The sequence below is a fragment of the Saccostrea echinata genome, unplaced genomic scaffold, assembly GCF_033153115.1.
Source record: "Saccostrea echinata isolate AGI-Se365-2 ecotype Australia unplaced genomic scaffold, CSIRO_AGI_Sech_v1 ptg000054l, whole genome shotgun sequence".
Taxonomy (NCBI): Eukaryota; Metazoa; Mollusca; class Bivalvia; order Ostreida; family Ostreidae; genus Saccostrea; species Saccostrea echinata.
Genome location: NW_026889803.1, coordinates 12,243,810 through 12,370,806, shown reverse-complemented (window position 1 = coordinate 12,370,806; position 126,997 = coordinate 12,243,810). Strand labels below are relative to the sequence as shown.

Sequence of the window (126,997 nt, the reverse complement as noted above, 5' to 3'; positions counted from 1 at the left end):
TTTCACACTTTCAAACAAAGCAAACAGATGATAATACACATTCCAATAATTTCTAATAATGCAGAATTCTTTAGACATAAAAAGTTTATTTTTCTACTATTGTGCAGGCTATCCGCATGGTCATAGGAACCGGGGGGGGGGGGGGGGGGGTTGCCCGGACCCTATATTTTTGCCGATATATAGAATACTCTATAAAACATAGCTATTATATGCTTGTGCCTTCTCAATAATGTCTGATGACGTTTTTTTTTTTTTTTTTGCTTGACAAGGATACTTGGGTAGCTCCCCCCTTAACTGAAAATGTTTGGTTGTGTCCCACACCCCCTCCCATCTGAAAATGCTTCCTACGAGCCTTATCAGTGAGAACATCACAACAAACTCACATTTATTAATACTTGTACTGAAATGAATGATGTTTCATGATTGCTGGCTATATGAATAAGGCCCAAATAATATCTGTGTTTCATTAGTTGTATGTCAAACTAAATTTTATGAACAACTAAGTACTAATGGCTTGATATCTACAGAAAAAGTATCATTTGATTTTAAATTATAAAGTCAAATCTATACATTGTTTCTTCATTATTTACCCCTGTCTTACATTTTGGTATTAAATTAATTAAGTATTAAAAGTAATAAATAAATTACCTATTCCCAAGACCCCCCCCCCCCCCTCAGTTTTTCCTTTCTTCAGTCTTTTGCAAAAGTGTATTCTGTTTGCGATATTTCTTATTTTCTTGTGGTTTGAATTTTGATGATAGATCCTGTGGTTTGAATTAAATTGTATTGGAATTTTTTTTTTTGTTTTTGCATTTTTAATTAACAATTTACCATCAATATATATCAATATATCTCTTTGTTTTTAAATATATCCTTTCGAAATTTCACCAGTTATATTAAAACTTGTTTTAAAGTGCTGTAAAATTAGGAAACTTACTAAGCCTTCAACATTTTTATTTGAGTAAGTCAAGATTAGGTAAGCCTTACTCAGTTTTATAGCGTGCAACAGAACTACGTCTCAAGTAAACCCCGACTCAGCTAGGGTTTAAACCCGGCTTACGTGATCCAAGGATCAGCAGCTGAGCTGTACTTATCTGAGCCATAGGTACGCAACCTGCCATAAGTGTGGTAACTTTCAATCTCAATATTCCAAATTATAACCCTCAGACTTCTTAAAGTTTTTTTGACAATTAATAAAACCTGGATCCATATTCTAGAGATATCAATGATCTTAAATCACTTATCTTTGAATGGATATCATAATATTTTCAAGAATTATAATTATTCATTACATACTTCTACTTTTCTGTATTAAATTACTGTATGTACAATGTTCTTTTTGAATTTCGCATATGCAGCTATTCAAAGTTCACAATCAATTTTATAAGTTTAAAATACTTGAAATGCCAGCAGCTTAAATGCTGTCTGAGTGCATTATATGTATTGGATGCACTGATACAGTATACTGTTTAATTCATGACTTGATTTTATCAACTAAAACACATGGAAGAAAGCTTAAATTACTTTAAACTATTTCTTAAAGATAATGTTATCTGAAAGCAAAAGACAGAAAAATGGGTGACACTCCAAAACTGGGAATATATTACACACACCTCTTTGTTCTAAACTGCAACATGCAAAATATCCTCTGTCAGGTATAAAATGGAATTTTTACTACATATCATATGTAAATAATTCAGTGTTTCTTTACATGTGGAATCTGTATCAGGGGTGTGCAATTAAAAAAATCAAGTACTAGCCCACGGGCTAGTGGCAGCAATAAAGTTACTAGCCCCAAGTAAAAAGTTACTAGCCCAAATGTAGGTGGGAAAAGTAACAACTACGAAAACTGAATAAATAATTGTTGAATAAGTCAGGGGTTTAAGGTAATTCTTTTTAAAATTAAAGTTTTATTCTCACTAGTAAAATTGAATCATGTATAAATAAATAATTATGGTAGAAAATAAAGATGAATTTAAATAAATTATTTTTTTTTTTCCTTTTCTCTGTGCATATTGCACTAGCTCATTTAAAACGAAGTGAAATCTTTTTTTTTATCTAAAATTATTAAATACACTGGAAATATATTTTATGTACACGTAATTCACATAATACTTATCTTTCAGTTGATTGAGTGATCGTAAATAATAGATATCTGCCTTTATTTATCATAAACACATGAATGGAGGGAATTCGGATTAGGAAAAAAACGATCGTTTTTGGAAGTAAATAAGTCAGGAAGTGCTGCAAAATGGATAAGATTATGGAGATTTACGAACAATAGGAGCATTCTGCCTGGAAAATTTTCATTGTTTGGGAATTTAATAGCAAAAAATAAGTGAAAATACCGGTAGTGATTTTCATTTATAACATTGGTATTTTTAATTTTTACTAGCCCAAGGGGCTACCTGCATGCAGAGAACAACTAGCCCGACCCCAAAAAATGGTAGCCCCGGGCGTCGGGCGATGCTAATTGCACACCCCTGTGTATAAAAAATATTTCCTTCTTTTTTTTAAACAATATATCTTATCTTTTTCTAAAAAAAAAAAAAAAAATTAAATCTGGTATGTTACAAACATTTTCAGAATTTTATTCTAAAATATGCACAGCTGAATAATGAAAGACACCATGAATAAAAGGAAAGCTTTGAAACTAGCTGCTGCTATTCACATTTCCTAAATTCTTTATTAGTCCCCTACCAGTGAAACCAGAGGGGACTATAGGTTTCCTCCTCCTCCGTCTGTCTGTCTGTCCCACTTGGGGTTTCTGCACTTTTTTTTCTAATCACTTGTAGTTACTGGGCTGATTTTTGATATGTGAGTGTTCCTTGATGAGTTACAGAATATTAGTTTGCGTTTCAATGATTTTTGACAAAATTATAACCTTTTTAATTTTTATGGGAACCACATTACACTTGTTAGCTAGTAGGAGACATATATTACTCTCAGAATACAGGTGCGGGCAAAGTCATTCTTTATTTGCTACAGTATTATATACTTTAAATAACTCTGTGAATTCTAGGGGGTCAAGACCCCCACCCCCGACCCCCATCTGCAAATGGAATGCTTTTTAAAAGTAAGAATACAATTCTATTATTGAATTTAAATTCAAAAGATGGAAGAAATGGGGAAAAGGGTCTGGTAATACAGCACTTTAATGTTAATTTTTCTTTGTCTAGACTTATATGTTGATTCATCAGATAAAAGATTGCTGAAATCTTTATTTTTTAACTGTTCAGTGTTGTAATGTAAATAAAATATGTACAGGTATTCTTGGCAACTAAAACACCATCTGATATAAAGCAGCTGTTGTAGCCTAATTGGTAATGTTTATTCTTTTATCATTTTTGTAGCATTTGGCAACAGCTGAAGTGCATGCTTCAGAGTGCTCGATATATTGGCAGGTAATACTACAAATGTAAACAGTTCAACAAAGTTAAAACACTTCCTGCCATGTAGCATTCTTACTCGAGTTACACAGTCTTGAGGGATGAAAGTTTTACCCTAAAGATCAATGTGGACAGAGTTTGGTATAGAGTCTACCAAATGACAGAAAGAATAATCTTTTAATTCTTCAGCCACTTGACCTCTATGGACCTGTGACATAATTATACCCTCTGTACAATATTATAGAGGATGTATCTTCTTTTTCAAAAATTGACACACCCCTTCCCCGTCAACAATCTATATTTCAATAGCAAGCATAATTTTCAAAGATAGGACTCAAAATGAGGAATTTAATTTTATACATTATGCATATTTGTCTTATGATTACCAGTAGAAAAAATAAACTGGAAATTAAATCTCTTTGTACATGTACAATTGTATGTACATGTATAAATGTAAATCAAGATAACCAGTAATTTTCAAAAATATCACTGTCAGTTTCAGTTGACATGTGGGAGGGAATTGTTATGACAGTGAAGTTTTTTGCTTTGATCTGCGTTTATACTATTGCATTATGAATTTTTCAGAAGAGAAAAACCTTAAATGAATACAAATACACAAAAGGATTAGAGAGTCCTAAAGCTCAAATCAATATAATTTCCGGAATTCCAATCATTCCTTCAAGGAATTTGACCTGGTATTTTGTGTGGCATCACAAAATGAATTTGAAAAGGTTTTGTAATTTTGTCTGTCTCCTGTAGTGGTAAGACAGCTTAAAACCATGACATGGCATTACATAAAAAAAAGCACCTGCTTTGTTGTTTAATGGGCAAATCTAACACATCCGTGTGAAAACAGATACATTAAACACAGGACATTGCCAGAGAAACAAGAAACTTTCCCGATCACTCCTTCCTTGGGCATGTTACTCGAATATTCGTGTTTTCCTCTCGGACAAAGCATTTCTCACATTCCTTTTTTTTTGTCATTGGCCACAACATGTCTCTGGATGTTTTTGAATAACATGTTGCAAATGAATAAGACTTTTATATGGCATCAAAAGAAGTCTCTTGACAAAATGAACATATTTTTTTCTTCTTTAATTTACTTGTGTACTTTTAAATAGCATTAAACTGCAATAACATGTTGATTTAACCTTACATTGATAGTTTGTATTACAATGCAGTTTAAAGACTCCTCCAAATGCTATGGAGTTCTTAAAAGTCAATAAAAAGGCCACACAAATAAACCCACAAAAACCACCCATGTCTTTTGAGATATTTCCTTTTCTTGCTCCACTGGTTTTTATTTTCTCTTGATACATTGTTACATATTATTGATATATTTATTTTTATAGCACTTCCATATTTCAACTAATTTATCGACCTACTCAAAAATTCAGTTCTTACACAGAATTTATGACTCTTTAACAAGCCATTAAAAGTAGAATAAATAAATATTGGGTAAGTCACTATGAGGTATGCTAAAATTGCATCAATCATAAAAAATATGACATATTTTGACAAAAATCTCCTCTAAATTATGATGTATGTATACAGGTCAGTGTAGGATCATAATAAAAAGTTTGACTCATACTCTTACAAGCACACAAAGATGTTTAATGTACATGTACATAAAAAGGGAAATAACTCTATCTACATGTACAATTTTTTTTGGTTATAACCATTTCATAAATGTATTAAAATTTTACCAAGACTCTTTTTTCATTATTAAAATAGTAAATGAAAGATTCTAACAAGGCTTTAGTATACTAGATTCACAGTAAACATGATATTACATTGAGTAATGTGCAACCCATTTATTTAAGTTTACTGACCCTCTGATATGAGTGATAACTTTCACCGGGACAAATGACTATTACATGTATGTATATTCCTTTATATTTACATTTCCAATGTCTTTGTCCGAGATAAAATTACAAATTGTAAAAATACTTTATTTCTACATAAATCTACTGGTTCATCGATAGGCGCGGTTAAAAAAAAATCACGTGCAGGGCGGGACAAATAGAGACAGAAGCGGGGCTATTAGCACGGGAATTTGCAGAATCAGGAGCATGTAAATATAAGGAATAACTGTCAGATTTTTTGGATTCATGACGATGATCAATCGATTGGCTTGCATGATAATTTTATGCATAAACGCCTTCGGCGTTTATGCAAATTATCACGCAAGCCACTCGATTGATCACATCATGAATCCAAAAAATAAGACAGTTATTCCTTAAATAAAATTGCCAAAAGGTGTTTTCTGTCAATTTCTGCCCTGCAAGGTATGTTGAAATTGTGTTTATATAAATTATAAATAAAATTTCTTTTAATTCAATAGAATTCATCTGAGAGATGATGCACCTTAAATATTATCATTGACCTTAATATGAACTCGATAAGGTTATGAAATCATACTGATATCTTGATCACCATATCTCTGATGATCAGAACATTATGATTAATTTTAGATGACTAAAATTAATGTGTGAAACATTATGTAAGATGTATAGTTAATACTGTATGTATATGGTAAATACAATACATAATAAATTATATGGATTTACAACACTTTAATACCATTCAATGTTTTAGTAAATCCTTACAGGAATCAAAGTATTTAGAAATATTGTTCAAGAAAAGGTCAGTTAATTTTTCATCCATCAAAACATTATAAAACTTTCGATTGTGTGAAATTGTGGCCCCAAAATGTAAATAAAAAAAAATCTCCAATTAAGTGTATTTTACACATGAATACACTGTATGTGTACTTAAAAAATGGGCTTCATTAATTTTAGCGGCTTTGGCGCGGACAACAATGCGCTAATTCATGAATACCGTTAAAAAATCATTTATGAATACAAAATATGACGTGGACATGTGTAGCACTAATTCATGATTACGCCAACCACTCAATACCCGGTGATTGCGCTAAATTTTGAATACGTCAATTTTGATGTACACGTACAATATAATACATTATATGTGCACGTACAATATAATACATTATAGCCAAAATATCAAACTACATGAGACTTGATAATTTTGCAGAAAAATATATGCATGGATTATTTCCGACTCGATAATTTATTAAATAATTTATGTTCGTTGTACTAGCTAGTTCACTAATTCTTCCCAATTGTGAATTTGGTAACTTCATGATAAAATTTTTTTACAAAGGGTAGAACATTATAAGTTGCAGCACTGGGTTTGTTAAATTATTATACATGTACCTATACCATTATTAATAACTGCATGGGTGAGCAAACTCGGTTCCAAGAAAAAACATGAGGGTAAATATATCTGAGTGAACACATTCCTGGGTGAACAGACCCCGATTCTCCCAGATCATCAGTTTATCACATGTGTATGTTACAGATAATGTCACTCTGCATTGACCGAGATCACTAATAATCGTGGTATGTAAAAATTAGTCATTAGTCTAGACTTTCATCATTCATAAGCTTGCATGGGGATGACACATACACAAAGTCACAAACTAATATGCACAGGTCCCTGGTGTTATGCTGTACATTGCATTCTTCCTTATGTCTCAAATTAGAAAACAAGAGGCCCATGGGCCACATCGCTCACCTGAGCACATTGGCTAGGCAAAAGCACAAATCAGTTCAGTATTGAAAAGATTATGGGGGGGGGGGGGGGGGCTTGAATTTTAAACTACCTGATGATGCTTCCATGTCAATATAACAAATGGCTTTGTTGTACTTGAGAAGATTTTTAAACTAGAAATATGTCCATAGGACATGAATGCCCCGCCGAGGGTATATTAGTAATGCAACATTTTAACACAAATTGAGAAAAGTGAGGTCAAGGTCAAAGGAAAGGTCTAGGTGAAAAAATATTGATGCAGTTGAATAGCTTACATCAGTATGTATCAGCATATGAAGTTTGACACTAATTTAAGAAAAGTGAGGTCAAGGTCAAAGGAAAGGTCAAGGTCAAAAAATGTTGATGCAGTTGAAAAGGTTACATCAGTATGTATTAGCATATGAAGTTTGATAAAAATATTGTGAATGGTTTCTTTAAAACTGAGCTAAACACTAATTTAAGAAAAGTGAGGTCAAGGTCAAAAGAAAGGTCAAGGTCAAAAAATATTGATGCAGTTGAATAGTTCTCATCAGTATGTATCAGCATATGAAGTTTGACACTGATTTAAGAAAAGTGAGGTCAAGGTCAAAGGAAAGGTCAAGGTCAAAAAATGTTGATGCAGTTGAATAGCTCTCATCAGTATGTATCAGCATATGAAGTTTGATAACACTATCTTGAATGGTATCTTTAAAACTGAGCTAAAACTTATTTCAGAAAAGTGAGGTCAAGGTCAAAGGAAAGGTCAAGGTCAAAAATATTGATGCAGTTGAATAGCTCTCATCATTATGTATCAGCATATGAAGTTTGTTAAAAATATCTTGAATGCTTTCATTAAAACTGAGCTAAACACTAATTTAAGAAAAGTGAGGTCAAGGTCAAAAGAAAGGTCAAGGTCAAAAAACGTTGATGCAGTTGAATAGCTTACATCAGTATGTATCAACAAATGAAGTTTGATTACATTATCTTGAATGGTATCTTTAAAACTGAGCTAAACACTAATTTAAGAAAAGTGAGGTCAAGGTCAAAAGAAAGGTCAAGGTCAAAAAATGTTGATGCAGTTGAATAGCTTACATCAGTATGCATCAACATATGAAGTTTGATTACACTACCTTGAATGGTATCTTTAAAACTGAGCTAAACACTAATTTAAGAAAAGTGAGGTCAAGGTCAAAGGAAAGGTCAAGGTCAAAAAATGTTGATGCAGTTGCATAGCTCTCATCAATATCTATCAGCATATGAAGTTTGATAAAAATATCTTGAATGGTATCTTTGAAACTGAGCTTTGAACAGAGCTAAACGCAAAGTGTGACGGAAGGACAGACGGAAGGACAGACGGAAGGACGGAAGGACGGAAGGACAGAAGGACGGAAGGACGGAAGACGGACATGACAAACACTATATGCCCCGGCCATATTCATGGCGGGGCATAAAAATTTCCCATATATTCTTTTGTAAAAATTTGATCCCCCATTGTGGCTTCTCCCTATCTAAGGGGTCACCATTTGAACAAACTTGAATCTACACTCCCTGAGGATGCTTCCATATCAATATGACTAAACATAGCTTTTCTGTTCTTGAGAAGAAATATTTTTTCTATATGTTCTTATGTAAAACTTTTAATCCCCCACTGTGGCCCCACCCTACCCCCTAGGGGTTATCATTTGAACAAAATTGAATTTACACTATCTGAGGATGCTTCCATATCTAAACATGATTTTCAGTTCTTGAGAAGAAGATATTTTCCTATATGCTCCCAAGTAAAATTTTCGATCCCCCAAATTTGTGGCCCCACCCTATCCCGGGGGTCATCATTTGAACAATCATGAATTTACACTACCAAATGATGCTTCCATATCAAAATGACTAATCATGGCTATGCAGTTCTTCAGAAGAAGATATTTTCCTATATATTTCTATTTAAAACTTTGATCCTCCATTGTGGCCCTGCCCTACCCCCAGGGGTCATGATTTGAACAAACTTGAATCTACACTACCTGAGGATGCTTCCATATAAATATGACTCATCATGGCTTTGCTGTTCTTGAGAAGAAGATTTTTAAAGGTTTTTCTATTTATTTCTATGTAAAATTTTGATCCTCCATTGTGGCCCCGCCCTACCCCCAGGGGTCATGATTTGAACAAACTTGAATCTACACTATCTGAGGATGCTTCCATATAAATATGACTCATCAAGGCTTTGCTGTTCTTGAGAAGAAGATTTTTAAAGATTTTTCCTATATATTTCTATGTAATACTTTGATCCTCCATTGTGGCCCCGCCCTACCCCCAGAAGTCATGATTATAACAAATTTAATCTACACTACCCGATGATGCTTCCATATAAATATGACTCATCATGGCTTTGCTGTTCTTGAGAAGAAGATTTTTAAAGGCTTTTCCTTTATATTTCTATGTAAAACTTTGATCCTCCATTGTGGCCCCGCTCTACCCCCAGGGTTCATGATTTGAACAAACTTGAATCTACACTATCTGAGGATGCTTCCATATAAATATGACTCATCATGGCTTTGCTGTTCTTGAGAAGAAGATTTTTAAAGGTTTTTCCTATATATTCTTATGTAAAACTTTGATCCTCCATTGTGGCCCCGCCCTACCCCCAGGGGTCATGATTTGAACAAACTTGAATCTACACTATCTGAGGATGCTTCCATATAAATATGACTCATCATGGCTTTGCTGTTCTTGAGAAGAAGATTTTTAAAGGTTTTTCCTATATATTCTTATGTAAAACTTTGATCCTCCATTGTGGCCCAGCCCTACCCCCAGGGGTCATGATTTGAACAAATTTGAATCTACACTACCTGAGGATGTTTCCATACAAATATGACTCATAATGGCTTTTCTGTTCTTGAGAAGAAGATTTTTAAAGGTTTTTCCTATGTATTTATATGTAAAACCTTGATCCTCCATTCTGGCCCCGCCCCACCCCCAGGGGTCAAGATTTGAACAAACTTGAATCTACACTACCTGAGGATGCTTCCACATGAGTTTCATCGTTCCTGGCCCTGTGGTTCTTGAGAAGAAGATTTTTAAAAGATGTTATTAATTTTTCACTTATTCTTTATTATCTCCCCTTGAAAGAGGGCCTGGCCCTTCATTTGAACAAATTTGAATTCCCTTCATCCAAGGATGCTTTGTGGCAAGTTTGGTTGAAATTGGCCCAGTGGTTCTGGAGAAGAAGTCAAAAATGTGAAAAGTTTACAGACGGACAGACAGACGGACAGATGGACTACAGACAAAATGTGATCAAAAAAGCTCACTTGAGCTTTTAGCTCAGTGAGCTAAAAATATGGCCATTGTATGAAAAAAAATACAGCTATTTATTTTTAGTAAAAGAAATACCTTGCTCAACCAAATCCAATCCAAAAAAGGGGAATTTTGTAATACAGTATCGACAAGAGGCCCATGGGCCAAAACGCTCACCTGCTGTTCTTCGTCAGCAGATTTCTTCTCCTATATTTCTCCTATATATTTATATATAAAGCTTTGATCGCCTGTTCTAGGCATACCCTACCCCAACGTGCCATGTTTTGAATGAAATTGAATATAAACCTTCTGAGGATGCTTCTATCTTCATATAACTAATCATGATTTTGCTGTTCTTTAAAACAGAATTTTAAATATGTCTAACACCCTACCCTTGGGGGGGGGGGGGGGGGGGGCTGGGTCATGATTTGAACAAACTTGATTGTACACTACCTGAGGATGCTTCCATATCAATATGACTGATCATAGCTTTGTCGTTCTTGAGAATGAAGAAGATTTTTAAAGATATTTCCTGTATGTGTTCTTTTGTAAAACTTTGATCCCCCATTATGGCCCCACCCTACTACTGGAGGATGCCTTGAACAAGCTTGAATCTACAATATTTGGGGATGATTCCATATCAATATGACTAATTGTGGCTTTGTTGTTCTTGAGAAGAAGATTTTTAAAGAAATTTCCTATATATTCCTATGTAAAAATTTGATCCCCCATTGTAGCCCCCATCCTACCCCCGGGGGTAATGATTTGAACAACTTGAAGCTACACTACTTGAAGATGATTCCATATCATTATGACTAATTGTGGCTTTTTTGTTCTTGAGAAGAAGATTTTTAAAGATTTTCCCTACATATTCCTATGTAAAACTTTGATCCCCCATTGTGGCCCCGCCCTACCCCCGGGGGTCATGATTTGAACAAACTTGAATCTACACTATGTAATGAAGGTTTCACATAAGTATAAACTTTTCTGGCTCAATAATTCTTGAGAAGAAGATTTTTAAAAGATGACACCAAATTTTCACCAATTCTTAATTATCTCCCCTTGGAAGAGGGCGTGGCCCTTCATTTGAACAAACTTGAACCCCCTTCACCCAAGGATGCTTTGTGGCAAGTTTGGTTGAAATTGGCCCAGTGGTTCTGGAGAAGATGTCGAAAATGTGAAAAGTTTACAGACGGACGGACAGACGGACAGACAGCTAGACAGACGGATTACAGACAAAATGTGATCAGAAAAGCTCACTTGAGCTTTCAGCTCAGGTGAGCTAATTTTATATATATATATATATATATATATATATATATATATATATATATATATATATATATATATATGAAAAATATTCAAACATATAAAAACACAGAGAACGAGTAAAATATCAGCGCTTTCATTTCTTCTTCATGATGTTTTGCAATATACTCATGGTAACGTTTATTGTGACGTCATAATAACATATTTACATTTCACACGTATTTTGCTTATAAAGTGTAAGGAAAGCTATACTGGTACATGTACACATTTTTTAAAAGATGGCACTGTAGCTCTTTGTCGTCCATGCGTATTTTTTTCCAGATCTGACAGTCAGAGCTACAGATCTGCAACTTAACTCTCTTTTACAAGATATCCCCATGAAAAAGTAATGATCCTCTTTTGTGGCCCAATTAACCTACCCCAGTTGGGGAGAGAATGGGGGAGCGGAGGGTGTGTGAACAAACTGGAATATAATTACATGTATATACACTTTGTCAGGAAGCTAAGTTCAATTATTAATTTAATTTAATCTTTTCTAGTCCAGTGATTCTTGAGAAGATCAAGATTTTTAAACGTCGATCTTTACATGACCCCACACTTTTTTGTCTTTCTTTATTATTTCCCCTTCAATTATCTCCTCTTTGAAAGGAGGCCATGGCCTTTTACTAAAACTAGAATTCCTCTTACATAAGGTCATTAATTAAGGACCCTCTATACACCAGTGTGAAATGTTTTTTGGACATTGAGAAAATTATATTGAATAAAGGTGTAAATAATGAGGTTATCTATCTAATTTTAAATATACGATACGTGGCACTTACCCCCAGGAAAAATGTTCAGAGACGACAAAGTATCAATGAACAGAAATCATTATTGTTTACTTTCGTGGAGAAAATACTTGCAAATAAAGTGTTCAGTTAATTTATCTTGGCCTTTTTAAAATGTTAAGGATTACAAATTGAGTAATATACTGTAAATTTCAATTTATTGGAATTGAGATCTAAGGGCAGATCACTCTAACTGTAGAAAAATACAATAGAATCAGAACTCTTTAGTGTGCAGTGTAGAGAGGTTCTTAAGGATTCATGGTGACAATTTTATATTTGAAAAAAAGAGAATAATAAGGATAAGACGGACGACAGATGATGAAAAACATACGGTTCTGTCCTGGTGAGCTAAAAACACTTATAGGTTCCTGCAGGCAATAAACCAGCATGCTTCAAATTCAGTCGGATTCATCTGATCTATATATTTTCTCCAAGAGCTGGCTGCTTCATGATGCATATCGATATATATCTGTTCCTGCCTGCAACACCTTTCATCTGTACTTTCACTTTATGAGGACAGTAGATTAAAAATTGTTCTACCCTTGTACATTTCAACACGTTGAAATACCCGCCTAAGAATCTTGGCGCATCCGAGGGTAGTGGAATCAGCCGAGGTGTTCCGAATGTCCACTGACCATGCTTACAGCTATATTTAGCAAGGATCACATGATCACAACAAAGTCCCGGTGTAATATACAGGATGTGCAGATAATTTACATGCCTGTATTTTTAGTTTAAAATAAAACACAAAGATGTCTAGAGAGGAATTGATGTGGGACCACACAGGTGAGGATTTGGACGACCCCCTGATCGGTAGCTATGAGGATGAGGAAGCAGCATCTAGATCATACAGGTACATGTACGTCATAAGAGTATTGAATTTAAAGGGTTTTTTTGCAGCTGTTACACATGCTTCTTCTTCTGTTATGTTAGAGTGATCAGACTGTGTTACATAGATCTGGTTGCTTTCTAATTTTTTTTTGATTTTATAAATTCCAAGTGTGATCAGCAAGGCAATGCTACAGTCTATTCTCTTTAGAGAAGTGGACAGGCTTTCGCCTACCTGTCCACTTCTCTAAAGAGAATAATGCTACACTATTACACAAATTATCAATAATGTTGTGATAAATTGATATATACATGTATAGTTAGACTAAAATGTTTAAACCAATTATAATTTACACAGTATATCTATGACTTGATCCACAGATAATATTACTCCCCTTTAATGGAGGTTCATGACAATTTGTAAACTAAATTTCAAATGAGATCTCATATCTTGTAAAATTTTTGTACACTTAAAAATTTAAAGTTTGAAATATTTTATGCAGAGCAGGAAAGACTCTCCAGTTGTCACAATATGAAGCCCTGAAACTGGCCAATCAACTGGAGGAGACGAGTGCCTTACTGAGGACTTACGTAGGAGACCTGGAATTAAATAATACGCAGGTTTAATAAGGGTCCTTGATATTAGCCTCAAACCGTGATACCCCAGATATTGAAATAAACAAGCATTGTATAAACTGATGTGTAATGAGATTGAATTCAAGATAACCAGAATATTTGTTTAAACTATCTGAGTTATGTCAGATCTTATGGTCAAGATTTACACAACATACACAATTATACATATCCATGACTAAATTTATTAGTATCATTATGTATATATTATTAAACAGTGTTTTTATTAAATTATAAAAATAATGAAATATTAAATGGAGTCATTTTATTATATTATTTTAATGTAAACAAGCCCAATTTTTGACTGTGCTCCATTCTGCAATGTGTATATATCTGAGTGCACTGTGAATATGTCTATAGATAGTTTTCAGTAGGCCCAAATTAGCAAGAGTTATCTCCCGTTGGCCGCCATATTGGAGGTCAACATGCTCATATTCCTTCATTATTCAACCAACTTTAACTTTTTATACTGGCCATTGTGAGGTAGAAAGCATTGCTTTTCTGAAAAATATACATTTGTTAAAGCCTCCTTTATTTCATAATTTTTATTCTATAAAGACTTTTCCCCAAATATTTCTGCTACACCCTCTTAGATTTGGTATAGACAAGAGGAAAAATTACCAAGTTGACCACCAAGGTGGCGGCCAAGTGAAATAACTCGTAGAGAAAATACTTCATATGAAAACTATCTATTCAATTATGAATGCCATCTTCACAAGCATAGGGTTTTTGGTCTGCTCTGCTGACCCCAGAAGATAACTGAATTGCAAGAGGCCCAGAAACAATGTAAAATTAGTTGCCATACTTGTATCCAGAGCCATATTAACAACATTTTTCAAAGTGGGGGAGGGGAGCAACCTCCCAAAAAAATTTTGAAAAAAAAATCCCCAAACTTGAAAATCTTATTTTGTGTGTTGGGGGTGGAGGGTGGGGTGTTTGACCTCTTTCTCTAACTTTTCAGTACTTTTTTTTCAAATACTGGAATTTGCCAGTGTTCAACCTTTCAGCAACCAAAAAAAAGGGGGGGGGGGGACAACAACATCTAAATGAACATTTACAAATTAAATCTACACCAAATGACTATTCTCAGAAAAAGTGTGGTGGGGACGGTCCCATCCCCCACACACTAAGGGTCTGCGTATATCAACAGCAGACAAGTAGGATTAGTAATTTCAGTTTGCAGAAGGGGCGGGGGTCATCAGACATTATTGTATAGGGGACACAACAGTAGATCACCTCTGTTTTCTATAGTATAAAGTCTCTTGGCAAAATTCCTATGGACCTGATCAAATTTTACATGTATCAGTTTGCACAAGTTAATTTTAAAATATAGATTTTGCAATTTCCCTGCAGAAAATTATTTGATTTTCTACTGACTTTACAGAATGAAACTACAACAGCAGAGAGTCCCCAGTCAGGATTTTTATTCTCCCTCAAAAGAAAATGTGAAAACATTTTGGAGAAAGTAACAGCTAGTATTAAAGTCATCATTTTTACATTAGCCCTTCAGGTAATTAGTTTTTTAGTGTTCATGTTCCTAGTGTCTAAAATATAATTGACAAACCAACCAATTTTTTATTCACTAGTTATAAATTACCATTTCTTAGAACAACTTTATTTGAAAGTATGGTGAGATTTTCAGATACAACAACAAAATCAGCAGTTTGAATTTTTGGTACGTGTTGACATGCTTCATGTTTCACTGAAGTAGTGATGTAAACAGTATATTTTGCATTCAAGCAAGAGTTGGCAAACTAAACGTTAGGTTAACTTCACTGAATGATTTGCTACTTTTTTTAAAAAAAGGGGGGGGGGTCTTCTTTTTGTTCCAATTTTCAAAATATCCAAACTAACAGTGAAATTGTTCTAAACTTTTTTCTACTGAACAATTAAGGTAAAAAGAATAGAGCTACATTGTATAATGTGAGATACATGTATTTGTATTACAGGGGATAAATCTGATCATACAAACACTGATTGATATATGGCCACAGAAAGATGACTACACAGAGCTTGTTGTGGTAGGTTAAAAAAGGAAAACAAATCAATTATTATATCTTAACAATATACCATTGATTTTTATAGTTCTAAAGTGATAGTCAGGTTTAATCTAACATTATGCATATCTTTTATCAAAGACATAAAGATCTTTGAACCTATTCTTTGCAAAGAAGAAAGATTTAGTAACAATTGCTTCATTGTATGAGATGGATGTCACTTTCTTTCTGTATAGTGTATAATACATGCCTTATTTATCATGAAGTTAAATCAGACTACTTAATTGTCATATTTGGATACAATAGCTTTTAGTTTTACTGATATGTATATATGTACATGTGGCTGTATATGTATACATGTATGTGTAACTTAATTGATTCTTGACTTGGAACAAAATTCAATTTTTATTAAATCAATTTAAAAGTACAATGTCTGCAAGAACTTATACAAATACTTGAATTTATACATACTATATACAGTAGTAGCATCTATGTATAGTATTAGTCAAGTTTTGTTTTTGCCATTTTCAAGAAAAAGCAAGGTAGTAAAATTAAACTTATTAAGTTTATCAAGTAAAAAGTATAATCAATATTTCAATAAAGGGCCATAAAATTTTGAATTAAACAAAAAAATCGCAAGAAAAACTAGAAAAATATCTCTGATCAAAATTATAAAGTTAGTAGTAATGCAGTAGTAATCTTTGTTGGTCTTTATCGTGAAAATAGTACTGCTATAACATAAATGTTTGATATACCTTTAAGGAGGGATTCTTGTCTGATTTCTGACTAGATGAAATATTCTAAGTATATTTGCTTATATGTTTTATATATTTAGATGTAAGAGATTTAAAAGATCATATTTTTCTTTCCTCATCACAATTGTACAACTTTAAATAGAAATGGTAAACTGAGTTTGAAATCTAGCAGGGACTATATTTTTGGTGGAATGGCGGCGTATGAAAATATCTTCTTTTCTGCCTCTCAAAATAATTATAGAAAAATGAATTTAGTTATAATTTTTACACAATCAAAGACTTGGAGAAAATTTTAAAATGTAAGTTAAATTAATAATAAGGGAAGTTTTAAAATATATCAAATAAATACAATTTTCCAAACAAACTACAATTATGTTAGCTTATAAAAGCTTCCAATCTAAGTTCAGATTTGATCCAAAAATCCGTAAAAACTGTTTTTTCTCTCTTAGTAAATGGTCAAAACTTTTTATTTTTATATCATTTTGTATCTTTATGTGACAACTTTACCATATGTGAAAATAAGAAAAATTTAAATATAGGAAGCATATAAAAATAACTAAAATATCTTAAAATTTTAAGAAAAATAGAGAAAATTCGGATTAGCCAATATCCATTTTAGTTAAATTATTTATGTCAATTTGGTAATATCATCTTATAGACCCTATATGGTTATATCTCTTTATGCAAAAAGAAAAACATTCAATTTATTGAAATAGAAGTAGGCATCGCATGATTGGCAACAGTATTTTTTTATTCTTAATGTCCAGGGAAAAGGTACTGACCTTGACCTGACGTTGCCTCTAATATAAAACGGTCAAATTTAATCTAACTGATACCATCACTTAGTGATATTGTCTTCTTGATTCTGTGAAAATTTCATTGATTTTTAAATATAAGAAATAACTATTCTTAAGAGAAGAATCCCTCCTTAAAAATTAGTTCCTATATAAATCTATATTTAAAAAAGTCTAACAATTACATTTCTAATGATTTACTAAGCGGTCATAAAGAAATTGATGTTTGACCGCAGAGCGAGATATATTGGACCTGTCGATGAGATGTTGGACCACTTACATCACACAATGGGCGGGGTCAGCTAAATCTCATTTGCATTCGTTTGTGTTCGACATACATGTATAAATGTTTTAAAAAAAAAAAATAATAAAACGCACGTTGTCCTCAAACCCAGTCAATAAATGTATAATGTTTAACATTACCCTTGATTTTTTTTTTTTTTTTGATAAAAATGTTAAGTTTGTGAATTGCTTTACAGAGTTGTTTGACCATGATATTGCTGCAAGTTTTGAATCTGGTTTTGCTTCTAATTAGTTCAGGTAAGGCATTAAAAAAACCCACTTAACACAGATTGAATCTTTGAAGAACAAAACGTGACCCTCTTAGAAGTTTAATAGTGCAAGCCCATTTATATGAACAGTGAAGTTGGTGAGACAGTTGTTTCTACATGAGGTCAGTGCTCTGCTCCTGGCACAGTCCTATGTGGCAGCTATCCTGGTGTTTGCTGGGATCTACACACTTACAAAAAGACTAGCAGTAAGTAAGATCATTTATTTTATTTACAGTAAAGCTCATTTATAGTGATGTACCAGGGATGAACAATTTTTATTCATGATATTTCAGTTTGTAGTCTATCCATACACAAGACTTTCTTTTTGTGATTGAGGAAATGACCTACACTTATTTACAATTATAATTAAATGGTTTGCTGTGATAAATATTTGCAAGAAAAAGAGAGTCTTGAAACTCACAGATAAATTAAACTTGGTTTACAGTATGCCAATACTTTAAAAAGTTTTCTATTTATAAAAAATATAGTTTGACATACAAGTAAGTGTATTTATTTTACACTATCTTATTGGCTGATGAAATGTGTGACATAATTTATTTGTAGATACATTTAAAGACGTGAAATATTTCTGTATTAATTGCAGCCAGACTCCTGGAAAGATGTCCATGAGGATGTACAAGAAGACCCTGCCTTGATTATTGTGATGTACTGCCAGTTTCTGTATTTCTCAGTCTCTACATCCACACTCTGTGGTAAGCAACAGCAGTTGTGATGTTTTCTAATCAGTCTTGATACATTAATTATGACTCGTAATTGGGTTGTCTTTTTATCTAGGTACTGCAGATGTGACACCCCACATGTGGTACAACTACATCTGTGTTTCCATACAGGTCAGTTGCAGTCTAAGAATTAACATGAATTATAACATGCAAAATTCATCTCTTACAAATATGGTTTCACCCCCCCCCCCCCCTTTTTTTTTTGCCACATGTATATTAGGAAATATAATTTTCTTTCCCAAAGAGTTCTAAATACATTGTCATGGTGTTTTAGTTTGATGAAATAAATTTTTGCTTAGTAATTGAACTGTGAATACACTTCTGTACTAGTAAGATGAAAGATTTTATGTATGAGACTGAGTAAAAATCACAGAGATATAAATTGAAAAATCTGAAGTCTGGCAATATTATTCTGTTGAGCAGTGTGGCACTAGATAGCATGAAATACTGCATTCCTATTTCAGATGTTGCTGAGTTTTATGTATTTTGCTTCCATACTGGGTCAAGTTATGGCCCCAATCACTGCCCCTTCCTCCATTCGACATACGCTCCACAGAAGCAGACTGCAGAATCATATTTCCACTGGTTATATTAATAGCAGACGATCAAGCGTAGGAGAGGAAAACATTGTTAATACAGGTTTTGTCTTTTTTGGTTATTTCTTATAGTGAACACTCACTATTGAATTGTACGTTTGCCTTTGAAGGTCAGAGATAAAGACAGGTTTGACAGACAACAATGTAAAGTTCTTTGATGAATCACTTAATTATTGGTTGTTTTTACTACTTGTAGGGTTGTGTGCATTTTTCACTTTATGTAGAGTATTTACAAATATGTCAATTTTTCTTTACAGGAAGCTCTGGCTCGTAATTACAAACAGCATGAACTTGATGATGAAATGAAATATGCATGTAGTAATAACAATTTCCACATAATTTCCGAATTTTATATGATTTTCTGCTTTTGTGATCTAAAGCTTAATATGTATCATCATTGGTTGTGCCTACACTGCTCATGTTTTTGAGGTTTTTCCTTGAGGAGAGATGAGGCAGTGATGGGAGACCATTGTGGAAAAATTTTAGAAATCAGTTTCTCAAAAGCTCTGGTGCAAAAAAAAGTTAAATTTTAACGCAAGCATACTCATTTAGTTTTGATCAAACTGTGCCCCCTTGAGCAAAGACAGATCCCCAAAAAGGGTCAAATTTTCACAGGAAATATATTGGTTTTATCTTCAGTATTACTAATTTTATTTGTAAGCATATTTATATGATGTAGATTCATGGTTATTTCATTTATGGCCCTCAGGGCAGGGCTAGGACAAAAAGGTCCCAAATTTTTACATAGATTAAGATATATATAGCTCAAAACATCATTTTTGTCTGGAGGCTCTTCCTTAGTGCATTTGAAAATATGACCAAAAACTCCACTTGTTACACAAAAGCAATTTCTTCTGGAGTGTTATTTTATTCAGTTGTACATGAAATGTATTACTTGTATGTATACTGTTTTATTTACCTGAATAAATCTTGTGATTTTTATTTTATACAAGTATTTCACTACTTCGAATATTTTGGATGCAATTTGATGTACATGTATCTTTATAATTTATAATTTTTTTTTCAAATATGTAAGCAATATTATGTTCTGATAAAATGAACCATACGGAATAAAATCAGACTTGTTCAGTAAATTGTTATATAATCATACACTTAATATCAAGTTCAACATTATGTATTCGTGAATACCCCCTCCCCCCTCCAACAAACTAGGGCCAAATTGTTCTTGGTAAAAAATTGAACTTTTGTTAAGGGATTCACAATATACCCTCTGATTATAACCTTCCTTTGTACCAAGTGAGAGTTTTAACAAGGATCAAAAACTTCTATAGCCAAAGTCCCCTCTGACTTCGCATGTACATGTTGTAGGCTAAATTAATCTGTACTTGACATGCATAATCCGCTGGATAACGAAAGAGGCAATGTAGCGGTAATGTATACTTTTAAATGTAGCGGTAATGTAACCTTTTTTGTAACGGTAATGATTATGTAGCGGTATAGACAATTTTGAAAATGTAGCGGAAATGATACGCACCCCTCCATTGAATTTAATGGACCCATCGCCAGACCAGAATTCAACACTTTCAATCCCCGTGATCTTGTCCGAATGACCTTGAGCAATGGCCGAGTCACACCCTCTAGTCATACTTCACACAAATAGGCAAACCAAAAGCAAGATCACCCGGGAGGTCAACATTACCGCTACATTGCGAAGAATTTCAACTCATTACCGCTACATTTCTTCGAAATTTAGGGTGATAATTGCTACATTTTATCAAGAAGAGTATTGCCGATTACAACTCATTACCACTACATATCCAATCAGCCAGCAATGACACGGAATATAAGTTCTGTTTATTATAATTTATATAAGAGATTTCCAGAAAGCAGTACGTCAAGCAAATGGTCTTCAAATCTCTACCAGTTCTATAAAGACTGTGTTTCATCCATGAACGATGCTCGGTTTTAACACTTCTGAAATTTTTTACTGTATACAGTGTTGTTTTTGCACTTGCAAATAATTTTGCCCCGTTGTAAATTCGCCCAGTCATTAAATTCGCCCACTTGTGAGTAGAGCGAAAATAAAACGGGGGCAAAAATTTCCCTGTATACAGTATTAAATGAAATAGATTTTAAATAAAAATTGAAAACAAAAACATTCTACTCAATGTCTTACTTTCACCTCGCCGTGGTGAGCAGGGGAAACGTCTTATGGATGTACATGTTTAAATCAATTTGTACATGCGTAAACCGCTGGCTAACGAAGGAGGCAATGTAGCGGTAATGTATACTTTTAAATGTAATGTAACCTTTTTTCGTAGCGGTAATGAGTATGTTGCGGTATAGACAATTTTGAAAATGTAGCGGTAATGATATGCACCCGATCACCCAATCCCCTCAACCAGTCTTCGATCTTTGGGTGTGGGGGTTTAATATCATAACTTCATAACATAACGAGATTGACGAGTGAATCACGTTACGAAAGCAAATATAATCTTATGATTTTGTACGAGAATACAATGTATTTAATTAACTATAATATTATTTAAATGAAATTTCGTTTAGCAAGTAAGAAAACATAATAAAATACCAATTAAAAAAAAACACTTTATGCATGTTCGTCTAGATGTATATTTCAAAGGTGTAGCAAATCGAGACAGCATATATTTTCCTTATTTTTGTTTTGTTACGCAATGGACACCGAGTGGCTCAACAATAATCCAAGGAAATACATGAGATTATTCATTTCACATTGATCATGTTTCAAACTTTTCAAAGCTCCCCTGATTAAAACAAAAACCGGATACTTTTCGATCTTTAGTGCATTTTGGAAAAGTTGCACTAATCATTTACGAACAGTTGGAATTGCTTTCTTTGTCCAGGCAATCACATGACTTTCTGTATCTCGTTGAAAATATTCTTTAAAAGTGTTCCAACAACAAAATGGGACTAAAAAGTCTATTCAATCAGGATTGCCATTGTTTAATATTGTTCAAGACATAAAGTTTAACTTATTGCTATCGGAGTAAATCCTGATCAAATTTCTGATTGCAATAAATTGAGGGGAGGGGGGTACTTTATTGAATGAAATGGTTAGTCAAAGGATATCTGTCCAACGTTATAACAGTACATGCACACAAACATTCATTATTTCTAGTATAACAGGCTCGATCGCATCTCTGCCTACCAAATCACTTATATTTGAGTAACTGAATGCATGTCTTAGGTGAGAGCTCTCACCCAACCACTTGTATTTGAAATATAAGTTATATACTTTAGACTGTATTCTTTTGCTTTTTCAAACCTTCCTAGGTAACGGAACATTTCGCTAGCAGTGGGCATAAAGTTTGGGAATTCTTCGCAAAGCCTTTCGATATCGCCCATAAAATTGTTTAAAGGATAAGTGAGCAGTTCCAAACTTGATACATTAAATAAATGAATGTAATACTGAAGTAAACTCTGCTTTAGTCCACGTATCTCTTCAATAATCTCTTTTCTCAATGATTGGTCTTCAACAGTGTTCACATCAAACAACCCTTTTTCGTTTGCATGTTTTGAACATCTTATGGCGGTTACAATGGCGGATAAACTTAAAATAACGTTTCTTTTATCATATTCTGTTAGACTGTATCCGTACAGAAACTTTGCTATTGATGTAATATCTCCAGCCTTGTCCTCTGGAACTTGTAACCAACCGATTAAATCGTCAACCTTCCATGGCAACAGGTTTTTAAGTTGCAATGCATTCTCTCGTACATGTTTCGCCACCAGAGTTGTTCCATGTTCTCGTTCAAACGTCTTTGCTAGAATGATTCGTGTTGAACGTTGATGCATTTCGTTTATAGCACCGTCTATAAAATCTTCGAATTCATTAGATTGCGCTTCTGAATCCGGAAGCAAAAGCAGCTGCTCATACATATCTTCTAGGAGCTGAGTTACTGCGTCATAAAGACCTATCCTTGAGAGGACCTTTGCAGTGCGTATGGATGTTGGAATCATTGTATTCTCGACGGTAGCCTTTAAGTCTTTCGTCTGCACAAAAGATGGTATGTCTGAGAGAATAGCCTTTACCAAGTTGCCTCCATACACATATCCATGCTTTTCAGCGACAAATTGAACGATGTATGCAGGAAATAAACGAATGGATTCAATGCAGACAGAGATAGCACTGATGTCTTCTTCCGAGAAGCAGTCGATAAGGTTATTGGTAGGAATAAAGTAATGGGGAAGACATCTCGCTTTTAAGCACGATAACAATTTACTGATGACATATAGTATACAACCACTGAAGCAAGTGTCCCAAGCGCTAACGGACATTTCCTCACACGCTTTTAAGAAAACTGCTTTAAAATGCTTTGCTTTGAGTGTTTTCTTGATCTGAAATGTCAAGTTTTCGATTAACACTTTCATCACAAAATAACCAGATTGCTGTGTTCTTGTCAGGTTCAAAATAATTACGTACTCTGCCATGGAAAAATTGTATTTCCACTCAATTAAAGGATTTTCGCTTTTTGGATGTGATTTAGGGATAAGTGTGCAACCTATTTCTGTTATCCTGTCGACTAGATCAGGCGTTGGGAAATCAAAGTTTCTTTTTCTCTTTCCCCACTCTGATGTCATTGGCGGAAATGGACATAGAAACCCTATGTATTGAACTTCTGATCGATGAAAATGAGGCACAGACTTAAGGCTTTCTGGGATATCATAAGCTTTCAGATAATCATCTGAATTAATTCGCAAAATATTTTCGTCTCTACCTACGAATTGCTTATTTGGAAGTTTAAGCCTGCAATAACCAGGATAGTTTTTTGAAGGTTCTACTAATACCTGAGATGGCAGTTGCTCTTCTTCTGGTGGCATTTCAAACATCACATCTTTATCATCTTTGATAACAACTATTTTCCTTCGTTTTCCATTATGTTTGTTGTAGAAAAATTGCATTTTCTGAGCACGGGTGATGTCTCTTAATGTAAAATTACACCCATCACACCATGGGCCTTTTGTGTGAAACATTACTCTCTCAGTGTAAAGGAGATGACCATTTGGAACAGTGTATTTATACGAGAATTTTAGGGACATCAAATTTTTCATTATAAATGACAAGTGAGTTAGTGGGATTCCTGTAAGCGGATCAATATGGGTCGTGTCCTCAACCAAATGTTTTAGAGAATCTGAAAGAAGCGATTAAGTTAAAAAGAGATTTTAGAAATTTGTGTATATCTTAATATCTGTTATTATGCATGAATTATGTAAACATCCTCACACTGAAATACTCATGATCTGACATATACAAACATATTCAAATCTTTTTTTTTTTTCTCAAAGCAGATATATATGTACATGTATATAAAATTATTGCATGCCGTAACATGTATGTTCATGATATTCTTTTTTGAAAAAAAAAATACCTTCAGTTTCTTCTAATTGCAGATCGATTGGACCGTATGATTTAAAAGGTGTTTTGAATTTTCTGATATCAATCTGTTTCTGGAATTGATTTGTCTCTTCAAGTTTTGTTTCATGAACGTTGTCCATAGCATATCCAGCGATGTTGTTTAATGTGACATCAGAAATAAACCTTTCATTGGTTATTCCCTTAACTTTTTCAGTTATTAAATGTTTCGTTGTTCTGGAGTCTTTAGAGCATGCAAGGATCCTTAGTATCAGTGCTTCTGAAAAAATAAAAGAGAAAAAAAAGTGTCAGACATGACTTGAGCAAAGCAGCTACACAAATATTTATTATATTTGATAGGCATCATAATTACTGTAGGGCCAATGTTTCAGCCAGTGTTTTGGGCGCAAACTTAAATAGTGAAATTCTCCAAGGTGACCGAGGAAAATTGTAAGACGGTTTTCATTCTGCACAGACGAATTTCCGTTGACTTCTGTTCGACACACGTCGTCATGGAAAACGTTAAACACTACAACTTTAAGGGAAAACACGTCAGCTAGAGCTTGTAAAATGATGTGGTCGCTCCATTCACCAGACGTCGACATTCTTGTTAGATATTCTTCCCATGTTTCTTCTGATAAAAAGGAAGAAGAGTGACTTTTGTTTTCCTGAAAAGGATGCTGTCTCAGATACCTAGAAGTTTAATTTAAAAAATCAATCATTTCCACTTTTCAAAATATACTACGTCCTTCAAATAACTATCATAAACTATATAATCGTACAAGGTGCTGAAAAAGCATGTCTGGTATGTAAGATTCGATTATGATAAATATTTGCTCTGTGAAATTTTTAAATGATTAGCATTTCATCTCAAATTTAGCATGAAATATTTTAACAACAAAACCTTACTCAACTGCTGTTTCTCTGAGAGTTTCTGACGTATGGCCTAGACACCCATTAATAACCAATTGATCAGCGATAGCTCGAAACGTACAGTTCCCATCGGAAACAACATCATGTACCTCAAACTCATTGTCGACTGCAAACTTTCGTAAAGACCTTTTAAAGACCGGCATGTTCAGGTATTGTTCTACGCCTTTACCTGGAAAGAATTACAGAACGGGATCTTTGTATGGAATACTCCAAATTGGTCTTTGAAAAGACCAGAGAACAAGGATAACCTTTATCTACGCAATTTTATTCCATTGTATTCGATTTTGACTTAGATATCTTACTATATCTTCCCTTATTTTTGGTGACTGTTGAAGGAGAGTGGTAATCTTCTTCATACACATCGGCGTAATATTCTTCCTCCATTGTCGAAGGATGATTGTCCCAGTATTCCTCCTCGCTGTCGAAGTAATCCGTTTCGTCGATGTCTTCTTTGGTATTTATGGTTCCTTTTGCTTCCTCAGAGATAATGTTTGATTCCGATGGAAGTTCCTCTGCATTCAAACGTGTATGTAATGAAGTTTCCTTCAGACAGTTTTCAAAGATTTCATCTTCGTTACCATCGGACTCCAAACTTTCTTCATTTGTCCATATGCCATGAAGAGAATGTTTTAATCTCTTCTTCTCAGTAAATTGGCTTATATCCTTAGATGACATTGTGCTTTGTTTTTGTTTTTCTGATCAGTTTCTTCTAATTGTACCTCGCATTTATCGAAATTAAATACCATACATTCTTGAATACGAAATCTATTGAAAATTAACGTTATAAAATAGTCTTTTATTTTTGTTATCAGTCTGATACCCTTAGAGAAAGGGAAATGTTGATAATGTCAATCATTATTTTATCAATAATAGAAATAGCCCGAAACAGGGACGGAAAATGCTTACATTCAATCCAGGAAACATATTCGAATTCAGTACATGATCAAAATTAAAACCACAATTTTTTTTTTATCAAAATACATTAAGAAGTGATTGCAAATTAAAGAAAGTGCGAGCAATACTAGTACACATTATTTTCTATGTTTAAGCAACAAATCGCGAAATTTATTTTTAATATACTAAATGCTGTGTTTTTCCTAGATTATATCAGGAGATTATTTAAGAGTTTGTCTTAGATTTTTTTGAAGTTGAAATTCTGATATAATGCATATTTATGGTAAATACAAGTAAAATACTACTCAGTAATCATTTTTTAAATCAAAATAAAATCTAATGAGAATTAAAACTTCACCGCCACACACCCACCACCCACCCCTCGAAGAAAGAAAAAAAACCCTCACATATTCTTGAATTGTACAATTTATGAAAATGTGTATGGAAACAAGAAGCTTATTCTTTTTTATTTTATTTCAATACATTGTTAGGTGATCGGGATTAAGATCTGTCAAATAAAGACCATGCAAATTCGTTTCCTTTTAGAAAGTAACTTAAAAATAGAGAAGATATCTGAGCAAATGATAATTCAAGCACTCACAAACTTTCTTCATTATAACTTATTAAAAAATCCAAGAATTTTCAAGCAACAGTTCTGGGACAAGGAAAAGGGTTAATATTACGATTAGTAATCAATCTAAAAAAAAAAATAATAATAAAACTACGAACAAGTCTGTGAATAGGGCATTTAACACGGACCCCTGGAAATACCAGAGGTGGGATCAAAAGCCTAGGAGAAGAAGCATTCCCTGTCGACCAGTCACACCCGCTGTAAGCCCCATGTACTGATCAGGTAGACGGAATACTCCATAGTATAACAATAGCCTAACAATTTGTATGAAATACATCAGTGAAAATACTGATATCTGCTAACAAGGTCATTATAACGACCATAGCATTAACGAAATGCTGACTTTAAAGGCGGTTGTTGAAATTTCTTTAACATCAACTTATCTAAAAGTAGCCTGTCTTGGTTTAAAACGCACTCAGAGCATGCTCTTGAGTATCGAATAAGTTGGGAGACATAGACATCATATGCAGGTGATAGCGGAATATTGCTACATCAATAAGGAAAGTTGATGGAAAAGCTGAAGAAAACGATAGGTTTATTATGCATAGAAACTATACATGTACCAGGACTCGATGATCATTTTCTTCATCAAATTCTCAAGCAAACAGGCAAGCATCCACATCTTATATACTAACAAAAAAATACTATAGTTAACTATAGTTAACTATAGTTTGCTAAAGTTAACTATAGTAAATCAAAGTTTTCAAAGTGATCACTATAGTGTCAAAGTGGTCACTATTGTAAATCAAAGTTTTCAAAGTGATCACTATAGTGTCATAGTTATCACTATAGTGAACCAACGTTTTCAAAGTTATCACTATAGTAAATCAAAGTTTTCACCATAGTAAATCAAAGTTTTCATAGTGATCACTATAGTAAATCAAAGTTTTCATAGCTATCACTATAGTAAATCAAAGTGTCAAAGTTATCACTATAGTAAATCAAAGTTTCCATAGTGTCAAAGTTATCACTATAGTTAATTATAGTAAACTATAATTAACTATAGTATTTTTTGTTAGGGAATCACTCGTAAAGTTCCAATTGCACAACTATAGTCGCCAAAAGCTATGATGGGGCAAAAAAAAAAAAACAAGAAAGAAAAAAGACATCAGAAATTCTTGTCATCAGCACAAATAAGGATATAATTATGTACTATTAATTTCAATATTGAATTTCTCGACTTAATGTGAACTTACCCTGAGGTGGTTCAGATTCAAATTTCTTCATATGATGGGCATTTGGATCGGGTGGAAGTTCGCAAAGGTTTAAACTATTTGATAAATATCATATAATTATTCATATTAATATATTAAATTTATCTCATTCACTGTGGTTTCCAAAATGACTGTGACATCCCCATCCCACCCCTGCGGTGCAGTTCCGCTAATATTGGTGGTTTATTTGGGTGGTAAACAAGATTTATTAACTCCTTAACATATATTCTTTCGAATAAAAATTGAATTCAATATTATATTCCTCATTTAAATAACTTTCGGCTTTGCAAGCGAATTCGTAGAAAAAATTCAGCGAGGAGAATAATTCCTATACCCCTTCAGTAAATATTTTTGATACAGCTTAATAATATAATTCACAAAAACACAAGAATAGCAACTAAATGCGATTGAACGATTACAAGTATATTACAGTGGAACAAGGACGGAAATATGGAAATTGCAAAGATAATTGTGTTCTAAGTTTTCATAAAAAATGCTCGCCAAATTAAAAAATTTTTTTTAAATAAATGTAGGATTTTTTTTTCAAGATCTATGTAATTTGATTGAAGTTTCTTTTTTTTGCCCAATTTACCAAGAAAGGCATGCTTTGAGTTTAAACAGTAAAACAAATGAATACCCCCCCCCCCCACCACCACCACCACCAAAAGATTACTAGTCACTAAGCTATCATGGTATTTTGCTGTATTCTTCTAATTTGACAAGTCACCCGAGTGGCGCAGTGGTTAGAGCGTCTGCTCTAGAGTCGCGATTTAAGGAGATGATCCTTACGTCGCTGGTTCGAATCCCACTGCGGGACGTGGAGACCGGTCTTTCGGATGAGACCGTATAAACCGAGGTCTCATGTCGCAGTAGGTGCTGGCACGAAAAAGATCCCTCACTGCTCAATGGCCTTGATCAGTGCCGAGTATAGGTCAAAATTTGTAGCCCTCTACCGGCAAATGGTGGCGTCTCCATATGAGTGAAAAATTCTCGAGAGGGACGTTAAACAACAAACACTCAATCAATCAATCAATCTAATTTAACATCTGAGAACGTGTTTGAGGAGGTATAAAGTATAGGAAAACAGGTTCACAGATGTCAGATCGTACCGTGCTAATTTTGGAAAATATACAGAAATATGTGAAAAACTTATTCTCATGCTAGAATAGATCATAAAGATATCAATTTCTTCCCTTTTCCACCTTTTGGGAGACAAATGTACAAGACTCTCTCAGAATTGGATTATTTGGGAAAAAAGGACGGAAATTATTGTCAATGTATGTCCCTGTTATGTAAATGCAATGAAATGATAGTTTATTTTAAACGTGCCCGCACGATTCATCTTCGCCAAAATTTATGTTTGTGATAGATTTCATATGTGATTGCTCGGATCCCTCATTTTTTATGGACAGTGGGAGATCTTAGTGATTGAAATAGAAGTCAGGATGACTGTGTGTTTTATTGTGATATCTTTGAAAAAAAAATCATCGAAAGAAAGGGAAATAGCAGACCGTAGAAAAGATGAATTTCTTTATTTCCTTGTTAATTTTAGGTCAAATTAAACCTCTCAGTATAAACTTTTCTTGTACATTCACTTGTATTTTTTTTATTTTAGATTTTTTTTTATACTTCCAAGATATACTCATACCTTATTTCAATGCTTTAATTTTTTTTTAATTGCAGCACACAATTTTAATTAACTGCGTAGACACGGGGAATACAATGTCGCTTTTTAATGTTCAAACAGAGATAGAAAAATCATCGGACAGAACAGAAATCAAAAAGTTTTCCAAGGAAATCTGGTCTAATGTTATCTCCGAGGAACAGTGTACAGGAGAAGTACTTCAGACTGAATTTCATAATATTCTAGAAGAATATGATCAGCATGGAAGTGATCTCACTTTTCAAAATGAAAGACGGCAAGATTCCAATAAGACAACTTCCTCAATCAAACACTTTGCCGACAAAACCAAGGCAAATATTCCGAAAAGTGTCGATGTACTAGCGAGCATGTCTCACTCTGAGTGTCTACAGGACATTGATCCTACTTATCAAAACGAAAAAAGTAATGAATTAACCAAATCGACTGTCTCAAATAAATTTGATAGTGTTATCATTGAAAACGAAGAGAATACAGCAAATCCAAGCGGAAAGGATGTAAAAATGGCCATTTCTCCTATAGAAAACCAAAACAAACAGGAATATTCGGATACAGAATTAGGTCTTCATGATTTTGATTCTGATGCAACAGATTATTTTGACAGTGAAGACGAATATTTTGAAAATTACAAAAACAACTTTGAGGACGATATGCGTTTCTATGACGTGGTTTATTCTTCATCCACAACATCTGAAACAACTGGAAGATATAGTAAGGTGTTTCTTCTGAGAAATGGTAGTGCTTAATGAACATTACTTGAGCTAAACTCTGAAGTCATCAACTTTTCTGATCAAAATGTATTAGTCCTCCGTCCATCTGTCGAATTTAAACTTCTGCTTACTTTATATGTTTTTGTTTTACTCGGATACACAAGGCAATATAAACATACTTATATAGGAAAACATCTTTCCAATATCAAACGGTACATAATAAAGGAAAAATGAGTAGGATCATAACAAAAAAAAGACCTCAAGGTTTCAGTATGAGTGAAAAATTCACAAAATTAAACAAACAAACAATCTATCAAGCAAATTTGTCATGACCCCTGGAATAGGGTGGAGAGAAGAAATTTAATTTTAGTTATGTTATGACCTCTTGTTTTCATAATGTAATACTAGTAATCGGTTTTTTTTCAGTTGACGTCCTAGTAATTATTATGCAGAACGAATGTGATGTTGCAAAGCTGATTAAATGAAAACAAAAGGTGAGGATAACGAACAGTGATCGATCGTAAATCCTTTAAACAATACAGATTGTGAACAGGGCAAAAACACTAACTTTTGTAAGCACCACAAAAGAAGAATCAGGTGCGTAATGGGAGAAAGCATCTACTGTCGACCGGTCACACCCACATTGAGCATTCCGTATTGATAAGGTAAACAAAGTAAGCCGTAGTCAAAACTAATATAAAAACAATGACATACAAATTGGTATGAAACTTCTCAGTCAAAGTACGATCCAACAATAGACTGCATATGCAAACAAGGTCATTATAACGACAATAGAATTTGCAAAATGCTGTTTTTGTTAAAAGTGCATTTCCTGTCTCAATCAGATAATTTAATGCTATCCTACAGAATGTGTTCCTAGATAAGATACAAGAGATTTCAAACCTTTGCTCTTTCATTCCTCTTTGCCCGAAAACCTTTAAATATATAAATAGAAGTATTATTTTCCTTTAAAGAATACTAAATTTGAAATAGTTCTTACATATAACATCAAATTCCTTAGCACAGAGTCAAATACCCGTTTCTTTTTTTTATTCAGGCCAAGGAATATCACAATACTACAATATGCCAATATTTCGGAGATCCTTACAAAAATTTGCAGAAACCAATGGATTTACTGTCCATGATGTTATGGCAGATGGAAATTGTCTCTTCAGAGCCATCGATGATCAGCTTTCTATGAACGGAATGTTTGGGAACTCTCCCGAGTCTTTACGAAAATACACTCTAAAGTGCGTGTCATAAAATCTTTTTTCTTCACAAAAATTGGTTTGAGAAAGTTAGGAACTTTTTCATACAATCTTTACATAATACAGTATTCCTACATAATGAAGACTACAAAGGAAGAATGGTTATTTTGATTTTTTTCATCACTAAGTGTTCTTCTTAAATTGCATACTTAACAGGTTTCTTCGGGAAAATCCATATCAAGAAGATGGATCACACACGGAGTCCTTCCTTTTCACTGAGAGCTGGGAACAGTACTTGTCACGAATGGCGCAAAATACGGAATGGTGTGATCACGTCATACTTAAAGCCGCTGTTGACGCCATGGGTTTACGAGCTATAGTCTTTAATGTGTACGGGGATGACATCAGGCGCACAGAAGTTCTCTCTAGAAACCAGTCTGATGGCAACATAACAGTTTATCTAGGACATTTTGGAGAATTTCACTACCTTAGCTTAAGACCAGATGACTGGGATAAAGATTGGCAGCACAGTTAAGATTTTTTTTTTCAAAATACAAAAACCTTCGAATTCTTTGGTACAAGTTTAATCTTAATGATAATGCAGAATTGTATAAGTGTAGTATGAAACATACGGACGATTAAAATGATTTTACTGCAATCATTATTTCCCTTTCTAATACTTTAAGTTTTAATACAGAAATAATGAAAGCAATTGTCCTCTCTATATCATAATCCTGTACCCATTCATAATTCTTTAAAAAGTATCTCACGTTACCAAACATTTAATTTGTCCTATTTAGTGTGAATTTGTTTAAATCCTGTGTAACCACCACTAATTAGTGAAAATTTTATATATGATTTTAGAAGCCCTGATAAATAGATACCAAATGTCCTCGAGGGAAAAGAATCCACTATTACCAGAACTTCCTAATAGAACACTTGAATGCATGAAAGTGCAATCTACAAACCGATTTGACAACTTAACAGGAACAAAATCAGATGATGGCAAAAAGACAGGGATCGATAAAAAATACACAGTCCCTAAAGATATGGGATACCTTTTCTGTCCAACTTATGGATTGAAAAACCTTGAAATGGAAGAAAATGAAGGTATGAATTTTAGATCCAGAGAAAAAAAAAATACAATATATATATATATATATATATATATATATATATATATATATATATATATATATATATATATATATATATATATATATATATATATATATATATATATATATATATATATTCAATGCAATTTTTTTTTTCAGAATCATTGCATAATTTTGTAGAGGATCCTTTCTACATTGATCCTAGAACAGGACTCCCACTTCCACATTTAACTTACCTCATGAAACATTTTATTCCCCGAAAGATGATTAACACATACTGTGTAAGTCTACCACCAGTAAACAAAGACGGAAAATTGTTTCAATATTTAGGATCATTTGCAACAGGGTCAAATGTTTACCTGAGTGATATTACACGAAGACATTCAATGGGTGAGGCAGTGGACGATATGATCGGAAAAGGTGCCACTGTCGTTGTACATGACTTAAAACCAAAGATGTCGACTATCTCAATTGATACAGAGGAAACCCATCCAGGATTTCTGCGCTTGAGAGTTTTAGGAGAGACACCAAAACTCCCAGAAAGAAGTTTGTATCGATGTGAGGGAAAGATTTTCTTGAAAAAATTAGACGTTCCTGAAGAAATGCTTATGCCTGAGAAGTCTGAAAGATGTTACATGGGATTTAGGAGTGCTGAATTGCCGCAAATTGCTTATGAGTGGCTGAATAGACGAAGGAAATTTGGATGGCCACCTAAAAATGTGATGTCGGCAATTCAAAAAGCAGGATGTTCCATAATTCCAAAACATCATCCACAGAGCTCAAATCCTGAAATTGAATGGAAATTCAACTTCTCTACCTCCGAAGTTTTAATCTTTACAAGAGCTATAACAGATAAACAACTAGAAGGCTATGATGTGCTTAAAATACTTTTAGAGCATTGTACATACCGAATTGGATTCAGACTCAAAAATAAACACATAAAGGCAGTATTCTGCAATTGCTGTGAACAGATACCAGTTGAAGCGTGGGAAACAAACTTCAGTGGATGTATACTTTACATTATTGTATACTTAATAACTTGTTTAAGAAACAAAACATTGCCACATTATTTTATACAGTCCAACAATTTACTTCATGGTTACACCGAAGAAGCCATTGAAGCAATACTTGTTCAAATTGAAGCTCTTCGTTTGTTTCCAGTACAAACAATGCAGTTTCTAGCTGAAAAATATGGTTACGCATATGGATCCAACTTATCGAGATTAATTTTAAAAGACTGTATTAGATTTGCATCGAGTAGAGATATCACGTCATCGTATCAAGATGTGTTTGTCCCTGGAACAATAAGAACTGTCAAGTTCTTAACCAGACAGGGGTATTATGTAGCGGCTTTTTTCCTCCTTCGTGAAACCTATGAGACTAACCTTTTGTCTACAACAACTGATTCAAATTGCAGTTTAGCAGAATTTTTCTGTAATTCTCTCAATGCTCTTCGTCAGGAGGCATCGCGCATCATTCTGGCAAAAATATTCGAAAACAAATGCGGCATTAACATACTAAATTCTATCTCGAAAACAAAAGGAATTCTCGTTGCAGACGTTCTGCCATGGAAGGCAAACTTCAAAATTGCCAGCCTTCAAATACCAATTGAAAAAACATTAAATTTTGAATTACTAGCAGAGTTCTTCTTTGAATTTAGTAAAGTTGAGCTACGAAGATATAACAGTGACCTTGCTTCCTTAGCGATATCTGAAGCAATCAAATGTTTCGAAAGAGCTATTCAAGATGGAACTATGATAGATGTTGAAATTGAAGATGAATCTTTAAGAAAGGAAGTGCAGTCTCAAGTGTCAGTAAATATGAAAAAACTCAAGGAAAAATTAAAAGACTGTTACATACATACATTTTGGGTCTCGCAAATGCATCGTACATTTGCACCGTTGGAAAACAATATGCCTGCAATAGAGGAATTATGCAAAGAATTCCCAGAAATGTCCGAAATTGTAAGCCTTATGTTTAAATTTTTGCGTTCTCCTCGAAAACAAAAAGAATATGCAGAACTGTTTGATGTATACATAGGTGCAGGTATGTATGCTGCATAACTAAAATTGCAGGTATTTAATTTTATCAAGAAATTTAAAACTTTCTAAAAATTCAGTTTTACGAATCTTTTATTTGTAGGTACAAAGGGCACTACGTACAAAGGGGCATCAAAATTCATGCCTAATAGATATTAGAAAATTTTGGAGCAGACAACTGATCCTTTCAAAGAAGAAAACTGATTATATCATCAGCAGAACTTAATCTAGTTAGTCTTGTTAGGAAATTAAACCAAAGCTAAAACTCTCTCAGTGTTAAAAAGATTCATACTATTTACTTGTACATATGTATATAAAACTGCATTGAATGAGTTTTACCCTTTTTTCTTCAAATACTGTACGTTTACATAAATTGGCGTATTCAAAATTAAGCGCAATCACTGGGTTGGAGTTGTTGGCGAAATCATGAATTAGCGCTATACATGTCCCTGCCGCATATTGTATTTATAAATGATTTCTTAGCGGTATTCAGGAATTAGCGCATTGTTGTCCAAAACCGCTAAAATATGAAGCCCGCCTCTTAAGTACACAGTCATACAGTATGTGAAATATGAAGACAACGAACAGTAATCTCTAGACCTATAAAAAAAACATCAGATGTGGATTAGGTGTCATGGAGGAGTACCGGTAAGCATCCCCTGTTGAGCGATCAATTCCGCCGAGTGCTCGTTGTCATGATCGGGAAAACAGAAAAAATTAGTATGAAAAGCGTCAGTATTCGACTTAATGATGGATTGTATTTGCTGACAAGATCATTGTAAGTAGTAAATCATTGAAAATCATTGACAATAGAATTTGGGAAATGATGACTTTAAACGAGACTGTTGATATCCTGGTTTCATCAACTAGTTTGTCAAAAGCTTGCCTCGTTTAGAAATTGTTCGTACATGGAGCGTGCAGGCATCAACTCATAAGTTAATATTTTGTGTATTGATTTGTAATTAACATAAAGTCTTATTTCCATTAGCATGCTATTTTTCTTTGTTAAGGAGGGATTCTTCTCATATTTCTTGTATTTAAAAATTCGTGAAATTTTCAAAGATTCAAGAAGACTTTGTTATTAATTGATGCTATCAACTACATTAAATTTGACCGTTTTATTTTAAAAGCAAGGTCAGGTCAAGGTCATTATCTTTTTCCTTGACCTTAAGAATACAAAAATACCGTTGCCAATCATGTGATGCCTTCTTTTATTTAAAAAGATTAAATGTTTTTCTCATTGTATAAAAAAGATATTAGCATATAGGGTCTATCAGATGATACTTCCAAACTGACATAGTTAATTTAACTAAAAATGGATAGTGGCTTATCCGAATTTCCTCTATTTTTCATAGATTTTTAGGATATATTAGTTATTTTTTTATGCTTCGTATATTTAAATTTTTCTTATTTTCACATGGTAAAGTAGTCATATAAAGACACAAATTGATACAAAAGCAAAAAGTTTTGAACGTTTACTAAGAGAGAAAAACATTTTTTCCCTCAAATCTGTACCTACATCGGAAGCTTTTAAAAGTTAACAAAATTTGTAGTTGTTTGGAAAATCATATTTATTTCATATATTTTAAAACTTCAGTCCATTATTATTAATTTTACTTACATTTGAAATTTTCTTTTATTCTTTGATTGTTTAAAAATTTTAACTAAATTCATTGTTTTAAAGTATTTTTGAGAAGCAGAAAAGGAGGTATTTTAATACGCCGCCGTTCCGCCAAAACATATAGTCCCTGCAAGATTTCAAACTCAGTTTACCATTTCTATTTAAATTTGTATAATTATGATGAGGAAAGAAAATATGATCTTCTTAATCTCTTACATCTAAATATATGACATGAATATGAATATTTCATCTAGTCAGAAACTAGACAAGTTTCAATTACTCGAAAATTTTCAAAAATATATGTGCACTCAACATAGGCCTAAAAGGACACCTACAATTGTTAAGTTCAATGAATATAGACATTTTTAGACGTGACAGAAATTGTTAATGAACTGTAAAGTCAAGACTAACTGGTTTTGGGATAAATTTATTAACTAGGTTATTTCTTTGGTGTTTATATAATAAGTGGAAAAGTTTCTGTTCATAAAATGAATTTACCATAGAATAGATGCAGTTGTCTGCGTGGCGCTGTGGTTAGAGCATTTGCTTTAGAGTCGCGGAGTAAGGAGTTGATCCTTACGTCACGAATTCGAATCCCACTGCGGAACGTGGACTGTATATTTCTGTGTAAATCTTTGAATCCACAGGGCAAATATTTGAAACTCTTGAATCTCCGCTACACTGGGATGCATACAGAGTAATATGAATAATTATGAACCTGCTTTATTAAGATTTCATTTAATTTTTCCTCGTGTAAATTTTTATCCCTTATGTTGACCCCACGCTAGCCCCAAGGCTATTGATTTTAACAAACTTGAAACTGCACCCTCTGAGGATGCTTCCATAATAATTTGAATAATTATGGCCCTGTTAATCTTGAGAGGCATATAAAAAAATCCTACATATATTCCGTTGTAAAACTTTAATGCGCATTTGCAGGGGCGGATCCAGGATTTATTTCCGAGAGAGGGGGAGGATCCACATCAACTCTTCAGACACATGATTTTTGCCGAAAATCGAAATGTTTTGTTTTTATGCGCATGCATAGACGCTTTTTGGGGGGTGTCTTTTAAGTCTCGATTTCTTATTTCCGGTGATTCCGTTTCGGGGATTCATCTAGTCTGTTGAATCAGCGCTTATCAAAAATGCCTTCATATTAAATAATTTTCTAGCCTGGCATCTCCGATAGCATAGTTTTGGACACAGGTACCATGAACTGACAAATACATGTTTTAAACATAAAAATCCATCCAAAACTAAAACTGCTTAGAAGTAAATAAATTTTGAATACTTAAGCTGCAATGTAGAGAAGCAAAAATGGCACGTGCATGTTTTCATGCACATAAATTTGAGAAAAATAAACAGGAAAGGACTACCCAATGCATCTTTTCCAATTGCACTGTATGTGCTGTTTAAGCTTTATGAAAGATGCACGGTATTTGCACATATTATGTATTCATGTACAATAAATTTAGCTGTTGAGATATACACGCATGCATGCCGAGAAAAAGCGTCGAACGCTGTGGTAAACACATTTACCTGAAATGCTGCTATCATTACAGGAATTTGCACATGTCGATCGAATTACATCCTAGTTTACTTTTATTGACATATGCATCAAAGAAGTAAGAAATTCCATTTATAACTCAACGGTAAGCACATTGTCACTGTATAGCACTTGGACACACGTGGTTCCTTCCTATCAGCTTTTTTAGTTAGGGAAAAATCTCACTGGTATATATAGCGAGATTGGACAAGATACGCAAACAAAGGAAAGGAAATTGTTTTGACTGTAGATGTAATAAATTGTATTATAATAAATGTGGCGAAAAACATCAAAGTTACCATATAAATACGCATTATTACGAATCTTACATCTTTTAAAGAGAATGTCCTGAGAAAGGGCGGGGGGGGGGGGGTCAAAAGAAAGATCCATAACACTCTTCTAAACATATTTCAAAACAAACGCCGGGAAAAGATCGGATTTTATCCACGATCAAATATATTCAAATAAGTATAACGTACTGGGTTCAACTGTTTTAAATATAAAACGAATTTAACTTGAATACTAATAAGTTATACACAATAAAAGATTTTGATTCTGTGGTACATAAATGATTGAAATATAATTGAATGTGAATTATTTCTTGACATATAATAATCAAAAGTCAACGCATATAGAAAGGGAGAACAAATTGTCATTGAGAAATGTCCATCTCATACCCAAAAATAGTTTTTCTCGTTTATTTTTCACCTTGTATATTTTTTTGTCTACTCTGGGATCTTCCGAGACAAACTGACTTTGACCCCGTATGTTTCTGTTTCCGTGTTGTTTTCTCGTTTAGTTCCCTTTCCGTTTAGTTTAATTTATGTGTGTGGTTTGTTTGTTGTTTGTTTGTTTGTCTTTTCCTGTTTCTTTCTTTTGTCAAAAAAAAAAAAAAAAAAAAAAAAAAAAAAAAAAAAAAATCACGAGACGATTTTTTGAGCGAGTTTTGACACCCCCTCCTGAGAAAAAGTTCCTTGATCTGCCCTTATAAATGATATAGCATTTTCCACGATTTTTAACTTGCGTGTACAGTACAGAGAATTTTATACCCAATATTGTTCTAACGGATGTTACACGTTAGAGAGAAAGAGAGAGAGAGTATTCAATTTGAAAAAAGTAAATAACTATTTATTCATAATTGTTTGTTTGTTGTTTGTTCCATTTTACTCGTATTGATAGATAATTTCAAGTTGTGTTATCGAGTTTAACTGCTTATTATTTCAGGTTTATTCTGTATATATTTAGGTACTTAAAAATAAACAAAACAAGTGCAACTATGTTTTTCTTCCAAATTTGCATTTTTTCTTTCAAATTTATGACTTAAAACAATAATTATTTATAAATATCATTATGGCTGTTTATATCTGTTATATGGTTTTGAAACGTACTGACCAATCAATGTGTTCTCAAATGCTTTACTATCGGAGATATGCACAAGTCGATATCCAAACCAAAAAATCACTCAAGTGTAACGAGCGCATGGGGGTACATATCGTTCAATAAGTACAAGTTATCTGAGAGAAATATGCCCGAATACGGCTATAGTTGGTATGAAACAATGCGTATACATAGATGAAAATGTTGCGTTTTTAAGAATTCATGTCAGCTTTAATCTTGTGGTCCCAACCAACTCCATTAATTTTGAATTTACACAAATAAAACAAATTTTCTTTTCTGATCCTGTTTTTAATGCGAAGAAGATTTATGAAAGTTATTTATGCCACCAAATTATCACTTTTTTTTCATTATTTCTCTATGGAATATATGTTGCTATTCATGTGGACATATCCTCTATACCCAATTATGCTTTACCGGTATTTCAAGTTTGGTTGAAATTTCCAAGTCGAAAATGTGAATAGTTTACAGATGGACAATCAGACAGGTGAGCTAGACGGACGCCAGACAACTCAGAAAAGCACACTCAAGCTAATGTTTTAAGTGAGCTATAAGAAAAATACATTTTCTTCTGCGCAATTGCTAAGAAAACGTTCATGAAAAACAAATTGCTTCCTATTTTCACACTTGCTTTCAAATTTCTTTCTTAAATCCATGGCACTTGGTCTACGAACAATTGAGCCATACAGCGGATCCAAAACTTTACACTTACTTTAAACATTATCATTCCTATTTAACTGACTTTTTGCTTTTGTTGTCGGCTTTGTTCAATAAATAATTATTCCGTGTGATAATTATATCTCTCCTTCTTTGGTTGCTATTTTTTTCCTTCAAATTGGTAAATGCACAAAACCAAGATATATGTCACAAATATCCCCTGCCCATCATTCTTATTTTGAAGATATGAGAGAAGTTATGAGAACAAGCTTACAAGGAACTCAAAATTGTGAAAATATTAGTTTCATCCTTTTTTTCATCTTTCGTGAAAAGTTTTGTCAAACTCATTTATAACAAAGTTTAGTTTCAAAAATAATACTAAAAAGACAAGGAAGGAAATTATTTTACGTCTGCTCATTGTACGAGCGGTGTTCCAAAATTAATGACACTACGCTGTTTTCATCCACATTTTTTATCTTTGATCCTTTTATTCATCCCTGCCCTTTAAAGTACTTACCCTTGGCCTGGATACAGTTTTTTTAAACGATCAATCCAATTCTGGAAACATTTTTCATACTCTTTAATAGGGACACCCATCATATACTGATAAATTGCAAACCCAAGAACTTTTCGTGATTTGTATCTTTTTACAGATTAAGTTAAGGGAACAGAAAGAAGTCGCAAGGGGCTAAGTCTGGAGAAAATGGGAGGTGTGGTAGGACAGTGACCTTTCTCGGTCACAGTGTGTGCTTTGTGTGCAAAGTCGGAGACACTTCATACCCGTTTTGGGGCGCCGACTTTCGTAATATTTCTTCAGTTTTTTAATAACAACATTTTCATAGACGTTACCTGTGACTGTTTTGCCATTTTGCATGACAGCGCCTTTATTGTCAAAGAAAATAACATATAAACTTTCTTTACGGTTCGTAATCTTTTTGCAATACCAGATTCTGTTAGAGCTCTTACGTTTTGGCTCAAAATAGTATATCCAGGTCTCATCACCAGTAACTATATTATCAAAAAGTCTTTTGGTATATTTTGGATACAATTTTAATAATTTCTTCGCATATTCAAAACGGACTCTCTTTAATTTGTTCATCGCTAACCAAATGAGGTATACCGGCCTTGCGTTTTATCTTTCTAAGCTTCAGATTTTTTTTTTCAAAATACCATTAACATGTGCTAAAGACAAGTTTGTTATCCGAACCAATTGCCTCACGGTACATCTTGCGCCTTTCTGTAAGATTTGGTGGATTTTTACGATGTTATTGTTGGTTGTAACTGTTGCAGGGCGGAGCAGCATAGCAGCATCTTTGAGGTGTTGGTAACCTGTTTTAAATTTAACATCCCACCTACAAACAGACCTATGAGAAATTTGACCATTCCCATTCCCATAGATATCACATACCTCACGATGAATATCTACGGGTTTAACGCCAAGTAAGGGCCTACCTTTTATATAGGTCCTAATTTCAAGTGCATTGTTTACTCTTTTTCCAGTCATCGTATAGTGTAATGAATACGCTATAAAGCAATGTACACTGTAGCAAAGTCAGTGAAATTGTGAACATGAAATTTTCTTCCGCTACGGTTCAGTTAATAATCTAACGTGTCAATGGTTTCAGTAAGATATTTACACGATTTTCGAGCGAAGAATGTGAAATGACATTATTTTTGGAACACTTGTCGTATGTCCTTATGATGCGAATCGTGTTAAACCCTGACCCATTTAAAACTTTGAATTTTTTTGTGATGGCTCAAGTTTTTTTTTCTATTTTTTTTTACCTTTATCTTTTTTTATCTGCTATGGGTGATTCCAGACGGCTATTTTTTTAAAATATGTTTTGCTTTGAATGCTCGTCCAAATAAGAAAGAAATGAGATGCCTTCGGTTCAGTTGTTGCAATTGTTCTTATTTTAGAATTTATTTAAAATTCTTCTGGTATTTAAATTGCTCTTGGAAAATTAAAGATTTCAAATGCAGTAGCGATTAAAATGAAGTATATAAGAATTGTTTGGACAAATAAGTAGCATCCAAAACACGAAAGTATCTATGCACCCACAAATCAATATCTATACCAGACTGGCCTTATTCTTAGGGAAAAGATCGGCTTCAGTGTTTCGGGTCTGTTTCTGACCCGAGTACTCATGTGGAAAACTAAGATCGCACGATGCATCTGCAGCATTTGTCTACGGCATTCATTTAGAAATGCTTCCCTAGACGGCCAGTGTAAGGTTTATGATTCAAATGTTCTACAAAATACACCATTGTAGATAAATTGTCTAAGCGACATCACTCGTGCAACTTGCAATTGTCTCGACAGGACATAAAAATATTCACAGCTTTAAAATAACAAAGTTTTTTAATTGTAAACATACGGAGTTTTAATTTGAAAAAGCATCACTATACTTCAAAGAACCTTCTTTAAGAAAGCAACACCTTTCACATGTCTTTAAAATCTAATCAAACGTACGGTTTCTTAAGATAAGAATAATTATGCTTGTTTTAAGAGAGACACAAAAAAGTAAGAGTTTATAATGTAGCCCCGCATCTACCTAAAGTATTGAGGAGTCGGGTCAATCTAGATTACCAGGTACTACCCCTAACAAAAATTGACTATAGTTTACTGTAGTTATCTACAGTTTACTAAAGTTAACTAAAGATTACTATAGCTATCTGTAGTAAATTGATACTTTTGATTTACTGTGAAACTTTATGCAAGATTTGGGGTTCGGGGGATTGGAAGCTAATAAATCTTTTAAATTTGATAATAATGATTGAAAACTTGAAAATCATATCTGAATATACAAGTAACATTTCCAATCAATATCAAAAATGTGCATGTATGAATTTGAGAACATAAAATATAACAATCTGAAATCCATAGTAAAAATACTTTGATTTACTTAAGTAAAAACGTTGATTTACTGTGATAAAAACTTTGTTACTATAGTTAATAAACTATAGTAAATTATATTAGTTTTTTGTTAGGGTTTTTGATATTTTCGCGAATATTTTAATGTCGAAGAAAAAAATGCCCTCTCTTGTATTCTATAAAAAAAATTAATTTTACATAGAGTATTTCAATATTTATACAGATCACCCGAATTACTGATTTTGATTTCAAATTATAAATGTTTCATTTGTCTAAAAGTTTAAAAATCGGACTGTTACTGATGGTAGCTATTTAATATGCTGATTAAAGTTTAAAACTAATTAAAATAAACTTTTAAAAAATCTTCAAATACAATTGTATAACAAGCATTCTGAGAGTATTGCATTAGCAATACTAGTCCCCTACCGGCAAGTGTAATCTGGTTCCCGTTAAGAATTGAAAATGCCATAATTCTGTCAAAAATCAATGAAGTGGAACGAAATGCAAACTTGATCTTTAACTAAGTAAGGTAAAGTCACATACCAAAAATCAGCTCAATATCTGAAAGTGTTTAGAAGAAAATTGCGGAAAACCCTTAAAAATTGAAATGGCCGTAATTCCGTCAAAAATCAATGAAGCGGAACGAAATGCAAACTTGATCTGTAACTCATCATAATTCACTCACATACCAAAATTCAGCTCAATATCTGCAAGCGTTTAGGAAAAAAGTGCGGAAAACCAAGTGGGACAGACAGACAGACAGACGGACAGACGGACGGACAGACTCAGAGGAAACCTATAGTCCCCTCCGGTTTCACCGGTAGGGGACTAACAAGAAAGGCATTCTAGTGTTCCCAGAACAATGTTTTATTTTGAAAATTATACAAGAGATACTAGTAAAGTTTCAAAAAGCAACGAATAATGATAATCACTCAATATACTGACATGAATGCATTTATGTGACTTATGTTAGCCTTCTAGCTGACCCATCTCCTAATTCTGAAAGGTAGCCCTGTATTTCATATCATATTCCTTCTTCTTTTCTGGCATTTTAAGATAAAAAAACATTTTGCTGGCCATGCCGGAAATGTTTGGGAATTCTTCACATTGTTTTTCTATGTCACTCATATAATCCATCAAGGGATATCTGCGTAATTCTAATCGTGAAGCAAAGAACATTTGCATGTAGTAGTGATTTAGTCTTTCCTTTAGTACACGAGTCTGTAAAATAATTTCTGCTTTCAATGCTTCATCTTCGATGGTACTCACATCTAAAAAGTCTTGTTCGACTGCATGCTTTAAACAGCGTATGGCTGATTCGACAGCAGATAGACTTAACGTGACGTTTCTTTTGTCATACTCTGCAATACTGTATTCATATAGGAAGTTTGCTATTGATGTAAAATCTACAGCTTTGTCGCACGGGATTTGTAACCAACTGATTAAATCATCTATTCTCCAGGGTATGAGGTTTTCTAGTAGTAAAACACCCTCTGGTTTTTGTTTAGCCGCCAAATTACCTCCAAGTTCTCGGTCAGACGCTTTTGCTAGTATGATTCGAGATGATCGTTGATCAATTTGGTCGATTATTCCTTCAATAAAATCTAAAAAGTTTGGAGGATTGGCCTCAGAATCTGGTAAAAGAAGCAGAAGTTCATATGTGTCTTTTAGGAGTTGGGATACTGTTTCATAATGTCCCATCCTTGAGAGAACCTTTGCGGTGCGTATGGATATTGGAATAAACGTATTTTCAACGGTGGCTCTTAATTTCATAGTTTGCACAAAAGTTGGAATATCTGAAAGAACGATTCTTACCAAATTTGCTCCATACATATGTCCATGTTTTTCAGCAACAAATTGTATTATGTTTGCTGGAAATAAACGAAGCGATTCTATGCAGATACACAAAGCGTTTATGTCGTTGTCTGAAAAACAGTCAATCAGGTTATTAGTAGGAATGAAATAATGGGGTAGAAACCTTGTTTTCAAGTTGGATATCAGTTTACTGATGACATACAATACACAGCCACTAAAGCAAGTGTCCCAAGCGCTAGAAGGCATTTCCTCGCATGAACGTAAAAAGACGGCTCTTAAATGCTTAACTTTCAGTGATTGATTGAGGTGAAAGGTAATATTTTCGAGTAACACCTTCAGTATAAAATACCCATACTGCTGTGTCTCCGTAAGGTTTTCCATGATTATGAACTTTGCCATGGAAAAATTGTATTTCCATTCTATCGTAGGATTTTTACTTTTTGGGTGAGGTTTCGGAATTAACGTGCAACCTCTCTGTAAAATACGATAAACGAGATCAGGAGACGGAAAATCATAGTTTCTTTTCCGCTCTTTCCATTCACATGTCGGAAATGGGCAACAAATACCTACATACTGTATTTCTGATCGACGAAAATTAGGTAGAGATTTAAGACTTTCTGGAATGTCGTATGCTTGAAGATAAATACTTGAACCAGTTTGAAAAATATAATCCTCTTTGCATGTTGCTTGACATTTTGGAAGTTTAAGTCTGCAGTAGCCAGGGTGGGTGTCTGATGACTCCACATACACATGTGATGAAAATTGTTCGAACGCTTGATCTGCATGCCCGATAGTTTTGTCTCTTCTTATAATAACAACTTTTGGCATTTTTCTATAACGTTTATTGTAGAACGATTGCATTTTCTGCGATCTGGTTATGTCTCTTAATGTAAAATAGCATGGATTACACCAAGGGCCTCTAAAGTGATAAAATATCCTCTGATCGTCCCTTAAACAGAAGAGACGACCATCTGCTGTGTTGTAAGTCTCTTTTAGTGTTTTAGGTAAGAGAATTTTCATTATGAACGATAAATGCGTTAATGGAACCCCTGTGAGAGGATCGATATGCATTTCATCCTCTATTAGACCTTGGATCGACTCTGAAGAAAAGTTTACATGCATTAAGATGTATATTTTTAGATGAATGTTTTAATAAATCAAAAAGATATAATTTATAAAGTAACATTTTGTGCAATTTTTGGTAGAGAATTATTAATCGTCAGTTCAAATTATATTAGATTAAAGCACACGCTAACCCTTTTAGCTATTTTTTTATGAAACATATACCTTCAGTTTCTTCTAACTGTAGGTCGACTGGATGGTATGATCGAAAGTTCATTGTGCTTTTGCCGCTGCTCTCATTGCTTTTTTCATCCAAAGTTTCCTCCCCAGTTTCATTTTCACGTATGCTATGAACTGCAAAACCAGCAACACCGTTTAGTGTTGTTTCGGGTATGAATCTTTCATCGCACTTACTTGTAACCTTTTCTATTATAAGATGTTTCTTTGTCTTGGTATCTAAGCCTTTTGAACAAGCTAGGATCCTTAGTATCAATGCTTCTGAAATGGAAAAACATGATAAATGTTTAAAATATACTAAAGAATCGTTTTAAACAATTGTGTTACGAATAACAGAACACTACTAAGGAATATTACTATATGGCCAGTGCCTTTGCCATAGTTTTGGACGCAAACTCAAATAATGGAACTCTCCAAGGTGACCAAGAAATATTGTCAAACGATTTTGATCATGCTTGTTCATTTTTCCTTTGACTTCGGTCCGGTATATGTCGTCATGGTACACGTTGAAGACGATGACTTCAAGGAATAGCGAGTCAGCTACAGCCTGTAAAATAATGTGGTCGCTCCATTCACCAGACTTCGACATTCTTTTAAGATATTCTTCCCATTTTTCTTCTGATAAAAATGAAGAAGGATGACCTTTGTCTTCTTGGAAAGGATACTGTCTCAGATATCTAGGAAATTAAGCAAAAAGAAATGTGCTAAAAGTGATTTACAATAGAAATTAATATGTATTTCTTTATAAAATATTTTTAATTAACCACGGGTAAAATGTGCAAGGTTTTGAAAATACTCGACAATGACCAGTGCCTATTTTTAACGGTCAAGATCTACCTTTTGGGATTCTAAATGGAATTATACTCATTAATAATTTCAATTTTTTACGAAACTTACTCTATTGCTGTATGTCTGAGAGATTCTGCTGTATGCCCAAGGCATCCATTTATTAGCAACTGATCAGCTATAGCTCGAAACATACAGTTCCCATCGGAAACAACATCTTTTACCTCAAAACTGTTATCAACTGCAAACTTTCTCAAAGACTTTTGAAAGACTGGCATGTTCACGTATTGTTCTACACCTTTACCTATAATTTATAATGGTTGTTATATATCACCAAATTAAAGACCTGAGAGTTAATAAAGTAATCATTGAACTGAATTCATTTCATGGATGTGGATCATTTTGTATTTAATCATATATATCATATATATGATATAATTATATGAAATAATCACATATATGATACGGAAAGTAAATCTTACTGAATCTTCCATTATTTCTTGTGTCCATAGAAGGAGAAAGATATTCTTCTTCATATGCATCTAAATAAAAGTTGTCCTCCATTGTCGAGGTATGATTCTCCCAGTATTCGTCCTCACTGTCAAAATAATCTGTTTTGTCGTTGTCCTCAATTATACTGTTTTGATACACTGGAATATTTCCTGAGTTCCAATCCATGTGTTTTGACGTTTCAATTAAATGGTTATCGAAGATTTCTTCAAAAACATTTTCTTCGCTATCACATTCAAACAATTCTCTTTGGGTCCAAATACCACAGAGGGAGTTTTTAAATATCGTTTTCTCAATCAGTTGTGTTAAATTCTTCGAAGACATTTGTACTGATATATTTTTCTACTCTTCTGATGAAATATCATACATGCCTTAAAAGAAAACAAAGTAATAAAATAAATATTGTAAAGAAATGAAAGCCTCTAGAAAGGAATGGCCGTTTTGGCACTAAAAATATCCAAACTATTCACAAGTTTATAAAAATTATTGAAATTTCAATTTTGATCTACGGACGGAATTCTTTATTTGTAGTACTAATCCAGGAAATAACACTGGTATTAAAAAAAGGCAATATGTTAACAATCCCTTTTTGTTTAGAAAAAAGATGATTCATTATACATACATACATACATACATACATACATACATACATACATACATATATATATATATATAGAGAGAGAGAGAGAGAGAGAGAGAGATTTGCGTTTGTGTTGTAAATTCAATCATTTAATGCTTTTGCTCTACTATTTTAAATCTAAATGTCCTTGTGAATCTTTTAGACAGACCGACGAAGGAACAGAGAAGGGTCTAAGATGAAGCAACATACTTTCCTCGAAACCTGTCAGTTGTAATAAGAGGTGTCCTTTTTCTTCCACTGCTGTTTTATACATACCCGCCGGCACTTAAGCCTTAACTGTATAACCCTCCTTTAACTTTATGATAAAGACTTTTCATTCTTGTCCTTTTATTTTATGCTCTAGAGAGTATTTCAGTTACAACTCAATTGAACAAAAAAATATCGCCGTCAACTATATCCAAAATTTCAAGTCAAATTGTCTCTTAATGACTCATAAGAATGTTTAGAGTTTGCAAGCTTTTCAGTGTTTGTTTTGAAATGGAAGGATTTTTTTAGGGGGTCTTTTTTTTGTTTAAATTTTTAGAAACACAACAGAGAATAACTGTATTGTTACGAACCCATCAGTAGAATTAAGTACTTAGGACGCAATTTAACAAAAATATAATAAATATTCCTTTCAGCATCCCCCAAAGAAACAATTATAGATAAACTAATATTAAAATGAAATTCAAACTTTTTTGTTCTTTAACAATTAAAAATTTCTATCCTACTTATTTTACAAATACTTCATTTTAAAAAAAATACAGTCTTCAGAATAAAAATGAACTTATAAATGTACATGATACTATTACATTAACTTTTAATTTCTAACGAAACATTATGCAGAATTTCGCGATGATATTAAGAAAAAATAATCAAGATATAGATTTTTAACATTATACTTTTCATTATACTTTCATATGTAAGGAATTTAGTGGTATTTTATTTCTCAACCATCTAAGTCAAAACATAGTACGTATTTGTATTAGATCGATATTTCCAATTATATGTAGAAATTATATACAAGTAGGTTTGAAAAGAAAAACATAGTTCTATAACCATGTGATGGTTGAGCTAACATACTGTAGATTCCTAAACATACGCGAGGAATTAATCATCGCGTAATTACGCGAGAAGCACCACTCACGAAATAAAATTACTCGCGTTTATATTTATGGGTGCTGAATTCAATGTAAAATCTCTTGATCAACCGTCCACTCGTGAATTATTGTTCTCGCGATTTGACATCAAAGAGCCATTTCGCGAAAATAAGTACTCGCGAAAAAAAGGAATCTACAGTGTTCAGAAAGAGAATATAAAATAATTGCGTCTCATTTTTTTTACAGATGAGAAAATTACACCCTATTAAGATTTCCGATTTTTTTCTCTAAATTCTTGAAAGCTCTGTTCAACACACAAGAGTTTTGCTACTGTCATGTTGTAAATTTTGAAATTATCGGGTGTCAGTAAATTCAAACAACATGACACTACTAAGTTTGCAGGAGAAAATGTAACAAGTTGCTTCGCATTAATACCCGCTTAAAATTTACCACCATTATGAAAAAAAAGAAAGAAGAATTGTTAACATACAGAAGTCTCAAGGGGAAGAATGTGCTTTAAATTAATGTAGGTTATGAGGATATAACTTTCTCCACATCTAACAGAGAACATTTGAATTAAATGTTTTATTCCGATTTGCTAAACCTGCTACTCTGACATGTTTAAATGCGTCTTTTTCTCTACGAAACTTAAGTTACAAGGTGCATTAGGTATATTTTAAGATTCTAAAGCCTTCAATAACTATTTCCAACTGTTTACCATATTTTCCTAGTAAATTTTATTTTATCATGCTAAGATTATTTATGTCGTATCATATTTTATACAACTATTGACTTTTGAATTCGGTCTAATGGTCAAGAGTAGATCGAATTCAAAAGCCAAGGACGGTTTTATTAAAAAATCAGGAATTTTACAACATTTTTGACACTTTAGTTCTTGTCTCCAAACAAATGTAAATACGCATAATATAATGTGTAGTGTAACATCACATAATACTTATATTTTAATAGCTTGATAACTGTTTAAAAGTGGAAAACAATATAATAAACAATAAATACTCAACTAATTATTAATAAACGAGTTTAGTTTCTTCGGTACTGGCGTCTGCCATGATAACTGTTTAAAAGTGGAAAACAATATAATAAACAATAAATACTCAACTAATTATTAATAAACGAGTTTAGTTTCTTCGGTACTGGCGTCTGCCATGTTTACATTCATAACAACAAAGCTTTAAAACGCGCAATTTGATTTGTCGAAATAAATGTAAGTAAATGGTTGGTCAAGAGGGAAACCTCAAATAAAACTCATGGAACATCATTTTGAGGTGAATTTACTCTGAGATACACCTAAGGAAAGGAGTCTAGACCAATCAAAAGCATCAAAATTCCAGACCATTTAATGAAAAGGGTTATAGCTGGTGGTTTACCTTTCAAAGTATGTGGGTGTACAAACTGTTCTAAACATGTTCTAGTAAATTACAGTTGAAAAAAAAATGAATTTCCTTCCTTTTATCGCCTTGTTGGAAAGTGGTACGTGATGTATATGTTTATACATATATTGAATTTATTTTTTTTAAAAATACTCCCGAAAAGACAAGCAATGAATTCATAAAAGTGATGCAAAAAAAATTCGAAAAAGGCAAATTTTAATGTTAATCTTTACAGTTGTGAAATCTAATGCATTGATTACAGGCTGCAGAATCAAGGAATTGGTTGGTGGAGAATTGGAGTTGCGTCATCTTTCAATTACCCTCTGGATTATCATTCAGCTAGCTTAAGGAGCCTGGATGGTCAACAAATTACCTAACAGCTTTAAAATGTTTTTAAAACTCGGTAATTCAAATTCAAAATTTAATAGATTCATGCGTTCTTTCTGTTAAATTTGGCTTTAGTTCCGCTCTAGACATAACATCATTTTATATAAAACTTCCTTGTCCGGGATCTAATTGTTTTTATTTATAGCTTTCCGCATTGCTATGGAAATGGGGATGTAACTCTGCATAGACACAATAGAAAATGTCGCATTTCAGTGTTCTATCCGAATTTGAAAAATCATCGGACAGGACAGAAACTAAAACATATTTTCGGGGAATTTGGTCCAATGATACACCCGGAGAATGTGATGAAGAAGTTCAAAATGAATTCATAAATGTTCCAGAAGAAAATTTGGAGGGAAGCAGTGTTACCTTCCCAAACGAAATACCGAATGATTATAATCTGACGAAGATGACCCTCTCAAATAACGTTGCTCACGACTTTGAGGATGACTCCATCATACCAAAAAACGTGGAAAAAACGTGCAAAAAATCAAGTTTCATTTGCTCTGAAAATCCACAGGAAACCGATATGACTTTCAAAAACGAAAACTATCATGGATCATCTAAAAAGACAGAACACCAAAACGATGAAAATAAAGACAAAAAAGAGTTAACAAAGAGAACTGACAAAAAAGATATAGAAAAGAAGAAAAACAAAAAAGATCCAACTTCTCACTCTGAAAACTCAAGTAAACATGCCTTTTCGAACATGGATTTAAATCAACTTGATTTTGAAACTGATGCCACTGATTTTTTCGATAGTGAAGACGAGTATTTTGAAACATACAGAAGCAATATTAAGAGCGATAGTATATTTGCTTTCCATGGAATGATTCACTCTCCTTCCACAACACCTCCGGAAAGTGGGAGATATAGTAAGATTATCTTCAATGATATAGTATCATCTATTATTCAACTAATGTGTTATAGCTCTTTATTCTTTTTACCGTCACGATAGCTAAATCGGTATGTAGCGCTCGCTCCGTGATCGGGAGGTCGTGGGTTCGAGCCCCAGCCGGAACTGATCTAAGTCGATAAAAATTAGGTAGCAACTGTCCCTTCGCCAAGCGCTCGGATCGGAAGTGAAAGTTGCGGGTCCTTCGGATTAGACCTTAAAAACGGAGGCCCGTGTCACGACAGGCGTTGGAACGTTAAAGATCCCTCACTGCTCAATGGCCCTAAGTGCCGAATAAACGTCTATATTTTGAAGCCCTTCACCGGTATATGGTGACATCTCTGTATGAGTGAAAAATTCTCGAACGAGACGTAAAGCAACTTTCAATCAATCAATCTTTATTCTTTTTTATGCCCGCAATGAATGTGGCCAGAATAAAGTGTTTGTAATGTCCATCTTCAGTCCATCATTTCATCACACTGTGTTTAGCTTATATCAAAGAAACTGTTCAAAATATTTTTATCAAAACCCATACACTATTACGTTTTGTAGAAGTTAGTCCCCGAGGGTCTCTACAGCCCAGTAGCTAAGTACTTCGGTACTAGCTTGAAAATACGGATATATATTTATTTAATTGCTGTGGTAAAATTTAGAAATTTTTTTCAAATTAAGGATTATCTCCCTCATGCATAGCTCTGATCCTTCGACGTATTTGGCTCCTGTCTTTGGCCCCACTTTTTCAGCTCTTCAAAGTTTTTTTTAATTAAAATATTTCGGATTTCCAACGATTTGGCATGAGCATCACTAAAAGATTTTTCTAATATATTTCAATGTAAAAATTTCATCTCCTGTTGTGTCTCCACTTTACCCCGGGGTCATTATTTGAACAATTTAGAATATTTACATTTGCTGTGCTTTCTGCTAAGCCAACTGTGAAATTGATTTGAAAACCATTTTTGTGTATACTCACGCTTAGAAATATACACGGAGAAACTCGCGCTAAAGTGACGTCACAATGAGGCCACAGAGACTTTAATAAAAATATGACGATAAAGAGCTGCGAGAAATTCAAACATTTGGTATATTTTTGGTGCATTTAAACATGTAAAATGCTTACGTAGGTTTTTTTTTCTTCAATTTTCTATTTTTTTTAAACAGGTAAAGGAGTATCACAATACAATAACATGCCAGTATTTGTGAATTCCTTGCAGAAATTTGCAAAAGCCAATGGATTTACTGTCCATGACGTTATGGCAGATGGAAACTGTCTTTTTAGAGCCATCGATGATCAGCTTGCTGTTAATGGAATCTTTGGCAACTCCCCTGATTCACTGCGGAAAAACGCTTTAAAGTACGCTATACGAAGCTTTTCATTGAAAAAAGTCTACATAGCAAAATACCTTCTACGTAAAAATTCACCTTTATATATAAAAAAAATCATCAATACGGATTGAGAAGATTAGTTTTTTAAGCTTTTAAATTCTCACAAGATTTTTAAAATTTGCAGGTTTCTTCGGGAAAATCCATATCAAGAAGATGGTTCGCACACGGAGTCCTTCCTTTTCACCGAGAACTGGGAACAATACTTGTTTCGAATGGAGCAAAATACGGAATGGTGTGATCACGTCATCCTTAAGGCTGCTGTGGATGCCTTGGGTCTACATGCTGTAGTCTTTAATGTATATAGGGATGACATCAGACGCACAGAAGTTCTTTGCAGAAACCCGTCTGATGGCAATATAACAGTTTATCTCGGTCATTTTGGAGAATTTCACTATCTTAGCTTAAGACCTGAAAACTGGGAGAAAGAGTGGCAATACAGTTAAGATCTGCTATTTTAAAAAGCCTATTATAAATAAAAATTCTCGGTATCATATTTTTTGGCGTAAGCTTAATAACTAGTAAGATTTTAGTATTGTATTTGTCCATCAAGAAAGGTGTACATAATGTAAATGAAACAAACCATGCAACATTTCGTGCTTTTGTTGAAAAATATGCGTTATATTTACAACAAGAGAGGCATATATAAAAACTGTGCGACGTCTTTTTTTGCATCCAAGATCTGATTTTGTTTTAATTATACATTTCATTATAGAAGCACTGATGTTCAGACAACAACTACTCACTAGACAAATTGAAAGTATCCAAAGTAACGAGAGAAACGGTTTAAAAGACTTCCACAGAATAAAATCAAACTGTGGGCTCCGAACAGAGATGAAAGGTGATCGGAAACACTCGGACCTTAAAAATTTCGGATACACAGTATGTCCAGTTTATGGTTTGAAAGACCTTGATATGGAAGAAAATGAAGGTATAATTTTAAATTATTGAAAACAATTGCTATTTCATGAGTAAAATAAGATGTTTCCCTTCTTATCTAATTGAATAATATTAAATTAAGGAGAGCATGTCAAAAAACCGATTTTGAATTCCAAGAATGTTAATGCAATCTTTAACATTGTTTAGAATCACTGCATCGTCTTGTAGAGGATCCATTTTACATTGATACACGAACAGGACTTCCACTTCAACATTTAACGTATCTCATTAAACATTTGATTCCTCCTATGATGAATCTCGTTAATTCTTATGCACTTCCGCCAATACAAAAGGACGGAATAATGTTTCAGTATATAGGATCATTCGCAACGGGAACATATGTATTCTTAAAGGATATTACTCGAGGATATACATTACGAAACAAGGTAAAAAAAGATGCTACTGTCGTTGCCTTAAGACCGCTTACATCAGCAATTTTATTCGATACAAAGGACACACATCCCGGTTACCTACGATTAAAAATTTTATCTTCGTTGCATACATTCCCAGAAAAGAGTTTGTATCGAAATGAAGACAGTGTTTTTTTAAAAAGATTAGATGCCCCTGATGAGATGTCTTTACCAGAGAGGTCAGAAAGATGTTTTACGGGGTTCTCTAGTGGTGAGTTACCTCCCGCTGTAGAAGAGTGGCGAAATAGACGAAGGAAATTCCAGTGGCCGTCACACAATGTGATAGCTGCTATTCATAATGCAGGATGTACCATAATTCCAAAACATCACCCAAAAAGCTGTAATCCGGAAATCGAGTGGAAATTCAACTTCTCCAGCTCTGAAGTAGTTATCTTTGAATGTGGTCTTACGGAAAAGCAATTGCGCGGATTTGATGTATTACAAATACTTATAGAACACAGCACATGTCATTTTGGACGTGGATTAAAATTGAAGCATACTAAGGCAATATTTTTCAACTGCTGCGAGCAGATTCCTGTTAAAGCATGGGAGACGAACTTCAGTGGGTGTATTCTTTACGCTATTGCATTTTTGTCAACTTGTCTAAGAAAAAAGAATCTGCCTCATTATTTCATTCAGTCATGCAATTTGATTGAGAACTACACGGAAGTAGATCTTGAAGCCATACTTATTCAAATAGAGGCTATACGTGTGTTTCCAGTACAGACTATACAATATCTTGCTGAAAATTATGGATACACATACGGAGCAAACCTATCAAGGTTTATTTTACAAGATTGTAGAAGATTTGCATCAAATAGAGACATACTGTCAACTTATCATGATGTCTTCGTTCCTGGAACAATCAGGACAATAAAATTTTTAACCAGACAGGGATATTACGAAGCAGCTTTTTATCTTCTCCTTGATACCTATGAGGTACATTTGTGCTCTATATATGCCAAACCTAACGATTTGAATTTCAATTTTGCAGAATTTTTCTGTAGTGCTCTCGGCGAAATTCAACAGGAAGCCACTAAGACCATTTTGGCCAAAAAATTTGAAAACAAATATGGCATGAACATCCTGAATTCCGTCATGAACACAGATGGTCTTTTTGTAAAAGATATATTACCATGGGAGGTAAATTACCATATTGCCAACCTGCATATACCAATGGAGAAAACGTCTAGTTTCGAATCAGTTGGCGAATTCTTTTACAAATTTAGTAAAACTGAGGTTAGGAGATTAAACAGTTACTTAGCAGAGCTAGGAATTTCGGAAGCAATTCAGTGTTTCGATAGAGCTATTCTAGACGGAACTATGATTGATATTGAAATTGACGACGAAGCTTTAAAAAAGGATATTCAATCTCAGAAGTCAAAAAATACGAAAAGGCTTAAAGAAAAATTAAGAGATTGCTACTTGCATACTTTCTGCATCTCAAAAATGGAAAGCAAATATCAACCGCTCGATATGTATATGCCTGCAATAGAAGAATTATGCAAAGAATTCCCAGAAATGAGTGGAGTCGTAAGTCATATGTACGGATACTTGCGACGTCCTAGTAAACAAAGGGAATATGAACAGTATTTTGATAGTTTCTTGGGGACAGGTATGTAGAAACGGCAGCTTACTTTTGTGAATCCTCGAAATATGATTTAAAAATTGTATTTTGATCCCGTGTACTCTTTTTTCATTTGTAGGTGAAGTGTACAAAGGGTCATCAAAATTGAAAAAATAGATATTGAACTATCATAGACAGATGTACGCCAGTATGGCGTGTAGGTAAACGTTCGCAATGATAAACATATGGTAGCGTATGTAATTAAAGTTTATGTACAGTGGAATTCGAAGGAAAAGACATTTTTTTCGCTTACCATGGTATTCTCAAACGCTTCCTCTTAGTGACTGGAACTAAAGTGACTGAATAGCTTGTTTGATTTTTTAATGAAATAATAACTTGTTGATAAAATATGTGATAGTATTTCAAACATCAAAATATTATCGTTCATATGAAACTATGAATGTGTCTTTTTAAATAGGTAAACGATAAGAATTTCGAAAATTGTTGTCAATTTTCATAAATTTACGTGTATCTCGACACTCGATTGATAAATTTGGAAAATCAACTTTCATTCTTAAGATTTAACAAAGAAGCAGTTTTTCCTTTTAAATTCCTTTCTTCTTGAAATATGTGTAAATAAATTTTGCATTGATAATTAATTCAATTGTGTTTGTAAATATCATATCAACAATAGCAAGGACCAAGAGACAAACTGGGTAAATCTATTTTTACCAAAGAACAAACCAATTCAGATTGGTTTGTGCTAAAGACCACCTTGCCAGACTTATTTTATGGAGTACTTTGTGAAAAGCCTTCAAATGCTATTAAGTGACCGTGAAATCTTATTTAAGGATTGATTGATTGATTGTATGCTGTTTAACGTCCCATTCGAGAATTTTTCACTCATATAGAGACGTCACCGTATGCCGGTGAAGGGCTTCAAATTTAGACATATACTCGGCACTCAGGGCCATTGAGCATCGAGGGTTCTTTATCGTGTCAACGCCTACCATAACACATGACCCCGGTTTTTAGGTCTCATCCGAAAGACCCTTGACTTTCACCTCTAGTGCCGGGTGCTTGGCGAAGGAACAGTCACTACCTATGTTTACATCTTCGAGAATCGAACCTGGGCCTCCCGATCTACATTCTAGGCAATTGTAACATAGATTTTTAAATTTCTAATAAGAATAGCATCACTGTGCTATATTCTGTTCAAGTAGGATCTTGAAAGGTTACTTTAAATCACATCAATCTATTACTATACGTACGTTAAAGAATTATAACCCTAAACTTTTCCTAAGCAAATTACTGGTAGCAGACTGGACCTCAAGTTTTTTCTACATGTGTCAATCAAGCATAGAGGGCTTTTCAACAAACTTTTAAAACAGTTTCTGATGAAATTAAGTAGCACATGTCCAAGAAGTTAGACTAAAACAATAAACTGAACCGTGGATAACATCATCCATCCTCGAAAAGATTTAAGAAAGAGGTTCATTATTATATACATATAGAAAATCAAAACAGGGAGAATTTTACAAAGCTACTACAGAATCAGAAATGAGTTGCAAAGAACAGAATATTTTCTAGTTATATTGAAGAAAATAAGACCAACCGAAAAAAACTGTGGAAGGGTCCAAAAAGACCTTGCTTTTAAAAATAAACGTCAGGACAGTAGGGACGTCTCTTTAAGGAGGTTGGATCCTGCCATCAAAAGTAATGGGAATTTTTTATCAAGTATATTTTCAGAATTTATACACATAGCTTTATTAAAAATCAAAACAAAAAATGGGGGTCAATGCGATTCTTTTGGTGCTACAGAGCATTAAGTTTGACCTTTTTGCACTGTAAATACGTCTTACACATAAATCAATTTTTAAAGCTTTTTCCTCCAATATTTTTTATTCAAATAAATTATGGGAACAAACACAGTCTTATTTCATCTTGAATAGACACATTAAAATTTGTGACAAAGAAAAAAAAATCAAATTACTCCGCATGTTCAATTATTTAACCTTTTTGTACTCAAAAAATTTCATTTTTCTGGTATAAAAAATTTAACAAGCAAAAATATCATTTGAAAGTAAAGACATTTTACTGAATTTAAGAAGAATGGTTAAAAGTATCTTATATATTCAGAAAAGAAAATAAAAAGTGGGAGTCTGTGATGTTAATTTTTAGATTTTACTAAAATAGTGCTAATTTTAAGCTTAAAATAGGGAATTTTTTTTTTGATTTTCACAATATGTTTGCTACATTTATCAAATATGATGATAGAATTCATGACAGTTTATTTAATACTTAATTTAGGACCAGTATAAAACAGTTCACTGCACAAAATAACTCTGTGTGCAGACTGCATGTAAAAATAGGAATCCAAACTAAACAAACTTTAAATACTTCGAAAGAGAAAAAAATGATCATTTCCTTCTAAAAAAAAAAAAAACCTTCCGCCACACAATATAGTTCCTCACTTTATGCTTTTGGTATGGAATTTAATCATTGAGTTTTAACTGAATATAGTTTAATTAGAATTGTAGAATCCAAAATTATCGATAGAATTAAAACTTTATGCAGAATTTTTGAAATATAGGTTAAGATATAAATCTGCTCAAAAGCTCAGGAGCGAACCTCGTTAAAAGTTGATTGTGAAATTTGTCCCGAGCCAAAATCTGATTTTTGTAAATATTGCAGCTTCACTTGTAATCTAAACTCCCTAAATCTTTAAATATTCTAGTGTGGATAGTTTACGTTTTAAATCATTTCATTCCGAAAATGATAGTCTTTTTACTCTGAAAACGGTTACTGAAAGTTTTGTACGCGAAGCTTCTAAAACTTAACCCATCTAAAAGTACGGGTCTTGATGATATTCCTTTCAGGATCATAAGTGCTGGAGCAAAAATTTTCTTAAAATTCCTATAACATATATTATAATTTTATTTATTTTTTCTTCTATTTTTCCTGAAGATATGAAATAAGCAAGCGTTAAACCTATATATAAAAAGAACAGTTCACTATAAGCAGGCCATTATAAACCAGATTCTCAGCTTTGTTTCAAAAATTTAAGAGAGATCTGTTCATATGCAACTTGCAAAATTTTTAGATTGTAGTGATATTTTATATGAGTTTCAATCTTGTTTTAGAAGAAATTACTCCGATGAAACTTGTTTGATACATTTATTAAATTTAATTAAAGATAATACTGCAAAGGGTTTATATACTCTAATGGTTATGCTTGATCAGCAAAAGGCATTTGACTAAGTAAACCATGTTATACTTTGTATATAAAAAAAAAAATAATAATAAAAAAAAAAATTAAAAAAAATCAAAGCAATTGCTGTTCAACCGGGATTTTTTTTTCATATTTGTCTGAAAGAAAAAAGTATGTTCGCAATAATGGAATTTCATGAGATGCTGGCATTACATGTATCACAAATGGTGTAGCCTAGGGCAACATTCTAGGTCCTCTTTTATTTTTTATATACGTCATTGACATTTTAATTAGTGTTTATGCAGACTGTAAACTTATTTTGATGACAGTGTTATTTTTTTGCACATAAAGATCCAGATTTTATATCAGAAAAGCTCAGTAAAGTTTTAGATCAGACTTCGCACTGGCTTGTAGATAATAAATTATCGTTACATTTAGGCAAAACTGAATACAATTTATTTGGTTTCAAAATGTTCAAAATTTCCAGGTTGTATATACTGATCATCACATTGAATGTAAAGAAAAAAATAAATATCTTTCACTTGTGATTAACAACTTTTTAAGTGGTGAATGCATTGTTGAAGCATTTCACCGTAGCTAACCCACATACTCAAAATAGCGGAAGTCCTTGCGTATAGAAGCGTGTAAACAAACTGAGAGAAAAAAAGGTACCTGTTTAATTGCAAGATAAGCATAAATATTGACACACAGAGATGATGAATTAGTGAAATTATCATTCAGTATATCCCTCTGAATAAGGGTCAGCTGTTTGTTTTAAATTTGTATGAATTTGTAAGTAGAAACGAAATCGTTTGCTCACATACTTACACATGCATGTATTGTTTGAACTTTATAGTCCACAAGAGATATAATTATTTCCCGAAATGGTACCTATTGGATATTGAAATACAGAAAAATGTCATGTATGTTTTTGAGTTCTATATCTAAATGTTGAGATTTGAAATTACACAGTAAAAGATACATCTGTCATTGAAATCACTGTATGCGTCGTTTCAAACGAGATTATTCGAATTGTATTGTTCGTTCCAAAAATAAAAAGCGCATTGTATTGACATGTAATTCAACAAACAAGAGATTCACAATTAAGTCTTGACGGTCACACGAGTAACAAAGTCCATACATACAATTAACTTCACAGTCAGGGATTTTCATACTTCATTTAAACTTAATTTTTGCATCTAAATTTGAAAGATGTCTACGGCTTTTTTTCTGTGGGGTTATTATTCGTCTCTACACGGTCTAACTTGTGAAAATTTTATTGATGCAGGTATCTTTTTTTCAATCAATCAGAAAGGCCTAATTCTCATCAATCTAATAAATATTAAATGATAAATGTGTAAAAACGGAATTCCTGTGAGAGGATCGATGTGCGTTCTAATCTCTAATAGACGTCGGGGAGACTTTGAAGTAAGATATTCATATATCAAAATATTTTAGTTTGTGTAGATATGGAATAAGGAGGCATAAATAAAAATATATATACTAGAAATTTGTTAAGAACGTAACTTTGTTCGATTCATTTACATTATAAAGGTAAATCAGTTTGAATAGCGTATAAAATTCCGAATTGTTTTCTCAGGACCTGAGAATCCATGATATTCTTATTTAATTTATTGAATAATGCTTTATACCTTTACTTTCTTCTAAATACAGATCGTCTAAACAGTTTGATTGGAAGGTTACTGTACTTTTGCTGCTATCATTGCTTTTCTAGATCTCTCCTTTGTTTCCTCCCCATTTTTTTTTCACGTATGCTATGTAAAGCAAACCCAGCAACATTCGTTCAATGTGGTTTCGTGTATGATTTTTTTGTCGCCCATGCCTTTAGATTTTTTTATTAAAGATATTAATTTCTGACTTGGGAACTGTCTTTAGACCAAGCTAGGATCCTTAGTATCAAAGCTTCTAAAATAAATAAAAGCAATGTAAATGTCTACAATTAATATGAAAATGATTAATATCAAATTCAATTGTTTAACAGAGCAGAACACTACTAAGCAATATCACTATGCCTCTGCAATTGTTTGGACGCAAACTCGTTAATGAAACTCCCGGGGTGCCCAAGTAAGATTGTCAGATATTTCTGATCATGCTTATTTATTTTTTCGTTGATTTTATCCGGCAAATGACATCTTGGTAGACGTTAATGACGACTATTTTAAGGAATATCACATCAGCTACAGCGTATAAAATAATGCAGTCGTTCCATTCACCAGACCTCGACAATCTCATCAGATATTCTTCCCATGTTTCCTCTGATAAACAGGAAGAGGGATGGCCTTTGTATTCATTGAAAGGAAACTGTCTCAGATACATAATAATAATCAAGTATCAAAAACAACTTGAACTTGACACCCTGAAAGTAAACTAACCATAGATATGAACATGCATCTTCTAATAGAACAGACCGTTCACGGTAGCTCAGTCGGTAGAGCGCTCGCTCCGTGATCGGGAGGTCGTGAGTTCGAATCTCGGCCGCGACAGACCTAAGTCGATAAAAATAGGTAGCAACTGTTCCTTCGCCATGCGCTCGGCACTTTGAAGTGAAAGTTGCGGGTCCTTCGGATGAGACCTTAAAAACCGAGGCCCCGTGTGATGGCAGGCGTTGGCACGATAAAGATCCCTCACTGCTCAATGGCCCTGAGTGCCGAGTAAAGGTCAAAATTTGAAGCCCTTCACCGGTATATGGTGACGTCTCTATATGAGTGAAAAATTCTCGAATGGGACGTAAAACAATATACAATCAATCAATCAATCTAATAGAACATTTTTTTAAATAATCCTTTTACTAGATATGAGCATATGTACATGGTTTAAAAAATACATGCCATTGATGAGTAGCTATTTGATACCGCAAATACTTTCCTCTTTTGAATTCTAAATGGAATGGTGGCCTCATTAGTTTTTGTTTTAATTTATACCAAAACTTACTGTATTGAAGCGTGTCGAGAGACTCTGCTGAATGTCCAAGGCATCCATTAATGAGCAAATGATCAGCGACAGCACGAAACATACAGTTTCCATCGGCAACGACGCCTTTCAGTTCAAAATTGTGTATTAATGAAAAACATTAAAACTATAATCCAGAAAATTCAGAGTAGAAATGGAGAAAGTAAAACTAATTCACCAGTATTGTCAGTCCGTGCTCAGTGATGCATGCAGAGTAAATAAATTAATCACACCCTGTAAAAGTGAGCATTAACAACAAGAAGTCTGTGAGACAATGCTCACAAGTAGTACCCCCGCTCTGATGTGAATATACAATCTCATGAATCTTACCATATGACATGCCTACACAGAAAGTGTGCTAAATTTTCAAGCATCTGCGATGAGTAGTTGCTGAGAAAATTGCGTACAGACAGACACACAAATATACAGGAAGTTGATATTGGATTTGTTCAGAAATAAATTCCACCATATGGTTTGCCTAAACAAAGACTGTGCTAAAATTTCAAGCATCTGCGATGAGTAATTCCTGAGAAAACTGAGACGAAAATTGGTTATGGATGGACACACAGACAGACAGTATCGTGTCCATGTTTACTAACACATATGTTTGACGTGATGTTATGAAGAAAGTCGTTGTCATCGAATTTCAGGAATTTCCAGTTCAATTCATTAAACTTAAGTTATTTTTTAATTGAAATTTCTTTTTTTAAATTGTAAAAATTGCAAGTTTGCAAGTTGCAAGTTTCGTTATGACATCAATATTTTGCTAGTTTCACATTTTCTATCACATGTTCTATTATAATACGTTCAGGTTAAGGATAAAGTACCCTAAATACATATTCGTGTCTCGATCGATCCGAATTTGTTAAATAGCGGACAGGACTCCATCCTTTCATTTCTCTCTTTTTCTTGAAATTTTAAAACTGCTGTTAAAAATGCTTTCAAAAATGCAAGAGGATTTTAATGGCAATTCGCATTAGCTAACATCTTCTTTTTTTCAAAAGTACGAGTCCCTTTTGGCCGAAATTGAAATTAAAAAAAGAATCTTATCACTGCCTGCAAAATGCAGTTGATCCAACAAGAACAACGCGCTTTAAACTGATGTACATGTACATAACAAGAAAATAACTTTCTCAACAACATCAAGCAAAAACATTTCAATTTTTTTATTCCTTCTTTGTCTATTCGACCTGCTACTCTGACTATTCGTTATTAAAGGCATGTAGTATATGTCGACTAAAAAAGACATAACAGGGTAGTCTTTTTTTACTGATTCTTTTAAGACTAACAAATTTAAAGTAGAGACAATTGGGGTTCTTGATGCACATAAAAAGCTATTACTCAGTGTATAGCGCCTCTAAACATTTATTACATTTTCTTTGAAAATGTATATTTTTCCAACGGAAAGATGTTTATCATTATCTTCCCAAGTTTAAAGCTTGTAATATCTACCAGATTATTAGGACGAACGAAAATGTTCTAAAAATATTTGAGAATATCCTGAAATGATTGAATATGGAAAATTTGAACTTCCTTGCTTTTGTCACCATGTAAGGAAACGTGATATTCATTTTCAGACACCTGTTGAATTTATGCAAATCCTACCGAAAAACAAGGACGAAATTCTAAAAAAAAAAAAAAGTATTAATTTGAAATAAATTCATCAAAGACAATTTTCAATGATTAACCTTTTGTAAAAAAAAAAAAAAAAAAAAAAAAAAAAAAAAAAAAAAAACAACTTCATTTTCTAGGAACTAATTGCTTCATATTGCTTCCCTCACTATTATATATGTAATAATTGTGATTCTGCAAAGACACAATAAAACATGTCGCAATTTAATATTCTAGTCATCGAACAGGAGGGAAACTAAAAAATATTTTCGAGGAATCTGGTCCAATGATAGACCTGAAGAATGTGAAAAAGAAATTCAAAATGAGTTTATTATAAATGGACGAGAAGAAAATTCGCAGGGAAGCAATATTACCTTCCCAAACAAAGAACAGAACTATCAGGATCCGATGAAGATGACCCTCTCAAATAAAGTTGCCGAAGAAAACTCCACGTCCATCATTCCAAATAATGTGGACGTACAATCGAGCTCCATTTGCTTTGGAAATTCAGAAGAAACTGATTTGACTTCCAAGATTGAAATCAGTCATGGATCATTTAATACTCACTCAGACGAATTTGATTTCGAAGACGCTGAAAATAAATAGAAAAAAAGAAATAGAGAAAAGAACAAACAAAAAAGAGATAGAAGAGAAAGACAAAACATCTTCCTTTTCTCACTCTGAAAACCCAGGTAAACAGAATTTCTCGAACACGGAATTCAATCTATATGATTCTGAAACTGATGCAACTGATTATTTCGACAGTGAAGACGAGTACTTTGAAACATACAGAAACAACTTTGAGGAAAGTTCTATGTTTACTTTCCATGGAATGATTCACTCTCCTTCCACAGCCTCTGCACAAATTGGAAGATACAGTAAGATAATCTTCAATGGCATAGTTTTAATTATCATTCAACTAAAGTGTTATTGATTCATTGCTTTCTTTATTTTTAAAAACTCGATTGTTAGTCATAACTAATATTATAGTTTATTTAAGATTAATCTTGAATGCTCTGTCATATCTTCTGTCGCAGCTCGCTATGTATAACACAGAATAGTAATCTGGTTAAATGTAGTACTACTTTATATATATATATATATATATATATATATATATATATATATATATATATATATATATATATATATATATATATATATATATATATATATATATATATATATATATATATATATATATAGAAAATATATTCGAGAAGTAGGGTTAATCAGATGTGTATACTTAAAAACTCCAAGGAACTTTTAGAAAATTTGAAATCACAAAATTTTACCAAAACAAATAACATTAAAATGTACGACTTTTCAACACTTTATACAACCAATCCCCACCATAAATTAAAACCCAAGCTTTTTGACATCATAGACAGCTGCTTTTTCAATAAAATAAAACTCGTAAATTTACTTACCTTGTCATTGGTCATTTGCAATTTTTTTTGTTAAAAACATTCTGATTGTACACACAAGTACTCTGAAATTGATATTAAAAAGATGCTGGAGTTTCTGATTGAGAATATTTATGTAGTTTTTGGAGATCAGGTCTTCCAACAATCTGTCGGAATTCCCATGGGTACAAATTCAGCCTTGTTATTAGCAGACCTAATTTTGTATTCATTTGAAGCTGACTTTATTCAAATAGTATTCATGAGAATAAAAAGAAACCACTTTCAATTGCCTTCAACTCGACATTTAGATATATCGACGACGTATTGTCAATTAACAATAGTTACTTACATTCGTTTCTCGACTCCGTGTAAATTTAAAATAAAAGATACCACAGACTCTGACACATCTGTTTCATATTTTGATATTTTACTAGAAAAAGACGTGAATGGTAACCTTACAACAAAACTGCACGATAAACGTGATGACTTTAACATTTCTTTCGTCAAATTCCCTTATGTAGCAATATACTCTTATCACCTGCATATGGAGTTTGTGTCTCCCAGTTGATTCGATACGCAAGTGCATGTTCTACGTACGAACAATTTCTAAAACGAGGCAATCTATTGACAAACAAGTTGATGAAACAAGAATATCAACAATCTCGTTTGAAGTCATCATTTTGCAAGTTCTCTAGTCGATTAAATGGCCTTGTCAAAAAATACAATCTATCAGTAAATCGTGTTATGACTGACTCTTTCATGCTAATTGTTAGGCCATTATTTACACACTGAATTGTCTATTGATTTTCAGTTTGCCCGATCATGACAAGGAGCACACGACAGGTGTGCCTGGTCGAAAGGGGGTGCTTACTCCTTCTGATCCCACCTCTGATGTTTTAAGAGGTCTGTGTTTGCTTTGTTCCCGATTTGTATTGTTGCAATGGACTTTTGAGCTTGATTACTGTTCGTTATCTCCAAATATATTTCATATAAACTCGATTCATGAAGAGAATGCTAATTTTCATATGACATATCAATGAAATTTTCACCTTTGAAGTCCGCCCAAATTTCTGCCGAATGCCAATCAAATGCGCCCTCGTTCTTTTTTTATATTTAGAAAAACTATTCCATTTCATGATATTTCAGTGAGCCTTATTTGAATTGCAGTTTACAGACACTGAATAAGTAGACCTAAAAGTGGTCATTAGTGACCAGCACTTAAAGGCCGAGGTTTTCAACCGGTCGGTTTTCCTCAGGTAAGTTTGGTGTGGGGTGGAGCTTAATTGAAACGGCTGTGAAGCCCCGAGGGAACCAAGCTGGCTTGTGTATACCTACCTATATACACAGGATGTTACCTGTATATTACCTAAGACATAGTTTAGCTTCGCGTGTTGGTCAATCGAAATGTTGATCGTCAAATTTATGAAATAAAACATGCTAATTTTTGTACGTAGACTGATTCCTTTAGTTCAATTCTTTTTTTAAAAATATGTTTGAATAAAGGAGACAATTTTAGTTTAATTTTGTGCGTTAATAAATTTCAAATCTTTGGTTGTAAGCTGGCGACACCGAGGGAAATAGTCATTCACAAAACGAAAGTAGAAAAAAGCGCAGTCCTGAATAATTAAGTTTCTAAAACTTAGAAATCCTGTCTGAAGGCTAAATTTTGTAGAAAAAATATAATAAATTAGATAAATATTTTTTGTATAATTCCTATGTGATTAACCCATGACGCATGCATGTTCCGTAAAAATGGTCAAGGCATCCGCGTATTGTTTCTCCGACAGGTAGACGAAACGGGAATATAATCACTTTATCCTCCTTTTTTATACATAATTCCATAAATTGTATATGCAATAACAGCTTTTTTAATAATGCTTAGTTCTCTTTAAAACTGGTTATTTTACAGTTTCATTACCATGTCTCGAAGAAATATTGCACGTCTTAAAATTTTTAACTTGGACAATATGACTTTCTCATAATTATAAAAAAGGAATTATTATTTTATTAAATTACACGATGCTTCCAATGCAGTTCGGTATTTTCTGCATGTTTTAAGTAAAATCGATGTACGTGTAAATTTGGATAATCTATACTGCATTATAGATTGAATGTATAGTGAAATGACCCCCCCCCCCCCCGCTTTCTTAATTACAATTTAAATAGATATATGACTGATTTTCTTTTTCATTTATTTAATTATTTGACAGACTGATTAAATATAAATTATATATGGCTAATTACTTTATAATAAAGTTAAAAAAAATAATATTAGCTCTGGCTGCTTCTTTATCATGATGTTATAAATTATATGCGATAGGCATCAATGACTGAATGTTAATTCAATGATCGGTACGATCCCCAGCCAAGGTATACAAGATATACACAACGGCAGGTAACAAAATGTCAATCAATTTTCAGTATCCAATCTCAGGCTTAATTTCATCTGATTGACAGGGGTTCACAGACCAGGTAAAACTGAGGGCGGTGCTTATTTCCTCCCCCTTTAAGTACTACTTTATGATGTGGTACATGATGGATGCAGAAAGACAGCTAATTGGTCAATATTGAGGGAGGAACTTAAATGCAAAATAAGAACGGAGACATTGCACGAGTTCTAATTTCTATTTTGGTATGAGATTTCTACAAAATGGTTGCACCAAAATACAAGGGTAATTTTTTTCTGAAAGACATTAATTAGTTTTAATGCAGTGACCAAAGATTTCTAAAGACAGTCTACATAATTATATAATAATCCACCCTTAACTCACTGGAGTGAAACTCTTATGTTCAACGTATAAAAAAACACTCTTACGAAAGCTGAAAGAAAAAAAAATCCTTTTCTATTCTCATAATCCGATAATAATTAATATATCAGAAAACGCTCACAATAGTTGTCATACCTTTGACTATTGCACAAAAGTTAAGTTGCGTTATTAAAGAGACATTGCTTTCATAATTAAAGGGGTTTTTTTAAATTTTATATTCCGATGCATGAAATATGAAGATAACGAACAATAATCAGGCTCAAAAGTACATTGAAACAATAAAAATTGGGAGGAGAACAAACAAGGCCCTCAAAAAAGAGGTGGGATCAGTTACCAAGGAAGAGTAAGCATCCCCTGTCGATCAGTCACACCCTCCACGTGCTCTTTGTCAGGATCGGGCAAACGGAAAAAATCCGTAGAAAATAATAGTTTAACATTTTGTATGCAAAACGTCAGTCAACATACGACTTCAAATTGTGTTTGCTGACAAGGTCATTGTATCGACCATAGAATTTGAGAAATGTTGACCTAAACGAGAATGTTGATATCCTTGTATCATCAATATTTTTGTCAATCGATTGCCTCTAATTTTTTTTCAAAACAGGAATTTATAGAAAAACATGTCGGAAAATCATAAGCCAGGATTAAACACGTCAAGGAAACAGTCCCTTTTTCAAATGAAATAGATTTAAAAGGCTTGATATGTTATATTGGCAATTTTCGGACTAAATGTTTGGATGACAAGGAAACATTGAACTGAATTACGTATACAGGAAACAGCATTCTAAAAATATATAATCTATTTTTCCACAACAGAAAACTGATTTTAGCAAATAGAGAGCGTATTGTTTTACTAAGTTAATACATGAAGTATTATATCATATATAGGTCTTGACCAGTAAACCTTTTCTGATAATCCTCTTTCTAATTGAAAAGTTTGAAAACTCGAAGTTAAATGGACAGCAAAACTTTTACAGTAGATTTTTGCTATTATTTACCTTTTCCCAAGTTCAACTTCTTTCACAGAAGCACTGCATCAATGTTAATCAAATCTGGCACAACGTTAACGCATCATTGAAATTCAAGCGTGTTTGTAGAATTGCTAAACTCTCTTCAAGTTTGGCAAAATATTCTGGTAATACAGTGTGTTCATTGTCGCTTTTCTAAATATACCTGGAACCATTGGATCAGAAATGATAAAAATTTAGCTTCAAAGCCATTCTTCCTTCTTCATTTTTTCATCACTCTTTAAAGGAATCGTTATTTCATAGTTCTACATGGATAATCCAAGGTTATAAACATTTATCAATGGATACATATTTCAATTTACTTTTCAGAGCTGATTTCTTTTATTCAAAATTTTAAGTATATACTTCATAGTCTATTCAATCCACTTGGAACAAATTGAAACTAATTTCGACAGAAAGGTTCTCTGAATATGACAGTGGGAAGCGGGGAGAGCGTGTCTCAGAATCTCAGACGATAAAAAACATGTATGAACAGCTTCTACTGCTACCAGATTCAGAAAGGAATACTCCCAACTTTCAATATTTTATTGAACATGTTTTTGACAAACTCGACCAATGGTCATCTCGATTCATTCTTGCAAAAGATTTTAACAGAGAGTATGGACTGATTCTTTCAGCAAATTATACACAAACTAATGCTTTCCTGAAAAAGCTTATACCATGGGAGATAAATGATACATTTGGTTGGCTTTATGTACCAGAGGATAGAGCGGTCGGTATCATTTCAATAGCAAAGTTTCTTTACGGATATGGTCTAGCAGAATATAACAAAAGGGGTGTAACGTTTGGTTTATCCACCATTGAAATAAACATATGCTATTTAAATCAAAATTCTTTAGACAGGAGTACATTTGATGACCAAATATTGAAAGAAAATGGAGAACTAAATTATTATTACATACATTTGTATGATGCATCATTTCTAGAATTGCGCATACATCTTTTGACCAATCACATGACTGATGTAAAAAGACAGTAATGAGGATTTGCCAAATATGCCCGTCATAGTTAATAAAATGTTTTATTTCCCGAAGATGCCAGAAAAGAAGAAGGAATATGAACTGAAATTCAGGTCTTTAGATCTATTTTCTAATTTCTTTGACTCAGAATAGCCAGTGTAAAAAAGTCGTTTTCTTAAGACCAGGATTTGTACTAATCTTATTTATTTGACTATTTAGTCAGTAATTACTGAATTCAAACCATCATAAAATGGAAATAAAAGTTTTCCATAAAAGGTATCTACTATTATTCATTTTGTTCACTTTTAAAAATGTTTTGATTTCTATTAGTCCCTCTCTTATCGGTCATTCTAGAGGCATCACCTATCTATTTATTCAGGATTGAAAATGATCTTTATTAAGTTCATTCGTAAATACCCAATCTCCCCCGCTTTTTCCAAACTGTAGCATATATTATCAGGAATTTGTTCACCATTGTAAGTTTTACACTAATACGATATATATATATATATATATATATATATATATATATATATATATATATATATATATATATATATATATATATATATATATATATATATATATATATATATATATATATATATATATATATATATATATATATATATCTCCTTATGAAAGTGAATTTCTTTGTGCTTTCTATATTAATATTTCTTCACTTAGGGCAGTTATGTTAGTTTAAGAGTTGTTGTAAATGTGTTTTATAAATAAGAATTAATTTCATTACAACATGTATTGGTAACGATCCTCTAATAAAACTAATGTCCAGATAACTGTATCTCACTTCCATTCTCAATGACCGTGTAGTGTAGAGCAGCGCCGCGAGAATTCCATCGACATCGAAAGCAAGTTTTTTGACTTGCCTAGATAGCCGAGCGGTCTAGCGCGCTGTTCCTGTACTGCTAGGAGACAGATTCCGTAGGTCGAGCGTTCAACCCTGGGCTGGGGCGTAAGTGGGTATCCTTATAAAAGTGAATTCCTTTGTGCTTCTATATATATATATATATATATATATATATATATATATATATATATATATATATATATATATATATATATATATAGTGAAATTGTAGTAAAAGTCCACGGTATAGGTAGGTTATAAATTAAAATAAAATCCAAGATAAACAAACAAGTTCACATTTAATTATTACACTAAGCGCTTTCGCCGTGAGGCTCTTCAGAGTGTAACAAAGTTTATAAAAACAATACAACTTGGTTGTTATGACGTCGTTATTGTGACGTCATAAAGGCAGCATTATATATTGGCCCAGGTAAATGTCATTAGGGCGCCAAAAGTAGAGAATTGAACATATGTACATTGTGATGAAATAGACTGCTAATTTTAAGCTATAATGTTCAATTTACATTTAGTTTAGGTTTAAATAATTTAACAAAGTAATCTTCCTTGGCTCTCCGTAATTGTTCATTATTTTCTAGAACTTTATAAAAAGGAAATATTAAAAAGTTTCCATTCGCACATGAATCAAAATGTTCACTGCATGGCGTATTCCTGACAGAAGGGTCCCGTATTTGTTGTTTATGGACTCTTACGCGGTCAGCTAGTTTGTTACCGGTCTGTCCAATGTAGTTTTCCCCGCATGAAGTACAAGTCATACAGTATATTAAATTTTTAGATTTGCATGACATATTCGCATTTACGGTAAATGTTTTACCACATTTAAAAGTATACGTCTCTCCTGTTTTTAAATAAGGACAGGTTCCACATAGGGGGTCCATACATTTGGCCACTGTGCGTATGTCTTCATTTGACGAAAATTTGGCTCTTGTAAGGAGTTTCTTCAGGTTTGGGGGTTGGCGCCGGCTATAGATTATGTTCTTCAGGTCAATTAATTCCTTTAGATTTTGGGATTGTTGTAGAATGGGGAAGCACTGTTTTACGGAATTATACATATTAAGGTTCCGGGGGTTATGTGTAACGACAAGCGGGATTTCTTTATTGTTTTCCTGGGCCCCTGCTCTTGTAGAACTCCGGAGATCTGTAGTTGGTATTGACTTGGCCCTTTCAATAGCGACGTCTATTAGATCATTGGGATATTTTTGTCTAAGTAAAAAAGTTTTCAATTCCTGTAGACGGCTGTTTCTTCTGGTTTCATCTATGACAATGGTACAAACACGTCTTGCCATATTAAAAGGTATGTTACGTTTTACGTGTGAAGGATGGCAGGAATTAAATACAAGGTATTGGTGGGAATCCGTTTTCTTGTAGTATAAATCTGTTATGATTTTACGACCCTCCTTAATTATAAGGATATCTAAAAAAGGTAGTTCCAATCCGCTTTTTTCCACCGTAAATTTAATAGACGGGTGTAGATTGTTAAGAATTGAATGAAATTCTTGTAAATCTTCATTAGATCTGTTCCAGAAAATGAAACAATCATCTAAATATCGCTTCCAATTAAAGCGTATATATTGGGCAAACTGATTTCCAAATCTTCTGTCTGTTTCACTGATCAATTTTTCTTCTAACAACCCAAGTACTAGGGTGGCATAGGTTGGGGCAACTTTTGTGCCCATCGCTGTTCCTTTTAATATGGCAAGACGTGTTTGTACCATTGTCATAGATGAAACCAGAAGAAACAGCCGTCTACAGGAATTGAAAACTTTTTTACTTAGACAAAAATATCCCAATGATCTAATAGACGTCGCTATTGAAAGGGCCAAGTCAATACCAACTACAGATCTCCGGAGTTCTACAAGAGCAGGGGCCCAGGAAAACAATAAAGAAATCCCGCTTGTCGTTACACATAACCCCCGGAACCTTAATATGTATAATTCCGTAAAACAGTGCTTCCCCATTCTACAACAATCCCAAAATCTAAAGGAATTAATTGACCTGAAGAACATAATCTATAGCCGGCGCCAACCCCCAAACCTGAAGAAACTCCTTACAAGAGCCAAATTTTCGTCAAATGAAGACATACGCACAGTGGCCAAATGTATGGACCCCCTATGTGGAACCTGTCCTTATTTAAAAACAGGAGAGACGTATACTTTTAAATGTGGTAAAACATTTACCGTAAATGCGAATATGTCATGCAAATCTAAAAATTTAATATACTGTATGACTTGTACTTCATGCGGGGAAAACTACATTGGACAGACCGGTAACAAACTAGCTGACCGCGTAAGAGTCCATAAACAACAAATACGGGACCCTTCTGTCAGGAATACGCCATGCAGTGAACATTTTGATTCATGTGCGAATGGAAACTTTTTAATATTTCCTTTTTATAAAGTTCTAGAAAATAATGAACAATTACGGAGAGCCAAGGAAGATTACTTTGTTAAATTATTTAAACCTAAACTAAATGTAAATTGAACATTATAGCTTAAAATTAGCAGTCTATTTCATCACAATGTACATATGTTCAATTCTCTACTTTTGGCGCCCTAATGACATTTACCTGGGCCAATATATAATGCTGCCTTTATGACGTCACAATAACGACGTCATAACAACCAAGTTGTATTGTTTTTATAAACTTTGTTACACTCTGAAGAGCCTCACGGCGAAAGCGCTTAGTGTAATAATTAAATGTGAACTTGTTTGTTTATCTTGGATTTTATTTTAATATATATATATATATATATATATATATATATATATATATATATATATATATATATATATATATATATATATATATATAAATACTGTAAAATGTTTTTTTTCTCATAATACATATTTTGATGAATTTAAATTTAAAAAAAAATAACTGTGGAATTCGTACCAGCGTATAAAGTTCATTTTTTCCTTAACATATGTTTCACTCCTCTGCAATGTTCTTGAACATAATTCTTCAATCAAAGGAATCGGACTCAGGGGTTGTGTTTGAAATATGAATGTCACAGGCAAACCCAACAAAATGTCGTACAGGGTTCGCAGACTAAACTGAAAAATGTTAATCTGCTGTATGTCGACCCAGCGGAAATAAGGACTAAGGTCTCCCACCAGATAATCACTAAGCAGAGAATATTCTGGTAGAATATTTCAACTTAAAAAGTTCTTCTTGAAATATATCAGATTTTTCTTCATACGAATGATAAAGAAATATGTATGAAAACACTACATCTACTTATTATTTTAACAAAAAGATGTGAAATTAGTTTCATCAAGGCTCATCAGGCACATGTAATTAATGGTTACCATACCATATCTTTTAATACAGCTACCTATGTGACATCTTTTGATTAGGTGACGGTGAAAGGTATCCGATAAAAATACAATACTCTCGATATATACTTTGTTTTATGTTCACATTTCACATACATTCTACATTTGTTCTTGATTTTCTGAGTTTCTCTGTAATACAAACACAATAATAAAATACAAGAAACAATACACCATACTTTAAAAGATTGCTAAATACAAATTTTGCAATATGGTTTTTATTTAGCAATTATGGACTTGACTTTTAGGTCGTTTATATGCGGTTACAATAAAATGTTTCATATAAGCCAGAAAATATCAATATTAACCGTGGGGTAGATTGCATGACAATACGAATTAAAACCGATAATGAAATAAAAAAAAGAACTGGAAATCTTCTTGATTTGTGCTTATTGGTTGACCCTTTCTAAAATAAACATTTCAAGACGGTTATCAGGTTCTAGAGAAGACCAAGACGCATTCATTTGGTCAAATTAAGCAACAGAGGAGTTTAAATTCGCCCCCCCCCCCAAATAGATTTAGTTGCTCAACACAAATATAAGGGAGTATAAAAATATTTTAATCATATTCATGCATATTTTTAAACTCCAAAATCCGACAGAGAAAAATCTTTCCTTGTCTCTCCATTTTCTGGGAAATATATATCCTGCAATTGATTTATTCATGGTTGAATTAAAAAAAATCCTGAAAAAGACTAGGAAGGAAGTTTTCAATATCAATACCACTTTTTCATAAATCAAGTAAGTTTTCCCCTGTCTAAACGCAATGTTGACACGTTAAATTTGAGAAATTCTTTGAAAGTTGGATCAATCCCGGCACAGTGAGCAACTGCATCAGTTCTCTGGATGGATGGCATTTCAAAAGTGTATCGGTTCAACATGGTGAAATATTGCTTTGAATTAAAAAAAAATGATATATTTATGAGAATATAAAGTAAGAGGTTTCGCTTGTTTCGGAATTTTTTCCCAAAGACAGATAAGTGGATATTGTTTTGATCAGGATATGCTATTTTCTTATCTAAATTTAGATACCTCCTTCGTGTTTAAAAACTGAACAAAAAATTCAAAAATATTAAAAATTACTTTGATTAATCTGATACAACCGTAGAATTGATTTCCAAATTCGTTGTAAACATGCCATCATTTTATTAAAATTTTGTCTCGATATCTTAACAGCTACAGGTAACTTTTCCGCATTACAGGTATTATGAAATGAAACTATGACATTGAATAAATACAGAAGACACAGGAGATAGAATGTCGCTTTTCAGTGTTGTTCTATCAGAGATGGAAAAATCATCGGACAGAACGGAAACTACAAATTTTTTTCGGGAAGTCTGGTTAAATAATTCATCTGAAAAACAGTGTACAGATGACGAATTTCAAAATGAATTTATTAATATTCAAGAAGAGTTTAATCAACCTGAAAAAGTTCTTACTTTTCAAAATGAAATACAGCACGACTCCGCAATGATAACTTTTTCAAACAAAGATGATATCAAAGACTCTGCCAACAACGTCAATACGATAATTCCAAAACATGTTGATGTGCCATCGAGCTTCCCTCACTTTGAAAGTCAACAGGAGAGGGATTCTGTCTTTCAAACAAAAATACCCGATTCAATCAAAAATTCTTCTTCAAATAATTCTGGTACCAATAACTTTGAAAACAATGAAAACATCGCAATTCCAAGAGATGATGGCGTAAAAACACTCATCTCTCATTCCGGAAAGCAAAATAGAGAGAAGTTTTCGGATGCAGAATTAGATCTTTGTGATTTTGATTATGACACCACTGATTATTTTGACAGTGAAGACGAATACTTTGAAAATTACAAAAACAATTTTGAGGACGATAGGCGTTTCCATGATATTGTGTATTTCCCTTCCATAGCGTCTGAGAGATCTGGAAGATATAGTAAGTTGTCCTTTCGGTTAATCGTAGTTAATTTGTTCTCTGTTGGTAAATAACCAGACGAGCATATGCGCAGAAAAAGTGTCCGTCCATTCGCTTGTCTGTGGATTTTTTTTTCAAAATGCTTCTCGTACAGTTTCAATCCAATTTCAGTAAGACTTGGTATAGAAGACGATTATACTAAGATATAAAATAAAATTTGTTTTTAAATTCAACGAACAATATTAACATTATTGTGTAAAATAGAATTTTTCGTAAAATCCTACAACTTTGGTCCGATTTGATAAGACTTGGTTCAACAGTAGACTAAGATATCATTCTGTTTATTAGTGGACTTTTGCGAGAAGCACTAACTTTTACACTCGACGGCTTACTTTGACATTTAAACATGTGTCATGTACGGAGGTACGGACTTGATATTAGATTTAAAAACCTTACTAATAGTCATAGGTATGGTTTGAGGGGCACTTACATGATTTACTTGTATGCATTCAACACAAGAGATGATGGGAGGTAGAATAACATAACTTAAAATACCTTGTTCGTGAGGGATAGTATTTCCTTTCAATCTCATTTTATGAAAGAATCAAATAAGGAAGAAAAAACAATCCGGAATGAAAACTTGGCAGTAGTTGGTCAAATGGGAAAGGAGGGGGAAAGTATAGGGTGTTTCTCCTTCCCCTCCCTAGACAACGTAATATGTGCTTTGAAATGCCCGATTATTATCGTTTAATTATTTGTTAAGCTAAATATTTATATCGCAAAAGAGATGCCGTATATTGTCCCAGTGTAAAAGTAAGCCGTCGATTGTAAAAGTCAGCGCTTCTCGCAAAAGTCCAGTTTTCAATTTCTACAAATGATATTGCCAATGCCTATGGCTTCCAAAAATACAAATCTGTGTAAAATGCTTTCGAAATGCTACTCACCCTACAGTTTTGATCTGATGTTAGTAAGACTTAGTACACCAAAATACTACTCAAATATACATGCACTAGACAAATTTGCTAATAAACCATCATAGAAAATTAACTTTTACCTTTTCAAAAGCTGTTCTATATGCATCCGTTATATTTTATATGTAACCATGATTAAAAGTAAGATTTTGAAATGATACATTAATGATAATTGAAGCGTAACCATTATATAGAAATGCACTAAAATCGCACTCACACGTTTTAAGGGATATATCCCATTTTCTTCTTTGAAATTATGTTCTTTATATGTGCATTCATTAAAAACTCAGGAAGAAACAAAACTGTGTCTGCCGCTTTTGACCAAAGAAGAGCGTGGAAGGGTAGTTGGTTTGGCGTCTGCAAGGTGTTCTTTTGGGAATGTTTCTAAGAAAACAGAACAATTAAAAAGTTGTTGTTTTTATTGGTTGAAAAGTACCTTGACTAGATTAAAGAATGTAAAAATCTTCTACGGGCAAACAAGACATTTAATAGACCTACGCGGCTATTGCAAGATTGTAACATAAATTTGAAGCGTGACGGACAAGGTATATATGCCAAAGCACTGTGACTTTTAGCCGACATGTTAGACACTTTGCTTGATATCATTTGTGAGACAGGGTTGCTATCGCTGTTGCAAACATTTCTGACAATCAACGTTAACCGCCAGCCTTATATCAGTGCACATAAGGTGCACAATCGGCTCAGGGATAATTTTTAAAAAATAGGAAATACATGTAGTTTAATGTGTCATTAAGACCTGTCTTGTTGTCCTTCAAATTACTATCAAAACAATCCTCCAAAGTGTTAATCATACCATGCGTTGCTTAACTTCAAAGATATGACCTTATTAATACAATTAAGAATGCTCCACTATGTATAAAATTCAGACAAGAAATCTTTATTAAATATTAACAGATCTTTATGAATGCATTTGGTATCTAAAATAGTTATTACATCATTATTATTTATTGTATGACAATTGTCAACATATAAGGTGTTAACCTCACCTACGAGTGAAATAATTTGGGAGTATTTTTACGTTTGATTCATTAACTCGGAAACTAACTTATAATCTATTTATTAAAGGCAGTCAATTGGTAAACATGTACACGTAGGTCTTGACGAAAAACACTAATATCACAGGCACCTGACATTATTTATTCTAAATAAACCCCCTATCTAAAATTCACATTTGTATATGTCATTCAAGATTGTTGAATATAAAACTAAAGTAATTGAGAGAAATTAATTACATTTGTAAAAATCCATGTAATTGGAATTGCAAATAAAATTATCAATGTATTTGAAAGGATTTAATTAAATGAACCCAACCCTTGATTTGGAAATAATAGTTTTTATCGTACACAGGTCAAGGAATATCACAATACTACAATATGCCAATATTTCGGAAATCCTTACAAACATTTGCAAAATCCAATGGATTCACCGTCCATGATGTTATGGCTGATGGAAATTGTCTCTTCAGAGCCATCGAAGATCAGCTTTCTATGAACGGAATGTTTGGGAACACTCCTGATTCCTTAAGGAAATATACCCTGAAGTGCGTGTCAGAATTTTTCTTTCACAAACAAATGCTTTGAAAGTTATAACCTTGCATATTGTCACTCTTAAGAACATTAAGGACATTCCTACGTGAACAACCTATGTATAGATAATAAATCTCTTGCTTAATTGACAGGTTTATTCGTGAAAATCCATATCAAGAAGATGGTTCACATATGGAATCTTTTCTATTCACCGAAAGCTGGGAACAGTACTTGTCACGAATGGAGCAAAATACGGAATGGTGTGATCACGTCATTCTTAAAGCTGCTGTTGATGCCCTAGGTTTACGAGCTGTGGTTTTTAATGTATATGGAGACGACATAAGACGTACAGAGATTCTTTCAAGAAACCAGTCAACAGGCATCATAACCATTTACCTCGGTCATTTTGGAGAATTTCATTACCTTAGTTTAAGACCTAAAAACTGGGATAAAGAATGGCAATGCAGTTAAGACTTGTGCTTTATTGAATAATGTACCTTTATCATACACGGTATTATTTAAGTACCATACGTGTAGAATCCGTATCAAAGAAAAATGACATCTGCTAAATTCAAATTTTACCTTTAAGGGAGTATTTAAGGAAATCAATAATATTATTGTTTATCTAATAATTGTGTTAAAAAAGGACAACTAGCACTTCTCTCTTGTATGTGCAATGTATGTTGTATGTTGTAAACTGGTTTAAATTTATAAAAGTATTAGTGGCTATAAAAAAAATTTTCATGTGCTTTTAGAAGCTCTGATGTTCAGGTACAAGATATGCACCAAAGAAATGGATCCTTCATCATCAAAACAACTACTCATTAGAAAACTTGACAGTATGAGAATTCAATTTAGGGAGAAAAATGAAATACAAGGCTTACTCGGAATAAATTCAAAGGATAGGTTCCATACAGAGGAAGAAAACGAGAGCAAACACGCTGTCTCCCGGGATCTGGGATACTGTTTATGTCCAACTTATGGCCTGAAAGATCTGAATATGGAAGAAAATGAAGGTAATGTATACTTCTGAGTTATTTAGTCTAGAGGGAAAATTATGACAACAAATTATATTTTCCTATCTTTATTTAATGTTTTTGACAAGTATATGAAATTTGCTTCAAAAATAAAATGACGCTCAATTCCTCATAGCACAGATTTTCATGTGTCTATTTCATTCCCTAACTAGACTTGCTCCACTGCCTCGTAGAGGATCCTTTTTATGTTGACATTAAAACAGGACTTCCACTTCCTCATTTAACTTACCTTATCAGACATCTTATTCCTCGAATGATGCTTCTCTCAAATTCTCGAGGATTTCCACCAGTTCGTAATGATGGGAAATTGTTTGAGTATATAGGATCATATGCAACAGGGACACATAAGTTCTTGATGGATATAACACGAGGATATACACTACGAAACAGTGTTAAAAAACTTGCCACAGTAGTTGCTCATGATTCAGAATCGCTTTCATCGACCATCTCAATCGAAACAAATGAAACACATCCAGGTTTTTTACGATTGAGAGTTTTGCCATCGCAACAAAAATTCCCAGAAAAAAGTTTACATCGACATGATGGAAAAGTTTTCCTGAAACGATTAGAGGTTTCTACTGAAATGGTTCTGCCTAAGTTGGCTGAGAGATGTTTTATGGGGTTCACTAGTCCTGAGTTACCACCTGTGGCAGACGAATGGCGATATAGAAAAAGAAAATTCCAATGGCCATCAAAGAACGTTATGATTGCTATTCAAAATGCAGGATGTACCATAATTCCAAAATATCATCCACAAAGTTCTAATCCTGAAATAGAATGGAAATTTAACTTCTCTTCCGCAGAAGTGCTTATCTTTACAAGAGCCACAACGATCATGCAATGGGAAGGCTTTGCCGTGCTTAAAATACTAATCGAGCAATGCACATGCCATCTTAAATCCAGGCTGAAACTTAAACACATCAAGGCAGTATTTTGCAACTGCTGTGAACAGATTGCTGTTGGAGCGTGGGAAACAAACTTTAGTGGATGTATACTTTATGCTCTCACGTATTTGATATCTTGCTTAAAAAGAAAGAATTTGTCTCACTATTTTATCCATTCATACAATTTATTTGACAGTTATACAGAGGAAGAACTCGAGGCGATTACTGTGCGTGTGGAGGCTCTTCGTTTGTTTCCAATACAGACGATGGTTTATTTCGTCGAAGATTTTGGTTACACGTATGGAGCTAACCTAGCAAGATTTGTTTTACAAGATTGTAGAAGATTTGCATCGGATAGAGACATTATTTCAACTTATCGAGAAGTCTTCATCCCTGGGGCAATCAGGACGGCCAAATTTTTTTCAAGACAAGGTTTTTATGGGGCAGCTTTTTACATACTGTGTGACATTTATACAATCTACCAGTGTTTTACAAAGACTATGCTCAGTGATCTGCATTGTAGTCCAGCAGACTTTTTTTGCACTGCACTGAGCAAAATTCACCAAGAAGCCTCTCGGGTCATTCTGGCAAAAAATTTTGAAAAAGAATATGGCTTAAACATTCTGGATTCCGTCTTGAAAACAGATGGTCTTCTCGTGAAGGATATCTTACCATGGGAGGTAAACTACCAAATTGCCAAGCTGCATATACCCATCGAAAAAACGTCAACTTTCGAATTAACTGGGGAATTCTTTTACAGATTTAGTAAAACCGAGGTAAGGAGATTTAACAGTGACCTTGCAACGATAGGAATTTCGGAAGCAATTCGATGTTTCGAAAGAGCCATTCAAGAAGGAAATATGATTGATGTTGAAATTGATGACGAGGTTTTGAAAAAAGAAATTCAATCCCAGAAGTTAGAAAATATGAAAAGAATTAAGGAAAAATTAAAAGATTGCTACATACATACATTCTGCATTTCAAAAATGCATGGCACATATTTACCCCTTGAAATGTATATGCCTGCGATAGAAGAATTATGCAAAGAATTCCCAGAAATGAGTGAAATCGTCAGCCAAATGTATGGATACCTGCGTTATCCTAGTAAACAACAGGAATATGAAAAACTTTTTGATAGTTTCTTGGGGACAGGTACATAGAAATTGCAGTGAACTTTTTGTAAATTCTAAAAATATGATTTAAAAGTTTATTTTAATTCCTTATACATCTTTTCATTCGTAGTGGAAGTGTACAAAGGGCCCCCGAAATCGAAATATAAGAGCTACTGAACTGTCATGACAGACAATGTTTGCAAACTCATGATGAAACAAATGGTCATTAAAATTTATGTACAATGGAAGGAAAACACTTTTTCGCTAGCTGTAGTATCCTCTAATACTATCTCTTAATTTAGACTGAATTACCTGAATAGTTTGTTTCGTTTTCTCTATTAAATAGCATAACTATTACTTTATATGATGAAGAAATTTATTATGTCAATATGCAGTATGTTTATTAATAGGCGACTCTTAGGATTTCCAAAATCATAATCTCTTTTCAGGGACCTGCTTATACCTGGAAACTTTATAAATTTGGGAAAAGAAATTTTATTTCTAAGACGTAAAAAGAAGCAGTTTTTAGACTCTTCCTTAGATAATGTGTGATTTAAATAAGTGTGCATTGATAATTAATTGAATTGAGTTTGTGAATATCGTTTACAAATACAGTATCAGTTTTACCCTGTTGGGACTCGTGATCAATCTTTATTAACCGAAGGGCTGGATGGTAGATTTTTTTGTCACAAAAAAATATTTAAACTTTAAAAAAAAAAGGATTTATTTTCCAAAACGTTTACAAACTACGGCTTCACTGTAAAATTGCATTGATTGACTATGTCTGTTTATGACTTGAAGTAAAATCATGGACAAGTGACGAATGGCATCTATCCAGTGAATTTTACACATGGCTACAATTGTTTTATATTAGGTAAATATTTGCTAATGATGTGTTAATTTAACTCAGCCTTCATATTCCATCGATATGAAACGTTTTAAAATTGTCATAGTTAACTTGGACAATCTTGCGCAAAATCTAACAACTGATGCCTTAGTTGCTTTCCACTATTAACTTCCTAAGAACTACGCACGCTAACGCTCGATTCCCGCCTACATTTTACACCCATTTCATTCAATACTAATGGCAATTTGGCCGTAAAATCTTTGTTGAATCCAAAGAACAGTTCAATGGTAATTGACTGATAATTTTAATACCAGTGTTAAATAGTTAATTACCCCTAATTCAAACTCTTGAAATAAGGGGGTAGACGATATTTTCCTTTGAAGCTTGAAGCATCACCACATTTTAAAATATTCTTAAATATGAATAAATGTTCCATAAATCTTTTCTTATGTTTTACGCATACAAAATTAAACATATATTTTTAATAAAATACAATGTTTTAGTTGTAAATCCCTTTGAAATTTCTGAAAAATAAGCATTTTTGTAGGTTTTTTTCTGTAAATATATGTTCCCCCCGTGAAACACAAAAAGCTTTGGTATGAATTTGTTAAATGGCAGTCCATATTACCTGTGAAAAGGAATTTTTGTTTCACGGGGGAGAAAGATGTTTTGAAAATATTTTCCGTTGATTTCTATAGTGAAAAACACAAGTTTTACCAAATTAAAGAGTTATCTCTCTTTGTTTTCCCAAAGAAGTAATATTTTATGAAAAGTCATATAAATATCTATATAAATAGATTTTAATGGACTTTTGAGCTGGAATACATTCAGTATCTCCATGTATTTCATATGAAAAGTCATTCAAATGTGTTAAACTTTTGAAAATTGGTTTGGAGGTAGGCGAGAGAACAATACTTTCGTTCGCAGTTCTTTTGTTTTTGGAAATTTTGATACAAGGATATATATATATATATATATATATATATATATATATATATATATATATATATATATATATATATATATATATATATATATATATATATATATATATATATATATATATATAAAAGAAGGATTATCTCATGTTTGCTATTGCCATTTGACTGATCTCCTTTATTTTATGGTATACTGAAAGACAATCAAGTCAGCCTCAGCCAATACAGTGATACCCTCTCCCGTGTCCCCGGCTCTTTCGACCATGTTTAATATTATAAAATATGAATAGATATTGTGCCGAAGTGTATGAGTCGATTAGAAGTATGAAATGCTTTTAAGGTCCTTTATATAATTTTTCTTTGTGTATGCATAAATAAAGCTTTATCTCTTAGAATTTTGAGTTTTGCTTCCTATAAAAATTTTGCATTGCACGCTCTTATAAAAAAAAATTGTTTCTCCACTGAATACTAGTGGTACTTAACGCAAAGATGATTTAAAATTGGCGGAATTTAATCAATTTTAAAATTGGCAAATCAAATACTAATTACTCAAATGTACCCCGGGGTACGTAAACACAAAACATAGTCATGTCCTTTTGCATTTCAAAAAAAAAATCAAAAACAAAATAAACAACAACAATACTAATAAAAATTGTCAAGTCTGAAAGCCATGAAATATGCACATTATATTTGATCCCTTGAAATGGAACTTGCATTATTCTGTGATCAGGAAACGGCTAATAATAAAACAGAATATAATCATTGGTGTTAAAATTATTCTCAACCTAACTGACCAAAAAGTGTGTTTTTATATTTCACACTGTTGTGTTTTGTTAATATCGACGCAAAATGTAATAACAAAAAATATAATAATCCAAAAAATATCTAATTACATGTTACATTATAAGATTTTGCGTTGACATCAACGCAAAAGGTAATAATGCAAAATGTAATATTCCTAAAAGTTACATTTTGTGTTATTACATTCTGCGTTGTTTCCACGCAATATGTAATAAAGCAAAATGTAATGATTCCGTTTTATACATTTTTCTAATATCAGTACATTTTGAAAATAATCCTTGTAAGTAAGGTCTCCACGCCGTCACGGGTAATGCGGTTAGCATTTCTACACAGCCAATTAGAATTACGGAAAAGTTGACCGCCATTACCTCCGACCAAATTCAGATGTCGGAGGTGCGGGATGACGTCGTTAATCGCAACCAACCTGCTGTGTAACGGAAAAGACACATGCATGGGGTAGATGTACTATGATGCGAGGTACCCGGAGAGAATACACAAGGTGAGATTTATTCATTTCCTGAGTCCAAAATACGGAAAAGCAAGTGTTTACGTTACATAAACAGCTGACAAAGGCGTCTCAAGTGAAAGACCGAAACACGGCTGTCGGTTTAAAATGTTATTCAGATATACTAGGGCTGTTTGATAAGTAATCTATATTGTACCACAGCGTGATAACGTTTTGCATGATTTCTTGGATGAAGAAACCGTTGAATAACTCTTTTCAATACCTTTTCAACGCTATAAACACGAGCCTTCAGCTCAACATAGTTTCAAACTTATAGTCATTTCAATGGAGACCACTGTTGTAAAAATGGTTGAGAATATTGAAGAAATTAGAGCTTATACAAAAGTTCGCAGAAAACTCGGTCATTTGGTAATGCAGACTTTCACTGACTTGGAGGAAGTTAATAGGTCTGATAAGATATCATATGAGACAGTTCGTAGGTGGAGAAAGAAATTTCTGACTGGCACAGATCGAGTCTGTCAAAGATGCAGCAAAATCTGGCTGACTTGTGACTGTAAAAGGCAAGGCAAATGTCTCAAAAATCAGGGATATAATTGAAAGTGATCGCAGACTTACGATTCGTGATATTACCAAAGCTGTTGGCATATCGCATTTCATTTTGAAGCGTATTTAGAAAGTACGAAAGATTTTTGTAAGATGGATACCGCATGTATTGACAGATGACCAAAACGGGTAAGAGAACAAACCGCAAAGCAATTGCTCAAAATGTTTCCCAAATTCAATCAAAGACGATTTGCAGACATTGTTATTGGTGACGAACATGGGTTCACTATTTCGAACCAGTAAGAAAAATTGGAAACAAAATATGGCTAACTAAACACGGTAGAAGGTTTTTTGTTGTACCGGTATATTCTTTTCATGTGATGGTATAGCCGTACAAATTCCGGTGCCGAGGGCAAAAGTGTTACAGGTCTGTATTACCGAGATGTTATGCAAAAAAAGCTCAAGAAACATTATCATAAATTGTCTCAGGATTTAGGCATTTTCGTCTTCCTCATGATAATGCTCCATCACATACATCTGAGTTTTGAAGTCGGAGAAGGTTACCGTCTTGTCACACCCATCATACTCTCCAAATCTAGCCCCATGCAACTTTTTTCCTTTTTCCAAAACTTAAAAAGTTCTTATCTGGTCGTCGTTACAAGTCCCGACAAGCCCTTGGCTCAGCCATCAGTCAGTGCCTCAGAGGTATATATACCTAAATCAGTGTGATGCATTTCAGAAATGGATTCAGAGATTGAAATTATGTATTTCAAACTGCGGAGAATACTTTGAAGGAATGTAATGTTCATTTCACTTTTTTGTGCAATACACATTACATATCGAACAACCTTCGTATATGTACTGTTGAATCAACAGTAAAGTTAACAATGCTAACCAAGCAGAGGGCATAGGCATATAAAACTCTACTTATTCATAATGAAACATCATATGTTGGCATATCTGTGCCTACTGATGATGATGCTGATGTAAAAAAGTTGTTACAAATAAGAAAAACTCGGTGAAAACGCAATTCATGACGCCATAATACTTGGACTGGTGAGGAAATTGCGTCATTTTTAATATATATGTGCAGTCACTAGGGGTCCAAGTGAAACTTAATATTTAGTTTTTCAGAAATTCACAGAGACAAAAAAGGCGCTAAGTGAACCTTTTTTCACAATTATCACAAGTCGCCCGCGTGGCGCTGTAGTTTGAGCGTTTGCTCTAGAGTTGCGGTGTAAGGAGTTGATCCTTATGGGTTCGAATCCCACTGTGGGACGTGGAGACCGGTCCTTCGAATGAGACCGTATAAACCGAGGTCACCTGTTGCAGAAGGTACTGGCACGAAAAAGATCTCAATGGTTCTGAGTCTATATTTGCAGCCCTCCACCGGAAAGTGATGGTTTCTCAATATTAGTGAAAAATTCTCGAGAAGGACGTTAAACACTTAACAAACAAACAAAAATATTCCAAACTTTGCAAATTACCTATGTGATAAACATATGATTTACATAAGTAAACTAACATTTTGAGGATTTTCGGGATCAGTAAAAATAAGGAAAAAAAACTTGCGCATGTGGAACACCCGCGCAATTTACAGGAAACACATGAGTTCCAGAAAATAATAGATAAATCGTATCATAAATTGATAGATCTTACATAAGATCTTTCTAATGATAGCACGATATTGATTAATATGTCAAAGTCAGTGATAATAAAGACAGCAATGTCTAGATTATATCACGTACAATAGTGATTTACCCCTTGAACTTGTGCTTAAAGTGACAGTACGGCGCATCTCATAAAAAAACTGACTTGATAAAATTTTCCGACAAAGTCGGACAAAACAGCTTGGTAAGAGAGGGAAGCCCGGTAGGCCTGCAACATTGACAAAGTCGACCAAAAAGAAAAAGAAACTCAAAATAGAGCTTGAAAAAGCAACTTTCCTGACTAAAATTTAGTTTGGGGATTAATATAATCGTTGGATAAGGAAGAAACGGGAACTCGGCGACACTCACTCAGGGCTCGCGAAGGTTCTACTCGACAGGTTTGTTGATACTTGTTATCATTTCTCATTTTTCCGTCCCTTTCAAAGAAAAAAAATTAGTGTAAACTCAACATAAAAATACACCTATGACTTATAAACATTGTTTGCCATTTGAAGTGCTAATTTTTTAACGGTGCAGAAAAATATTTTGTTTGACATTTGTTGGTTTTTCCTTTCTCGGACCCCAATACACAAAACGTCAACATTTGTACTTTTAATTCTGTTAAATTCGCCTGAAAGCAGACTTAAATCTTTACGATTTTTATTTTAGATTATTTTTATCAGAAAGTTATGATAATTTGCTTTTGAAAATTGCTTTTACCTCATATTTTTTTAATTCTACAGTGTAAGCACGTGCCGTTTTAGAATTCACGTGGTACAAATAAACAGATCTAAGATTTCTCCAGTTCGTACGACCCTTGAATATCCGGAAGATTCTAATTACGTTAATTTTGAATAAGGAGAGAATATTTCTGTTTCTCAAACTGCTTACATCAACTTTATACCTTATTTCTTAATGATATTGGGTAAATTTGAATACAAAAGCACACGTTTTGCAGCCGTACTGTCGCTTTAAACTATTACTCGATCTTTCAAAGCTCATCTCGATGAAATGAATATATGATGGTTTTGAAATACTGACTGTCTACAACTAAAAACCAAGATCCATTTCCTTCAGATGAGTCACATATTAAGAAAGACAGACTACTCTGGAATTTTCGAAATGGGTTGTAAACTTTTTGATATCATGTTAAGAAAAGTCTCTGATATTAAGAAACTGAGGCAAGAAAAATGTATATGGAGAAAAAAAGGTTGACTTTTACATTTTAGGTTTGGGCCTTAAATTAAGTAGGGGCCCTTTTTAAGTTAAAGAAATCCATAACTTTAAATTTCCTTGCAAAAGCAACAAACGATATATCAAAACCCCAAAGGTTTACAATACAAAAAACGGTTTTGGAAATTTGAGTTTTTGAAACAAGAAATTTATACTAAAATATCAAAATTCTAAAACTCTCAATCATTTTATAAATTTGAATTATTAAGAGTTACACAGACCTCCCAAGTATGTTGGAAAAAAATACTATAGTCAGTAAAACATCAAATACGAAACAGGTGTTGTAGAGTCGTCTGTGGTGTCTTTAAATCACGTTAACTGGGATATATTGAGTCTACATATGAATGGAAGAAGGGTAAACTGATCTAGATTGATTGATTGTACATTGTTTAACGTCCCACTTTTTCACTCATATAGAGACATCACCGTATGCCGGTGAACGGCTTCAAATTTAGACCTATACTTGGCACTCAGGGCAATAGACTGTTTCACGATAACTGCAGTACTGCTCTTTTACAGGGCAAAATGATATATTTTGGTGAAATATGACGTAAAAGTAATTGTTTAATATACGTCATTTAATTATCTGTCGTCGAAAACTTCACTAAATATTGTTATTTTGCCCTGCAAAAGATTAGTACCGCAGTTATCGTGAAAGGGTTAATAGGCAGTGAAGGTTCTTGATTTAGAGTCGGACAAATATGATTCTACGCATGTGAGTTAAGGACATACGCAACGTAGTTTGAACTTTATTGTCTTTTTCCCTGGAGTTGAAGAGTTCCAATACGTAAAGGAACTTTGTGCTACATTTTAATGTCTACATATGCTGCTGTACACTTCTTCTAAAACAAGTTTGGATAAACAGAACATTTAGAATATATGTTTAGTATTTTCTGTATATTTTTCTTTGAATTATACAAAAATTTTCATCAATTGATATCTTTTCAAAACCCTTGGTAATGCATGCTGAATTTTTGTCTACAAACATCTGATGGCATTATAATCTAAAATTAAGAATATCTTGAAAAATTATCAGTAGGTAAGGTACATTGCGTATGTCCTTAAGGCTAGGTATAGGCGTTTCTATGCAAATGAGCTAATAAAAACGCATAAGAAGTATATTTATTATTCAGAGAATGTTTTGATTTATTTTCTTATGCATACTTAGTACTCACAATATGTTATAGCTAGTACACATTATGACTTCATATTATGACGTCATTGTTCTTACCTACTGGAGGCAATAAAACATATCAACAAAACAGCTTCGGCGCAAGGGATCATTACCCTATTTAATTTTACATAAAAATTGTATATTGCTAAGAAGAATATTCTATAGATTAATAAAATTGCTGCACAAATCCTAGGAATTTTCTCATTTGATCGGAATTTGAGGAAATTTATACCATACTGTACATTTTTACTCTGATTCCACTTAAAACTTTACAAATAGAAATTACACAACTAAGCTGTTGATATTTGTGCAGCAATACCAGCAATCTTTGGAATATTTTGCTTCTAAATATATCCTGTATCAGTTAAATAAAATGGAGCATGTCCTTGTGTCGATTGATTGATTGTATGTTGTTTAACGTCCCTCTCAAGAATTTTTCACTCATATGGAGACGCCACCACTTGCCGGTGGAGAGCTGCAAATTTTGTCCTATACTCGGCACTTACGGCCATTGAGCAGTGAGGGATCTTTTTCGTGCCAGCACCTACTGCGACACGGGACCTCGGTTTATACGGTCTCATCCGAAGGACCGGTCTCCACGTCCCACAGTGGGATTCGAACCCGCGACGTAAGGATCAACTCCTTACTTCGCGACTCTAGAGCAGACGCTCTAACCACTGCGCCACGCGGGCGACTCCTTGTGTCGAAGCATCTTTGTCGATGTCCATTATAATCTTGTGTATATGTATTAGACAATAAGTTTTAACTTTCTCTGTATAATAGATATAGTAGGCGTTTTAATTAGTTTATTTGCATAGAAATACCTATATTCCTAGCATTAACTCACCTGCGTATTTAAAACAAACTCAATACAATGAATTCATCCTCCGTTATGATCGACTGAATAAACAATGCTTTCTCTATTAAGAGCTGTCCTTCTTTCTCAAAATAAGATATCACAGTCTTTTTGACACCTGACCTTCGAAAGCAGTAATCAACTAATCATCGGGAAATTCTAAGATCCGCCTGCAATATTTTGATCGATCAAATGAATGAGACTGTCCACATCGTGTAAATAAATTTGAATGTTTAAATGACAAATTTATCATACACTAAACATTGTAAATGCACAATGTTTACGCGTTTTTTTTTTTAAATCTTGTATCGAACAGTAAATTTAAGCTATTTGCTGCTAAGTCGGACACTGTCCAATTTTACCTGAACCAAAAAAATAAACATAGGTAATTGTATATAATATATTGAAGTCAAGTATGTTAAACTCTTTTCATAACGACAATTTACAGATTCATTTATGAAAATTAATATGTAAAAGTTAATGAAATTTATCCAAGGACAGGGAAGGAAGGAATAGTCTTATTTCGTTAATAGAAGATGTAAAAATATTAACTTAAGAGACATATTTCAACCCTTTCAGAGATAAGGGAAAAAACGTAATTTTTAGGAAGATATGCATTGAAGGGGGAGGTTGTGGGGGAGGGGGGTCTCCGAAAATGCCTATAGACTTCATTACTGTAAATCTCAATGAACGAATGTCATGGTTATGAGACAATCTGTTCCAAAATTCAAAATGGAATATTCCATTCAGCGGAATTAAACGGATTATTAGTGTCTTACTGATTTTTAAAAGATATACATAGTCCCAATTCTGAACGCATAAATACTATATATTTATAAAGTATTTATGCGTTCAAAATTGGTAACATGTACATGTATATGATTGTGTTCTCAATCTAATTGAAGATAAATAAGAGCTAATTGTGAGACGCCCCACCTCCTCCTCCTCCTCCTCTCTCTTCCTCTCCTTTATTAACATTTAACTGATGACTTCAACTTCCTCTAAGAACTTCTTTAAACTTCATTTCTATATGTCAGTTGACAGGTATAAAGATTCCAATTTTGAAATATAAGAAGTTACGTAATGTGACCAGAAAATACATAAATGTTAATATTCTCTTTCCTACATCACTAGAACCCGATATCATTAGAATGCTAAAACATTCAAAGGATCAATGAATTTTCACTTTTCAGATACTTGCTGAATCCATATCAAATCCATAGGCACATAATCGTGAAAAGAGTTAATTTAGTAAACACCCATTTGATTTTGAATTACAGGGAGGGGACGGGGGTTGTCAATTTTTTTCTGGTCAGGTCATTTATTTATAAATCGTCACAGGACAGAATTTTTTTTCCAAGATGATCGAGCTAGGACAGATTATTCATTTTCTTTTCACTTAAAACAAATTTGACAAGCAAAAAGAAAGAGGGGAGTGCCCATACTCGAAATTCTATTGTCTAATTCGAGGGGTTGGACGGTTGGGGAGGGGTTACCAGTCAGATTATTTTCTTCCCAGTGGAAGACAGAATATTTTTTTTTCCAAAATATGATAGACCCCCTTCAGAATCCCCGTTCAATTTTGTCTTTCTTTTTTGCTTTTCAATTTTTTTTTTCAGCTACCTCAGTTTTTTTTCTTGGTTGCACCCGTATATCTGAAAGTCGAGTTACAAAGTTATAATTAATGCTTAATTGTTGATCCCTTTCCAGGGCTATTTCCAGAGAAAAACGTTTCTTAAAACCGAAGAAACAACAGTGCAGAACAAAGCTGTATTCGTACACACAAGCCCTAAAATAACTTCTCCAAAAACTAGAGTGGAATGGGCAAGCATCTATGAAAAAGTGAAAAATGGCTATATAGTGAGTTTTCTTCCAGAAGAATGGCTATTTAGTGGAGAAATCTCACTATATAGTCTTTCAGGGGTGAGGGGAGCTCACTATATATATAACCAACCTTCGAGAGGAAGACTCATTATATAGACAGTCTTCCGTGGAAAGTCTGACTATGGAGGAGGCCTCACTATAAAACACCAGAAGATTTTTTTTCTTTACCATTAATCAATTAACCAGAATAAGTAAATTATGATATAAAAGTTTAATTGTGGTGTTAAAGTGATAATATTTTCATGATAAACTTTATTTCAGAATAATAGCATTCTGATTAGTTTTATTTAAATCACTCAAACTTTGTCCATGCAAGAATCTTTAAAAGAAAAAAATGTGTGGATTTTATATGGCAAGGAAATAACTTTTAACTCATATAAATATAATAAGTAATAGTGATAGTGACATTTCGGTAGAATATTTGGACGACAAGGAAAATATTGCACTGAATGATAGGATATAACATTCTAAAAATATATTCTCAATTAATCCGGAAAGGGAAACTTTGATTGGAGCAGATATGTAGTATAAAGTTTTAGTAATTTGAAAGTATATATAGATTTTGACTGTTTTTTGTAATAATGTTAATAACTTTTTATTCGCGCAAACTTTATTTTCGCGAAATAATGCTTAGCTCACCCGCTCTTGAAATTTTCATTCTCGCGTATAATGCTATCATTTAAGATTATATAGAGCGACAACCAAAATTCATCAAAATTTAGTTTCACTTATAAATACCAAACAACAATCAACAAAATAATGTGCCATCAGTGATCTACAGGATGTAATTAAAAATCCTGATAGCTCGGAGCAAAAGGAACAAGTGATCTTTTAATAAAATTAAAACTGGTAGGTCGTCCGTTTGCTTTGTTTAACTTTTTTCGTAAATCCGTACTATAGTGTTTTTGTTTCATAGAACATTCAAACACTTAGTTGCTACACATCACAATATCTATTGCAATCGTGTACACGACGTTGATTACGTGTTCAAATTACTTCGATATGGAATCTAAAAATAAATCAAATAAAAATATAAAATGTTGCTGTAAGATTCCATATTGAAGCATCCATTAGCAATGTCACATTTAACGTGGAATGGTCTCTATATACTCTTATAATTTGATGTTCCGTTCCAAGTTTGATTTTATCCACATGAAGACTCAAAACATCTAGTATTTACATAACATTTCATATAAATATGCCTTTATCTCCGACTATGTTGATATCTGATTTTGATTCTTTATATTACTGCTTAGTTTCAAAATGATACTGAGTATACCGTTTCTAAAATTGAAACACATGTAGAAGTAACTGATCGTCTCGCCAAAAATTAAAAAGCTTCAATTGTTCGGTAAATATTTCTTGTGATATCCTAGAAAGCAATAAAACAATAAATTGTTACCTTTATGTGACCGGCAGAAATAATACCAAATAAACTAGACTTTTTAACCATGTCTACACTGAGTTAAAAAGAAAACAAGTCTTCTTAAATGCACGTAAAGTTATTTGTTTAAAACATTATTCATGATAAGATTATAAGCTTAGGGCCTCCTGTCTCTGAAAGATACGATCTGTATTTCAGTTCATATTCCTCCTCCTTGTCGGGCATTCTCAAGAGGTGAAACATTTTGCTGACTATGCCAGCCATGTTTGGAAATTCCTCGCATTGTCTTTCTATATCATCCATATGATTGTTCAAGGGATATATGCGCAATTCTAAACATGATGCACGGTACAAATGCAAGTAGTACTGATTTAGATTTTCCTTTAGTTCACGGGTTTGTGAAACGATGTCTTCTTTCAAAATCTGATCTTCAATGGTGCTCATATCTAAAGAATTTTGTTCAATTACATGTTTTAAACAGCGTATGGCTGTTTCTATTGTAGATAAACTTAGCGTTACGTTTCTTTTGTCGAATTCTGCTAGACTATATCCGTACAAAAACTTTGCTATTGAAGTGAAATCTGCAGTTCTGGCCTCTGGTACAGTTAACCAATCGATTGTATCATCTACCTTCCATGGTAAAAGGTTTTTCAGTAGGAAAGTATTATCTTGCGTATAATTTGCTGACAGATGTAATCCATAGTCTCTGTCAAAATATTTGGCAAGAATGAATCGAGATGACTTTTGGTCAATTTTGCTAATTACATCTTGAATGAAATCTTGAAAGTTGGGAGTATTTCTTTCTGAATCTGGTACTAGTAGCGACTGCTCATATATATCTTCTATCAGCTGAGATGCTGCGTCATAAAGTCCCATTCTTGAGAGAACCTTTGTTGTGCGAATGGATGTTGGAATCAATGTTTTTTCGACAGTAGCTCTTAAATCTTTTGTTTGCACAAAAGATGGTATGTCTGACAGAATCAAATTCACTAAGCTTTTTCCATATAAGAATCCATGTATTTCGGCAACAAACTGGATGATATTTACTGGAAACAAACGAATAGACTCAACACATACAGAGAGAGCATTGATGTCAGCTTCCGAAAAACAATCAATAAGGTTATTGCTTGGTATGAAGTAATGTGGCAAAAAACCTGTTTTTAAACATGCCAGCAATTTGCTGATGACATGGAGTACACAACCGCTGAAGCAGGTGTCCCAGGCACTAGAAGGCATTTCTTCAGATGCATTCAAAAATACTGCTTTTAAATGCTTTCGTTTCAGTGCCTTGTTAAGGTGAAAAGTCATGTTTTCTATCAACACTTTCATGACAAAATATCCATATTGCTGTGTCTTGGATAGATTTGTAAGCATTGTGAAGTCTGCCATTGAAAAGTCGAATTTCCATTCAATCTCTGGGTTTTCGCTTCTTGTATGCGCTTTTGGTATCAACGTACAATGTCTTCCTATTGCGCGGTCAATGAGGACGGCCGAGGGGTAATCAAAGTTTCTTTTCTTCTTCTTCCATTGAGATGTCATAAAAGGAAATAGGCAGAGGAAACCTATATATTGCACTTCTAATCCATGAAAATTAGGAATAGACTTTATCCATTCAGGAATGCTATACGCTTTTAGATAAACACTGGAGCCAATTCTTGAAATATTGCTCTCTGAGCCTGATTCCTGATTTTTTGGAAGTTTAATTCTACAATAGCCAGGATGGGAACTCGAAAAATCCACATACGCATGTGATAGCAAATGGACTTCTTCTGGAGGAACTTCGAACCCAACCGTTTTGTTCCGTCTAATAACAACAATTTTTGGCCGCTTCTTCAGAATATGATCGTTGTGGAACATTTCCATTTTCTGTGAGCGAGTTATGTCTTTTAACGAAAAATAAAATGGCTCACTACAAGAACCTATTACGTGGTAGTACAAAATTTCCTGATTTTCCTCTATATAAAAGAGTTGGGCATTAGGAAAAATGTAAGTTGTTTTGAGTGCTTCCGAAAAGAGACTTTTCATTATGAATGATAAATGAATAAGAGGTATTCCTGACAGCTTGTCTATCTGCATTTCATCTTTTGTCAAATTATGACGTGATTCTAAAAAAAAATAGAAATTCAATTTGCTTACTGCATTCCTAGCTTGTATTCGCAATACATTAACGTTTTCTTATTCAAATACAATGAAGTACTCATTTATTGTTAAGAAAAGTATTGTAACAATTATAGAAGCTTATTATCAGTTCCACATCTATTACCATAGTATTGGACACACTGTATGAAGACAGCATATGCGTTTTTCCCTATAATTTCAAAAAGCATGACCAATTTCATTGACAAAATCCTACTAGTTAATGAAACGTCTGAGTATTAAAGCCCAGCATTTTATTGTCAAAAGGTGTGAGGCAAAATTTGAAAAGTATGCTAATATACACATGCCAAAATCCTTCGATTTAAGACAAAGTAATTTTCAATCAGGTCAAAGGTCAGAAAGTCACAAGTGTTTAAAACCACTACTTCATTGAAGGTCTATTGAAAAACAATACACATGTTTATTATAAAAAAACAGATAGACTCCAGAAAGTCGCTGGTAAAGTGATTATTGCATGCCAAACAGTATTTCTTAGTTTTGATACCATATAAAAAATAGTTACCTTCAGTTTCTTCTAACTGAAAATTCATTTGGCTGTATGGTCTGAAGATATGTGTCAATTCCCTGTTATTGATACACTTCTGTCCACTACTTTCGTCTTCATACTCTTTCCTAGGGATATTTTGTTGAACAAACATGGCAATTTGGTTTAATGTGGCCTCTGGTATGAATCTTTCGTCAATCATTCCTTTAACCTTTTGTGTTATAAATTGTCTCTTAGTCTCAGAGTCAAGGTCTTTTGAACAGGCTAGTATCCTTATTATCAGAACCTCTGAAAAACTGAAAGGGTCATAATTGTTTGTCGTATAACGTTCAATCGTACGAGACAACTTTAAAATACATGTAATTAAGAATACTGGAATATAAGTTGAATTACTCACTGTAAGGCCAGTGTCTCAGCCATAGTTTTGGACGCAAGCTTAAATAATGGAACTCTCCAAGGTGACCAAGAAATATTGTCAAACGGTGTTGATCATGTATGCTCATTTTCCCTTTGACTTCAGTCCTGCAAATGTCGTCGTGGTAGACGTTGAAGATAATGACTTCGAGAGAGAACATATCAGCAACAGCCTGTAAAATGATATGATCGCTCCATTCACCAGACCTTGACATTCTTTTTAGATATTCCTCCCATGTTTCCTCTGATAAAAACGAAGAAATGTGATCTTTGCCTTGATGGAAAGGAGTAAGTCTCAGATACCTAGAAAATTGAATAAAATGTTATCTTTTGCATTTCGAAATGTTGCACGTCCTTAACAGTACAGTGCATATTCCTGATGTTCCTGAGAAGATTTCAAAGGAATTTTTGCTATGTAAAGCTTTGATCGCCCATTATGGCACCACCCTACCCCGGGGGTCATGATTTGAACAAACTTGAACTACACTTCTTGTTTGTTTGTTGTTTTACGCCTCTCTCGAGAATTTTTCATTCAAATGGAGACGCCAAAACTTGCGGGTGGAGGGCTGCAAATTTAGACCCATTCTCGGCACTTAGGGCCACTGAGCAGTGTGGGAACTTTTTCGTGCCAGCACCTACTGCGACACGGGACCTCGGTTCATACGGTCTCACCCGAAGGACTGGTCTCCACGTCCCAAAGTGGGACTTGAATCTGCGATGTACGGATCAACTCCTTTCTCCGCGACTCTTGAGAAGGTTTCCAAATAAATATGACTGATCATGGTTTTGCTGTTTTTGAGAAGATCTTTAAAGATTTTTACAATATATTTGTATGTAATATTTTGATCGTCCATTTTAGTCCAATACTCTTCCCGGGGTCGTGATTTTAACAAACTATAATCAACACTTTGTAATGGACCTTCCAAGTAAGTTTCAGTTTTGTTCTTGTCCAATGGTATCCTCGCAATGCCAGGGGTCCTGAATCAATACGTTGCCGTGGGACCCCTGGCCAATTTCATTCAATATTTCACGGGATGACTGCGGTAACGTCTTTCAGGAAAATTACAAATCTTGATTGTTTTTCTCACATTAATCGCATCAAAGCCATTCTATGATTAACGACTTCTAATACGTGCATTTCAGCTGATTCCTTTCTACTTAAATTATCTAACTATTTGTGAAAGCTTCAATTTGATTGGTGCTTCTCCATGAGAGAAGCAAGCCCGTAAATTATCGAATGAAATTGGCCATTAGTCCCCCAGCAACGCATTTACTCACGACACGGCATTTCGAGAAAGGTCCAGTGGTTCTTGACAAGATTTTTAAATCACCCAACCTAATTTTAACTATTTCTTAATTATCTTCCCTTGAAAGAGGGTGTGGCCCATTATTTGAAAGAAAAATTAAATTTCCTTAACCCAAGAATACTCTATGCCAAGCTTGGCTGAAATTGGTCCAGTAGTTGTGGAGAAGAAGATGAAAAAGTAAAAAAAGAAAGAAAGAAAAAAAGACTTCAATGACGACAACAGACAAAGGGGAAAATTTGATCAGAAAAGCTTACTTGAGCTTTTGGCTCAGGTGATCTGATGATTTAATTTATATTTTAACAATAAACTTACTTTATTGCTGTGTGTCTGAGAGACTCTATCGTATGCCCCAGGCAGCCGTTAATAAGCAATTGATCAGCGATAGCCCGAAACATACAGTTCCCATCGGAAATGACATCATGTGCCTGAAAATCATTGTCAGCTGCGAACTTTCGTAAAGACCTTTGAAAGAGCGGCATGTTCAGGTATTGTTCCACTCCCTTACCTAAAAGAAATTTTATAAGAGAGTAAAGAAAAACATATATCCAAGGGTAGGTCATATAAAAAAACCTGTTAGCAAGCAAATTCATCATCTAAGTTGATTTATGCACATGTATGTTGAATTTTTTTGATCATATAATTTGCGCTTGAAATTAAAAGAAATATCATACTATATCTTCCCGTATTTCTGGTGCCTGAAATTGGAGAACCATATCCCTTTTCAGATGCATCTAAGTAGAAATCGTCCTTCATTGTTGACCTTTGACCCTCCCAGTATTCGTCCTCGCTGTCGAAGTAATCGGTTTTGTCGATGTCTTCTTCGACATTTAAAACATATCTTTTTTGTCGATCTGGAATGACATCTGACTCTGTGGAGAGTCTCAAAGCTTTTGGTAACGTTTTCTGAAAACAGTTCTCGAAAACTACGCCTTCGTTATCATCACATTCAAGTTGTTCTTCATTTCTCCATATACCTCGAATAGAATGTTGTAATGTCTTTTTCTCAATAAACTGTATTACATTTTGAGCGGACATTGTGATTTTAATATTAACGTTTTCTTTATAAATACATATTTGGCCTTCTTTTCGTAATATAGAGAGAGACCAATCGTTAGTATTAAATCATAAAAATAATGATAAAGTGCGAGGAAATAAGGACGGAAAATGATAATATGGCTTTCTTCCAGGAATCCACGATATAAATAAATAATGTATAATAGAGTGATTATAAATCAGTTCATTTAACTGTTATTTAATGGTTTTTCATGAATGAAAAAAACATTCAGTTGATTCAGCAGATGATCATAGAATTAATTGTACAATGAGAAAATTTTGAGACGTCCTACACAAGTGTTTAATTTTTTAAAGACGTTACCATTGCTATTTTTTCGTTCTCTTTTTATGTTTTACAGGGTTAAATAAAATATATTGAGTTCGTTCTATCAGGCCAAATCTAGGAAATGACAGAATCAATTTGTGGTCTATTTATTTATCATAACATTCAGGAATGTCATTAAACTTAGAATAGTACTGATTAAAATAAATGTTCTACTCATATATTTGTATTTATTTTTTATTTATTTAGTCAACTTAGATGTATCTGTTCGTTATCTTTACCTTTTACATCAACAATAAATAGGTGAACTTCATCATAAAATTAAAAATAAAAGGTTAACATAAAAGACATCTACTTTTATTATTTTAAAATTCTTTTTTTTTTTATTTTTATACTTTTGATGAGTATTTGATCTCTATCAGTCCCTCTCCTATCGGTCATTCCAGAGGCATCACCTATCTGTTTATTCTTGATTGAACATGATTTTTTTTTACTATATGCCCGATTTTCTCACGCTGTTTTCTCCAAACTGTAGCTAAGATTATAAGGAATTTGTTCACAACCTTTGATCATAAAATTTAAAAAAATATATCATATGATATATGGGGATAACGAAAAGTATTCAAGCTCAAAGTCCATTCAAACAATACATATCGGGAACAGAGCAAACACGGACCTCCAAAAAAATCAGAAGTGGGATCAGGTGCCATGCAGACCGATCAAAGCCGCCGTGTTCGGGAAGACACGGGAAACCCGTAGACAATTCAGTGTGTAAATTATATATAATGTAATTTTTTTTTCTCACGTAGTTCATTTTTAAATTAATCTAAAATTAAAAGAAATCATTTGTGAAATTTCGTACCAGTGTACCAAAGTTCATTATTCCTTTACATATGTTTCACTCATGTGCATTGCTTTTGTAATTGTTAGCCAATCAATTCAATAGGACTCAGCAGGTGTTTTTAAAATATGAGTTTCACAGGAAAATCCAGCTGAACATCGTACAGGTTCCGCGAACTAAACTGAAAAACGTGAATCCGCAGAATGTCGACCCAGCAGAAGCAACGCCGTTCGCCAAATAAACACAAATCAGAATATTCTGGTAGAATAATTCAAATTAAAAGTCCTTCACTTTAGTATATATTTTTTCATACAATTGATAAAGAAATATGACTGAAAACTCTACTAGTATTTATATTTTGCACAAAATGATATGAGATTAGTTTCATCAAAGCTCAGGCACTGGGTTCCATACCATAGCTGTGACGTTTTAAAGGTGACCTTGAAATTTCCTTAAAAAAAGAATGAAAATCCGTTGACAGATAATTTTACTTTTATGTCAATTTTTCACACACATTGTTCTTGTATGTAACTATGTGTACATGACTTTTTATCTAAGTTTATTGGAATACAAACACAATAATGATATATATGTAACAGCATTCCATACTTATTAGGATGCTTAAATACAAGTTTTGCAATATGGTGTTTATTCAGCAATAACGAACTTGACTTTTAGGTGCTTAATCTGTTGATAACATGTATACAGACCAGAAAAATACCAATATTGACCGAGGGATAGATTGCATGACAATGCACGAGTTCAACTCGCTAGAACCGATATCAAAATCACAAACTGAAAACTTGTTAATTGGTGTTTATTGGTTGACCCTTTCCAAAATAAACTTTTCAAAACAGTATAAGCAGGTTTTAGTAAACATTTTGGTCAAATTAAGCCAGAGATGTTTACATTCCTTTTCTTAACGAATATATAACTGTTCAACCCAAATAAGGGAGTATAAAAGGATTTTAATCAATGACTTATTCATGTATATTTTGCAATGCCAATAAAAATAAATTTTAAAAATCCTTCCTTCATTCTGGGAAATATAAAATAATGATATATTTGATTTAAGCAGTGGCTGAATTTGAAAAAAAAAATCCAGAAAAAAAAAACAAGGAAGGAAGTTTCTTTAATATCAATGTCACAGTAACTTTAATCAAATAAGCTTTATTTCTCACTAAATACAAAAAAGAGTGATAGATTGGATAGCAAATAGTACAGAGTGATAATAAATAAAATGGTTTATTGCTTACTTCTAACTGCAGCAGTACATTGGATGGTTGAGAGTTCGAAATTTTTTGTTGCAAAATCTTTAATATATACCAAATTTTAATATGAAAAATGATATCGTTATCAAAAAACTAAATAGTTGGTGGCGTTTGTTTCGAAATTTTTTTCCCTAAGTTATTATTTTATTAAAATTTCCTTGTCAAAGTAAAATCGCTAGGTATAAATTTTCAGCATTCCTTTGAAAGGAAGTGTGACATTGGATAGTTTAAACGGGAGATAGAATGTCTTTCTTAAATCTTCTATCAGAGATGGAAAAATCATCGGACAGAACAGAAACCATAAAATTTTCTCGGGAAATCTGGTTAAATAATTCATCTGAGGAAGAGTGTGTAGAAAACGAATTTCACAATGAATTTATAAATATTCAAGAAGAATTTAATCAGCCAGAAAATGTTCTTACCTTTCAAAACGAAATTCAGCATGACTCAGCAACTATGACTTTTTCAGACAAGTTTGATTCCGAAGAATTTGGAAATATTACCAAAACCACAGTTCCAAAACGTGTTGATGTGCAACCAGGTTTCTTTCACTATGAAAGTCAAAAGGTGGGCGATTCTGTCGTTAAAACTGAAATGACCAATTCAACCAAAAAATCTTTCGCAAATAATTTTGGAGCCAATAATTTTGAAAACATAGAAAACACCGCAACTGCAAGAGACGACGGCATAAATACATCTATCTTTCCTTCCGAAAAACAAAACAGAGAGAAATATTCGGATATACAATTTGATCGTTGTGGTTTTGATTTTGAAGCCACTGATTATTTTGATAGTGAAGACGAATACATTGAAAATTATAAAAACAACTTTGAGGACGATAGGCGCTTCCATGAGATGTTTTATTCCCCTTCCACAACGTCTGAAAGAACCGGAAGATATAGTAAGTTGTCTTTGGTTGAAGTTCGTTTTTGACAATGTCAAACAATGCTTTTCGTTTGAATCATGTTCTACTAAATGTTTCAGTTTTTTCACTCTTTCATTGCACACATTGATAAAACACTCCATTATTTCTCAAGCAGACGGTATGGTCCAGTGCTGATCTATGCATTATGTACTGTTGCCTTTCAATTGTTGATTAACTAAAAAAAATTTTTTTTTTCATATGGATACCAATATACAAGTTCATCAAAATCAAATATATGACATCAATGACATCAAAGATAACGATACAGAGATTTTGCAAGTGCAAGTGCTATCTTTATCCTCTATATTTGATAAAAAAAAATATTAAGACACTATATACTTCTTTTAATAACTGTAGATATTTTGTAATTTTTATTCAATCGTATGCAGGTCAAGGAATATCGCAATACTACAATATGCCAATGTTTATCAGATCATTACAAAAATTTGCAAAATCCAATGGATTCACGGTCCATGATGTTATGGCAGATGGAAATTGTCTCTTTAGAGCCATCGAAGATCAGCTTTCTGTGAAAGGAATTTTTGGAAACTCTCCTGATTCTTTACGAAAATACACTCTGAAGTACGTGCCGTAAATAAAGTTTTTTTGTTCACAAAAGTTGCACATACCACTTCTTAAAGACAGAAAATTCTTAAATGTACAACCTATTTAATAACTATTATTCTCTTGTTCAATAATATACATACATGTACTCAAATTGACAGGTTTCTTCGCGAAAATCCATATCAAGAAGATGGTTCACACACGGAGTCCTTCCTTTTCACTGAGAACTGGGAACAATACTTGTCGAGAATGGAGCAAAATACGGAATGGTGTGATCACATCATACTTAAAGCTGCTGTTGACGCCATGAGTCTACGAGCTGTAGTCTTTAATGTGTACGGGGACGACATCAGACGCACAGAAATTCTTTCCAGAGGCCAGTCTGGTGGCAACATAACAGTTTATCTCGGTCATTTTGGAGAATTTCACTACCTTAGTTTAAGACCTAAAAACTGGGATAAAGAATGGCAATACAGTTAAGACTTGTGGTTAACTAAATCATCTACTTTAATCATACGCAGTAGTACTGTTGTAGAGTTCGTATCATGATATGAATATCAAAATAATATGCAGTATTGGGCATTTTAAGAGCTTACATCTTGAACATCTTTATTTCTTCTACGTGTAATTTAATTGTCTAAATGATGAAATGTAACTTTTGTTTCTTTTATACTAATACAGACGTGATATTTGGACACATGTATATTTTTGAACAATGAAAGCCAAGGTCAAATCTCAAAGTTTAATTAGGTCAAATATGATGACGTCATTTAACTATCACTTAATTTTTCTTCTTCATTGAATTTTCTTAGAGCTCCAAAATTTGCTAAACCCATAGAGAAATGTCCTTCATTGTGACATATTCAACTTCTAAATTTTCCTAAAAAATTTGAATTATACATAATGCATTATAAAATATATATTTATATATATTATTTTCATACAATGTAACAATATTTGTCATTGGTTTGTTTGGCATCATGTGTCAAGGTATATAAATGCGAATAGACAAGGACTTTCTAATCATAAGCATAAAAAACTCAGATAGACCGGGTTTTTTTTTTTCTAAATTCAGACATATCAACTCCTCTTTGTGATTGAGACGTCATAATGGGCATGACGTAACAATGCCTTGAATGTGGATCTACTCAACATTGTTAACACACATGTTTTAAAATATATCAAGCATTAAAAAAATCATAAACAAATTTAGCATCTCAATTTTTTACATTCCCTAAATTATTCTTTCAGTATGAAGGAAACATAATGACAATAAACAGCTTCATTTGATTTGATATCTATTGAGTGTGTGTTAAAAATGAGGTGAAAACTTTGTTCCTTTTTCTCGAATTAAATTTGCCGTGTCAATCTTTTAAAAAAAATAATATAACAAATATGGCCCTTTCATGGTCAATCCATAGATATATCTACTCCACAGAAAAGCATTTCACGTTGAATTTCAAAACACTGGTTGTAGAAAATTTTGTCATATGATTGTAGAAGCACTGCTGTTCAGATACAAGATGACTACCACAGAAATGGATCCATCGTCATCAAAACAACTACTCATAAGAAAAGTTGAAAATATGAGACTTCAGTCTAGTGAGAAAGATGGATTAAATGTCCTACTCAGAATTAGGTCAAATGACGGACCCCAGGCAGAGAAACAAACCGAGATCAAACACACTGTCTCCCAAGACCTCGGATACTCTTTATGTCCAACTTATGGTTTGAATGATCTTTGCATGGAAGAAAATGAAGGTTATGTATAATTCTGAATTATAGAATGGTGAAAACAAATTATATTTTCCCGGTTTTTTTTTTACACATAAAAGATAATGAGCTGTTTCAGATATAACACTGAGGCTGAGTTTCTCCAAGGTATGGTTGTAATCTATTTTACCTTTTCCTAGATATACTCCATTGTCTCGTAGAAGATCCTTTTTACGTTGATACTCAAACAGGACTTCCTCTTCCACATTTAACTTACCTCATCGGACATCTTATCCCTCGAATGATGCTTCTCTCAAATTCTCGAGTATTTCCACCAGTTTATAAAGATGGTAAACTGTTTGAATACATAGGATCATATGCAACGGGAACACATATGTTCCTGAGGGATATTTTACGAGGATATACACTGCGCAACAATGTTAAAAAACTTGCCACAGTAGTTGCTCATGATTTAGAATCGCTTTCATCAACCATCTCAATCGAAACAGAAGAAACGCATCCAGGTTTTTTAAGATTAAAAGTTTTGCCATCGCAACAAAAATTCCCAGAAAAAAGTTTGTATCGACATAATGGAAAAATTTTCTTAAAAAGATTAGAAGTCCCTACGGAAATGGCTCTGCCTGAGTTGACTGCAAGATGTTTTATGGGGTTCAAATGTGTTGAGTTTCCATCTGTTGCAGATGAATGGCGATATAGAAGACGGAAATTCCAATGGCCTTCAAAAAATGTGGTGACTGCCATTCAAAATTCAGGATGTACCATAATTCCAAAACATCATCCATTGAGTTCTAATCCTGAAATAGAATGGAAATTTAACTTCTCATCCGCCGAAGTGCAAATCTTTACAAGAGCCACAACAAGCATGCAGTTAGAAGGTTTTAGTGTGCATAAAATATTGATAGAACAGTGTACATGCCATCTTAAATCCAGGCTGAAACTTAAGCATATCAAAGCAGTATTTTGCAACTGCTGCGAACAGATTCCCTTTGAAGCGTGGGAAACAAACTTCAGTGGATGTATATTTTATGTCCTCACATATTTGATATCTTCCTTAAAAAGAAAGAATCTGTCTCACTATTTTATCAATTCATACAATTTATTTGACGGTTATACAGAGGAAGAACTTGAATCCATTAGTGTACAAATTGAGGCTCTCCGTTTGTTTCCAATACAGACGATGATATATCTTGCTGAAGATTTTGGATACACATATAGAGCGAACCTATCAGGATTTGTTTTACAAGACTGTAAAAGATTTGCGTCGAATAGAGACATTATTTTGTCTTATCAGGATGTCTTTTTCCCGGGGACAATCAGAACGGCTAAATTTTTTACCAGAAAAGGCTTTTATGAGGCAGCTTTTTATCTTCTGCGCGACACTTATGAAATCTACCAGTGTTTTACAAACGCCGAGTCAAAAGACTTGCATTGTAATTTTGCAGAATTTTTCTGTAGTGCTCTCAACGAAATTCACCAGGAAGCCTCTCGGACGATTTTGGCAAAAACATTTGAGACTGAATTTGGCAAAAACATACTGGATTCCATCATGAAAACAGATGGTCTTTTCGTGAAGGATGTCTTACCATGGGAGGTAAACTACCAAATTGCAAGCTTGCATGTACCGATGGAAAAAACGTCAAATTTTGAATCAATAGGTGAATTCTTTTACGAATTTAGTAAAACTGAGGTGAGGAGATTCAACAGTGACCTAGCAACGCTTGGAATATCAGAAGCAATTCAATGTTTTGAAAGAGCCATTCAAGAGGGAACTATGATTGATGTTGAAATTGATGACGAAGCTTTAAAAAGGGATATCCAATCTCAGAAGTCCGAAAATATGAAAAGGCTTAAAGAAAAATTAAAGGATAGTTACATTCATACCTGGTCGATTTCAAAAATGCACCGCACATTGCAACCACTGGAAATGTATATGCCTGCTATAGAAGAGATGCAAAGAATTTCCAGAAATGAGTGAAACCGTCAGTCGTATGTTCCAGTACTTGAATCGTCCTAGTAAACAGAAAGCGTATGAAAAACTTTTTGATAGTTTCTGGGGGACAGGTGCGTAATTTTCATTGTAAAAATGAAAATATTTTTGTTAAATTTTATCCTTGAAATACGAAATTAATATATACATGTACGTACGATTATAGTGATTTTATATTTTTTTTAATTATTTTTTTTTTCATTTGTAGGTGAAATGTACAAAGGACCATCGAAATTGAAAAAAAAAGATTTTAAACAGACAGATATACATTAGTATTACGTGTTAGCAAAATTGAAAATTATGAACTACAGCATGAATCTTTTAAAAAGAGAAAACGGGACCATTTTTGCTCGCTGCGGTAATTACATTTAATGTAATTGTAACTTATGGTGCTAAGACGTACATGGACCAGATTTTACACATCAGTTTATGGATTACTTTCATATGCACGTTTCTTTATAGACAAACTAAAAGGATTTCAATTTATATTTTTGGGCTTGTTTTTGTTCATTAGCCAAAACATTCGTTAACTTTTTAAATTAAAATGTTTGTAAGTAATTGTTAATTACGAAAGCCGGATAGGCTCAGTTCTGACAAGACAAAAAAATATTTAACTCGTTATAACGAGATAATTATCTCGTAATAACGAGTTAGTATCTGGTAATAACGAATTAGTATCTCGTTATAACAAGTTAGTATCTCGTTATAATGAGTTAGTTATCTCGTTATAACGAGATAATTATCTCGTTATAACGAGTTAGTTATCTCGTTATCACGAGTTAGTTATCTCGTTATCACGAGTTAGTTATCTCGTTATCACGAGTTAGTATCTCGTTATAACGAGTTAGTTATTTCGTTATAATGAGTTAGTTATCTCGTTATAACGAGATAATTATCTCGTTATAACGAGATAAAATTGATCTAAAGAGTTGATATATCTAAGTAAAGAATAGACCATTATTTATAGGAAATATGCAGAAGCGAGTCGATCAAATTTGTTTGAAGTGTGCGTGATAAAGATTTTATGGAACAACAGCATACTAGATTTTTGTGTTATGCCTTTGATTAGTATTGTTTATTGGAATGACCGAAGACAAATATACGGAAACTTGTGACCGCCTCATGTTGTTGTGTTATACCTTAAAATTGCAAAATAGAATTAGTGTCATCTTCAAATGGATTGTCAACTTGTACAATGAGATCAGAAATAAAAGATATACTCTGGCTGATTTAACTTCCCTGTTCAAGCTTTCTTGACTTTGTTAAAATTATATAATTTTTGCGTAATATTTGTCGCAATAAAAAATGCATAGAAATAATCCTATTATTTTAAATATTCCGAATAAATCATGTGGATATGAAACCATTTGTTAGGCTTTAACGTTCATATTTTGATAATTCCTTGCCTGTTAACAAGGAATATCAGTTCAATTTTATCGTCTTAAAGGGGCAAGATCAAAATTCCATGTCTGACAAAAACTAAATTCACGTTGTTTTTATCATCAATCCCCCCTTCCCCTCAATAATAGATATGATGAATATCAAGAACTAATACTGTACTTATCACTTAATAATTTATATACACATGTATTTCTTTGTTAATGAAAAGAAAGAAACATTTTAATTTACCAATTTGGCATGAAATCTCATGTACAATATGTATTTTTTGTGTTATTATCAATGTGGTAGAATAAAAAAAAACTTTTGGAGCTCTTTACTCTACGGAAGTCACAATAAAAGGTGAAGGTCAGCATTAGTAAAAACAGTTGATACATGTATGTGATCCTTTTGGGTATAGAATGAAAGTTTAATATGAAATATATGGAGATAACGAACAGTATTCAAGCTCAAAAGTCCATTAAACAATACAAGATAGGAGAAGAGAAAACACGGACCTCCAAACATCAGAGGTGGGATCAGATGCCATGGAGGAGTGAGCATCCCCTGCCGACCGGTCACACCCGCCGTGTGCTCCTTGTCATGATCGGGAAATAACGGAAAAATCCGTCGACAATTCAGTGTGTAAATAATGGCCTAACAATTGGTATGAAAAATGTCAGTCAGCATTTGATTCAATGATAAATTGTATTTGTTGACAAGGTCATTGTATCGACCATAGAACTTACAAAATGATGACTTTAAACGAGACAGCTGATATTCTTGTTTCATCAACTTATTTGTCAATAATTTACCTCATTTTAGAAATTGTACATACGTAGATCATGCTCTTGCGTATCGAATCAACTGAGAGATATATACCCCGAATGCAGGTGATGAAGGTATATTGCTGCATAAGTAAGGGAAGTTGACGATTGAAAAGTTAAAGTCATCACGTTTATCATAAAGCTTGGTTGTTAGATTACCATTAACGTCTTTTTCACGTAAAATATCCAAATATGAAACAGATGTGTCAGACTCTGTGGTATCTTTTATCTCAAGTTCACCAGGATATATCGTATCGACATAAGAATGGAAATAGCCATTGTTAATTGACAATACGTCGTCGATATATCTAAATATCTAAAGTTTACAATATGATACGCATTAATTAAGGTGTATTTCAAGCATAAATTATCCCTAAAAATGTGTATTGTATCGTGAGACAGAATTTTTTATATTTTCACTCGTGCTTCGCACTCATGAAAATATAAAAAAAAATCCAGTCCCACTCGTTAAATAAATTCCATATCAACTGCAAAACATTGAATATCATCTATTTATTACCATCCACCACCCCCCCCCCCCCCCCCAAAAAAAAATCATCAATCTCTCTGAAATAAAAATTATATGCTTGCAAAGTATACATAATAAAAATTGTGATGAGGAAAATAATTAACGACATTGCTTCAATGTTGTATTAATAATATACATGTACATATGTAGTATTAGGCCTATTCGTTGATCAATCCTAAGTAAAAAGATTATAAAAGTGAACTGGCTTTGTAAACCCTGTAAACTTTTTTTTTGTTTTATAAACTCTGGTTTGATGCTTTGTCGCTATGTGGTAAACATAGGATCCGCCAAATAGACGTGAATCTCAAACAGGTCTCCGTTCGCAAAAAATATAAACAATGAATCGTGACAGAATATTAGATAAAATGTCAATATCAGCAGATCAGATCTAACGTCTTATTACTTAAAAGGATGTAATATCATTTCTGATGATGGGGTAAACCAAGTAAAATATTTGACAAGCAAAAAGAAAAAAAAGAGAATTGATATTCCAACTACGAGTATTCGCCATTATTTTCGGGAGATATTTACTCAGGTAAAAAAGATATGGAGGAAGGGGCACAAAGATAATCTTGACCGCCCCTTTTCAAAAGTGGTGGACATTAGCCCCCCTATTACTACACCTATGATCTAACTGCTGATGTCTCACAATCCCCCTTCTTCAAAACATTTCTGAATCTCAGAAGTAACACATGTATAACACTGTAATCGTATATATTATATGTTGCATAAACGATATGTTGCACTTATATTGTCTCTGATATTTAATTTTAGCGGTATAGAAATTGATATATGAAAGTGTATAAGTCGTCCAAAACATGTCGAAATAGTGTCATTCATCAGAAATAGTTGTCATAAATAAATTGCCAAAGTTTGAAGCAAGTATGTTTGGCAATATTATTTTAAGAAAAATATCGCGTCCTTATGCAACAATTTGAGGAGGCATTCACACAAATGTGTAAATGTGTTCGCCTTACAGTTGCTATGCTTATCAAAATATGATAATTGGCAAGATTTAATCAAAAGTAAACCCCAGAGCAAATTAAATTTTCAACCATTTATCAATTGTTCAAGTTAAATTTGACTGATAATTACTAGCTAAAAATTTAATGGCATTAAAAACAACAGCCATTTTTATTCCTATATTGCTATTAAGTCTCGAAACAACGAGAAAACTATCTCGTTATAACGAGAAAACTATCTCGTTATAACGAGATAATTAACTCGTTATAACGAGATAACTAATAATTATCTCGTTATAACGAGATAATTAACTCGTTATAACGAGATAACTAACTCGTTATAACGAGATAACTAACTCGTTATAGCGAGATAACTATCTCGTTATAACGATATATTATTTTTTATCTTGTCAAAAATGAGCCTATCCGGCTTTCGTAGTCAATAATTAATTCTATTCATTAATTTTAATATAAAGCTATCAATATAAAACAACAAAAATAAAAATAAGAAATAAAAACCTCATATTTAACTTGCAAACTAAAAAAAATACAGAAATAGTTTTAGATGTATTTCCTTATTCAAATGCAAGAAATTCTTTGCCATTTGCCTGTGTGAACTTCCAAACATATTTTTATCCATTCACTACACAAGCATCATCTTTACACATGCAATTAGAACTAGAGTGTTCCAAGGAACGCATGTGTCACCTGCTTTATAGCTTCAGTAAAAGTGTAAATAAATTTAAAAGTGGTCAGCTTTTCATTTAGTATAAGCATGAAAGACTGATAGTTCATGCATTTGTCTTGAAAGTAAAAATGGCATCGGATGATCCATGGATAGTATAAGACTGCGATAGAATCTGACAATCAAAGAAAATATGGTACCATAAGCGTCAAATGAATAATTAAATTGAAATTATTAGAAATAACTATTTTTCATTCTATTAATACGTGTTTCCAACAACCTTCTAAAAGAGATTTCAGTCTGTCTTTACTCCAATTGTCAGTCTACACGATCCATTGTTGAAAACCGATCCCGATGTATTTTTTATGGTATTTAAAATTATGCTTGAGCGTTACCTAAATAGCATACAGTTTCAAAGTACTTTTTCACGGGCTAAACGTGTTTCCAATAATCATTCAAAAGAGATTTCAATTTGTCTTTACTGCAATTTTCAGTCTACAGGATCCTTTGTGGAATATCGATCCCGATGTATTTTTATAGTATTTAAATATGTTTGTCTGGTAACTGAATATCATACGGTTTCAAAGTACACTATTATGAGCTCATTAACATGTATAAATGCTAATTATCTAAACCCTGTCTCTCAAAATTCAAAAGTCATAAGTTTGATTAAACTGCCCGAAATATTTTTTGCAAAGTAGGTCATAGGTCAAAGTAAAGTGGATTGTAATGCTGGTATTTTTTATATTCTCTTATGACAAACGGAGCACATGCTAAATAGCATAGACTTACCTCTTAAATGTCAAAAATGTGCTGTATATCGACACTATAAAATATTTTGATAAGTAGGTCAAAGGTCACGAGTTTTGTAACCATGGTAATTAACAAAAACAATACATGTAGTGCCAAGCATTATACGTGCAAAATATCAAATCCATACCTCTTACAGTTCTTGAGATATAGGATGTAACAGACAGACAGACGGACAGACAGACAGACGCCGTGTAAAGTGATCCCTTAGTGCCGCTCTGCTCTACAGGTGACACAAAAACATATATGATGCTCCACCATTCATCTCAACGCACATCTTTACCTTTTCTTTCCCAAACTGGTCTTGAGAAAACCAATCATGCATATTGTTTTTAAAAGCAGTGATCTCTATAAGAATTGTGAAATTCACAGCACCCGGGTTTAGGCTATATGCATAAAATACTGACAATACTTGAGTGACTGCTGAATTGATAGAGTTTAGCACATCGAAATGGCAACACGCTGAATTAACACATAAACTGGTATAATGGAATGTTAAAACTACATTTATTTTTAATAAAGTGGGTCATCTCTCCTTTTTGTGAACGAATGATAAAAGGAAATAGAAAGATATCTCTTTTTACAATTCAATTTTGTCAATAGTTCCTATTCGAATATTCAATGAAAGATTCTAATTCTGTACAATCCTGTAACATGTTATCCTAATGGGTGCTACAAGGAGCAGGGATTTATATATATATTTTTTTTTCCTTTTACCCGATCTGAGTTATAATTGATTGGAACTATGTGCTATATACCAGTAATCAAAATGTTAGGCCATGATTCTTAAGCAGCATAACCTGCACTGTGTTCCTGAATTGTTTTACGATGCACCAGGTTCGTTCACCCTCATTTTCTCTTTTTGTAAGAGTGATTTTATTTTATTACCTCTTGTCGTAAGCTTTCTTCTTAGAGTCTCTTTTTCCGTCGATTCAGTCAGAATGACTTGGCAGCAGTGTCTCCTTTTATACTTTTGGCTCAGTCTACCTATTTTAGGGTTGGTCATTTCTTTGGGAGAGTCTTTTATCCAAATCCCCCAGATTCACATTTGGAGGCATGGTCGAATACACTAACCATTACACTACCCACGTCTTAATGACGAAAGGTATTTGTGATTTTAATTCTTTTTCAAATTTTTATTTCTTTTAAATAGAAAAACAGAAATGGATACATTATTTTAAGAACAGGAATATCTTTCCTCACATTAGCTTAAAAATACTACGCGTTTGTTATATATGCATAAGTAGAAAACAGTGTATTCCACACTATAGTGTATAATTGTACTCTTGGGTTACAGTTAAATTGCTCAGTTTTCATGTGCTCAAGATTTCTTCCTCAAATTTCTCAATACCCTTTCCATCTTTTTGGTGTCATCTGATGACCCTTGTATTGCTTGCTTGTTTGTTTTTGTTTTTTGGGGGGAGGGGTGACTGCCTCCTTCGGTATGTGTACCTCGGTCACTCCTTGCAGCCTGGGTCTTGCAGCAAGGACAATGGAATGGTAGCAAAACTGCCACTGAATCTCCATAGTTGTTTTTACTCAGTTTTCTGTGGGTGTATTGTGGGCTGGATTCTCCTTCACATTTTTTCTCTCTACTGTAGGTAGATAAGGTGGTGTTGCTTATCTAATAGTCCTGCCAGATTCATGTTTGGACTCAAAGATTATTTCCTCTGTGTCCTCCATGTCATTCTTGGTCATCGGTTATGTGGTCAAGGATTTGAAAAACATATCAAGAATTTTTTTTATTTTAAAATTATAATGAAATTCATACTAGTAATCAGAGTGTCAGTTTGGTCTTTTTTTTATTTGTATATTCGACTTCTATTTTATTCAAATCAGTATTTGGTAGATAATTTAAGTGTAAATCGCCTCCCTTTTCACTTCCAACATTTTTATTTTCGTTCCTAACCACGTGTATGCTCGCTCTCATTATCACGTCCTGTCTCGATACTGAGGTTTTGCGATCTATATGGTCTCAGTCTGTCTATATGCAACATCAAAGTTAACTTTTTATCCTCTCGCTAAACCTCATACGACAGACCCGTGTATTTCCCTCTAGTTATATAAGAGTCATACCAAAAGTTCATAAGTTTTGGATGGAAGGCAGTTGTCCTTGTTTTTTCGTATACCCAGTAAGCTACATTCTACTTTCATATTACCTCCCTTGATCGCTATTTTATGATTAAGGTTATGCCCAATCGCGTAATGAACAACACCACCTGCACTTCAGCTACTGTTTGGGCTTCCATCTTCTTTATTGGGTATGTCTCTGTCCACTTTGTGAAGTAGTCTGTAATGACGATCATATTTGTTGCCTCTGTTGATTTATGGCAATTTTGTTTTGTTTATCCTTGAAATATGAAATAATTTTTATACCGCATATACTCGCCCACAAGGCTTTTTTTTTTTTGGGGGGGGGGGTTGAGGTGGGGAGTCAGGGTCAGTTTTTATCCAAAACTCTACGTCCGACTTATCAGCGAGTCCTTAAAAAATTGCTATTTTTCTGGTCGGCGAAATGTAGTATTTTTTAAACAACTCCGATTATCGTAGACGACAAAAGTCAGGATATATTATATTAATTATGTATTCTAAGGTTATGCATTATAAAAGTACATATATTATTTAACTTTACCTAAAGTGCGTATTATTTATTTTGTTATGTTATTTACATAACTAATATTCTTTCAGTCATTCGTGCCCAATCTCTACCCAGAGTTATCGTTAATCGTGTTATATATCAATATTATACTTTCATGTAAATTAGTTGAATCTGATTCGTCGAGAAACATTTGTTAAAAACACTATTACCCGCTGAATAATGAAGCCACGCCTTCCAGCGCAGCAACATGTAGTCAACATTGCTTGACGACGGGTGATATTCCAATAAATATTGACTGCGCAGAATTTATGCGCGCAAAGTTCACTGTAATATGTACATGTAATTTGTATAAATCATTCAGTATAATATAATAAATATTGCATGTAGTTGAGTGTGACATTGAAAATTTTCACCCCTCGAAAACCATTGTCAACCTCGACTGTGCCTCGGTTGAAAATGGTTTTCGAGGGGTGAAAATTTTCAATGTTACACTCAACTACATGCAATATTTATATAATAATAAATCAAGTGTATCGTTTATAAATCAATAACAACAGATATGGCTTGAACACTAAGCACCTCGTAAGCAGAAAATTCATAAAAATCATCAGAATGTTATACAATGTATATTGATGTGCTCTGTAATACTAAATATGAATGTTTTTATTTTCAATAGTGGCTAAGTATGTAATAAATAAAATTATGAAATACACTGTATATATTTTTATTTTTATTAGAGTTAAAAATAAGGAAGACGCAAAAAGAAGGTAAAAAAAATATTGAGATCAGTGTTCAAAATATCTAGACGACATGGTATATAACTCTTTTATAAACAAAATGTATGGATGTAATAAACGAAGTGGTATCTGTTTGGTTTGTTGAAAAATAAAAAAGGTTAACTATCGATGTCATATCCCAAAATTTATTTGAACACAGGTAAATACACCAGAGTATTAATATGAAATTGATTTGTTGAGAAGAAAAAAAATTACATATCGGCGTCATTTCTCAAAATATTATTTGAAAACGGGTTAAAAAAAATTAGAGCATTGATTTAAAATTGATAACCGATTCTTGCAAAAAGTTGAACGACTTATAAGCGGGTCAATGGCAAATCCCTAAAAACAAAAAAAAAATTGAAAAACACAACCGACTTATAGGCGGGACGACTTATTGGCGAGTATATACGGTTAATTGTTTTGATTATACGTGCATGTAGTATTTTTCATTTGTAGGTGAAGAATAAAAAGAACAACAAAAACTGAAATAAGACAAATACATGTATACCCCAGAATGGTATCTTAACAAAGATGGTAATCATAAATATCCATACAATGAACATTGTTAGCAATTAAATCTATTGTTAGGTCGAATCTCATATATTGTTAAGTCTTTATTTTCACACTAAATAGTTCAAGGATTTTTCCGTTTACCACATCGTGACAAGGGATGTGATTGGTCGACAGCATGAGGGGATGCTCACTTCTATATGGCACCTGATCCCACCTCTGCTCTCAGAGGCCTGTGAAATTGTTTTGTTTAATTGGACTTTTGAACATGATGCTCTTCGCTATCTTCACATTCCAACGCTATCGATATAAAACGACATCTCTTAAAATCTTCCATACTCATTGCCATCTAGCAGGCAAACTGTTTGCATGATAATAATGAGTGCTCAACGTTTTACTAAAATTGTACAATACATCCGTCTACACACGTGACTGAGTGAGCGGCTTATATAGGGGTCTAAGATATAACGGCAGGATAAGACAATTATGGCGAAAAAATTCCTTTACGAGGCGTGTTCAGCTTTAAGTTAATTCTCTTTTCAGAGTATCAATGAACCTTAAATACTACGGATTTTCCTCACAGGACTTTTACTACATATGTTAGTATAATATATTTTTTCTATTCAAAAGAATTTTGTGCACTATATCCAGTTTGATAAAAAATAATTATCAATGCTTCAAACACCTTCATTGTTTTCAAAATTCCAATAAATCAACTTAATATAAAAGATATCTACGCATAAACCAGAAATCTCTGACTAGACTGTAGCGCTTTGAAGAGCCGAAAAGAAGCACAGGAATCGAAAATATGGTAACAGCAATTTATTAGAATAATGATCCTTGATTTAGTTTTTTGTGTATGGCAAGTTTATTGCTTTTGAAAGAATTTCATAGTTTGTATTTTTAATTTTTTTATGGAAACAAATTTTAACAAAATTAAAAAAAAAATATTTGTAAATAGAAATGCTTTCATAACATGTCTCGCCCCTGAAATTTCCTAAATAAATCAAACAACTCGAACATATTGAAATGGGAAAAAATATTCTTCATTGCAAAATATTTTAGAAAAGAATTTACGAAAAATTATTACTTAATCATTCATTAACAAACCAAAACTTAACATGTTATCAGAACAGAAATCGTAAAAAACAAAAGTGTGTGATTGCTGGGTAAAGGTATATGCGTGACTGGGGGAAGGGGGTTAAATAATGGCATTACAATTAGTATGAAAAAAGTAAGTCAGCATTCGACTTAATGATAGATTGTATTTGCTGACAAGATCATTGTATCGACCATAGAACTTGCAAAATGATGACTTTAAATGAAACTGTTAATATCCTTGTTTCATCAACTTGTTTGTCAAAAGCTTGCCTCATTTTAGAAATTGTTTGAACATGAAGCATGCAGGCATCAATTACTAAGTATTTATTTTGTTTATTGATATGGAATCAACTTAAAATTTGATTTCCATCAGCATGCTATTTTTCATTATTGAATAACTCAAAAAAATTTGTCAAAGATTATGTGCACTCAAGTCATGGCCCCTAAGAGTACACTTAAAACTGTTAAAATCAATGAATATCGACATTTCTAAATGTGGCAGATATTGTTAATAAACTGTAAAGTCAAGGATAACTGATAAGTCGATGAAAATTGTTAACTAGGTTATTTCTTTGGTGTTTATATAATAAATGAAAAAGTTCCTGTGCATAAAATGAATTTACCATATATATATATATATATATATATATATATATATATATATATATATATATATATATATATATATATATATATATATATATATATATATATATATATATATATATGATTGCGCCCATGACAAAAGGGCCTTATGGCAATTTTGCTAAAACAGAGAAATAACGTCATAAAGATATGACGTTGCAGACGGTGAGCGTCGACGCAGATTTTTTTTATCCACGTGTTTTACATTTTGACACGTCTAGTTCACTTTTGTCGTTGTTCTCAACATTGAAATAATTATTTATTTTCATTTATATCTTTAATTCACGTCTTGATCTTCTAGTCCACTGATATTAATTAAAATATTTAGAATTTTATTCGAGACCCTTTTCTTTACTACATGTTATTATAGCTTTACACCTCTCTGATCTGGGCTATGCATTTCCTATACATGTATAGACTGATAGAAGCGTCAGACAATTGATTTTCTGAATAATTGAATATGGATGAACGAATGCGATTTTGATATATAGACAAATTGAAGTTATTTGTTAGACACGGGTATATTATCAAAATGTTGCAGAGGAAATCGTTTTCCTGTATAAGATCCGCCCCACCATTCTCAACACATCGATCATGTAAACATTGAAGCATTGGTACATCGTGCATAAACTTTTGTTGTAAAATGCTTTAATTGCCAAAAATTTGAAACTGATCACACTTCTTCCAACAGAAAGAAAAGTATTCTTGTCACAAATCTAGCAAAAGAAAGAACGAATGACAGACGTGATATTATTTTTAAAAACTATAAATAAAAACAAGAGAGGTAACTCTGACAAGCGAGATACTAGAGAGGTACCAGAGAGGGACTTTCTTTTTTTCTTTTTTTTTTAACACCATTCAAATCAACATACTCATACAAATTTGCTCCCGTAGTATAAAAAATATTAAAAATCTTACTTATCATCAGTTAAAAAAACGTTTTAATTGTAAGTATTATATTTATATTTTCTTTAAAAGTATTTTTGAAAGCTCATGGAACTAGCTGCTGTCAAAGTGAAAGAGAAAAAAAAATATAGAATAAGAGATAGATGCTACATTGAACCAGACTTTCATTTATTTTTTTTTAAATCTGTTACATGTGCATCTATTTCATTCATTCATTCCATCTTTATTTCCTCTTTTCAGAGATTTTATAACACAAGTCTTATAATTACATGTTATATCATGAAATTGTAAATTGACAAATCAAAAAAAAAAAAAAAAGAAAAAAAAAAAGGAAAAGAAAAAGGAAAGACAAACGTATTTACAAGATCAGTAGTATACTGGGAATAAAAAATTATGTTCGAGTGGAAGCCCTGCTAAAAAAGGCAGAGGCTTCGCAGATGAACTTTGCACAACAACAAATAAATTCTTTTTGATCATGTTTGTCTTTCAACGTTAACGTTGGAAGGCCACCTAATAATGATAAATACAATTCATAATCACACAAGTGAGTTAACTCTATATATAAATGAACATCAAATTTATTCACTACGCAATCAAAAAATGAGTTTCTGACATGCTCTGTGGCGGAGCACCACAACACAGCATGCTGTAATGGATCGCTATATATTTTTTCAAAGAGAAAACATGTTTGTTGGCATAACTGAGGCGTTAAAGTCCATAATTTTGCGACAAATTTTATCAGTCTGGTTTCTTCAAAAGAAAAGTTGAATTTGTATATCTTTGCTGGAGTTATGCTTCGAACGATGTAAATCTTGAAACAATACGAAGTCTTTGTCGTTTTCGGTTCTGGTTGTCCAGGCTATGTTTTGATACTGATGGATTGATTGGCGCACGATGTTTTTCCAGGCATATTTTTCAGGAAACCTTGCTTCATTTAGAAATATCTGTAGATAATTTAAAAGCTTGTATTTCGATAAAATTTGCCAAATGTCTCGCACAAAACTAGTGACCTGTTTTCCTTTATTCGTTATAAAGTCATATAATCTGAACAAGAAAATATGTTTTGATAATACGTCCAATTTAAGATTACACAGTTTTCCAAAAAAAAAACAAGAGATTGCGTTCATCAATTTCTGCAGATATGGGATAGATTTTTTTTCAGTAATAATGATCATAAATTTAAATAAAATAAAATGAAATTAAAAAAAAATTGTTTCGTCTTATTTTTGTTCTTGCCACTTCCGACGTAAGTACTTGAAAACGAACAAAAACTACTGAATAAAATAAAATTGTTCCAATTGTTCTAGCTTAAAAAAAAGTTTACATGTATATGTATACCTGATGTGTGTGTGAGAGAGGGAGAGAGAAAGAGAGAGAGAGATGTTACATTAAATCCAGTTTATTAATATAATGTGAAATGTGAAACTTTAATGAAAAGGCGAATTTTCAAAAGCAGAACAATATCGTATTATGAAAAGAAATCTCTATCTCTTTTTTTTTTCTTTTGCTGTCTATTTATTTTCAGTAACTCGAAAATATAACATTTTGGTACTCGTGTTGTGCATAAAAAAGTTCAAAGGTTTTAGCTTTATCTGTAGTTTTTAGTCACTTAAAAGTCAAATATATGTAATCCTTGTCATTCAGAGAATCTCAGCATTGTATGTCATTACAGTTCTATTATCAATCTAAAACTCGTTTTCTTATTGAAATAATAATCTTAGTTATCGGTTTAGTATGATATTGCTTAACTCGCCGTTGAATTATGTAAACGGGCTGATTTTGTTATTTGGATTTATTGAAATAAATCTCGTTAAGATCAAATTGTATTTAAACATGCATTGTACAAATTAAATTAAATGCTAAAAATGTACTGCACAAAAGACTAAGAATATGTTTGCAAGTTTTTATTTTTGTGGCAGTGCAGGAGACCGGGGAAGAGGGCCAGGGTCATTTTATATTACCGGGAGCTAACTACTTCACAGTATATCTGTAAAGCTTTACAAGGATAAGCATATCCAAGTCTCTGGCATGGGGCCAGAATGGAATTTTTGTATTGTAAAACTTCATATACAATAACATTTGAAAACAATAACATTAGAATTTCATACGATAAAGAAGCCGCGAGAAATGGGGGGTGGGGGTGGGGGATTCTACACACACCATCACATAACAATATTTACATGTACCTAAATGTGTGCACATCGTAAAAATTTGTCATTTAAAAACTCAGCCAGTCAAGGAATATTACGAACCAGTCGCATTTAACTGACTGGATATATAAAACTTTCAAATAATTTTTAAACCCCCCCCCCCCCGCCGAAAAAATTCTATTAATTAATCTGCATGTCATTGATTCATAACGACAACATATATATAATTATTTATGATTTCTTTCTTAGAAAAATCTATTTGATATTAATTTTAAAAAATGACATATTGATTTCATTCAAAGTTCGGATAAAATTTGTTGAAATGACAATAAAATACCCGATATCTATTAATACCCAGTGTATACATGTTCTTCTAAAACCATTTAATTTTACAAAATCAAACAAAATCGTTATTCTAGGACGCAATTTTTCTCATGATTAACTAGATTTGATAGCAGTTAAGTTTCCAGTTCCAGGCATGTGGAGCTCATGATCGCTGTTTGTTTTGAAAATGACCCTGCTCATATACATGTACGTAAGGAGATAGTTCAAGGTGCAAAAATAAATTGAGGAATTATTTCAATATTATAACCAAATGACGTATTTGGAGGTTATGGGGTTGGTGGTGGGAAGGCATCCCCCCAGCACACCTAAAATGTAGGAAGATTTTAAAAATACGACAACCCTCGTATGCTATTAAACTCGTGTTAAATACAAGTAATGTATGTTTCTGTCATTTAACTTTTAACCCCCACCCCCACCCCCACCCCCCACCCCCCACACACACACACACCACCACCAACCACTGGTCATCCTGGATCTGTTCCTTTCATTTTAAATGCATGTGAATTATAGTTCATCCATTTGTTTATAATTTATCAACCTGCTTACTTAAAATCAATTATTCAAAAATTTTCCTTGCTGTGACTGAAAAAATGTGTATCATTTCAATTTAAAAAAAAAAGAAGTTTTGTTACCACATGCGGGCAGAAGTCCTTCTGATTTTTTATCGAATATTGCTTAACATGCAGTGTATCAACTTAATGTCCTTAAATTGTTGTACAGCGTACACGGTAACTCACTACATTTCACCAATTTTCTGTCTAATTATATTTAGAAAACAAAAACAAAAACCAAAAAAACCAACAAATTTTCACTACCCAGCAGCATCTATTTTATTGTTGTTCCCGAGAATTTTTTTGAAATATTTTTTAACTTCACATTTTGAAAGAGATATCGTTTATACTGGATTCAACCCCCCCCCCCCAAATAAAAAAAAAAAATTGACATCTTGTCCTATCGAGAGCCATGCTTAAAATGAGATGATTTTCGAATGAATTCTACAGGTTTCTCAAACGATTATTACGCGAGATAAATACTTTGGTTTTGAGAGAATAAATTGATATTGAACAGAAGCCGCTCACTTCTCGGGTTTTCCTGATATTCCAGCATAGTGAAATGTAAAACAAACAAACGAACAAACACTCATAATTCTATACACCACTGCATGATGGATAATAGTTAATACAACTATTTATTATCATATTATACAATTATTAAAAGAGACAATGACTCAAAAATGTTTCTAGAAATGCTCAATAACATACATTTATTACCGTAGTAACATTACAATGCAAAGTGAAAGTCATGTTCACTCTGAAAACTTTTGACGTTGGTGCGAAAGTAACATGACGTCATTGTTTACTTGTTAAAGTATCATTGATATAAATGAAGAAAAAAACTACTTAGAGTTGACGTAGGGCCATAAAAATTCAGATTTGGCAACTTCTAACCTTGCTCTATTAATATCCATGAAAAACTTAAAATGTGTAAAAATTGCCATAAGGGCCCTTTTCCCATGGGCGCAATCATATATATATATATATATATATATATATATATATATATATATATATATATATATATATATATATATATATATATATATATATAGTCGCCTACTTGGCGCTGTGGTTAGAGTGTTTGCTTTAGAGTCGCAGAGTAAGGAGTTTGCCCTTACGTCGCGCATTTGAATCCCACTGCGGAATGTGGAGACCTGTCTTTTTTTCGTGAGAACGTATTAACCGAGGTCCTGTGTCGCAGTGGGTGCTGACACGAATAAAGATCCTTCACTGATCAAAGGCCATAAGTGCCAAGTACAGGTTTTCAGCGGAAAGTGGTGACGTCTCAATATGAGCCAAAATTTCTCGAAAGGGACGTTAAACAAACAATCAAAACCAGACATAACAGAGATGGTCATTATCTTCGATACATGATTGATAACGTCTCATTGATGAGATAAAATTGTTCAAAAGGTTTTTATGAAAATTCTGTTCTAAATCTCCATCAGTTTCTGATTACTTATAAAGTTAAGCCAACGTAAAACAGAAGACATTCCACTCCATCCCGTTCATGTTAAATAGATGAAAGTAGTAATTGTTATGTTGCTCTGACAAGGTCGTGAACAAAGCGTGCAACATGCTGTCTTCCGTCCTCAAGTTGCCCACAATTTTGGATAAAAGGCAAGGCCTTTCTAAAAGAATATTAACACTCTAACAAAGCTCTACTAGATTTCCTACAATGATCACCAAGACTGTTCTTCTTTACCAGTTTACCATCGCTTCCTTCATAACATAAATAAATGTGTCGCAACGCCACGAAAACAGAATTTTCAAATGGCATATTTAGTTTTAAATTTGTTCGCACAAAAGATTTTTTTTCTAAGTTCAAGGGGAATAACTCTGTCAAAAATCATTGGACCACGACCAAATTTAAACTTGACCTGTATTTTCTGGTAAAATACCTGCACATGCAATTTCAACATTATACACACATCCCTACAAAAAATAGAGAGCGGAAACTGAAAATTTCTTATTTATTATTCAAGAGGGAAAACTCATCGGACCGTGACCAAATTCAAACTTGACCTGCGTATTTCTATGACGTATCCATATGTCTTATTTGAGTTAAATGTGTGCAACTGTTGCCGAGATAATGAACGGAAAGTCAATGATGACGGAATGACGGAACAGGGTAACACTATATGCCCCCGGCCATTTATTCAATACCTGTCTGTTACCACGATGTCTCTCAGTCAGTCATGCAGTCTGTTCAGAACATTTCTAGAACCCATAACCATCAGTTCCCGTACTGTCCAAGCTTCGAATAAGCCGAATAAAATACACAATGAATGAAGTGCATCAAAATGATTGTGCTTGTTGTTAGAGAGACACAAAAAAGTTAGGATTTATGTCACCTTGCATCTACCTAAAGTATTGAGGAGTAAGGGCCATCTTGGTTACCATTTACTAGCCCTAAAAAATTGACTATAGTTTACTGTAGTTATCTACAGTTTACTATAATTAACTAAAGATTACTATAGTTATCTGTAGTAAGTACTTTGAAACTATGATTTACTAAGAAACTGTACGCAAGATTTGGGGCTTGAGGATTGGAATATAATGTGGAGATTACGAACAGTATTCATGCTCAAAGTCCATTTAGACAACACAAATTGGGAGCAGGACAAACCTCAAAACATCAGAGGTGGGATCAGGTGCCATGGTGGAGTGAACATACCCTGCCGAACAGTCACACCCGCCGTGTGTTCCTTGTCATGATCGGGAAAACGGAAAGATCCGTAGACAACTCAGTGTGTAAATAATGGCCTAGCAATTAGTATAAAAACGTCAGTCAGCATTTGACTTAATGATAGGTTGTATTTGCTGACAAGGGCATTGTAGCGACAATAAAACTTGCGAAATGATGGCTTCAAATGAGACTGTTGATATCCTTGTTTCATCAACTTGTTTGCCTTGTTTTAGAAAATGTTCATACGTTGAGAATGCTCTTGCGGATCGAATCAACTGGGAGACAAAAACCCCATATGCAGGAAGGGTATATTGCAACATAAGTAAGGGAAATTGACGATTGACATATCGAAGTCATCACGTTTATCATAAAGCTTTGTTGTTAGGTTACCATTAAAGTCTTTTTCTAGTAAAATATTCAAATATGAAACAGATGTGTTAGGCTCTATGGCATCTTTTATTTCAAGCTCAATGGGATATATCGAGTCGACATATGAATGGAAGTAACTATTGTTAATTGATAATACGTCGTCAATATATCGAAATGTTGAGTTGAAGGCCAAAGCAAGTCTTTTCTTCTTCTCATGTAGAAGTTTTTGAATAAATTCTGCTTCATATGAATACAAAAATAGGTCTGCTAACAAGGAGGCGCAATTGGTACTCATGGAAATTCCAATAGATTGTTGAAAGACCTGATCTCCAGATACTAAATAGATATTGTCAATCAGAAACTCAAGCATCTTTTTAATATCAACTTCAGAGTACTTTTGTGTACAAACAGAATGCCTTTTAATAAAATAGTTTTGCAAATGACCAATGACAAGGTGATATATTTACGAGTTCAATTTTTATTGAAAAAAGCAGCTGTCTATAATGTCAAAAAGCCTGGACTTTAATTCATAGTGGGGAATGGTTGTATAACGTGTGGAAAAGTCGTACGTTTTTATGTTTGTTTTTATTTTTATTTTTATTGCTCCAGCAATATACAAGATTTGATGTTATTGATTTTGTTAAAATTTTGTGATATCAAATTTTCTAAAAGTTCCTTTGAGTCTTTAAGTATCCACATCTGATTTACACCACTTCTTGGATATACTGTTTTACAGTACTCATGAAGTTTCTACTTCAGTGCTGTAAATATTTTAGTGAGGTGTAAAGAAAGAGACTTGGTAGAACATTTACTGGAACCCGCTATGTTTCTTTGTTTGTAAGGGTTTTTATGGAGTTTTGGAATCCAGTATAGATATGGTAATTCAAATTCATTTTGATTGTTGGGAATATTAAAAATATTTAAAAATGACATATGGTTTTGAAGAATTTTCTCCTTAGAAAGGGAGGTATGGGTATAAGTTTGATTATCACTTGCAGAATTAAATCATAGTTTTTCTAAAATACAATTAAAATAATGAGCCTTACATGCAAAGACAATGTTGTTACCTGCTTTGACAGCTGGGACCAGTGTATATTGATCGTGTGATCTATCTAATTCTTTTTTAACTTCTGCATTCTCAAAGACAGAAGGATAGATGGTTTTCATATTGCCCCTCAATCGCTTAATGCGCGTTTTTAACATCCATCTGATACATTTAATCCATTCTGGCAAAGTGTCAAGGTCTTCTTTTTCATATTTAGCCCATCGACTGGCGTAATCTTCTATTGAATTCATAATATTTATGAAATTATGACGCCAGTTGAAAGATCGGGGTTCCATAAACTTAGGCCCTCTAATAATAAGTATGATTTAAGAACCTCATTATTAACTACTAGTATATTTACGTCACCAGTCATGACGTGTTCAGTAGGACTATAGTAGTAGGATGAAGAACATTGACATGTTGGAGGATTATGTTTCAGATGCTCAATATCTAGGCACTGTAGAGGTTTTTTTTTTTATAATTAAAAAGTTTGGAAGCAATTGTCGATGTATATTTGTAAGAAATACAAGGTGTGGACTTCAACTTGAAATATGGTGGAATACAAGACTGGAACTTTTTGTGATTAAGAATATTACTTATATTAACTGCGTCAATTCCTTTGTTGGTATATTAAAGTTTAAGGAACAAACGGGTTGTTTGAGCGGTATTTTCTACCGCGAAATGTGGGGGTTCAAAGAGCCTTTGATTTGCAATATCCATTATCAGTAGCGAATAGTAGCGAATAAGTTGGGAGACATAAACACGATAAACAAGTGCTAGTGGAATATTACTACATAAAAAAGGAAAGTTGACGATGGAAAAGCTTAAGTCATCTCCTTTGTCATACAATTTAGTTGTTAATTGTCCTTTATCGTCTATAGTCAGTAAAATATCTAAATATGAAACAGATGTGGCAGACTCTGTGGTGTCTTATTTCAAGGTCAATGGGATATGTCGAGTCGACATACGAATGAAACTAACTATAGTTAATTGACAAACATCGTCGATATATCTGAATGTCGAATTAAAGGCCACAGCTAGTGTTTTCCTCCTCTCGTGAAGAAATTTTTGAATAAATTCTGTTTCATAGGAATTTTAAAAAACAGGTTAGTTCATAAAGGAGCACAATTAGTGCCCATCAATCAAATCTCAGATGTTTTTAAATCAAGTTTTATGTTACTTTTAAAATCTGTGCTAAATTGTGAATTTCAGTGGGAAAAAAAACCGGTATTTGTGGTTAACGCTTGTTGTGTTTCTTTTGCGTTTCTTCAGTATATACATATTAGGGATTGCAATTTATTATCGGTTAACCGGTTTCTGACTCGGTCGGAACGATGTTAATCGGTTAGAAAATTTGTAATTGGTAAGTCGAAAAAATTAGATTATGTGTAAATTTGAATACTTTGAATGCTGAAAATTAAATGAAAATAATAGCTGTTTCATCTATATTTTAGCCGATTCAAATATATTTAAAGCTCTCTGAGT

General features: G+C 33.2%; 4 protein-coding genes and 1 pseudogene across 4 annotated transcripts; 3 read left to right on the top strand and 2 right to left on the bottom strand.

Annotated features, from left to right (window-relative positions):
• The first annotated feature begins 13,040 nt into the window (after positions 1-13,040).
• LOC133205445 (uncharacterized) lies at positions 13,041-20,206 on the top strand. The gene is made up of 10 exons (XM_061341265.1): positions 13,041-13,220; positions 13,699-13,816; positions 15,213-15,338; positions 15,778-15,849; positions 17,854-17,914; positions 18,016-18,131; positions 18,530-18,638; positions 18,721-18,776; positions 19,130-19,304; positions 19,519-20,206. Exons 1-10 carry the CDS (start codon positions 13,120-13,122, stop codon positions 19,533-19,535), a joined length of 951 nt encoding a protein of 316 aa, XP_061197249.1. The 5' UTR covers positions 13,041-13,119; the 3' UTR covers positions 19,536-20,206.
• A 23,902-nt stretch (positions 20,207-44,108) lies between these two features.
• Positions 44,109-47,849, bottom strand: LOC133204620 (uncharacterized). Its single transcript, XM_061340373.1, has 5 exons — positions 47,498-47,849; positions 47,127-47,319; positions 46,587-46,906; positions 46,218-46,490; positions 44,109-46,030 (listed from the first exon to the last, which is right to left on the bottom strand). The coding sequence occupies exons 1-5, from the start codon at positions 47,847-47,849 to the stop codon at positions 44,109-44,111; spliced, it is 3,060 nt and encodes a 1,019-aa protein (XP_061196357.1).
• A 3,372-nt stretch (positions 47,850-51,221) lies between these two features.
• On the top strand, positions 51,222-56,390 carry LOC133204619 (uncharacterized). Its single transcript, XM_061340372.1, has 6 exons — positions 51,222-51,897; positions 53,076-53,268; positions 53,425-53,738; positions 54,013-54,228; positions 54,384-56,261; positions 56,353-56,390. The coding sequence occupies exons 1-6, from the start codon at positions 51,222-51,224 to the stop codon at positions 56,388-56,390; spliced, it is 3,315 nt and encodes a 1,104-aa protein (XP_061196356.1).
• Positions 56,391-61,291: 4,901 nt separating this feature from the next.
• On the bottom strand, positions 61,292-99,004 carry LOC133204618 (uncharacterized). Its single transcript, XM_061340371.1, has 4 exons — positions 98,641-99,004; positions 98,282-98,474; positions 96,646-96,965; positions 61,292-61,350 (listed from the first exon to the last, which is right to left on the bottom strand). The coding sequence occupies exons 1-4, from the start codon at positions 99,002-99,004 to the stop codon at positions 61,292-61,294; spliced, it is 936 nt and encodes a 311-aa protein (XP_061196355.1).
• A 2,656-nt stretch (positions 99,005-101,660) lies between these two features.
• On the top strand, positions 101,661-106,709 carry LOC133204617 (uncharacterized; annotated as a pseudogene).
• Positions 106,710-126,997: the final 20,288 nt, after the last annotated feature.

Bases quoted from the DNA above. Each gene is read 5' to 3' on its own strand.
- LOC133204618 (XM_061340371.1), bottom strand. From the start codon at position 99,004: ATGTCCGCTCAAAATGTAATACAGTTTATTGAGAAAAAGACATTACAA. The intron at 98,475-98,640 runs GTATGATATTTC...AATTTCTTTTAG, and splicing joins CAGAAATACGGGAAGATATA to GTAAGGGAGTGGAACAATAC. The intron at 61,351-96,645 runs GTGAGTAATTCA...TATTTATTTTAG, and splicing joins GCTGAGACACTGGCCTTACA to AAGCTTTGATACTAAGGATC.
- LOC133205445 (XM_061341265.1), top strand. From the start codon at position 13,120: ATGTCTAGAGAGGAATTGATGTGGGACCACACAGGTGAGGATTTGGAC. The intron at 13,221-13,698 runs GTACATGTACGT...TATTTTATGCAG, and splicing joins GCAGCATCTAGATCATACAG to AGCAGGAAAGACTCTCCAGT. The intron at 18,132-18,529 runs GTAAGTAAGATC...TATTAATTGCAG, and splicing joins CACTTACAAAAAGACTAGCA to CCAGACTCCTGGAAAGATGT.
- LOC133204619 (XM_061340372.1), top strand. From the start codon at position 51,222: ATGTCGCATTTCAGTGTTCTATCCGAATTTGAAAAATCATCGGACAGG. The intron at 51,898-53,075 runs GTAAGATTATCT...TTTTTTAAACAG, and splicing joins TCCGGAAAGTGGGAGATATA to GTAAAGGAGTATCACAATAC. The intron at 53,739-54,012 runs GTTAAGATCTGC...ATTTCATTATAG, and splicing joins GGAGAAAGAGTGGCAATACA to AAGCACTGATGTTCAGACAA.
- LOC133204620 (XM_061340373.1), bottom strand. From the start codon at position 47,849: ATGTCTTCGAAGAATTTAACACAACTGATTGAGAAAACGATATTTAAA. The intron at 47,320-47,497 runs GTAAGATTTACT...TATAAATTATAG, and splicing joins AAGAAATAATGGAAGATTCA to GTAAAGGTGTAGAACAATAC. The intron at 46,907-47,126 runs GTAAGTTTCGTA...TTAATTTCCTAG, and splicing joins CTCAGACATACAGCAATAGA to ATATCTGAGACAGTATCCTT.